At 41.8% G+C, this 144,179-nt stretch overlaps 1 protein-coding gene and 1 pseudogene across 12 annotated transcripts; one reads left to right on the forward strand and one right to left on the reverse strand.

Moving 5' to 3' along the window:
- Positions 1-1,193: 1,193 nt before the first annotated feature.
- Positions 1,194-113,520, reverse strand: LOC121290334 (type 2 lactosamine alpha-2,3-sialyltransferase-like). Of its 12 annotated transcripts, XM_041210665.1 has the most exons (11): positions 113,421-113,518; positions 76,290-76,346; positions 42,895-43,000; positions 29,491-29,562; positions 25,711-25,820; positions 24,736-24,799; positions 18,569-18,664; positions 15,282-15,468; positions 13,730-13,867; positions 10,086-10,238; positions 1,194-2,275 (listed from the first exon to the last, which is right to left on the reverse strand). In XM_041210665.1, exons 3-11 carry the CDS (start codon positions 42,987-42,989, stop codon positions 2,186-2,188), a joined length of 1,005 nt encoding a protein of 334 aa, XP_041066599.1. In that variant the 5' UTR covers positions 42,990-43,000; positions 76,290-76,346; positions 113,421-113,518; the 3' UTR covers positions 1,194-2,185. The 12 variants fall into 12 exon arrangements, with proteins under 12 accessions (XP_041066599.1, XP_041066604.1, XP_041066598.1 ...); XM_041210670.1 differs by lacking the exon at positions 29,491-29,562 and having other exon boundaries at positions 113,421-113,520; XM_041210664.1 differs by lacking the exon at positions 76,290-76,346 and having other exon boundaries at positions 113,391-113,520.
- On the forward strand, positions 102,798-102,975 carry LOC121290993 (annotated as a pseudogene).
- Positions 113,521-144,179: the final 30,659 nt, after the last annotated feature.

Raw genomic sequence — 144,179 nt, forward strand, 5'->3', positions numbered from 1 at the left:
GATAGATTACCTACCTGGTAGGTACCTCTTTATTCTTTGAAATATATCCAGCCCTGCTATAGAAGAATTGCCCAGTTTGATAGGTTCTGCAAAATACATGCGCTGATCAAATATGAAAATGTGACTTGAATGGAAAGGAAAGTTATGGGTGTATAGAATGGGAAACTGATCCAATGTCATGTTTTATGCCTCCACTGAAGTTCAAGGTTCTGCTGTAGGTGTCAGTCCTCTAGTTAATTCCATCTGCCTTGCAAACAAAATCATTACCTCCATGTCCACATGCACTTTCCAGCAGGTGTCGCCTTAGAGCAAGCAGTAGCAAGAATTTGATCTTCATAGCTCAAAGAGTAGAGCACCCGTACTTAACAAATGAAATATCAGGAGGTATTATACACAAGAGAGAGTATTCTGATTTGTTGCCAAGGGCTCTCTCCAGAATCTGCAGTTCTTTTGGCACTGGCCCAAAAAAAAGAAAATGGTTACAATAAGAGCTTAAGTGATTTTAAAATGAAAAAAAGTACAATTCTTTTGTAAAGTTCAGTACATTGCAATTTTGGAAGAAAATGAAACCACTGAAATTCTAAGGGCAATGCATAGAAGTGGATAGGGGAGGAAGTTAACATTTTTTCCCTTCCTCTCCATTGATTCCATGCTAGGTTTCAGAAAGAGGTCTCTCCCATGCCTTGTCAAGTGGCCATTCTTGCTGTGTAAGCTTGTATGTTTGGGCCAAAAATGGAGCCTGTGGATCATTAAGTGCCAAAGCATTATACTATTGAGCATGGAGGCCCACATACACTAAGGCAATGATTACAAGAGGGTTGGGTGGGGAAGCATTTGAGGGACTATAATTCTGCACAGCAGTACTACACAACTTAAGGCCCCTAAAATTAGGTTTTCCCATTTCAGAGGAGGCATGACTAGTGCCAATGGAATAAAGGTTCTTGTTGCTCTCTAAAAGGATAACAAAAACCATAAGGGATTTGGCTCTCCCTAATCCAGGAGTGTGCTGCATGGCTTCTATCACAGCCCTATGACCATCTAAACCAAGAAAAAGAAACTCTACATATAGGGGATTGAACTGTAGATCTGAACAGCTTCTCAAGCAAGACAGAGAAAGGGAATATGTACAACTGCTTCTGAATATGGATGTATGGTTTCTGTAACAGGAGATAAAGTGAATTTTTTTAATGAAATTACTTCAGCTAAATTTATTTTTTTAAACACATATTCTCAAACATTCTATTACAAATTGAAGGCACTGACTCCATCCATTGAACTATTAAGAAGCAATAAATACAGTCTATTATTTTCAAACTACATAATTCAGTCCTGGAATTCTGCGATAATGCTTCTAACTTCCATGCCACAAACTGAAATGATCTTACAAAGATCAGAGTAAATCTCAAATCATCTTGGTAAATAAGTTATGTAACTGTGCCCAAACTGAAATGACACAACCAGAAACATAGCAGTAAAACTGAACAGATAATTCCATTTCACCATAACAAACTATGAACTATAACAAAGCTTCAGGAAGGCCCAAAGCCTTTACTTGAAATATTTTCATCATTTAAAAAAATTTAAACTATTAGAATAATTATCAACTTGAACATTAAGTTATTACAATTTAAAGTGATTGTAAGTAGCATCACAGGGGTACTAGCTTCAAGGGTGCTGTTGTCATCCGAAAGAAGCTGAGTGCATATTAATTGTATTTCAGTGCTGTGCAGGTGTATGTAAATTCAGCTTCTTCAGGCCCCATCCAAACCACTTCCCATGATGTAATCAGCAATCACTGGCAAAGCATTTTTCCAGCTACAGAAATGACAAAATGGGATGTTAAGGTCAATCCATTTTTTATTTTTAAGAAGTTCTTTTCTGAGAGAGGTTTTAATGATGAAACCCCATTTCAGCTAGGGTCCATCACTGGCAATAGAAAGTCTTTCCGATGCCTATTGTCAGAGTCCTAGAAGGTGGCTTGCAATGCCACATAGCAATTTTAACTCGTGCTGCTCCTCACATCACTGTTCCACACACAAAAGGATTTATATATTCTCTTGTGCTTAATCTTTCAACAGTCCAACAATTAGTGGTTTGCTTCCCCAGTATAAGTAGAACTCCAGACAGCATGGGAAGCTGTGCTCAACAGTATACAGCAGCACTGATTCCAACAAGATTGCTTACTTCAAAATTTTCCAGTCAAATCAAAAATTGTATTAGATGATTTCAGTCTCTTCAGAAGCATTTGTTCAGCAGTAACATTATGGTACACCATCTGCAAATTCAATGGTACAATTAATAGCATTCAAAATATGCTTGGAAATGTCATCATACTAAACGTAAAGCAAACAAACTTTGTTTTTAATAACACTTTCATTCATAAAACATACATTAGGTATGGGCATGACTCGTAGCTTGGATGTGAAAATCACACTGAATCACAGGGCTTGACTACTTCCTTGTCAGTGATCCAGAGCAAACTTATCACCAGGTTATTGAAATCTGACAGTAGTAGTGCAGTGACAGAAAACAGATCCTTTAATGACCAACACCAGTATGAACATTTATTTTTTGCAATGCAAGACCCATATGGCTGCAGAATACTGAAAGAACATCTGAACATACATACAAACATATGAATTAGGAGGAATCTGCCATTCGGCCCCTTGAGTCTGCTCTGCCATTTGATAAGATCGTGGCTGCTCTGACTGTGACCTCAACCCTACTTTTCTGTCTACCCCCATTCCCTTTGACTCCCTTGTCAATCAAGAATCTAACTCAACCTTAAAAATATTCAGTGACTCTGCCTCCACTGCTCTTTGGGGATGAAAATTCCACAGACTAACGACTCTCAGAGAAAATATTTCTCCTCATCTCCATCTTACATGAGAGATCCCTTACTTATTAAACTGTGTTCCTTCCCATAAGGAGAAACATCCTCAAAGCATCCGCTCTATTAAGTCCCCTCAGGGTCTTACGTGTTTCTATGGAGATCACTTCTCACTCTTCTAAATTCCAATGGACACATGACCAGCCTATCCAACCTTTCTTCATAATATAACCCCCCCATCCCAGGAATCAGTCCAGTGAACCTTCTCCGTACAGCTCCTAATACAATTATATCCTTTCTTAGATAAGGAGATTAAAACTGTACAGAGTACTCCAAATGTGGTCTCGCCAATGCCCTCCACAAACATCCCTACTTTTATATTCCATTCCCTTTGCAATAAAACAGCAACATTCCATTTGCCTTCCTAATCACTTGCTGTACATACATAACTGGCTTTTTGTGATTAATGTACCAGGACACCCAAATCCCTCTGTACTGCAGAGTTCTACAATTTTTCTCCATTTAGATAGTATGCTGCTTTTCTATTCTTCCCATCAAAGTGGACAAGTTAATGTTTTCCCAAATAATACTCCATTTGCTAATTTTTTGCCCACCCACTTCACTTAACTTTTGCAGACTCTTACCCTCTAACCTATCTTTGTGTCATCAGCAAATTTAACAGCCATATTTCATCCAAGTCACTGGCACAGATTGTAAATAGTTGAGGCCACAGCAGTGATCCCTGTGGCACTCCATTAGTTACAGCTTGTCAAACTAAAAACGACCCATTTATCCCTACTCTCTGCTTCCTGTTAACTAACCAATCTTCTATCGATGCTATTATGTTACCCCCAACACCATGAGTTCTTACTTTGTGTAGTAACCTTTGATGAGGTACCTTATCACTTGCCTTCTGGAAATCCAAGTATATCACAGCTACAGGTTCCCCTTCATCCACATTACTTGTTATTTCCTCAAAGAACTCCAATAAAATAGTCAAACACTATTTCCCTTTCACAAAACCATGCTGACTCTGCTTGATTGCATTCAGATTTTCTAAGTGCCCTGCTATAACCTCTTTAATAATAGATTCTAGCATTTTCCCTATGACAAATGTTAGGCTAACTCGCCTTTAGTTTCCTGCTTTCTATCTCCCTCCTTTCTTGAACAGAGTTACATTCACTATTTTCCAACCTGATGGGACCTTTCCAGAACCTAAGGAATTTTGGAAAATTAAAGCCAATGCATCTATTACCTCAGCAACCACTTCTTTTAAGACCCTGGGATGAAGTCCATCAGGTCCTGGAGTCTTTTCAGCCTTTAGTTCTAATAGCTGTCTTGGTACTCTTTCCCTGGTGACTGTAATTGTTTTAAGTTCCTTCCTCCCTTTCACCTCCTGATTTACAAGTATTTCTGGGAGGTTATGGATTTTCTACAGAAAAAGCAGACACAAAGGTCTGTTCAACCCTTCTGCCGTTTCCTTATTTCCCATTATCAATTCTGAAGACACACTCTCTAGAGGACCAACGTTCACTTCAGTTACTCTTTTCCTTTTTAAATACTGTTTTTATGTTTTTAGTTAACTTTCTCTCATACTTTAATTTCTCCTTCACTATTTATTTAGTGATTCTTTGCATATTTTTATATTCTGTCCAATCTTCTGACTTGCCACAAGTCTTTGTGGAATTGTAGGCCTTTTCTTTCAATTTGATACTACCTTTAACTTCTTTAGTTAGCCATGGATGGTGCATCCTTCCTTAGAGTCTTTCTTTCTCACTGGGAGCATCTTTGCTGAGTTTAATGAAATATTCCCTTAATGTTTACCACTGCATCTCTACAGACCTATTCCTTAACCTAATTTCCCAGTTTACTTTTGGCAGCTCTGTCATCATTTTATGATGTTTAAAGCACTAGTCTTAGACCCACTCTTCTCTCCCTCAAACTGAAAGCGAGATTCAATTTGCCTAGAGACTCCTTTAAAATGAGATCTTAATTAATATGTCTCATTGCACATTACCAGGTCCAGAATAGCCCACTCTCTGGTTGATTCTAGAAAATTATGCTCTAGGAAACTGTCCCAAAAACACACTATGAACTCATCTTCCAGACTATCTTTGCCTATCTGATTCACCCACCCGTGATTAAATCACCCATGGTTATTGCTGTACCTTTCTTAAAGCTCCCGTTATTTCTTCCTGTACACCCTGTCCTTCAGTGTATTTACTTTAGGGGACCTATAAACTATTCCCATAAGTAAATTCTTACTTTTGCTTTTCCTTATCTCTACCCAAACTAATTCTACATCTTGATTTTTAGAACTAAGGTCATCTCTCACTATTCTACTGTCATCCTTAATTAACAGAGCTACCTCACCCCCTTTTCCTACCTTCTTGTCCTTCTGAAGTGCCATGTATCTGTGTATTCAACTTTTCTTTGATTTGAGTAGAAGTGTATTATGTCACATGTCTTTCAATTTATTAAAAAAACAAATGTTTCCCCATTGCTGGTGAAACATACCCATTGTATAGACTGGCAGTAACTCATATTTACATTTGCAGTTCATGTTTTCCATTTGATCCAAGCGCTATACAAAGGGCAAGTCCCCCACAATGTCAAGTTTCACACGCAAAATGACTGTCATGTTATTTAGCAATAAAGACTAGTTTCAGTAGGAATGATTTCAAGGGCTGAATTTAACGCCTCGCAGGCAGGTGCACGCCCGACCCAATTGGGCATAAAATAGCATAAGACGACAGTGGGTGAGCCTCCCGACATCATCCCACAGGGGCACAATTTCAGGGTCGGCGGGGGCATGCGGGAGTTGGACCGGCACCCACCATCAATTAAGAAGCCACTTTGGGCCATTAAAAATCCAATTGAATCCAATTTCATGTTGCCAGTGTGATTTTGCGCTCATCGCTCGGGCAAAACGGGCAGCATACATTTTGCAAAATCTCATCCAAGGGCAGGATAAAAAGGGTCAGCAGCATTGCCAGTGTGAGTAGTGAGGAGTTTAGGAGATAGTTTGCTGCTGGTTGCTTATTTGAACTTGACAGCTTCATTTCTGTTCTGAGCTTCATTCTTAGCATTTCTAGGCTACATTTCAGGACTCATTGGTGTCTCCAAGGCGCCCAGAGGATTTTGACCATCTGGACCTTTCCAGGTATCAGACAGCCTTCAGTGGCCCTGGTAATGGGGATTGTGCTCTCTGCTGGAGGCTTACAAGGGAAATTAGAGATAGTATTAGATCCAAGGAAGAGGCATACAAATCGGCCAGAAAAAACAATAGCCCTGTGGATTGGGAGCAGTTTAGAATTCAACAAAGGAGGACCAAGGCATTGATTAAGAAGGGGAAAATAGAGTACGAGTGTAGGCTTGCGGGGAACATAAAAACTGACTGTAAAAGTTTCTATAGGTATGTGAAGAGAAAAAGATTGGTGAAGACAAATGTAGGTCCCTTACTGTCAGAACAGGGGAGTTTATAATGGGGAACAAAGAAATGGCTGACCAACTAAATACATACTTTGGTTCTGTCTTCACAAAAGAGGACACAAATAACATGCCTGAAATGCTGGGGAACACAGGGTTTAGTGAGAGGGAGGAACTGAAAGAAATCAGTATTAGTAGGGAAATGGTGTTGGGGAAATTGATGGGATTGAAGGCCAATATATCCCCAGGGCCTGATAATCTACATCCCAGAGTACTTAAGGAAGCGGCCCTAGAAATAGTGGATGCATTGGTGGTCATCTTCCAAGATTCTATAGACTCTGGAACAGTTCCTACAGATTGGAGGGTAGCTAATGTAACCCCACTATTTAAAAAGGGAGGTAGAGAGAAAACAGGGATTTATAGACCAGTCAGTCTGACGTCGATAGTGGGGAAAATTCTAGAGTCCATTAAAAAGATTTAGTAGCTGAGCACGTAGAAAATAGTGGCAGAATCGGACAGAGTCAGCATGGATTTATGAAAAGGAAATCATGCTTGACAAATCTACTGGAATTTTTCGAGGATGTACTAGTAGAGTTGATGAGGGGGAGAAAGTGGATGTGGTTTGTTTGGACTTTCAGGAGGCTTTTGACAAAGTCCCACATAAGAGATTAGTGTGTAAAATTAAAGCGCATGGGATTGGGGGTAGTGTATTGAGATGGATAAAAAAACTGATTGGCAGACAGGAAACAAAGAGTAGGAATAAACGGGTCTTTTTCCAAATGGCAGGCAGTGACTAGTGGGGTACCGCAGGGGAAACTGATGGGATTGAAGGTGCTGGGACCCCAGTTATTCACAATATATATTAATGATTTAGATGAGAGAATTAAATGTAATATCTCCAAATTTGCAGATGACACAAAACTGGATGGGAGGGTGAGCTGTGAGGAGGATGCAGAGATGCTTCAGTGTGATTTGGACAAGCTGAGTGAGTGAGCAAATGCATGGCAGATGCAGTATAATGTGGATAAATGTGAGGTTATCCATTTTGGTAGCCAAAACAGGAAGGCAGATTTTTATCTGAATGGTTATAAATTGAGGGGGAAATGTGCAATCAGACTTGAGTGTCCTTGTACACCAGTTGCTGAAGGTAAGCATGCAGGTGCAGCAGGCGGTAAAGAAGGCAAATGGTATGTTGCCCTTCATTGCCAGAGGATTCGAGTACAGGAATAGGGATGTCTTGCTGCAATTGTACAGGGCCTTAGTGAGACCACACCTGGAATATTGTGTGCAGTTTTGGTCTCCTTATCTGAGGAAGGATAACTTGCTATAGAGGGAGTGCAGCGAAGGTTTACCAGACTGATTCCTGGGATGGTGGGACTGACATATGAGGAGAGATTAAGTCATTTAGGATTATATTTGCTGGAGTTCAGAAGAATGAGGGGGGGATCTCATGGAAACCTATAAGTTCTAACAGGGCTAAACAGGGAAGATGCAGGAAGGTTGTTCCTGATGGTGGGGGAGTCCAGAACCAGGGGTCACAGTCTGAGGATACGGGGTAGACTATTTAGGACTGAGATGAGGAGAAATTTCTTCACCCAGAGAATGGTGAGCCTGTGGAATTCACTACCACAGAAAGTAGTTGAGACCAAAACATTGTATGCTTTCAGGGAGGAATTAGATATAGATCTTGGGGTGAAAGGGATCAAAGGATATGGGGAGAAAGCTGGAGCAGGCTATTGAGTTGGACGATCAGCCTTGAATATAATGAATGGCAGAGCAGGCTCGAAGGGCCGAATGGCCTACTCTTGCTCCTAGTTTCTATGTCACCTCCTCTGATGAGGAAGAGAGGGACAGAAGGGAGAGGAGGCCAAGTATCCCAATGCAGCGTCCAGGGGAGTGCCCTGTGAGAGGAGGGGCAAAGGGCCAACAGATGTTCCAAGGTGGAAGGGGCCACAGAAGATGCCACTATCCTGCTGCCAGGGTTTACAAGCGGTGATGCAGCTTGTTAACTGGATTGGAGAAAGTCAACATGGATTTATGAATTGGAAATCACATTTGACAAATCTACTGGAGTTTTTGAGGATGTAACTAGCAGAATAGATAAGAGAACCAGTAGATGTGGTCTATTTGGATTTTCAAAAAGCTTTTGATAAAGTCTCACATAAGAGGTTAGTGTGCAAAATTAAAGCACATGGGTTTGGGGTGATATATTGGCATGAATTGAGAATTGGTTAACAGACAGGAAACAGAGATAGGAATAAATGGGTCTTTTTCGGAGTGGCAAGCGGTGACTAATGGGGTACCACAGGGACCAGTGGATGGGCCCTAGCTGTTCACAATATATATCAAAGATGAGGGAGCCAAATGTAATATTTCCAAGTTTGCTGATGATATGAAACTTGGTCGGACTGTGAGCAATGAGGAGAATGTTAAGAAGCTTCAAGGCAATTTAAACAAGTTGAGTGAGTGGGCAAGTACATGACAGATGCAGTATAACATAGGTAAGTGTGAAGTTATCTACTTCGATAGGAAAAACAGAATGGCAGTATTATTTAAATGGTGATAGATTGGGAAACGTTGATGTACAAAGGGATCTGGGTGTCTTTGTATACCAATCACTGAAAGCAAGCATGCAGGTGCAGCAAGCAGTTAAGAAGGCAAATGGTATGTTGTCTTTCATTGCGAGATGACTTGACTACAGGAGCAAGGATGTCTTACTGCAGCTGTACCAGGCCTTGGTGAGACCACACCTGGAGCACCATGTGCAGTTTTGGTCATCTTACCTAAGAAAGGATATACTTGACAAAGGGAGTGCAGCGAAGGTTCACCACACTGATTCCTGGGATGGCAGGATTGTCGTTATGAGGAGAGATTGAGCTGACTAGGCCTTTATTCACTGGAGTTTAGAAGAATGAGAGGGGATCTCATTAAAACCTATAAAGTTCTAATGGGGCTGGGCAGACTGGATGCAGGGATGATGTTTCCTCTGACTGGGGTGGGGGGGACACATGTAGAACAAGGGGTCACAGTCTCAGGATACAGGTAGGCCAGTTAGGACTGAGGTGTGGACTGCAACTAAATCATAACAGCTTGGATAAATTGGTATCACTCTTGTTTCTAGCTCAGAAAGTTGTGGCCGCATGCTCCACTTATAATCAAGAATGACATTCCAGACAAGGGAAGCTGCATTATTGGTGGTTCCACTAGACCAGGTTGATGATTGTGATCCCAGTATTCTCCCAGGGTTTGATTCTCTCTCCACCATCACCAAAATCAACTAACTGGTCACTCACTTCATTGCTTCCAGATGCTGCTATGTGAAAAATGCATGCTTATATGACTAGAGTCACTGTGTTCACAGTAATTCCTGGTACACAAAACAAACGGTTTCTGTAAGATGTGATAAGGCATTTTCTTCCAACGTATTACAATATTTTGGTAAAGAAAACAAGATAACAAACAGGAAGGGAAGTGACTGCAATGAAATAAATTGGTACCAGGAAGGAGTTATTGGAATATGAATGTGTGTACTAAATGGAAGGGGTTTAAAAGCCGGAGTTTTTAGAATTTTACAAAAGAAGGTGCTTGTGTGGACAAAGGAATCCCTGACTGAAGGCAAGCAAGTACCAGCGCTAACCAAAATTAATTCACAGCCAACAATATTCACTAGCCCCTGGAGTTTTTGGAGCTGTTGCAAGTTAAAAAAAATAGAAAATACACTATTCTCTTGTTATCTTCCTTAGATGAGAAAATCTATATGCAAGTCCTACAGTTTAAATGAGTTTCCAATAAATATATAGAACTTGGATTTGATTCAGTGACTTACCTTGCTCATGGCTGACATGGTATCAGTGCCATAATAATGCAAAGTGCTATTAGGATTATATGCATCATATTTAAATCCAGCTATGTGAACGTTATCACACATCGTAAGTGCCATAGATACGGCAATAATTCCAGTTGTTGGATATTGAGGTGGCTGTCAGAAAAAACAAGTCAAATGTAAGTGTATTTGCAAAGGCATCAAAGCCAAGGGAAAAGAAATAAATATTTGAGCACAGCTAACAGATGCTGCAAGACCTTTTATAAATAATGCTTTATCCAGTCATTACCAAAAGTGCGGAATCTTAAAAATGCATAATCCATAAAGACACATTTTAATACTTATATCAAGAGATAAAATTGAACCATCATTACACAGATTAAAAGATCTCTATTTCAATATTCTGCCAAATATTCCTTATAATCAACACACTTCCCACAAAAGAATGTTTATACACAATAAACGTCATCGAAAGGGTCAATCTGATTTTCTGATCGACAACTCTGTGTGGATCCAATATCAATCCTTGGTCACCGTTACTGGGACCAGCTGATCCAGCTGGAATCTGTTCTCTATACACCTGATTTTTATACTTTTAATTAAATTTAGAGGGATTACCAATAAAGTAATTGTACTTTATCTTGGGAGCCAAGGGGGACTAGTTAAATGACATACTTAGGAGGTACATGTAGTTTGAACAGCTAAATGATTAGACACAGTTTCCTTCAATGAGGTGACAGCTCCTCCTGATATGAATTAGGAGAAATCAAGCGAAAGGCTCTATAAAATAAAAATCAAACAATATTTCTGAATTCTAGTTTTTCTGTTTTGGAAAAAGTTTAGGCTTAGAACAATAAAAACGATCTTCACTTCTCCAGCAAGCGGTTTTTAGTTGCTCCTATCCATGGAAAAGTGAGGTCAGATGACTGGAAACAAAGTCCTTGACCGGTTCTTAATAAAGTGCTAATTTCATTATATGAATCCCTGTCAAGTGACAAAAAAGATTCAAACCATCAGTGCCAACTAGAGAGGAAAACAGAAAGCCAATTCTACACTTGTGCTGTCAGGGGCTGGTCCCCAGAACAGCCTACAGAATCAGAAAGATAGGATCAGTATACTCAGTGCTGGATGTCCAAATTCAGAGAAAAAAAGTTACAATATTGAGGCCAAGCTATGACCCCATTTGACACTAGAAATACATAAGTAAATTGGTACCACTGCTGATTTGCAGAGTGCAGCTTACGATTTGCAGAGTACCTGCACAAAACAAGCACTAGCAAACCCACAAGCTATTCGCCAGGTTATCAAATTAGTGAGGCTTTCTTTTTGACTTGAATAATTTAACTTTGTGCAATAAAACTTTTTCTTTTAAGCATGTCACTTGTTGTTTTCCTTCCATTCGGTGTTTTTTTTGGTTTGCGCTGCCTGCAGCAGCAGTCACGTTACCATCAACTCAGCCTTAAGAGTTACAAACAGCACTGATCACAGATTTCTCACTGGCTGTCTTGGATTTCCTCAACTTGTCCAATTCCAGTCGAAGGAGGAGCAGGTTTCTGGCACAATAGATGACCAGCACCCATTTGTGGGTGACACAACTATTTGAATGAGCAAGAATAATGGATAGATGGCCATTGGGCTACTGACATCAGTGCAGGTTATCAGTCAAAAGTATAATGTGTACAATAGTAGACCTGTACTACTTGAATGTTGAAGCAGCACTTCCAATGGGTGGAAATCACGAGAGGAGGTACTACTCTTTCATCCCCAGTTTCAAAAGGTCATTTATGTCTTCTACAGGTGCACAACCACTTTAGAAGAATGGAAGCCAGTTATCCAATAGTACTGAAAGCAACTCTGCACCCTTGTCAACAGAGAAGGGAAAATGTGGCAGAAGGACAAGTGGCCTCTTTTGATGCATGGCTGAGCAGACTTGTGTGAAAAAGATTGACTGAACAGACTTTAAATGAAGGCAATGCTGCAGCCTCTAATGGCACTCCGATAAGCTCCTCTACATTCCACTCACTCCTATGTTCTAGGTCAAATCCCCCAGGCTTCATTACCAATGTCGGTGTCTCTATCCCTAGCAGTAAGTCACACAGCCACAAGAAGGTCCCTGCAAAGTCCTTCTCACTAACATCTGGGGACTCATACCAAAATTATGGTGTTGCCTAGCCTCACAGACTTGTCAAGCAACAGCTTGAAATAACCATATCCACAGAATTAAACCTTCCAGTCAAGGCCCCAGACCTCTTCATTACCATCTCTGGGTATGTCTTGTCCAATGGGCAAGATAGACCCACCAGACGTGGGGGCAGTGTGGTATACATTGGGAAGGCGTGGCCCTGGAAGGCCTCAACATTTATTCCAGACCCCTTAAAGTCTCATGGGAAAGGAAGCCTCCTGCTGATTATAACCTACTTTTCTCCATCAGCTGATGAATCAGTGCTCTTCCACTGAGAAGCAGCACTGAGGGCAGCAAGGGTACAGTATGTATTCTGGGTGGGAGACTTCAAGGTCCATCACTGGAGTGACTCAGTATCACTGATACTGACTAAGCTGGCCTATTCTGCTGCATTATTAGATGGCTCTGCCACTGCCTCTCTTCCTACCTCTTCAATAGCCCTCTCAAGCAACCAATCGGTGGGTGGGAGGGGGCGGGGGGGGGGGGGGGGGGGGGTGGTGGTGTTGTTGGGTCCTCATCCTGATAGAGTTCAAGTTGTCATCCATCTCGTCTCTCCTCTCCTCATACCATTCTCCAATTCTAGCTGCTTTTTCTAAATGATCAGGGATTTGTAGTTTGGTAGACACTGGCTTGGCAATGAAGAGCATAAAGCCTGTCATCAAGGTACTCTAAGAAGTTATGCTTTAAACTCTGTAGATCGGAAGTAAGAAATAAGAGTCTCCTCCTTAGGAGCAGGACACTCTGGAGGTTCTGTTCTGGAGGTTCATAAAACCTTCTCGAGTTCATAAAACCTTCTGCTTGTCACTTGGCAACCTCTCAAAGCACTGCATAAAGAGCACCTGCTGACTAATAAGCTCTGTATGCAGCCCTAGTAAGATGTAAAATCCATGGGTCCATCCCCATTTGTTTCTCCTCACTGGTGCTCTTTATCAATTGATGCTCCCTCCTTTGCTTTTCCACCATTAAATGGAAACCAGATGGAACCATCAATGCAGAGGGGGAAAAGTAATTGGATGGGAAAAGATGTTGAATAACAAATGTTTTGTTTGTTGCTTTGTGCAGTACATCAAAACACCACATCTTGACAATGAAGTTGTGGAGAGTTGCCACCTACAATTTTCCAGTCTAAGGTACATAAAGCTTCCAAGCAGGTAGGGTCAGGTATGTCCCACAAGAAGTTTGCAAGTAATAACACTAGGAAACAAATCATACTAGACGATTCCTGCACAGCTCCTAGTATCTTGACTAATGTTTCCTCCTTTCTTGTGAATATTAATCCAGAACTTGTCAAATGGGAAACAATGGAATTTTAAAGAAGTTTCAACTCATACATCAGTGCTCCAGACTACCCAATTAAATAAATATATTTGAGTGCATTCATTCTGATTTCACTCTCTATGGTCTGAGTTAAAGCTATACAGAAAAATTACCAAAATAGGAAAATAAAACATATTTATCAGCATACCTTGAGCTTAGGCACAAGTGTGGGTAGTTTTAGTAAATCAAAGGCTGCTTTGTGGACTATGGAAGGTTTTAAGATCCTTATCTGACTATTTTTGTAGATGAGTTGCATAGGTGTTTTTTTCCAGAAGCCCCGCATGGACTGTAATAAAATCAAAATAGGTTGCAGTCTTGAAAACACATTATAATTGCAGTTAAATCTATACTATCCAGCTTTCTTGACATCCACCTGAATAAGTGGCATAGTCAGTCTGCACCCAGTGGATTCTATAACATCCACAGGAAAAGTCAGCTTCATTTATTCTGTTCAAAGCCCGTTTTCAACAACTGATCTCAAAGGTAGGTTCAGAAGAGCATTCTGGGCCATTCTGGACGCCTTCACCAAATAGCTGTTTTGTTACTGAAGTTGTGATTGGCTAGCAATGAAATTCTGCCCTTGGAGTCATACCCACCCTGCAAGTAATCAATAATGGCCAGTGAGCACACGGGTGATGGGAGGAGGGGATGGAATACAGGCAGCAGTGTTTTGGATTGGCTGAATTTTATAAACAGTGAGGGACCAGCGAAAAGAATTTTGGATGAGCCAAGTCTGAAGGTGACAAAGGCATAGATGTGGATTTCAGCAGCAGGTGAGTGTGGGCAAAAGCACTGTTGAGGGTGGAACTAGACATTTTTTTAAGGGGAGGATAGAGGATTGAAACTTAGCTCAGTCAAATTTAATACCAAGTTGGTAAACAGTTTGGTTCAGTCTGACATAGTGGCCTTTCCTCTACAAAATCTTTAAATGTATTGTTACCTTTCAAATCAATGCCCATCTTTCCCAGAACTCCATGACTGAAACCCTCCAATCAGGTTTCCACCCTTAGCCAGGTGGAATCAGTGGTAGCTGAACAGAGTTTGTGTCAAGGAGGCTCAAGACAATGACTTTGATTTTCTCAACGCTTCATTAGAGGAAACTACAGTTCATCCAGGACTGGATGTTGTACAAGTAGTCTGACAACACAAAGGCAGTGGATGGGTCAAGAGAGTTGATGAAAAGCTGGGGCAGGATGCTATCAGTGTACAAGTAGAACCTCATGTCTTTGGATGATGTCACCGAACAGAGGCATTTTGATGAGGAAGGGGAGAGAGGCCATGCTTGTGGGACTCCAGATGTAAAGGTGGACAGCCAGGAAGGGAAGCCATTGCTGAAAAATCTTGATAAACAAGATTAGAACAAAGCCAGGGCAGTCCACCTGAGCTGGAACTTCATGGCATCGTAGGGGGATTGCGCGGTCAATTGTCAAAGTCTGTAGAGAGAGCGAGAAGGATGGGAGGTAGAGTGCACCGCAGTCACATATATTATTAGTGTCTTTGGGGCCATTTAGTTTTGTGGCAGGGATGGAAACTTGGACTTATGAGAGAAATGGGCATGGATTTTAGAAGCAATTGTACATTCAAGGACTAGAGGGGAATGGAAGGCCAGAGATGCGACAGTAGTTTGCAAGTATAGAGGGATCAAGGGTGGGTGTTTGGAGGAATGTTTTTTTAAAAATAAACAATTTCAGCAAACTCACCACTCTGTGCTTTAAGAGCACCTCATTTAACCATCGTAAGTCTATTGCCTTAAAGGGAACAAAAACCAATGTAGTGTCGGCATCATACTGTCTGGGGTCGGAAAAGACAGATTCTGGGTAACAGAACCTAAATGTTGTTTTGTTCCCAACATCATCTTCGTATCCAATCACAGGGCCAGTATTTAATCTTAAAAGGAATTAGAAACGGAGCAGTGAGGTAAATTGAAACAGTATCATAAACTATTCAAAGAACATTGCTTCCACCTTTAAGTCACCTTGAACTTTCTGACTAAAATTCTTTCCATTCTATTAGCCTGAAAACAAACTGAAGATTTTTCACTAAGCAGTACTGGCACTGTGGCACCGCTGTGTGTGTGGTGCACACTTTTAATTAAAATAAAAATTAACTAGAACAATCCCAATGTCACACCATCAGAATGGTGAATTCTTACAACTTTTTTTGCCTGAAGATTGAGACTATCAGCTGGCTCTGTCATTTCCCTCCCTTCCCCCAGCTCACCAAGCCAAACTTCCTCTATGGCTTCCCGCCATCCTAATATCTTTCTCTAGCTTCCTCCCATCTCCTCAGAGCTATTCTTGCCCATGATACTCTCTCTCAACCCTATTCCCACTAAACTACTGACTATCCAACTTCCCTCCTGGCTTCCATGTTAGCTAATATTGTTAACAGTTCTCACTCCTCAGGTAATGTCTCCCTCTCCATCAAATCTGCTATCATCACTTCTCTTAAAAAAACCTACCCTTAACACCTCATTCCTTGCAAACTATCATCCCCTAACCAACCTCCCTTTCTCTAAAAAGTCTTTAAGTGCACCATTGCCTTCCAAATCTATGCCCATCTTGCCCCGAACTCCATGTTTGATACCTTCCAATCAGATTTCAACCTCTACCCTAGTACCAAAATGGTCTAATAGTGTTGCACTATTCTAATTCCCTGTTTTATATCAGGTCCTAAAAGCAATTTCTTCCCACTTCAGTACTGACAAAAGCAAAGTTCCTCAGTTCTTCTGTCTGGACTATTGCTTCCATGCTCTAACTGCCTCTCAATTCCACCAGCAGCCCTGCCAACTAAAATTCTATTCTCAAACCACTTCATTTAAATGCTTTTCTCCCAATCTTTAAAAGTCCCTGCAAACACTGTCTCACTGTACAAACCTCTCAGACTGGTAAATCTGGCGGGACACAACCATGATGTTCTGCTCAGTTTGTAGCTGAGTTTTTTTTAAAACCCCACACCTGTTGTGTTGCCAAGACTGCCATCACCTTCTTCAAATGAGACATACTTGCTTCCATCCTGCCCCTTCCAATCCGATACTGAAACCCTAATCTGTTTTCATCAGTGACAACTGATTTTGCCAATTATGTATTTTCAGGCGTCCCCCCCAGCTCCATCCTTCACAAACCTTAGCAAATGCAGAACTCTGTGCCCCAAGACCCCTTCCACGTACCAATCAACCATCCCGGTCAAGCTCCACAGGTTCCCAGAGCTTCAGAGAATACATTTGAAGACCCCTTTCCTTATTTCCAAATCCTTTTACATACTTTCTCCACTCTATCCTATCTAGCCATTTGCTCCAAAATATACTTCAGAGTGTTCTTTGGAGCTAATCTAGCCCACCACTTTGAAATTCTAAGTTCTTTTTGACTGTACTTTTAGTCTCCCCTTTCATGCCGGCTGTCATTTTTAAAAATTCTTTCACGGATGTGGGCTTCGCTGGCTGGGCCAGCATTTATTGCCCATCCCTAGTTGGCCTTAGAAGGTGGTGGTGAGCTGCCTTCCTGAACCGCTGCAGTCCATGTGGTGTAGGAACACCGACAGTGCTGTTAGGAAGGGAGTTCCGGGATTTTGACCCAGTGACAGTGAAGGAACGGCGATATATTTCCAAGTCAGGATGGTGAGTGGCTTGGAGGAGAACATCAGGTGGTGGTGTTCCCATCTATCTGCTGCCCTTGTCCTTCTAGATGCTAGTGGTCGTGGGTTTGGAAGGTGCTGTCGAAGGAGCCTTGGTGAATTCCTGCAATTCATCCTGTAGATGGTACACACTGCTGCTACTGTGTGTCGGTGTTGGAGGGAGTGAATGTTTGTGGATATGGTGCCAATCAAGCAGACTGCTTTGTACTGATCGCTGTCAAGCTTCTCGAGTGTTGTGGGAGCTGCACTCATCCAGGCAAGTGGGGAGTATTCCATCACACACCTGACTTGTGCCTTGTAGATGGTGGACAGGCTTTGGGGAGTCAGGGGATGTGTTACCTGCCACAGAATTACTAGCCTCTGACCTGTAATTGTAGCCACAGTTTTTATATGGCTAGTCCAGTTCAGTTTCTGATCAATGGTAACCCGAGGGTGTTGATAGTGGGGGATTCAGTGATGGTAATGCCATTGAATATCACAGGGGGGTGGTCAGGTTCTCTTTTGTTGGAGATGGTCATTGCCTGGCACTCGTGTGGCGCAAATGTTATTTGCCACTTCTCAGCCCAAGTCTGGATGTTGTCCTGGTCTTGCTGCATTCGTACATGGACTGCTTCAGAATCTGAGGAGTCGCAAATGGTGCTCAACATTGTGCAATTGTCAGCGAACATCCCCACTTCTGACCTTATGATGGAAGGAAGGTCATTGATGAAGCAGCTAACGATGGTTGGGCTGAGAACACTACCCTGAGGAACTCGTGCAGTGATGTCCTGGAGCTGAGATGACTGACCTCCAACAACCACAACCATCTTCCTTTGTGCTAGGTATGACTCCAACCAGTGCAGAGTTTTCGCCGATTCCCATTGACTCCAGTTTTGTGAGGGCTCCTTAATGCCACACTCAGTCAAATACTGCCTTGATGTCAAGGGCAGTCACTCTCACCTCACCTTGGGATTTCAACTCTTTTGTCCATGTTTGAATCAAGGCGTAATGTCACTTTGCAAATTCCTCTTTAAGTTGTTCTATTCCATTACTAACCGGGTAAAGTTTTTAGAAATTGAAACAAAGGACTTGATTTCCAAATGCTATCAAAAACATGCAATACAATTAGAGTGCAGTTACACAAATCTGCAAAGATGTAATCAGTTATTTGACAACATGCCATAACAAATTTATGTGGATTGGGGAGAAGGGAGAATTGCAGCAATTGCTAAGTAGTTGGAAAAAAAATTCAACATCCAGTAACATTCTTTGTTTTAAATTGATAAATGTTCTCAAGGAGCTCAAGAACACTCTGGTGTTAGTAACACCAGATAAAATGTTTCATATAACAAGGTTTAGCAAAAAAATTGAATACCTTATAACAACATCATAGGAGTCAATTTTTTTCCCTAATGTCTTGTTTCGAAGTACTCCTCCATTGCCAACAACAACGCAATTCAGACAAGATATGCTATGAAACAGAAAGAGACAGGCATCAAAAACTACATTTCAAACCTACATGTCCAAGGCAGTAACATATCCAGTAACATAACTAATTAACAACCCTGACTTTTTTTTTTTAAAAACTCACTCTAGATATTTCAAGATGTACAAAAGTATTTTGTTTTGACTACCTCTGATGCCTTTTATTCACCATTTTGCACTCCAACATTAACAACTAGGCATTTAGTGAGCAGATTTTTGCCTAATATCTATTTTTGACATTCCCAAACCTCTTCACCTCAGACAATCCTAAACCTCTGCCCATTACAGGCTACCCACTCTTGGTGCCTCCCACTTACTACAACCTATCCACATAAGACACCCTCAGGCCTCTGCCCACTACAGCACACCCACCATATTCACTCTAATAACCTATCCATCTAGGACACTCCCTCAAGTTTTCTCCCACTTCAACCTATCCACCCCTCTACATTCCTAAACCCCATGCTCACTGAAGCCTATCAGCCTTGGAAAATTCAATGACCGAAGCAAAGTTTGCATGATTATTGTTTGACGTAGCCCACATGGAGCAATTGAAATCATAAAAAAAATATACCTCCACTCAGGATTCCCTCACATCTTAGAAGTAGAATATAAATGTACTCTCCAAGATATTAAGACGTCTGTACTCTACTTCTAAGATGTGAGGGAGCTCTGGATGGAGAAGCTTTTCTCACATTGGGCTCTTCCTCTTAACCCCTTTTTCTTAAAGGGTGATGTTCCAAATTATTTTTATCATTTAGAAGATAGCTATATTCTAGTTGTACCTGAAGGCAAAATTAAAAAGGAATGTTGTTTATTGTTAGATTTCTTCGCTTCAAAAAGGAATGGTGATGGAGAGGAACATTAGTATGAATGGTGATGAAGAGGGTCATAACCAAGTTGGTAAAGCGGAGAAAAGCAGATTTTGAGGGGCTGAGAATGGAACTTGGGAAAATTAAATGAGCGACTATATTGGTAAACAACAATGGGAAATATTTAAAACAATGTTCAACAGAGTGCAGGGAAAATATATTCTGCTAAAAGAACAAACTAAACACCAATGGGACTCCAGGGATGAATAGCGACATAAGGGAACAACTGAGGGTTAGGAAGATATTCCTTAAGTACATAGACAGCAGAGGAGTGCATGATTATAAGAGAAAACCAAAGCATTAGGAAAGAAGGCAAAAAACAATTAAAAAGAACCATGAAATTAACTTATCGAAGAAAATAAAACAAAATAATAAATATTTTACAGGCACGTCAATAAAACAAAGGAAGATTGTGATGGGAATAGGATAATTAGGGGATAGAAAGGATAACACCACGGTAACAAAAGAGTTTCCAGAAATTATAAATGAATTTTTTGCTTTTGTATTTCCAGGGAGAAAAAGATAGGCATGACACTTAATGATGAGAGGATTAATGTGATAAGTACATTTAAAATTAGACAAGGGGATGTAATGAATAAACTAAACAAACTCAAAAGAGGATAAAGCCCCTGGGCATGGATAGATCGTATCCACGTATTTTAAAATACATGGTTGCAATCCATCCAAGTGTCAACCCAGTGAAGCTATGACACAGGACTACTTGCATGCCAAACAGCAAGTGATAGACAGGGCTAAGCGATTCCACAATCAACGGATCTGATCTAAACTCTGCAGTCCTGCTACATCCAGTTGTGAACGGTGGTGGACAATTAAACAACTCATTGGAGGAGGCGGCTCCTCAAAGACCTCCATCTTCAATGATGGGGGGGGGTCCAGCACATCAGTGCAAAAAGATAAGGTTGAAGCATTCGCAGCAATCTTTAGCCAGAAGTGCTGAGTGGATGATCCATCTCGACCTCCTCCGGAGGTTCCCAGCATCATAGATGCCAGTCTTCAGCCAATTTGATTTACTCCTAGTCAAGCTGTTCCAATACTGGTATATACCCAGCAATATGGAAAATTGCCCAAATATGACCTGTCCACAAAAAGCAGGGCAAATCCAAGCTGGCTAATTACCGCCCCATCAGTCTACTCTCGATCATCAGCAAAGTAATGGAAGGGGTCATCAACAGTGCTATCTAGCAGCACTTGCTTAGCAATAACCTGCTCACTGACACTCGTTTTGGGTTCCTCCAGGATCACTCAGCTCCTGACCTCCTTACAGCCTTGGTTCAAACATGGACAAGAGAGCTGAACTCCAGAGGTGAAGTGAGAGTGACTGCCCTTAACATCAAGGCAGCATTTGACCAAGTGCGGCATCAAGGAACCCTAGCAAAACTGGGGTCAATGGAAATCAGAGGGAAAACTCTCCGGTGGCTGGAGTCATACCTAGGACAAAGGAAGATGGCTGTGGTTGTTGGACACCACTGCAGGAGTTCCTCAGGGTAATGTCCTGGGCCCAACCACTTTCAACTTCATGAATGACCTTCCTACCATCATAAGGTCAGAAGTGGGGATGTTTGCTGATGATTACGCAATGTTCAGCACCGTTTGCAACTCCTCAGATACTGAAGCAGTCCATGTCCAAATACAGCAAAACCTGGGCAATATCCACAAGGATCAATTTTGGGACCACTGTTGTTCAAAGCTTACATTAATAATTTGTGCTTTGGAATCAAAGGCACAAATCTGGATTCACTGCTTACTCACCTGCAGGGGGCAAGGGCACATTAAATCCACTGGGCGACCTTCCTGCCCTGACCCCAGTGCAATTTGACCAGTGGTGAGCATGGCATCAGGTGGCATGCCACCAGTGGGCAAATTGAGGTTCCTAAATATACAATTAATGCCCACTTAAGGACCTTATCCTACTGCTGCAGGGATTAACCTGACAGTGGAAAAAGCTCAATTCAAGCAGCCACACCAGCAGGTTTCTCTGTGTGGGCTGGGGTGGTGGGAGGAACCCTCCTTAGCTGGCAAATGGGCCCATCAGAGGTCCTTCTCCCAAGGTGTTATCCCCCTCAAGGTTCCCCTGCCCCCACGGCCTCTTAAATCCTGGCTCCCACCTTGCTGACTGACTCCCACCCCAACCCCCAAATACTTACAAACTCCTGATCCATCGCTGAACCCCTCCACAAACCTAGTGCAGTATCAGCAGTGGCCACGGTGGCATGCCGGTGCTTGAGAGCTACCAACAACTGATTGGCCAGCTTCTGAGACAGGGCTTCCTGTTCCCAACTGGTCACTAAATGGCTCCGTGGGAGCCGTTCTTCCCCTGGGTAGGTTCCCCACTGACTTATAGGCTGGGGTTTGGGGGAGGGGGCAGGGACCATGGCGCCTCATAATTCAGCCCACAATTTCTAAATGTGTGGATGAGAGGGGATAGTCAATACCAAGGAAGACTGCAACAAATTACAGGAGCACATTGACAAACTTGCAGTTGGGAAGATAATTGGCATATGAAGCTCAACACAGGACAATGTGAGGCAGTACATTTTGGTAGGAAGAGTAAGGAGGTCACTTATTACTTGGAAGGTGCAAGTAAAAGGGAAAAAGGGACAAATGGATTTGAGAGTACAAATACATCAAGCACTAAAAGTTGAGCCAAAATTAGCAAGGCTATTAAAAAATTCAAATCAAGCACTAGGTTTTATTTCTAAAGGGGTAGAATGGAAAAATAAGGAAGTTATGCAAAACCTGTATCAAACCTTGGTTAGAACACACTTAAGAACACAGTTCTGGTCACTATATTATTAAAAGGATACAGGGACAGGAGGGTGCAGAGAAGATTTACAAGAATAATACCAGAATTGCGTGGGTATACATACCAGGAAAAGATTGACAAGCTGGGTTTCTGCTCTATTGAAAAAAGGCGGCAGGGGAGTGAACTAACAGAGATTATAAATATGATACAAGTTAGATACAGAGAGAATATTTCCTCTTCTGAGAAGAGCATAACTAGAGGCCATCAAAATAAGATAGTCGTCAAGAAATCAAATAGGGAATTCAGAAGAAACCTCTTCGCCCAAAGAGTGGTGAGAATGTGGAAGTGGAACTGATGATCACAGGGACATTGAAACAAGTAGTATAGGTGCATTTAAGGGGAAACTAGATGAGCATATGAGGGAGAAGTAAATATATTGGCCGATTTAAGGGAGAAAAGGTGGTGGAGGCTCTAGTGGAGCACAAACACTAGCATGGTGTTTGAATGGCTGGTCTGAATGGGATGTCTCTGTGCCATTTATCTTGTGTATGTAATCCTACGTATACATGTAAAAATATTTGTTTAGGGCTCTATCCCATGTACCATCCCTGTTCAAATAGGTCAGTGATCCACTCCCAGGCCTCTGCCAAAATGGCTCTTGGGAAGCATCTATCATTTTCAGGTTGATAATTCTAATTTTGTTTCTATTGCTTTAAGTATTGTATAAATCTCAAGTGCTAATACCACTAAATTTTCCAGTTTACCCTCATTTGTCTAATCATTCACAACTCCAGATGCAAACTTAGGTGGATCTAGGGAGGATACCAATGTTAGAATGGGAAAATTACATTCAAGTCATATTTAAAGGGAATGGGAACAATTAATGAGGAGTACCAAAAGGATAGGAACAAAAATCCCAGAAACTTTTGGAGAGCGTTAAAAGCTATCTTAATTCTTGTGCAACCTTTACAAAGAATCAAAGGAAAGGGGCCCATAGGTGCAGGCATGAGTCTATCATTAAGTGACAGGACAACCAACTCTTAGGCTCCACTTGAGAGCTACTGAAGTTACTGATGCTGCTGTATGAAATGTTGGAGAAAAGGATTTTCCTTTGTTCCACTCTACATCAATATCCCATCAGCCACACCGCAGCATGCCTGCAAGGAGTTGCAGCCAGTTTTCAGGCCACAACTGATTCTGTTTAAGTGATTGTGCTGTAGGGTAGCTGTAGTTGGTATCTTTGTAGAGATAATGGCATCATCCTCTCTGTTACTCCAACCCCAAAGGCGGCTGGTTACCACAGTACTTTTTTAAACAGGCGGGCTTGCCAGGATCCACAGAAATGGCTGATGGCATCTTGACAGGTGCAAACAAAACACACAATGCCGTCTGCTAATCACCTTGTCATACTTTCTTAATGCAATTCCTAACTGCACATTTCAAGGGCAATTAGGGATGGGCAATAAATGCTGGCCCAGCAGTGATGGTCACATCCCAAGAATGGATTTTAAAAAGTGTGACATGTCGTCATTGGGATGCTTCAGGAGAGATTTCTAGCTTAAGGGTTAGACAGATATACACCTTCCATAGGGATCATAAAAACAGCCATCTTTGGAAGGCAGGATTCCATTATCAACGGCCAAAACAAGGGTTACTCCCTCACTGCAGATGTTGGGTTGCAGGTGCAGATGTGGAAGGAAAGCGTGGGGCACCTCTAGTGCAGCTTGACCTGTCTGCTATCCCTCTACTGGTTCCATTTACTGCTGAACGCGTGGCTCAAAGGACTCCTAATGGTAAACCCTTTGTCGCCAATAAAATCAGCTCAGGCAAAAAAAACTAAATAGCTGCAAGTGGCATACAGGATCATGATAACCAGAGGTGGGGGGGTTGTGGTGGTGGTGGAGACAAGAAAGAAAGAAAACAAGGGATTCTTTAATGGTAAGTACATCAGGCCTTTGATAGCGTGCATACCTTTTAAATGCCTTCCCTCCCACAGGTCTGTCTGAAGCTGTATTCCTTCCAGGTGTCAGCACATCTGTGGAAAATGACAGAATAGCCTTTCCCACTCCCCTTTTCAGACCGCAATGAAGTTCACACCCCCTTCAAATAGAAGCTTCAAACACCCACCCAGGCACAAGCTGGAGATAGGACACAGTCTTAAACCAGCAAGTATCCACCGTACAGATTGCTGCTGGATTTTGAAGCCTCTACCATACTGTTAGCTTCCCAGACTCGTTTTCCCCATGGTGTGGTGAACTACCTTGGAGTTATCCTGCTTTCCTGAATTGTCATGGTAGAGATTAAGTAACTATGCATCCATGTTACACGGGCTAAGGCTACAATATTCTACATGATCTGAAATTAAATAAAAACTGTTTCATTATAAACATGTTTTTTTAAAAAAAAAAAGAGTTCACCCACTTCTTCAGTTTTTCTGGAAGATCGCAGCTGTTCAAGTTACTAAGTGCTGCTTGGAAATGTCTTTCTGGAAAACAAGTGAAATAATAAACTAAGTTTTCAAATGCATTATTAAGTATTTATGGTCTCAAAATGGTGCCTCAGGGCAGAGTATAATCCAGTACAACATATGCCAAAAAAAGAAGTAAAATGTGGCTGCAGGAAGGAAAGAAGGAAATGTGTCTATAAATTGATCAAAGTAACATGATGACATGCCAAAGATGTTAAGATTAAATTTCTCTCTAAACAGGTGCTTCCTAACGTGCTGAGCATTTCCAGCATTCTCTGTTTGGCTTTCATATTTTGAACATATGTATTATTTTGCTGATATCGACATCAGGTTGCTGAGGAAATTTGTACTTGAATACCAAATGAAAAGTTCAAAGCATCCTCAAGTTTAGCATGTAATTATTAACTCTCAAGGTCCGTCAAACTATTGCAACAAGCATGATGCTCTAACCTTTATAGTACTATATAAATAATTACATAACTAACAGAATGCTTATTGTCATACTATTATACTATTTTGTTGGTTTGAATGTCATTGCAACCTTACCCCAATAGTGGTGCTTCACCTTATTACAAGTATTACTAATATTCATCTCTATTGTGTACTATACTGAGATCAGATAAATGAGGGCTGATCTATGCAAAAGGGACACATTTACTAAACACAAAGGCCAAACACACTTCTTATGACTAAAACTTATTATGTACTTTAATTTTCCCTGAGGTTTCCATCATAGTTAACCTCTTTCAGAATCTTAATGGTACTTACAAATTTGTCTATGTGGCCTTTCCTAATCGCAGAGGCCCATCAATACCCTGCCCCAGTTGGAAAGTTAGTTTCATGTTTGAAGCATTGCTTTTGGCCTTTGACTTACCAATAGATCTTTAACAGGGCAACTTATAGTCCCATCTGTCAGAAGATATATGTACCTGAGCCCAGCATGCCAAATGGCAGGATTTCTGGAACTGTCATTGCTTTAGCAGGCCATCTTTTATAGCTGATGTCTGAGTAACACAAGAAAGGGTTCTTGTGTTTGGACCTAGCAAAAGACAAAAGGTGGAAAAAAAGACTTAGTGGGGAGAATCAAACATTAAAATCTTATTATGTTCCATTTATACCCTCATTCAGGCAGAGTAAAAACAAAAAGAAATTATAATGTGCTCAAGATTGAGACACTAACAGAACCCCTCGACTCTCAGTGTGACTTGGGGCAAAACCAATAGAGTACACAGACACACAGGACAAATCAGAAGGATTATCAGCAGGTATTGACATCAAAATAAAAATACACATATAAATTAATCAACCTGGAGACAGCATTACAGGTGACTAAATTAAATCGATAGCACCAAATTAGACATTGTTTAGGCCACAGTTGGAATCTTACACATAGTTCTCAGAAAATCCATTATAGGAAGGTACAGTGAAGATTCAGTTAAATGATATGGAAGAAAATCATAATTAAGAAGCAATGCTCATAAAATTGACTTTTTAACAACCAGGACAGGAAAGGTTATAAGGCTTTCAAAAATTAAGAAAGGCTTTGAGAGGACAAACAACTGATTATTTTCATTAGCTGGGAAATTTTACCAAGGGGTATAGATTCAGAATTATCACTGGAAGAATGGAAGGTGATGACCAGGGTAAACTATTCAAACCTGATGATCGAAAAGAGGCAGCAATTTAAAAAGGGAACTGGGGAAGCTTGTGAAAAGAAAGAACATTAAAAGGTTACAGGGAAAGTGCTTGGAAATAGGATTATAGTAGATGCTCCAGCTGATGACCTGGCGTTGGTTTCATTCTATTTTCTGCATTTTAGCATTGGAAAACAAAGTGAGCACTAGGAAAGGTAGAATAATTAAAGCCCTTCTACGCATCATAAGGGACAAAGATAGGTGCAGACTTTTCTCCATCTGGAAAAATGTTTATTGAAATTGGTGAATTCTCCATGGCTGAGCAATTCATTAAATTGCTGAATCTGGCATTGAGCCATACACACCAGGGAAGTGTTGGGTTGTTTCCTTACATATGCAGCTAGCCAACCTGGGGGAAGATACAATACTCTAAATCTCGAAGAAAATATCAGCAATCAAGAATGCGAAACTGGCTTTGTAGCAATTTTTTGCCAGAAAGTACATGGTCAAGGCAAGCAAGAGTAATGTGATACTCTAATCCTTGCCCAGACCCATGTGAAGACTGAGCCCTTGGCAATGTGTCAGAGGGTCTCCACTAATGCCCAGAGATCTATAATCACACCATTTGCCAATCCCTCAAAAAAGGAAAACAACAAGAAAAATGGATACCAGCAGCTGAAATGTTATGAAACCAAAACTACATTTTTGTCAAAATCCTTTTTCTAACACTTCAAGTAATAAGCTGATGCAGACCCAGGATCCAGTGGTCAATTCAACACACAGACCAGATCTTAAAACAAATGAGGTTTAAAAATCACTCGTGTGGTATCTTTACTTGCTGTGACGACCAAGACAGTGATAAGTATCATTTTACATCTTACCTTTATCCCTTTCAGTTCATTCTTCTCCAAACCCATCTCTTTAACTGAACTAACCCTGCCTTATTCTGACAGATTAGGAGTCATTCTTGATTAAAGGCAACTAAGGTCAATTTCTTACCCTCTCTAAAACTTCTTCAAGTTGTAGCTCTCTTAGGTACAGAACTCTCGATGCCTTATGTCTTGCATATCTTCCCTCGCTCATTCAGATGCATATTTCCTCTTCCCCGCCCCCAGCCCTCACCTGCAAAAATTCAAGGGCTCAAGTGATTCCCATTGTAATGCACAACATTCAGGTGGGGGCATATCTGCGTTCCCATGTGTTAACCTGACTCTGTACTCAACATTAAAGGCATACAGATAAAGAGGCTAAAACCAACATGTAACCAGGTCACAACTTTTTCCTTAACTGCCCATATCCAGTTAATGGCAGGGAGGGAGGTCGGTGGGGGCTGGGGGGTGGGGGCAGCAGGGAATGATCTGTTACCAGCCAGAAGGTTCTACTTAATTAATAATATTTTAGTAACTCCAGTACCCATTTAATTACTAAACATACTCCTTCTCGACTATAGCATAATTGCATTCTCAAGGTAGCAATTTCCTACTCTTATATGTTACAGGATGCTTGGCCCCTTGAAAAACCAGGAGGTAGTAATAGCCCAACATCCGATGCATACACATGGGGGATAAATTAGCAGGAACAATCTGGAACAGTAATGGATCTCAGCATAAGGCATCTTAGAGGTCCCCAAATGACTTTTCCCCTCCAGACTCCAGTGGACCATTTTTGACTCCTGAGATGTGTCAGGCTGGGGGCTCAACAAGTCCACCCTAGTGACTCATCTCTGACAAAGACAAATGGCATTTCCCTAGGTTGGTCAATGAACCTATCTTTCCATTGTATCCAACACCACTTCTAATTTTTGTTGATGGGATCCTCAGTTGCTGCTTTAGATTATAATATTATCTAGATCTGTACTGTCATACTGGTATGAGGCCTCAAAATTCTATCCATTAGTTGTTGAAAAATGGCAGCAGCTCTGTGCAATATAAATGATAGCACTTGGTACTAATGTAGGTCTCCAGGTGTTACAAAGCCTGCTTCTTTTGTCAGACCCCATTAATTTTATTGGCCAATATACGTTCGGAAGATTTCTGGTGGACAGGAAGTTAGCATTTTCCAGGCATTCAATTAGCTCGTCCACTCTAGCCATGAGGTAAGCAATAAACCTAGATACACGATTTCATTTTCTAATATCATTACAGAATCTCCAAGGCAGATTGAGTTTTGTTGCTATTTACTACAGGCTTTGACCATTTACTGAGAGACTCTTGTATTACCCTTAGTTCCATCAATGTCCTGACCTCATGGAAGACCTCCTTTCTCTTTGCCTCAGGGATTTAATACAACTTCAAAGAAACTGCTTCCCCCAGAGCCCAAAATAATATCAGGTTTAGTAAATGCATTTTCTCAAGTCGAGACATAAGATGATTTTTGTCTCTTTCAGCTATTTGTTTAGCCATAACTGTACCATCAGTTCTTGTTGAACTTCCAAGATTTCTCAGGTTTTAGTTTCCAAAGAGGCTCCGACTCGGACATAATGGTCTCCTGACCCCTCCATTATTTTAGCAGATTGCAATGATAGATATGCTCCTTCTGATTTTGTCCAGGCTGGCTGATGGTACTTCATGGTCTCTGCTGTTCTACAATCTCATATGGGTTCTACCATAGAACTACTAGTTTGCTCCCAGCAGGCGAACCAGAAGCAAAACTCTTTTGCCCTGACAAAACCACCACATCTTGGCATGATTAATGTAGTAGATCCTTTGCTTTATTTGGGCCTTTTTCAGGTGTACCTTTACTACAGGAGTGACCGTCTTCATCCTCTCCCTCCTTTCAGAATGTGCTCCGCCTCATTCCACACAGCACTATTCTGTTCATCACATTCCTCTCTCAGGCCACAGAGTTGCCTCCCAGAAAGAAGCGCGAAATGAAATGACACCAAGTCCATTCCACTCGATTGATAGATCGATAGGTCCATTTCCTTTCTGAGCACTTCCAATACACTAAGTAACAGTCCACTCCAATTTGAACAATAACTAAAATAGTTACTCCTTAGGAGGATATTTATATTCTTTAATACATCACTATTTAAAAAAAAAGTTTTATTTTCTTCAGACAATTTAAATTACTTACATGGTAAGATCATCTTCAGGCTTCTTCACTCCAACAAACTGCAGAAGCAAGCTCATGTTGCTGTAAAAATCACTAGGAAATAAGGTATTGCGACGTCAGTGATTTGACCATATGATGCCCTTTTCCTGCATTATCCATAAAAGCAGCCTGCTTCATTTAAGTTGATATTTTTGCTATTTTCTCAAAGCCATGCATTGGGAGCTCTTTGAGTGCTTCGCTTGTACATACAGAAGCATGATACAATGCAATGTATAAAGTATTACTGCAGTGCTAAAGTGAACTTTATACTTCTTTAAGCGGGCCACAACATCTAATTGCTGTTCAGTAAACTGATCAGCCAGGATTCAATTGTTGTTTGATGACAGAACTTTTCTGATTGGGAAATACTTATGAATTCCCAACTCCTATTAAGTCAGAAACATGCAGGCAATCCATTTTGTTTTTACTTGGTTAAAAATTGCTTTACTTCGTAGCAAATACATTGGTAGGCAAGGTGATGATGATTGGAAATAAATTTAAGATATTCAGAAAAGAAACTACATGGAAGATCAAAACAAACTAAGAATGATGGAAACAGATCATCAGCATCTCTACAGAGATCAGGTGCATGAATGAGCTAGAAAATGGGGACAAATGTCTCATGCCCAAAGGACAGCAAAAGATCTGATATTGGGTCAGGCTATTTTTCGGCTGTTTCCAATGGCTACCCAAATCTGACGTTTGGCCCCTTATTTACATGGGAAAGTGGCCTAATGCCTGTTGCGGAAACTCGATACCCAAATGGAGTAAAAACTGGAAGTGCTCAATTTGCGATTCTTAAGTGATTGGTGGGTGAGGGCCACTGAAGTGTCCTTTTTTTTTAAAAAAAAGAGACTTTTATTAAAACAAGATTTAATTAAGAGGGATCACAGAAAACAAAAGGGAAGCATAAAATTAGCTCTTTGCTTTATATGAACAATGGGCCATCTGAAGACAAGCTTGTCCATGTTGGCTAATGGATGCACAGAGCTAGGGCTGGCTGGTCTCTTTTGAAATGTTCCCGAAGATTTTATCATCTGATATTTCATCAAAGGACATCACTTGTGACGATTATCGACACTGGAGCCTGACATTTTCTCACCTTTTACAAACTCTATTGCATTTACCTTAGTTTAGTGTCTCAAAAGTTTCACACAGCCCCGAAACAACATTTGACCGTTTGTTTTAGCAGATTGAAACACAATTTATAAACCAAAGTCAGGCAATAGAATAAAGGCAAACAATAGAAATATTAAGGATAAGCTATGCTTAAATAAAGACTACATATTGGTGATGTTCCTACAGTATAGACCACAATGAGAAACACCAAAACACCAAACAAACTCATAAAAACATTGATAAAACTAAAAGTATCTAAAGTTTCCATACAATTTTATGATGCTTTATAACACACAGCAAGTTATAAAAATAATAAATAAAGCCAAAAACAAACATTTTCAATTCACTGACTCCCACATCCCACCAGTGAAGCCTAGGGAGAATCAGTCTCAGAGATCAGCACCTAAGCTGCTCAACCGCCATAATAAAATACATTCTACAGAAATGCACGACACATGCCAATATGAAATTTCCCTCCTCCAATTTGTCTTGCTCTCTCTTTCCCTCCACCCCCAGTTTGTTTCTTTCTCTGCCTCCCCAGTTTGTGTTTCCCTCATTTCCCCTTTCCCAGTTTCTCTCTCAATACTCAAACGTCTCTCTAGACTCAAAAGATTTTTGTTGACCCCAGTTCCATCATTGTCACAACTTGCAATGAAGCAGTGCGCTCCAAATAGCTGGGAGGGTATCAGCTTTCAGACAAGCCACAACAGCTGGGGTAGTGTACTTGTGCAAATTGTGCGCACAGGGCCTGTTTTTCCAGCTGCAGTGCTCAAGAGACAAAACACCCATTCCAGTATAATACAGCCCAAAGGTTGGGAAGCCTACATACCACTGACTTCCAGAGAAACTAGCTTTATTATTCAGAAGCCAACATGAAGGGCCAAGACAAAAACAGAATTACCTGGAAAAACTCAGCAGGTCTGGCAGCATCAGCGGAGAAGAAAAGAGTTGACGTTTCGAGTCGTCATGACCCTTGGGGCCAAGGTCGACTGTACAGAGCTAACAACAAATTTGGAAAAAGCACGACAAAAAATAATCAAGACATGTTAGTTAAGTGACACTAGCCTGAAGATTATAAGAGGCAGGAAATACTGATGGTGACAAGACTGCATTTTGCAGTTCAGAAGGAATGAAAAAGAGCACTTTGCATCATGAAAATCAAAGATTCCAATTTTATTTTGGGGATGGAGGTGTCGAAGAGGTAAGAGCTAAAAGGCAGGAATGAGATGATGAGTTTTGTCTTATATCCTGTCTGGAGGTTTCTTGTCTGGATGTTTAAGAGATAGGCTACAGAAGCTTCCCCCAGGTACTGGAGCAGTATTCACGTCTTTATAGAGAATTAAGAACTGTTGATGAGAAAATAAGGGTCACGCACAAAAGAGAAAACTAAACTACTTGGAGATAACTTCAACATTGCAGTACATGCAAGAGTGCTATTTGATGGATCCTGAACCATCACCAGAAGGCCAAGAGGGCTAATCTTAACAATGAATCTGTTACAATGGCAGCATCACAAAAACCTACTGCCTGATGATTGATGAGCTGCTGCTGTTTGATTGCCTGTCAGGCAACAACATTCAATCTGACTAGTGTGGGAACAAACGATTCCCTTAGGTGCCAGTATCAAAGACTTACACCTTTTATGTTCCTGTTACAGTTTGAGCTTTAGCGAAATATTTGCTCTTCATAGCTAGATGGTAATTTCTCTAAATAGACTGGGTCCTTTATGAGCTGTGCAAAGGCCATTGTGCCCAGGTTTAACAATTAACTCCGCCATAATAAAACGTGGGATGCCCACCATTCTCTACCATTACATATATATGTAAAAAAAACACACACACAAACATACACACACAAATTGCAATCTTCAAAGCTCAAACAGCACAATATTCCTCTGACACCTTATGTCACATCAACAATTTCCAGTTCCCTGGCCCCAACCGCTTCCTCTTCACCATGGACATCCAATCCCTCTACACCTCCATCCCCTACCAGGCTGGTCTGAGGGCCCTTAGCTTCTTCCTCGAACAGAGGCCTGAACAATCCCCATCCACCACTACTCTCCTCCGTCTGGCTGAACTTGTTCTCACACTGAACAATTTCTCCTTCAACTCCTCTCACTTCCTCCAAATAAAAGGTGTGGCTATGGGTACCCACATGGGCCCCAGCTATGCCTGTCTCTTTATGGGGTATGTGGAACATTCCTTGTTCCAGTCCCACTCCGGCCCCCTTCAACAACTCTTTCTCCGGTACATCGATGATTACTTCGGTGCTGCTTCATGCTCTCGTCAGGACTTGGAAAAATTTATTAATTTTGCTTCCAATCTCCACCCCTCCATCATTTTCACATGGTCCATCTCTGACACTTCCCTTCCCTTCCTTGACCTCTCTGTCTCAATCTCTGGTGATAGACTGTCCACCAATATCCATTACAAGCCTACCGACTCCCACAGCTACCTCGATTACAGCTCCTCACACCCCACACCCCACTTCCTGTAAGGACTCCATCCCATTCTTTCAGTTCCTTCGCCTCCGTCGTGTCTGTTCCGATGATGCTACCTTCAAAAACAGTTCCTCTGACATGTCCTCCTTCTTCCTTAACCGAGGTTTTCCACCCAGGGTCGTTGACAGGGCCCTCAACCGTGTCCGGCCCATCTCCCGCGCATCCGCCCTCACGCCTTCTCCTCCCTCCCAGAAACATGATAGGGTCCCCCTTGTCCTCACTTATCACCCCACCAGCCTCCGCATTCAAAGGATCATCCTCCGCCATTTCTGCCAACTCCAGCATGATGCCACAACATCTACCCCCCCCCCCCCCCCCCACCACCCCCTCCCCCACCCACCCAAGCGGCATTCCGTAGGGATCGTTCCCTCCAGGACACCCTGGTCCACTCCTCCATCACCCCCTACTCCTCAACCCCCACCTATGGCACCTCCCCATGCCCACGCAAAAGATGTAACACCTGCCCCTTCACTTCCTCTCTCCTCACCGTCCAAAGGCCCAAACACTCCTTTCAAGTGAAGCAGCATTTCACTTGCATTTCCCCCAACTTAGTCTACTGTATTCATTGCTCCCAATACAGTCTCCTCTACATTGGAGAGACCAAGCATAAACTGGGCGACCGCTTTGCAGAACACCTGCTGTCTGTCCGCAAGAATGACCCAAACCTCCCTGTCGCTTGCCATTTTAACACTCCACCCTGCTCTCTTGCCCACATGTCTGTCCTTGGCCTGCTGCATTGTTCCAGTGAAGCCCAACGCAAACTGGAGGAACAGCACCTCATCTTCCGACTAGGCACTTTACAGCCCTCCGGACTGAATATTGAATTCAACAACTTTAGGTCTTGAGCTCCCTCCTCCATCCCCACCCCCTTTCTGTTTCTTCCTCCTTCCTTTAGTTTTTTTTTCTTTTCCAATAATTTATATAGATTTTTCTTTTCCCACCTATTTCCATTATTTTTAAATCTTTTATGCTCCCCCACCCCGACTAGAGCTATACCTTGAGCGCCCTACCATCCATTCTTAATTAGCAAATTCGTTTAGATAATATCACCAACTTCAACACCTCTGTGTTCTTTTGTTCCTTTGTCTGTGCCATCTTTTGATGATCTGCTCCTATCCTAACACCGCCCCCCCACCTTAAACCAGCTTATATTTCCCTCTCCTTGTAAAGAAGGATCAGTTCTGTTGAAGGGTCATGAGGACTCGAAACGTCAACTCTTCTTCTCCGCCAATGCTGCCAGACCTGCTGAGTTTTTCCAGTATTACAATATTGTTTTACAATATTTAAAAGCAGACTAGAATCAATCCACAAGGGATTTTAAACTAGGCTTTTGTTGCACTATTTGACATACATCTTAAAATAAAAACAGGTTTGTCTTTTTCGAGATCAGCAAAATGAACTAGCATGTAGTTATTGTGAAATCCATGTTTTTGCTTGAAGCTAGAGCCAGTACCTACTGCTTGTGATTATATATTGGGATTTCTCTAATGTTCTAACCACTGTGTTTGAAATAAACAGAGCGACAAACAAAAGCAAGATTTTGTCAGTGCCACAGCTTAGAAATCAGGTACTGTACCGTATTAATATGTGGCATTGTAGCTTCCTCTTCTGTATATTTTTCTCCAGGCTGGGTTTCACATCTTACAATAAATATTCCTATGGGCATGGCTAATCAGACAGAATGCCATTATCTATGTCACTGCAATGCAGGTTTACTCTGGATTCCCATAGGTTTGAGCTCAGCTAAGTGAAAATTTACCAAATACCTTTTGGAAGTTCGACACATCAGCAGACTTACCACGATTTATGAGATGTTACTGTAAAGGGTTGTCATAAAGGGTTAACATCAGAAGTATACATAATGCTGATGTAATAATGTCAAATCACACATTTGAGTGATAGAGGTCTGGAAGGAAGATAAGCTCCAACCTCATTCAGAGGTCCCAATATGTACAATAAGTGCAATTATGAGGCATGAAAGCAGAACTAGCTAAAGTGAACTGGAAAATGAGATTAAGGGATAGGTCAGTTGAGACGCAGTAGCAGACATTTAACAGGATATTTCGGAATACTCAGAATAGATACATTCCAATGAGAAAGAAAAAAATCCAAGGGGCAGATCCACCTTCTGTGGTTAACCAAAGATAGCATCAAACTTAAACAAAAAACATATAATTGCGCAAGGTTGGGTGGCAGGTCAGAAGACTGGACATAATATAAAGAACAGCAAAGAAAGACTAAAAGGCTAATGAGGAGGGGAAAGTTAGAGCACACGAGAAAGCCAGCAAGAAATATAAAAACAGACAGTAAGCGTTTCTATAAATATTTAAATAAGAAAATAGTTAGCAAAATGACCGTTGATCCTAAAGAAAGTGAGCCTGGGAAATTAATAATGGAAAATAAGGAGATGGCAGATGAATTGAACAGATAGTGTGCATCAATCTTCACTATTGACGATACAAGTAACATCCGAGAAATGGCTGGATATCAGGAATTGGAAGGGAGGGAGGAACTCAGGAAAATTACAGTCACCATGGAAGAGGTACTTAGCAAATTGTTAGAGCTGCAGGCTGATAAATCCCCACGTCTTGATGGGCTTCATCCTAGAGTCTTAAAAGAACTGGCTAGTGTGATATGATGCATTTGTTTTAATTGTTTAATCCTAGATGCAGGGAACGTTCCATTAAGCTGAAAAATAACAAATGTAACTCCTTTTTTCAAAAAGAGAGGGAGACAGAAAACAGGAAACTACAGGCTAGTTAGCAGGCTAGTTAGCTTAACATCTGTCATAGGGAAAATGTTAGAAGCTATTATTAAAGATGTTACGGCAGGGCACTCAAAACTTGAAGGCAACAGGCAGAGTCAACATGGTTTTGTGAAAGGGAAATCATGTTTAACCAATTTATTGGAGTTTTTTGAAGGAGTCACATGTGCTGTGGATAAACAGGAACAGGTGTATGTACTGAACTTAGATTTCCAGAAGGCATCTGATAAGGTGCCAAGTCAAAGGTTATTGCAGAAAATAAAAGCTCATGGTGTAGGGGGGTAACATTTTGGCCTGGTTACAAGATTGGCTAGCTAACAAGAAGAGAGAATTGGCCATAAATGGGTGTTTTTCTGATTGGGGGGATGTAACGAACGGTGTGCCACAGGGATCAGTGCTGGGGATTCAACCTTTTACAATTTATATAAATGACTTGAATGAAAGGCCCAAAGGTATGATTGCTAAACTTGCTAATGACACAAAGCTAGGAAGGAAAATAAGTTGTGAAGAGGACATTAGAAGGAACTATAATAAGTTTCGTAATATTATTGTGGTTTATTGTAAAGTAGGTTTATGGGTGTGAGTGTAGATGGTTCTGTCTGTGATATAATTAAATTAGACTCAGATTGAAGTTATCAAAATAAGTTAGGGGTAAAAAGCATTTGAAATGCTAATGAGTAAACATGAATGAGGTTTCAGCATGTAGGGCATGAAGGAAATTTGTATTTTTAGTTAAGTTAAGGAGTTGTTTGGGTTTCAAAGGGATGGTAGGGTGTTTACAACTGATAAGGTAAATAGGGCAAGGTTATTATGTCTATCTTTCCAAAAAGGCACTGGCCATATTGGCAACATGAAAGATTTTATTATGGGAGAAGTACATTTCCAAAGACATGTAGAACAATAGAATTTACAGCCTAAAGAGAGAGAAAAACACAAAGAAGAAAGGAAGGTGATACAAAAACAGAAAATGCTGGAAAAACTCAGCAGGTCTGACAGCATCTCTGGAGAGAGAAAAACAAAGTTAATGTTGCGAGTCCATATGACCCAGAAGGGTCTTCACTGGAGCTCTGAAGAACAGTCATACAGACTTGAAACATTAACTTTGTTTTACTCTCTCCACAGATGCTGTCAGATCTGCTGAGTTTTTGCAGCATTTTCTGTTTTTGTTTCAGGTTTCCAGCATCTGCAGTAATTTGCTTTTAAGAAAGGAAGGTGATGTTGTGGGCCATATAAGAACTAAAAAGAGTGTGTAAAACTGCCTTGGGGAAGCCTCCAGCCTTGATTGCAAAAGTCTGCTGTGTCCATTAACTAAAGTTAGAGAAATGCCTTTGGAATTCCACTGTCGAGTGGGTGCTGTGGTAAATTTGTTAGGTTGCTATTAAAATTTAAAATCTATTGGACTGTTGCCTTAAAGGGAGTGTGTAGTTGGGAGTCAGTTAGTTAGGAATTTGGGGATCTGTTATCATATTAAGTAACTGTAATTTTATGTTTGTGCTTGAAACCTTTTCTTTTGTTAATAAATGGTTTAATTTAGTTTTTAAAATCTCTAAAGGTGTTAGTGGACACATTGCTTCTCAATTCAAAGCCCAAATCTTCTCATAATAAATACAAATTGCAAAACATTTGTGATAGTGTAGCTAAGTTTCCCTTGTGGATTTGGTCCACCTGGCACATACCACCTGTCATGTCATAACACAATAAAGTGACACAGTTAGGTTAAGTGCGTGGGCAAAGACTTGGCAAATGGAGTATAAGGTGGGAAAGTGTGACATTGTTTATTTTGGCAGGAAGAATAAAAAGGAAGCATATTATCTAAATGGTAAGAGATTGCAGAGCTCTGAGATTCAGAGGGACTTGGCTGTCCTACTGCATGAATCACAGAAGGTTAAAATGCAGGTGCCGCAAGTAATTAGGAAATCTAACAATGTTATAATTTATTGCAAGGAGAATTGAATATAAAAGTAGGGAAGTTATGCTTCAGTTGCATAAGACATTGGCGAGATCACACTTGGATCACTGTGTGCAGTATTTGTCTCCTTATTTAAGGAAGGATGTAAATGAGTTAGAAGCAGGTCAGAGAAGGTGTACTAGACTAATACCAGGAATGAGCAGGTTGTCTTATGAAGAAAGATTAGACAGGCTAGGCTTGTATTCACTGGAGTTTAGAAGAGTAAGAGGTGACTTGATTGAAACCGTTAAGATCCTTAGGGATCTTGACAGGGTGGATGTGGAGAGTATGTTTCCTCTTGTGGGAGAATCTAGAACTAAGGGTCACTGATTAAAAATAAGGGGTCATCCATTTAAGACCAAGATGAGAAATTTTCTATTTCAGAGTCTGGAACTCCTTTCCTCAAAAGGCAGTGGAAGCAGAGTCTTTGAACATTTCTAAGGCAGAGGTAGATAGATTCTTGATAAAGAAGTGGGTGGAAGGTTATCAGGAGTAGACAGGGGGTTACAATCAGATCAGTCATGATGTTATTGAATGGCAGAGCAGGCTCGAGGGGCCGAGTGACCCACTCCTGCTCCTGATTTGTATGTTCGTATGTATGTATGTTCATTTAACGATCTATATAGGCTGGCAGAGAACTGCAATTACGGAATCTTAAGGGATGAGTTGATTCTTGACAGAATCACTGCAGGAGTCCTAAATGAAGCATAATCAGATCCGTTACAGACAGGGGAGGATTTAACAATAGTAAAAGCAGTACAGATTGCAAGGCAAACTAAGCACAGAAAATAGAATACGGCGTTTGTTCACAGAGGAGAAGTCTCATGCAGAAGATCAAGTGAGACCATTCACTTTGTAGGCCATAAGAGAGAAAGTGTGCCAAAACCTTAATCCGCCAAAAGTGGGAAAAGCATGCCAATTGCCATCTTGAAATTTATTTGGCATGGCAGGAACAAGCTGCACAAGTGAGGAGAATGTGCAGCAGGGGGAGCAGAGGGCCACAACTGTGGAAAAATAGGCCACTTCCAAAACTCTTTGTCGCTCAAAAATGCTGACAACCTGTAAGAAGAGGGAGAAAATTTTAAACCAAAACCTAACAGCACTGTGGGTGTACCCACACCACATGGACTGCAGCAGTTCAAGAAGGCAGCTCACCACCACCTTCTCAAGGGCAACTAGGGATTGGCAATAAATACTGGCCCAGCCAGTGAAGCCCACATCCTGTGAATGAATAAAAAACAAAACAAACGAGAAGTGGAAGAAACATAAACAAAAGAAGTAACCTTCCCAGGGAACATAAGTGATACTAAAAGTAAATACCACAGAGTTTAAAATTAGACATAGGAGCAGAGGTTTCTGTTGTATCAGATGACATCAAATGGCTCAAACAGCTAACACTGCAACCCTCAACTATCAGAGTCCTGGTGGGACTACATTGAAAGTCAAAGGCCAACTTATGGCAAAGTTGAAGTATAAAGATGGAGAAATCTTCAAACCGCTCTATGGTCATTCAAAACCAAGAATGCTCGCTACTCAGCATAAAGGCATGCTTAAAATTGAAGCTAATCTATAAAGTGAATTAAGTTGATAAGTAAAGCAGTACATTTTGAAATGAATTTCCAAAATTGTTTACAGGGCTAGGCAAGTTAAAGACCAAGTAGCATATCACCTTATGAACTGATGCTAAACCAATTTGCCTCTTAACACCAAGAAAAGTTCCCCCCACCCACTCTTGGACAAAGTCAAGGGTGGAATTGAGAAGATGCAACAGTAAGAGGTTATTTCACCAGTCACCATGCCAACAAAATAATGTTATAGTCCCAAAGTCAAATGGTTCTATAAGAATCTGCATGGATTTAACTCAACTAAATATTTCAGTGGAACGTGAGATTCACCTGATGGCCTCAGTGGATGAGAGTCTTGCCGAACTAGCCAAGGGTACTTTGGGCAGTTGCCTCTGGACAAAGAATCCAGACTGCTGACCACATTCATAACACCATTCGGTTGTTATTGTTTCAATAGATTAACATTCAGAATTGCGTGCCCTCCAGAAATCTTCAAGAGAATTTTAGAAGGCATAGAAGAAGTAATATGCCATATGGATGGCATGCTTATACATAGCTCCACGAGAGAAGAGCATAGCTACAGAGTCAGAGCAGTCTTACAGAGTGCAGGCCTAACACTGAGTGAAAAACGTGAGTTCACCAAACCTATGATCAAGTTTCTAAGTAACTGTTGTAGCGTGGCCGAGTCGCCTGTTTGTAATAGAGCTGATCTACAGACAACTTTCTAAGCAGAAACATTAGGTTTATTTAAAATGCTGCCAGCAGCAACTACACATATGCGTTCAACTCCATTTCTACACTGACTGTGGAGGCAGCCCACGCTGCTAACCCAATGGTTTATACAGATCATATATCACAGGACTATTTTTAAAGATACAGTCCAACATTTAACAAAATCATAATTACTTCAGTAACATAGTACAAGCCACTGGAATCACAGTTGATCTATGAAAAACAAAAGTAATCAAAGAGTTTCCACAACCCAGAAACATAACTGAGCTTCAAAGATTCCTTGGGATGGTCAACCAAGTTGGCAAGTTCCTACCACATCCAAATCTGAGAATATTGTCTGGAAGGATGGCCCGACCACATTCCACTAATCCAATAATACGGCAGTACTTTGAACAGTCATTGATGACTTACTGGTCTTCAATGAGAGAACAGTCATACCAAGAGAACTTCAGTTTGATGTTCTTTAAACACTTCACCGAAGCAATCTAGGAATAGCATGATGTCATGCGAGAGCACAGCAATCATGGTGGTGGCCAGGCATTACTCAATCGAGAAGGGATTATGTCTAACTGTCTTACTTGTGCCATAAACAGCCAATAACAAAAAGAACCATTATTACCTTCTACTTTTCCATCAAGGTCAAGGGAGCGCCTGGGAATGGACTTATTTGAATTTAGGGGAAAAACCTTCCTTATTGTTAACGATTACTACTCACAGTGGATTGAAGTAAGCAGATTGCATAGTATCACAGCAAAAGCAGTCATCCAATCCCTCAGCAGAATTAATGCAACTCAGTATCCTGGACATCTTAGTGTCCGATAATGGGCCGCAATTTGCTGATGAGTTGTTCTATGATTTTGCAAATGAATATGGCTTCATTCATGTAACCAGTTCACCTCGCTATCTTCAAGTGAACGGAGAAACTGAGAGAGGGGTACAAACCGTCAAAGATTTATTGAAGAAAAATGAAGACCTTAATCCATCTCTTTAAAGTTATCGAACCTCCCCAGTACAAAAAGCCTTGTCACAATCAGAGTTACCAAAGGGTAGGAGATTGAGAACACAGCTTCTATCACTGACACAAAAGCTTAAACCCAATATCACTACGAACAACCCCAAGAGGGTAAATGTGAGGAACAACAGGGAAACAACCAGGCTCAGAACTTTAACTACAGGCGTAGAGCACATGAGTTGCCAGTTCTGAAGGCTCAGGGACAAGAGTATAGGTCCAAAACCAACAGAGAGAAGGTACAACATCAAAAGAACTCCATATCCAAGATTGTACAGTGTTGAGACCAACCAGGGTATCATAAGAGGAAACCGCAGCACCTTAATATCCTTGCAGAGAAAACGAATAAAAACTTAGGCTTCCTACTCAAATCCTGATGAAAAGGATGACCAACTTACTACAAGCTCTACAGTCACCCAGGAAAAGATCATTCATGCGGACAGAAGGAAGAGAATGGAATTTCCTCAACCATAAGACATAGGAGCAGAAATTAGGCCATTCAGCCCATCGAGTCTGTTCCGCCATTCAATCATAGCTGATAAGTTTCTCAACCCCATTCTCCCACCTTCTCCCCATAACCTTTGATCCCCATACCAATCAAGAACCTATCTATCTCGGTCTTAAATACACCTCAAAAGGAGATCAGATCAAGATCAGTGGGATTGGTCAGCACCTCAGAGACTAACCTGAGACTTTGGGGGATGGGTAGATGTCGGAGGATGTAAATACAATACGGATAAAGACTTGGGGGAGATACAGAGTAATTAGTTAACATCAGAAGCATACAAGATGCTGATGTAATAATGTCAGATCACATGATTAACAGAGATCTGGAAAGAGGGGTTCCACCCTCGTGTAGAGGCCCCAATATGTACATAGTGGCTATAAATAAAGAATAATGGTTTTAAGGAACTTTAGTCTCAAGTAGCTTACTTTGGGAGAATAGACAAGCCCCAAGGAACCTGGAATTGACCCCCACCACACAACAAAACAGTTACCTCCTCAAAGAAGTCAAGGAGGTCACATCTCAAATAGATGTGAAGTACCTTACATAATATAACCAAACTACGCATTTCCATGCCCTCCAATAGTATCAATGATTTCACAACCCTCTTGGGGTGATGAGAGTCATACCTGTAGTCCAAATGCTAACTAACTCTGCAATGGGCCAAAAATGGACACATGAACATGGGTTAATATTCTTATACAGAGTAGTCATTAAGCATCCACTGGAAAATAATTCTTAAAAAAAGCAAGGGGATGGGGATAGGTGAGCACACGGGATGAAAAGCACACGATATTTATACTGTTCAACATAAGAATGATGCTTGAGTAAACATGTCAAGTTGAGAGTGGCATCTTTCAGAGGTAGATTTCAGAGGGTTTTTCCCCCATTAAAGAAAGGGCCTTACAATTTCCCTAGGGGGAATTTTCTAACTGCAGCTGTATGGGGGAAAGCTGAAATAAAGAAACATTAATAAAATTGAATCATCAATCTCTCAGCCCAGTTGTGATGTGTTTCACTTTGTCATTCACTGAAGCAAAAAAGATAATGGAGAGTTGATTCCACGCTTCACTGCAGCACATGCCAACATGAGATAAGGTTACAGGTGCAGCTCCATATTCAGTACACATATTCAAAATGGTAGCCTGGCATAAGCACAGGGAACAGCAATCTACTTTTAATCAAACAGTTAGACATCCAAATATTAAAAACAACAGATAAGCGTTAGAAAAACAACATACCCACTAGATTTAATTTTGTCATACAGTAAGTAATAGGAGAACAATAGGAGAACCATCACCACCAAGAATAGCTTAACGAATCGGCGCTTCTTCATGCTTCCCAGGCCTGAAAGACAAAGGAGAAAAAAAATCTTATTCCTCAATAAATCAGCGTATGCAAATCACAGCCAAAGTTCATCCACTTCCACTTCAGTCTGATTTCTCAGGCTTTTTTTTTAAAAAAAAAAACCTCTGTATATCTCATTTATTTGCATTTAACAGGCAATTTTTAAAGTTAAAATTGTGGACAACAAAACCCCAACTTCTTGATCTCTGCAATCATCAGCCAAGACTCCCCATCAGCAGTGCAAATTCTACTATTTTTATCCACAACACAGTGCCTTGATGTTTCCAAGAAACCAGTTGCCACAAATCATCTGACTACTTGAATGAAAACAATTGCCATTAGCTAGTGGATCAGGCAACTTGGTCTAAATTCACTGCAGAAATACTTTGTTCAGCAGGCCACATCCTTCTTCAAATTCACACACCTCTCAGTGAGATTTTAAACAGGGCATGTTAATGAATGGAACTAAGGAGACAAAAAAACTCTATGCATTCACAATATTCTCAGAATCCTCTTATTGCACTCTGCCTCTTACACTACAAACATGATGAATAACCTAGTTTCTTGGAAACTCAGTTCTAGAATGGTGGACCTGAGAAATGTTAGAGATCAAGATTTTTTTTTATTTAAAGGCCAATCATAGGCTAAAGTATGTACCAAATATTGCCCTTAAGAGTTGCACAAATCACTAAGGTGGTGGTGGTGAGCTGCCTTCTCGAACCGTTGCAGTCCATGTGGTGTAGGTACACCCACAGTGCTGTTAGGGAGGGAGTTCCAGGATCTTGACCCAGTGACAGTGAAGGAACAGCGATATATTTCCGAGTCAGGATGGCGAGTGACTTGAAGGGGAATTTCCAGGTGGTGGTGTTTCCACCTATCTGCAGCTTTTGTTCTTCTAGGTGGTTTGGAAGGTGCTGTTGAAGGAGCTTTGGTGAATTCCTGCAGTGCATCTTGTAGATGGTACACACTGCTGCTACTGTGTATCAGTGGTGGGCAGAGTGAATGTTTGTGGATGTGGTGCCAATCAAGCAGGCTGCTTTGTCCTGGATGGTGTCGAGTTTCTTGAGTGTTGTGGAAGCTGCACTTATCCCGGCAAGTGGGGAGTATTCCATCACACTCCTGACTTGTGTCTTGTAGATGGTGGACAGGCTTTGGGGAGTCAGGAGGTGAGTTACTCATTGCAGTATTCCTAGCCTCTGACCTGCTCTTGTATTTATATGGCTAGTCACAGTATTTATATGGCTAGTCCAGTTCAGTTTCTGGTCAATGGTAGCACACAGGATGTTGACAGTGGGGGATTCAATGACAGTAATGCCGTTGAACATCAAGGGCCGATAGTTGTATTCTCTCTTGTTGGAGATGGTCATTGCCTGACACTTATGTGGCGCAAATGATACTTGCAAATTGTCAGCCCAAGCCTGGATATTGTCCAGGTCTTGCTGCATTTGGACATGTACTGCTTCAGTATCTGAGGAGTCGCAAATGGTGCTGAACACTGTGCAATCATCAGCAAACATTTCCACTTCTGACCTTATGATGGAAGTAAAGTCATTGATGAAGCAGCTGAAGATGGTTGGGCCGAGGACACTAACGAGGAACCTCCTGCAGTGATGTCCTGGAGCCAAGATGACTGACCAGCAACCACAACCATCTTCCTTTGTGCTAGGTCTGACTCCGACCAGCGGAGAGTTTTCTCTCTGATTCCCATTGACTCCAATTTTGCTGGGACACCTTGTTGCCACACTTGGTCAAATGCAGTCACTCTCACCTCACCTCTGGAGTTCAGCTCTTTTGTCCATGTTTGAACCAAGGCTGCATGAGGTCAGGAGCTCTGTCTCCAGCTGAACCCAAACTGGGTATCAGTGAGCAGGTTATTGCTAAGCGAGTGCCATTTGATAGTGCTGTTGATGACCCTTTCCATTACGTTACCAATGATCAAGAGTAGACTGATGGTAATTGGCTGGGTTGGATCTGTCCTGCTTTTTGTGGACAGGACATACCTGGGCAATTTTCCACATAGCTGGGTAGATGTCGATGCTGTAGCTGTACTGGAACAGCTTGACTAGGGACGAGGCAAGTTCTGGAGCACAAGTCTTCAGTACTATTGCCTAAATATCGTCAGGGCCCATAGCCTTTGCAGTATCCAGTGTCTTCAGCCGTTTCTTGATATCACAGGGAGTGAATCAATTTGGCTGAAAAGTGGCATCTAAGATCGCCTGGAAGACAGGAGAGGTTAAATGACAAAAGGGTAGATGGTGCAAAGCAAAAGGTGATGACAACGGTGAAAATTTAAAAAAAAACACAAAAAGATGACTCTCAAAGAACTGTAAATGACAACAGCAGCACTGGTACCAGTACCTACCTACTGACCAAACAAGTGCCAGTACTGATGAAGAGTAATCAATCTAAAATGTTAACTTTGTTTCTCTCTCCATAGATGCTACCCAACATGCTGGGTATTTCCAGGACTCCATTCCATTCTCTCAGTTCCTTCACCTCCGTCGCATCTGTTCCGATGATGCTACCTTCAAAAACAGTTCCTCTGACATGTCCTCCTTCTTCCTTAACCGAGGTTTTCCACCCAGGGTCGTTGACAGGGCCCTCAACCGTGTCCGGCCCATCTCCCGCGCATCCGGCCCATCTCCCGCGCATCCGCCCTCACGCCTTCTCCTCCTTCCCAGAAACATGATAGGGTCCCCCTTGTCCTCACTTATCACCCCACCAGCCTCCGCATTCAAAGGATCATCCTCCGCCATTTCTGCCAACTCCAGCATGATGTCACCACCAAACACATCTTCCCTTCACCCCGTAGGGATCGTTCCCTCCGGGACACCCTGGTCCACTCCTCCATCACCCCCTACTCCTCAACCCCACCTATGGCACCTCCCCATGCCCACGCAAAAGATGCAACACCTGCTCCTTCACTTCCTCTCTCCTCACCGTCCAAGGGCCCAAACACTCCTTTCAAGTGAAGCAGCATTTCACTTGCATTTCCCCCAACTTAGTCTACTGCATTCGTTGCTCCCAATGCGGTCTCCTCTACATTGGAGAGACCAAACGGAAACTGGGCGACCGCTTTGCAGAACACCTACCACCCTGCTCGCTTGCCCACATGTCTGTTCTTGGCTTGTTCCAGTGAAGCCCAACGCAAACTGGAGGAACAGCACCTCATCTTCCGACTAGGCACTTTACAGCCTTCCGGACTGAATATTGAATTCAACAACTTTAGATCTTGAACTCCCTCCTCCATCCCCACCCCCTTTCTGCTTCTTCCCCCTTCCTTTCGTTTTTTCCAATTATTTATATAGATTTTTCTTTTCCTATCTATTTCCACTATTTTTAAATCTTTTATGCCCTGCTAGCCTTTCCACCCCACCCGCACTAGAGCTGTACCTTGAGTGCCCTACCATTCATTCTTAATTAGCACATTCATTTAGATATCACCACCATCAATGCCTCCGTGTTCTTTTGTTCTTTTGTCTGTGACATCTTTTGATTATCTGCTCCTATCACTGCTTGCTTGTCCCTACAACCACACCCCTGCCCCACCTTAAACCAGCTTATATTTCACCCCTTTCCTAAGATTCACTCAGTTCTGTTGAAGGGTCATGAGGACTCGAAACGCCAACTCTTTTCTTCTCCGCCGATGCTGCCAGACCTGCTGAGTTTTTCCAGGTAATTCTGTTTTTGTTTTGGATTTCCAGCATCCACAGTTTTTTATTTTTATCTATGGGTTGTTATTGCCTTGGTGAAGATTTATCTAGGAGTGATTAATTTGGGGATTTGTTTAAAAATTATGGTAGTAATTTGTAGACATGTGTATGTGTTTAAATTTGTTGTTAAATTAATAAATGTTTAATTGAATTTATATAAAAAACCTCAAGGCCTGGTGGTTTTTATTCCTGAATTCAAAACTGCATCTCAAACATACCAATTGAAAATAAAGATTATGGCAGTTGTTTAAAGTTTCCCTCTGGAATTTTAAATAACTTGGCCTTTACCAACTGCTGTGTCATAACAGTAGCTATTCAATTAAGTAAATTGGAACTGTATGAAATCTCTGACTCTAACTCAGAGTCAGAGACTTTTGCGGCAAGCCCAGGGAGGAGGGGAATAGCCCAACAGAAGTTCAAACCTCCAGGGAAATTCCCACAGAGGCCAGTGCATCGGGATTTCCACAGGTACCGAAGCGCACCGTGGGTATATTTGCAGTCTCCGGAGACCAGAAGATCTGGGCCACTTACCAATCAGGAGAATGGCCTGAGGACTTCATGCAGACAAGAACGATCACTCTAAGGAAGAAGCTAAAGACATGTCGATATTCTGACTTCCGTACAATTAGTCTGATTTCCCATGCATCGAAGGTTGCATTGAGAATTGTAACAAAGCTTGTGCGTGTGAAGGCACAGGACTACATCGGAAATTACCAGTTTGGATTCCGCAAAGGAAAAGGAATGAGAGAAGCAATTGGAATTACAAGACTAATTAATGAACGCAGTTTGGACAGGAATTTGGATAGGAAGTATATGTTTATTTTGTAGATTTTGAAAAAGCATTTAATCAAGTTGACTGGATTAAGCTCTTGATAGTACTTTAAGACATAGCAGGAGACTGGAGAGATAGGCAACTCATAAGAAATCTTTACATGGAACAAATAGCACCAGTAAGAATCACCAATGGAGAATCAGAACCATGTGTAACTGGAAGATGTGTTCAACAAGAATGTTGTTTATCACCAGTTCCTTTTGATGTCTACTCAGAAGCAATGATTAAAGAAGTATTTGAAGATGCAGAATCTGGTATTAAGATTTGGCGGGGAAGAACAATAACATCAGTTAGATATGTAGGTGACAAAGCACTTGTAACAAACACAGAAGAACAGTTACAAGGACTGGTAGACTAGTAACAGTAGTGCGAACTTTGGCAAAACCAAAGTGATGCATATCGCATTGTCACCACGAAATATATATTCACATGTTCGCAGAAGGAAGGGAACTAGAACGAGTGCAAGAATTCAAGTACTTGGGAAGCACATTATCTGCAGACAGAAGGTGCGACAAAGAAATAAGAACAAAGATAGCAATGGGAAAGGCCATTATCCTTAACTGGAAAAGATGAATAAACAACTCAAGAAGTAACTTGCAAAGAGCTTGATTCAGAGTGTTGTTTTGTATTGGTGCAAGACTTGGACCCTAGGAAAGATGAGACAAACTTGATAAATAGCTTCACATTGTGGGTATGGAGGAGAATGGAAAGGATCAGCTGGTCAGAAAAAGTAACAAATGATGAAGTGCTGAGAGTGAATGAACAAAAAAATTTGCTGAATGTAAATAGGGACAAACAGAGAGACTGGGAAGGACACATCTTAAGAGGAAATGGATGGACAGAATGATATGGAGGGAGGATTTCATGGAAAAAGAGGAAGAGGAAGGAAGAGAATACTAATGTTGGATAGATTGAAAAAAGTGAAGGAAGTTACTGGCAAATTTTAAAAACAGCACAGGAAGAGCCAAGGACCTGGCCTTCAGACAGAGCACATATGACGATGATGACGACTCTTTCTTAGCCTTATCGCTTCAAAGGAGAACATCCTCATCTTCTCCAGTCTCCCCACATAACTGTATTCCTTTTCTCTGGAGCCATTCTAGTAAATTTCTTCTGTACCCTCTTTAAGGTCTAAATATCGTTCCTAAAGGGCGATGCCCAAAACTGAAAACAATACTACAGCTGAAGCCAAACTTTTCTACCTCCCAGTTTCCATTCTGTTGAGTACAAACACAGCCATGGAAACGGATTTCCAGTCCACCAGTATTTGGCAGCAGTTATAAATGGGTGGCTTAAAAAATGAAGCCTAATTTTACTTCAAAATCATTTAACTTATCTCATAATTCAACGTTTTTAGCACCACATATTTCACTTTGCTGTGTTATTTGCATTGCTTAATTCTCCATCCTCTCAAGTAATGCATTCCAGATCTTAACAGCCCTCCTGTGTGAAAAACTTCTTATTTCCCCAACTCAAAACTCCTTGCAAAATTTAATCATTAAGTCTCTCCTTAACCTTTGCTGTGGTCAGGAAAACAATCCCAACTTCTCCAATCTCTTCACATGGTTGAACTCCCTCAACTCCTGGTTAACTTCCTTTGTGCTTATTAAAATGTGGTGCCCAGAATTGTGCACAACAGCTGAAGCCTAACCCGTGATTTGCAAAGGTTTAGCATGATTTCCTTATTTTTGATTCAATGTCCCTGTTTACAAAGCCTCACATCACCTTTCTTAATCACCTTCTAAACTTTCCTGCCACCTTCAAAAAGTTGTGAACAGACACCTCCAAGTCCTTCTGCACTTGGACCCTCTTCAAAATAGTCCCCTTTAAATTATATGTTATTCCTCCCACATGCATCACTTCATGCTTATCCATATTAAATTGAATCTTCCATGTGTTTGACTTTTCCATAGAGTTGATGAGGGGGAGCCAGTGGATGTGGTTTATTTGGACTTTCAGAAGGCTTTCAACAAAGTCCCACATAAGAGATGGCGTGTAAAATTAAAGTGCATGGAATTAGCGGTAGTGTGTTGAGATGGATAGAAAACTGATTGGCAGATAGGAAACAATGAGTAGGAATAAACAGGTCTTTTTCCAAATGGCAGGCAGTGACTAGTGGGGTACCGCAGTGATCGGTGCTGGGACCCCAGTTATTCACAATATATATTAATGTCTTAGATGAGGAAACTACATGTAATATCTCCAATTTTGCAGATGACACAAAGCTGGATGGGAGGATGAGCTGTGAGGAGGATGCAGATATGCTTCAGTGTGATTTGGACAAGCTGAGTGAGTGGGCAAATGCATGGCAGATGCAGTATAATGTGGATAAATGTGAGGTTATCCATTTTGGTAGCAAAAACACAAAGGCAGATTATTATCTGAATGGCTATAAATTAAGAGAGGGGAATATGCAACGAGACCTGGGTGTCCGTATACACCAGTCGCTGAAAGTAAGCATGCAGGTGCAGCAGGTGGTAAAGGCGGCAAATGGTATATTGGCCTTCAAAGCCAGAGGATTTGAGTACAGGAACAGGGATGTCTTGCTACAATTGTAAAGGGCCTTGGTGAGACCACACCTGGAATATTGTGTGCAGTTTTGGTCTCCTTATCTGAGGAAGGATGTACTTGCTACAGAGGGAGTGCAGCAAAGGTTTACCCAACTGATTCCTGGGATGGCGGGACTGACATATGAGGAGAGATTGAGTCGATTAAGAATATATTCACTGGAGTTCAGAAGAAAGAGGGGGGATCTCATAGAAACCTATAAAATTCTAACAGGGCTAGACAGGGTAGATGCAGGAAGGATGTTCCTAATGGTGGGGGAGTCCAGAACCAGGGGTCACAGTCTGAGGATACGAGGTAGACCATTTAGGACTGAGATGAGGAGAAACTTCTTCACCCAGAGAGCGGTGAGCCTGTGGAATTCGTTACCACAGGAAGTAGTTGAGACCAAAACATTGTATGTTTTCATGAAGGAGTTAGATACAGCTCTTGGGACGAAAGGGATCAAAAGGTATGGGGAGAAAGTGGGAGCAGGATATTGAGTTGGATGATCAGCCATGATCATAATGAATGGTGCAGTAGGCTCGAAGAGCCAAATGGCCTACTCCTGCTCCTAGTTTCTATGTTTCTATCAGTTTGTCTAACTCCTTCTGAAGTCCACTACCATAATACTACAATTCATTATATGGCCAAGTTTTGCATATCTAGAAACTTTGAAATTGTAGTCCTTACATCCTAGACCATGCCAGATCGGAGCTAGATTACAGATGGAGGGATCGAGAAACTATCATAAAAGATGAGGAAATCTGGACATATTATACTCAACTTCACTTATGCCCAAAATTCCACGATGCTCCAGGCTATTAATTTGATTTAAATGCCGACTGTACATGTATCTGCTCTTGGGTAAATCTTAAGGTCAAATTACATACTATTTTCTGTTGAAGAAATTTTTCTGTAGCTTTGTAGGCTCCTCACTCCGGCAAGAGTCAGAAAGGACTAGCAGGCAATGGCTGCTTTTCCCCCCTAGATCTAAAACATTTTCCTCTCATAAGACAAATATTTGCACGCATATGAAAGTCCGATAGTCCTAGCTGTCAAAATGCATTGTAGACTTTGCTCAGGTGAGGCCGAATATACACTATTTATCATTTAAAGATTAGTACTGTGTAAGAGTCTTAAGTATTTTCAGGACATCTGATCTGAAGTAATTGACTAAAAGTTATGTGCTTTTATTACTTGATAGTCAATGAGTTTTGTCTATCTTTTGGGGGATTAAATTATTTGTAATTTTGTAAGGAAATTTTGAATCAAAGAGATTAATTATGTTCCTTAATCTATGTGCTCAATTCTTATATTAACTTATTAAAATAAAAAGTGCAGGTTAGACAGCAAGACGGTGAGCAGTTGGGATTGGGGGAGGCAAGAGAGGGTCTCATAGTCTTTGGTTGCACCAAGAGGGTGGTAATGAGATTTACAGCATTGGGTCCTGGTTTTTACTGCAGAGGAGGATCTAGATTGTGGCAGCACTGAGGCGAGGATTCTGAGATTTGGCTGAATTGGGGACAGGATCCTACAGTTTTACAGTATATGCAGATAGCTTTGGGCTTTAGAAGTAGGAGAGCAACCCTTTGTTTGACAACACTAAATTGGAAGTCTTGGAACTTGGCAGTATTGTGGTGGGGGGTACATCATAGGTGTTACTTAGCCCACTCCTCCTCCAAAGATTATAGTCTCCAAAATAAAGGAACTGCTGTCAATATCCTCATGGCAATAGTTACCTTATTACTTTCTTTTACACAAAGCATTCCTCATAACATTCCCCTCCTATTTAAGTATGGCATTCTTCAGTTAGCCTGAACTCAGGACCTATTCTGTAGTGAAGTGTTTTATGACAGCTAAGGGTTATACGTTTGATTGAATTTCTCTGCAGGGGAGAAATGGATTGTTTCCAAATTGAGTCTCAAAATAACTTATTAGTCAGAAGCACTTGAGCAAGAACCATTCTTTTATGAAGAGCAACAGCTTGACAGTATAATTCATGACTGGTCTGGTACAGGATCAAACTAAACTCAATTTCAGTGTTATTGTTCTGTGTTAAATCAACAGCTAATTATCAGAAACTACCTAAGCATCATCACCAGTGGAAAGATGCAGGTTAAATTATCCCCATTGCTCATTTACTGACAGCCCAAATGGCCATATTTGTGTTGGGCATCTGTCACCTTGTCTGGACTCAACAAAAACACAAAATGTAAATTTCTGTTAGCCTGCACGTTACAAAGGAGCTAAATTCAACTGAACTTATTAGAGAGTTCAGGTATTCAGAACACCCAAATCTGAACTTTGAATTTTAGCAGAAAACTAGCAAGTAGGGAAAAGGCTTTCCCAATTTGCTAGGTTTTTTTTTATATTTATGATAAAAAACATAGATATAACAGTCACTTGCATCCATTTTCAAACTCAGTCCTTGGTTAAATTCTACCTATTGTTTCCATGCCCATTTTGCACCGTGTACCATTTTTACAGGCAGGCAAGGGTCACATTACAATACAAAAGTCCAGGGCAAGATTTTTAAAAAAGCTTGGCACCATTGCTTTCTTGTGGACTAAGGGTGCTTTGTCCAAGTCCCACAAGCAAACAGCAGGCTGCTCCTTCATCCGACTGTCCGCAACCAACACATTTCCTTGACGGCCGCAGTCTGTTTTCTTACGTCCAACCTCATTGGTTTGCTTCCCACTCCCAATTGCTAAAAAAGGCTCATTTCCTTGAATCCATTACAAAAAACTATCACTCCATTGAATAATCCACATCCCTTTTTATTACCAAGACTTTTACAAGATCAAACACAACTCACTCTTGCTCTGCTCATCAGCAACACATACGGTGGAGAGTCTGGTTCCTGGCATAAAGTTTACTCTTAAAATTTCAATACTTCCTCCAGTGCACTGCGTGTGAATAGTCATCCGGAATTAATCTTTTAGTTACGCTGGTTCCTACGGTGTTAAACACTGAAGGTCAAGACAACCAGTTATACAGCTTTGATGCAGAATGTGTATACCTAAACATAGGCACAACATCATTTTGCAAACTTGAGATTAGATTAACCCATGCCTGAACTGCTGTCATTCCACCTATTAATTCATGGACAGTGCCAGCATTAAACAGTGTGACTTGCACAATTATAAATACATTCTTAATACATTATCTGTATCCAATGAAGGACAGAGTAGATAACTGTTATGAACGAAAAATGCACCTCTACATAGGCTTGCAAAGAAAACATACTTGAAAGTATTATCCCAGAATCTGCCAGCTCTAAAAGTAAAACATTTGCTATCATTTGGGATGTTACTTTTCACTTGATAAATAGCTATCCCTTCTATTAGAATTACATTACCTACCTAGCTGAAACAGCATGCAATAAACAGAAGTAAGCGATCCCACAACCAATGGATCAGATCAAAGCTCCACAGTCCTGCTACATCCAGTCATGAATGGTGGTTGACAATTAAACAACGATCCAGAGGAGGCAGCTCCGCAAATGTTTCCATCCTCAATGATAGGAGGGCCCAGTACATCAGTGCAAAAGAGAAGGCTGGAGCATTTGCAACCATCTTCAGCCAGAAATGTCAAGTGGATGGTCCATCTCTTCCTCCTCCTGAGGTCCCCAGCATCACAGATGCCAGTCTTCAGCCAATTTCATTCACTCCACGTGATCTCAAGAAATGGCTGAAGGCAATGGATACTGCAAAGCCCCTGACAACATTCTGGCAGTGGTACCAAGGACTTGTTTTTTATTAGTTCATGGGATGTAGGTGTTGCTGACTTGGCCAGCAATTATTGCTCATCCCTAATTGCCCTCGAGAAGTGGTGGTGAGCTGCCTTCTTGAACCGCTGCAGCCCATGTGGTGTAGGTACACCCACAGTGCTGTTAGGAAGGAAGTTCCAGGATTTTGACAGTGAAGGAACGGCGATATACTTCCAAGTCAGGAAGGTGAGTGGCTTGGTGGGGGAACTTCCAGGTGGTGGCATCCCTATGTGTATGCTGCTCTCATCCTTCTTGTGCTCCACAACTAGCTGTGCCCCTAGCCAAGCTATTCCCCTAGCCAAGCTATTCCAGAACACTACAACACTGGCATCAACCTGACAATGTGGAAAATTGCCCAGGTATGTCCTGTCAACAAAAAGCAGGAAAAATCCAATCTGGCCAATTACCTCTCCATCAGTCAACTCTCAATCATCAAAGCGATGGAACGTGTTGTCGACAATGCTATTAAGTGGTACTTACTCAGCAATAACCTTCTCACTAACACTCAGTTCAGCTTCTGCAAGGGCCACTCAGCTCCTGACCTCATTACAGCTTTGGTCCAAACATGGACAAAAGAACTGAACTCCAGAGGTGAAATGAGGATGACGGCTCTTGACCAACTGTGGCATCAAGGATCCCTAGCATAACTGAAGTCAATGGGAATCAGGGGAAAAGCTCCCACTTGTTGAAATCATACTACCACAAAGAAAAATGATGGTGATTGTTGGAGGTCAATCACCTCAGTCCCAGGACATCGCTGCAGAAGTTCCTCAGTGCAGTGCCCTAGGCCTAACCATCTTCGGTTGCTTCACCAATGACCTTCCCTCTATCACAGGCTGGGACTTTCCAGCCTCACCTGCCAAAAGATCCCACTGAAAATCAATGGACTTTTGGCTGGCAAGCCACATCCCCAGCAGCGGGTCCCACCATGGCAGGGCCAGAAAATCCCAGCCATAAGGTCAGAAGTGGGGATGCTCGCTGATGATTGTACAATGATCAGTAGCATTCGCGACTCCTCAAATACTGAAACAGTCTTTGTCCAGATGCAGCAAGGTCTGGACGACATCTGGCTTCAGCTGATAAGTGGCAAGTAATATTCGCACCACACAAGTGCCAGACAATGACCATCTCCAATGAGAGAGAATCTAATCCTCTTCCCTTGACATTCAATGGCATTACCTTCGCTTCATCCCCAACTATCAGCATCAGGGGTTTATCATTGACCAGAAACTGAACTGGAATAGCCATATAAATACTGTGGCTACAAGAGCAGGTCAGAGGCTGGGGATTCTGTAGCAAACAAGTCACCTCCTGACTCCCCAAATCCTGCCCACCATCTACAAGGCACAAGTCAGGAGTCTGACTGAATACTCTCCATTTTCTGGATGAGTGCAGCTCCAACACTCAAGAAGCTTAATACCATCCAGGACAAAGAAATCCACTGGATTGGCACTCCACCCACCACTTTAAACCACCACCTTAAACATTTACTCCCTCTACCACCAATGCACAGTAGCACCAATGTATACTGCCTACAAGATAAATGCAGAAACTCATCAAACTTCCTTCAACAGCAGCTTCCTTTCTTTGGGAGGCAGGGGGAACCGACAAATGTTCTGAAATCTACCTCTGAAAGATGCCACTCAACTTGGCAGGTTTACTCAAGGGTCATTCTTGTGTTGAACAGTATAAATATCATGTGTTTTTCGTCCCTTGTGCTCGTCTACACCCACTCCCATGCTTTTTTAAGAATTATTTTCCAGTGGATGGCTTAATGGCTAATCTGCATAAGAATATTAATTCATGTTCTTGTGTCCATTTTTGGACCATTGCAGAGTTAGTTAGCATTTTTGATGGACTACAGGTATGACTCTCATCACACCAAGAGGTTTGTGAAATCATTGATACTATTGGAGTGCATGGAAATGCGTAATTTGGTTATATTATGTAAGGCACTTCACATCCATTTGAGATGTGACCTCCTTGACTTCTTTGAGGAGGTAGCTGTTTTGTTGTGTGGTGAGAGTCAATTCCAGGTTCTTTGGGGCTTGTCTATTCTCCCAAAGTAAGCTAATTGAGACTATAGTTCCTAAGAACCATTATTCTTTATTTACAGCCACTATGTACATATTGGGGCCTCTACACGAGGTTGGAACCCCTCCTTCCAGATCTCTGTTAATCATGTGATCTGACATTATTACATCAGCATCATGTATGCTTCTGATGTTAATCCACTACTCTCCCCCCGTATCCATATCATATTTACATCCTCCGACATCTCCACCCGCAAATCTCGGACTTAGTCTCAGGTTAGTCTCTGAGGTGCATTGACAACTGATCTTGTTCTGATCTCCTTTTGAAGTTGAGGATATTCCATTCTCTTTCTTCTGTCAGTGTGAATGATCTTTTCCTGAGATACAGATACCTGACAGATACTTGTCGATGATCTTTTATCAGAAGTGGCAAAAGTCAGGTGGTATAACGGGCTTTAAGCAGATACAGATCCAGGGAGCGGAAGGAAGGGTTGATTAACAAAAGGGCAGATTTTTTTTATTCATTCATATGATGCGGGCTTCCATGGCTGGGCCAGCATTTATTGCCCATCCGTAGTTGCCCTTGAGAAGTAGGTAGTGAGCTGCCTTCTTGAACTGCTTCTACTACCTAGAAGAACAAGGACACCAGATGCATGGGAACACCACAACCTGCAAGTTCCCCTCCAAACCACACAACCTCCTGACGAGAACTATATCGCTGTTCCAGCTGGGTCAAAATCTTGGAACTCCCTTCCTAACAGCACTGTGAAGGTACCTACAGCGTATGGACTGCAAGGGTTCTAGAAGCTGGCTCACCCATCACCTTCTCAAGGGCAGTTATAGATGGGAAACAAATGCTGCTCGAGCCAGCAACACCCATATCCTGTGAACAAATAAATAAAAAGAATTAATCATCTAATGTTCATCTCAGAGTTCCACAGTGCTTAAACATTAGTTAGGAGCAATTAACTTAATTTTTGCACCCCTGACTTCAGAGCTGCATTGGGTGCTAAATGGAAAAAACTATTTTTAAACACATTATTGGCCAATAATCCAATGACATTGCAGATAGGAGGTTGAGACCAACAAAATACTGAGATCATGTAGGGATTTGGGGCTTGGGATAAGTGGACCTAAATGGGTGAAATGGGAAGAAGGCCAGAGAAGTGGACAAGGAGGTGAATTCGGGAAAAAGAGGATGGAGGATAGGGACAGTGGAAGAGGAAGAGGGAACAAAAGCTGGGGGCAGCAAACTTTGTCAAAGGGGAGATAATAATATGTTGTAAAACATTAGGAAATACTTACAGTGAAATATTGCAATCTTATGCCCTTGTAGAGTTAGTATCACATTTAAGGCAGGAGAGTTCAGGCATTTTGGTTGAGAGTTTTGCACCTAACATCATTTACGATAATAGGGCTTTTTTTAAAAACGAAAAAGTATATATTTTACAGCATCCAACTTAGGCTCCACCAAACTGCTTCTGGTGGGTTTTTGATCTGAAAGGTTAAAGGGCATTCCTTTTGCAGAATAAAAAGTCTGTGCCCTCTAGTGGCTGGAGGAGTACTTGCCTACTAAGGCACTAAATCTCTCACCACCAACCAATATGCAATAATAAAATTCACCATTGCTTAATTTATTTGAAATCCAGATAATGACTAAACAAACAAAGAAACAAACAAACAAACAATCTGTTATTTTGACCTGCGTTATTTAATAAAACCTAAAATGCTAGAAATACTCGGCAGGTCTGGCAGCATCTGTGGAGAAAAGAGGCAAGCAATGGGGCTCTCACTACCATATGGAGAGTCGGGGACAGCCCCACATCACCTCCTTGGGGTAAGGCCCACCATATTAAATGCCAATCAGGAACTTAAGAGGCTAGCAGCAGACCATCCCTAGGTCAAGGACCCCGGGACAGAAATCCTGCCCCACCAATCGGAGGCCAGCAGTTGTCCACTGCAGGCAACCCCAGCAAGAGCAGTGGTAGCTGCTGGCAATACACCAGAGGCTGCGAATCAGCAATGGTCCCCCTCCAAGGCAAGGGAGAGGGATGGGGGTCGCAGGGTGGGTGACTCTCACTGGGCAGCCTCACTTACCTTTGCCCAGTCCCTTGATCAAGTACAGAGTGCCATTGATCGACGGATTCCCCCCCACTCATCCCAGTGGACATTAACTGTCCACTTCAGGGCCTCAGTTGGCATCAGGGCAGGAGGGCATTAAATTCCACCCAGAATTATCGTTTTAAGTTGATGACCTTTTGTCAAAGTTTTTAATGTAGCTGACACCGTTAGCTGCTTGTGGGTCCTACCATGTCAATTTTGAATGGTAGAGGTAAACTGCCATCTGCAGAAACCCAGCGCTTCAGGAGTAGTTGAAAAGGATACTGTGTCTCACATCTTCAGACCAACCCAGCCGTGGCTCCCCCTTTTGGAGGACCAGCTTCTGCTCTGAGATTCCATCTGTTCTGTTGACTGTGCATCAGATGGAGCCATTGTGGCCCTGGAATTGCCTGACAATTATCAGTGGGTTAACTATGGGTTACAGGAGCCAAGTTGGAATGTTTTGATTTGGACATCTCACGCATTAGTTAAAATCAAAATATTACGCCTATTTATTTCAACTGAACCACTCTTTATAAAATGAATAAAAGGGATACAGTCTAATTCAGGGTTTCCCAAACTGTGGGTCAGGACCCCCACTGGGGTCACGCGATGTGATCTTGGGGGCATTAATGGCTGCTGTGAAACTTGGATTGGTTTCTGAGAATTGTGAGACCCCTTTAAATCATCACTTTTTTTGTTGGTGGGTGTGGACTGTGGACTGGTTGCCTCTGCTGCAAAAAGGACAGTGAATAGGCATGTGTTTGGTTTCTCATTTGGAAAACCCCTGCCTTTTCATCAACTTTTGCCACAAGGGAGATTGGGCAGGGGGAGAGCAGTGCAGGGGGAGAGAGGTGGGGCATGCTCAAGTCCTCCCCCCACTCAACAACTGAAGTTTCCCCCACCCACTCGGTGGTCAAACCACCTAAATATTCACCCCGGGGTCTCACAAAGTCTGAGGCATTAAAATGGAAAACGTTTGGGAAGCACTAGTCTAATTAAAACATTTTGTGTGTGAAAACCGAGGGTCCAATTTTCCAAATGCACATTCCTGCACAGATGGAAAATTATGGAAAGCACACCCATGATGTTCTTAAAAAACGCACCTAGTAGGCAGGACTCCACGTATTCAGAAAGTTGATTTTTAAATTCAAGCTAAGTGTCTATCATCAAGACTTTCCTCAGGGCTACGTATCCATAATTTTGGCAGAAGTTCATTGGAAACCCCATTTATTCAGGTAAGCAGTGTTTCCATCAAAGGAGAAGTTCCATGGAAATACATCCCCAATGTTTTAAGATTTGGATTAGTGATCTGTTACAAGATTTAGCAACACATTGCTAAATAGCTACATAGCGGCCGTAAAAGTGGATAAATCCGCAGGCTCAGATGAGATGTATCCCAGGGTGCTGAGGGAGGCAAAGGAAGAGATATCAGGGGTCCTGGCAGTAATCTTCAAATCCTATCTGGCCATGGGTGAGGTGCTAGAGGACTGGAGGACTTCTAATGTTGTCCCCATTATTAAAAAAGGGAGGAAGGGATAGACCAGGAAATTACAAGCCAGTCAGTCTAACCTCGATGGTGAGGAAGTTACTAGAAAGAGTTCTGATATATTCTGTCCGCACTTGGAGAGACATGGATTAATCGGGGATAGTCAGCATGGACTTGTTAAGGGAAGGTCGTGTTTGACAAATTTGATTGAATTTTTTGAGGAGGTACCAGTTGTGTTAATGAGGGTAATGCATTTGATGTGGTCTACATGGACTTTAGCAAGGCTTTTGATAAGGTCCCTCATGGCAGACTGGTCAAGAAACTAAGAGATCATGGGATCCAAAATTGGCTGAGAGGCAGGAAGCAGAGGGTGACTGGAAGCCTATTTCCAGTGGGGTTCCGCAGGGCTCAGTGCTGGGGTCCTTGCTGTTTGTGATGTAAATAAATGATCAAGAAGTTAGTGGATGACACAAAAATTGGCGGGGTAGTAAATAGTGAGGAGGATAGCAGTAACTGCAACAGGATATCAATGCACTGGTCAGGTAAGTAGAGCAGTGGCAAATGGAATTCAACCCGGAAAAATGTGAGGTAATGCCTCACAATTTTTTTGTAATTTCAGATTTTCAGCATCCAGTGTTTTGCTTTTATTTTAATGTTTCAGGTCATTGACCTTTCATTTGCTTTTGATTTACGTAGCTCAGTATCACATTTTTCTTTAGGTACGTGCTTTAATCACTGAAATACAGTTACCACATTTTTCACACAGGAATTTCTCACAAACAACAATAAAAAGTTTGGCCAGTTAACTTAAATGTCTGATTTAAAAACATCAACCTAGGAAATGGGGAGGGCTAACAAGGCAAGGGATTACACTATGAATGGTAGGACCCTGGAAGGTGCTGAAGATCAGAGGGAACAAAAACGGAAAATGCTGGAAAAATTCAGCAGGTCTAACAGCATCTGTGGAGTTAAAAAAAGAGTTAACGTTTTAAGTCCTTATGACTATTCTTCAGAGCTAAAGAGAAGTAAAAACGTAATGAAATTTATACTGTTTAAGGGAGGGTGAAGCAGGTGAAGCTGGATAGGAGGCCAGTGACAGATGGAGGCAAAGGAGAGATTGCCAGAGATGTCATGGGCAAAAGGACGAAGGGGTGTTAACGATAATGATACTGGCTAAAGGAGGTGCTGCTGGTGGCATTAAGGTCAGAGAGCACAATGTGATAATGGCAGGACAAGGGTAAGCGCTCTGGAAAGAACAGCATAAACAAGTGAGAGATGTCCCTTGTGGGGGTGGGGTGGGGGGAGGGGACAGTGGTGGGAAAAACGACTGTTTTATCCCCATCTTTTATCCTATTTTCAATGAATAAAAATGAATTCAAATAAAAATAAAAATAAGTGGATAAGAAATAAAAATAAGATCAGAGGGACCTTGGTGTGCATATCCACAGATCCCTGAAGTTAGCAGGCCAGGTAGATAAGGTGGTTAAGAAGGTATGTGGGATACTTGTATTCTATACCCCCTCTAATAAAGGCAAGAGCAGGGAGTGCTGGAATTGGTTAGGCCACTACTGGAGTACCGCTTGTAGTTCTGGTTGTCACATTATAGAAAGGATGTGATTGCACTGAAGAGGGTGCAGAGAAGATTTACCAGGATGCTGCCTGGGCTGGAGGGTCTGAGCTATGAGGAAAGATTGGATAGGCTGGGGTTGTTTTCCTTGGAGCAACAAAGGATGAAAGGGGACCTGATGGAGGTGTATAAGATTGAGGGGCATAGATAGGGTGGATAGGAAGGCACTTTTTCCATTAGTAGAGGGGTCAATAACCAGGGGGCATAGATTTAAGGTAAGAGATAGAAGGCTAAAGGGGGAGATGAGGAGAATTTTTTTTCACCCAGAGGGTGGTGGGTGTCTGGAACTCACTGCCTGAAAGGGTGGTTGAGTCAGAAACTCTCTTAACATTTAAGAAGTATTTAGATATTCACTTGCGTTGCCATAGCCTCCAAGGCTATGGGCCAAGCGCTGGAAAATGGGATTAGTGTAGTCAGATCTTTGTTGACTGGCACGGACATGATGGGCTGAATGGCCTCCTTCTGTGCTGTAGATGTCTATGAGTCTACATTCACACAATACACATTTCAGGTCATTGCGTTAAATTGAATATAATTTCTTTCTAGTTTCACACTTCACCACAGCTCATATCAGAATATCTTCATTTTACACGTTGGATATAAATACATTTAAACAAGTAAAAGTATCTAAACAACAGGTGACACATGTGTACCTTTCTCTCAACTGCAGCAAAATTCAGACTAGACTGAAGTCTCCTCTTTAAGCCAGCTGTAAGAATCTTCAAAAAATGTCTGAAATGATTGTACTAGTTCTCAGTAGGCGTGCAATGCTCTTAACTCCGTGTTATTTAGCAAAAATTGGCAGTCTCACTCAGGCTAGACATAACATATTCTCAAGCTACGCTTCAAAGGCAGCGTTGGGGCAGAGCAGGGGAATTTGTTTGATGGTTCACCTGGAAAAGCACCACTCCAAAGCACACACATTAAAATTGAGCCATTAAATTCTTTCAGGTGTTTTTTCTTTGTTCCAATTGGTGAATGTAACTATGCAGTTCTCAAGGAACTGGCTCTCTTATAGAAAATGTCGAAAGTGTGTACAAAACATCTTAATAGCATGGTTTGTTTTTAAAATGTGTAAGCACCAATTCCTGTAATTAAAGGCTTTTTTCAATATTTGTTGCCCATTTGGGGAAGGCTGCTCAACTCCTCCTTACATATTAATAATCTGTTCACCAACCATTGTAAATATTATGCCTACATTTATTTAGTTATTGTAATTAGGAAATGGGCAGCGTTTCAGGCCATTAGCAATGGGGAGATGGGGGTCTCCCAGCTACCTGGTGACAGAATTAGATATCATACAGCCATACTGCACACAACACTCATTCATGCTGACAATGTCAGCAGGCAATAAAAACTAAATGATGTGCCCATTGACTGAGAACCCACTCACCTTGTCGATTCTAATTCATGGCTCCCACACATCATGCAAGTGTCCCTCAGTATTTGATGATGGATGAGGACAAAGATTCTTCAGGAAGGTCGAGCACTCTGAGGGAGCAATGTCACATGACTCACATATAACCTCTGTCAGCTCAGATACACATTTCAGGGGGGGTCTCCAAAAAGGTAGCTGGATTGTCACATTGTGGTCCACACATCACAAGTGGACAGCAGCATGTACTGGAAACATACAGGACCCTTTTAACCTCTGCTCAGCTGGATATAGCTGCAGAGTGTTGGGTTCATCGATGAAGAGCCTAAAGCAGCAACAGAAAATGTGTAATATCTGTCAGCATTTCTAGAGGCACTGCACAAATTGGTGAGAGACTGGGGGAGTCTATCTCCACCATGAGTGGCATGATATCTCAGACCTTTGAGCTAACATCCACCTCTTGGAAAGAATGGCCACCTGTACAGTAGGCAAACGAGTGCATGCTGACCCTGACCAATGCCCTACAGAGTCTGCCAGACTAAGTTGGATGGAGGAAAGCCTCACCTTGGCCTTTCAGCACCTCGCTGAAGTGCAGCAAAAGGCTCTCCAGTCTTGGCTAGCAGGGAACTGTGGGTGGGCCATGAGACAGAAATTGGAACTCTACTCAAAGTGCTCCCAATCTTTCTTGCCCTGACACTCTCTCAAACTTCATCTCAGTCAGAGGTCCAAATGCTGCCTTCTGTCCTGCTGACAGGGTCTGTCCTTGTTCAGGTGTCACTGGAACTGTCTCTGGAGAGGCCCTCAAATGCTTCAAAACCTAGAAGATTTCAGCTACGGACACATGAATGTAGAGTTACATTGTAGGTCAAATCACAGCGGCTTTGATTTTCCTATATTATGGGGCAGATGTTGTCTTTCGTCTCCTGTGTCAACGAAGAACAAGTTGTCACCTGCCTTTTTAGACACAAGACCACCATTTGTCTGCTACTGCAGCCTCACATTCTCCAGAAACTCCTCCACCTCGGCAACATTATTGTGTTAGCTCCAGTTTTTTTTTGTCCTTTGAGCCACTTGCGGCATTGTTTGTGGTGTCCAAAAAGCTAATCATCTGCCTGTATACCGTATGTTTGGGGTATTGACTCCTACAGGCTGAAGCGGTGCACCTATCCCCTCTATTCTCTGGAGAGGCAGGTGGAGGAAACTGCTTCCGCTTTTGCTGCTGCTTCTCATCGGAGGCACAAGGTGGAGCTGCAAAGCGGCTCCCATGCTGTTGAGAAGGCTGACCACAAGCGCAGAACAAAGGCAAAAAAGAATTCCAATGTAACAGAAATGACCTCCAAAGTTTTGGAAATCATTTCCAAAGTAGTGAAAGCACACTTCGAACAAGTCCTGTGAGCAAAAGCCTTTCATCTGTGCAAAGAAGCTATCAAATCTCTATATTTAAAGGTTTCCTAACCTGAAAATTGTTCAGCCCCATTAATCTCCACTGTCCACTCTCCTTGTTCAACCTGGTGGATTCCAGGAAGCCCAGAAAGCCCATGTGTTGGCAGCTAAAGCCAGAATCCATATCTCAAGATGCAGCCAATTGGCTTTTAACATATATTAATAATAGACTCTATATCATGGGGTCTTCCACCAGTTGACAACAAGCTTCAGTTAAATGCAGTGGTCTGCATGTTCAGAGTTTTGATGTTTTAACCCCCTTCATGCACTGACACCCGCCCAATCTGGCAGGTTAAAAATCCCCCCCAAACACTTAATTCCCCAATTGATGGAACTAATTCAAGCAACTAAAGATATGTTTTTATTAAATGGTATTGCTCGATTTATACCATTTTAGGATCATATCTTAAGCGTCCATCCATTTTCTGTGAAAATAAGTCTGTCCAATATTTTTAGTAACTTTACAGTGACTATCTGGCAATGAACGTTCCAGCAAGGACAACATTGACTGTCGACTAAATGGAGAATACCAGTTGTATTCATGAACTAATTAACTAACCTTCCATCTAACAACAAGTAGTTTAGATATCCTTTGTTTATCACATCATATGAACCATACAAAAAGTATTTTGGTGCGATTATTCCAACCAATCTATAATTTTGTTTTGACACAAATGGACTGAAAATCTTGTTGGATCCATTGAGTTCTCCACCCAAATTTCTGACATGCTTGCCAGAAACACAAATTCATAAAATCTATCTTTATCGAAAATTCAATTGCATTTATACAGTATCTTTTATGACTTCAGTCCCAAAACACTTTACAGACAGTGAAGTAATTTTTAAGTTTGTAGTCAGTGTTTTTATATGTTTGTGTTCCTCTAAGATGTATATTTTGGATAAGGTCATAAAATTAGAGAAAACAAAGTATTATCCATTAGGGCCCTGATGGCAGAATATTGACTGGTAGCACATGGTGTTAGGCTATTGAGATAAATCAAGCAGAGCACCGGGTAGGGTTGTCAACTCTGATTGGTGGTATTCTTTGTGATTTGACCACATGATGTCTACAAATATCACTGCATTTAAATTATAAAAGATGGGTCACCTATGGTTGAGAATCTTTGCTCATGGTTTTGCACCACAGCTGTGAGTCAAGAGCAGATAAAGGAGAGAAAATGATAGGTGGGTAAAAGAAGAAACCAAAGGGATGGGAAGGATTCACAGACAGGAAATGAGTGGTGGTGGGATCTTCCACCGGTAACTAGAGTAACTCACTAAAATTGCAAAAACTAGTAATATTGATAACACTCAGACTCCTCTCATAACCAACGGTCCATATATAATTGGTATAGCACCCTGATAAATTATGTGTGACAGCAGTAATCCTGTAACCTACTGATATTCATCCTGTAGTAACAGAAAAAATTCCCCTGCGCTGCACAAAGTGCCCATTCATTGCCATTTTTAAAATAGACTCCATCTCATTTGCTATTTCTTTACAGTCTGGTTTGGTCTAAGAGTCGAACAATTTAGAACTGAGAGCCTCAGTCAGAGCCCATTCACGTTTGGTCTTCACACATCAAAACCAACCAGCACAGACCACCTAAACTGGCAGATCATAAAATGAGCTGTGGACTTGGTGTTTCCGCCACTTCTCACACAGCACACTGTCCTAAAGCTTAGCTCTGTACCAACACTTCTAAGTAACTCCCTGGATTCAGATTCTATGAAATGAGAGTTTTCATAGAATGATTGAAACTATAGTATATACAATGTTAACCTCATTTGCCCACAGATCCTTTTATATTCCCTTTTTAAATACTTACCTCATTCACTTTTAAATGGTATTCTAGTCTCTGCTTCAGTAGCCACTTCTAGTGAAGTGGTAAAGCTTTCCTCTCTCAATCTTGTCTCCCCAAGCTCCCCATACCCAGTCTCCCTCTCAACTTGACCCCCATACCCAGTCTCTCCACAAACTTCTCTTATATGAAGATCAAAAACTTAGGTTTTAGTTTCACTCACTTTCCCACACACCCCCACCCAAATGTTGTCCAATCACAGAATCACATCTAATGTTGAACTAACAGGATGCTGCCATCAAAAAGACATTCTACTTATCATACAAATGAGTAATGTGATTTTTGAATTTCTGTGCTAGTGTTATGCTGAGTATGTAGGCCGTTCACCTGAAAGGCTGGTGGATCGTATCAAACAGCATGTCCTAATCGCTGTTCGCAATGGGCAAGATACAGACTGTACCAACCAGCCCATGTTTGCAAAACTCAAAACAGTGTCCAACATTTGATGTGATTCTGTGATTGGACAACATTTGCTAAATAATCCCCGTGTGCTAAGAATTGCGCTGACAACCAATTTAAGATTTCCAGTCAAGCTCACAGTGTAGTGTATTTGCATGTACTAAAAACTACATATGTTAATACACAGGGCCCTGTTCTTTGCAGACAGAAAGAACATGTACACACAATGCGCCTGTTTCAACTAAACAAAATAAATGACAGCATTTCACTGATTCATTCCTCAGTGCAATGCATTGACTAGGGTTAAGCTGCTGGTTTATATTTCAAACAATGCTTGGCAGTTAACTGTCAGTCACCATCAACTGCTGCATTCTCCACGGCAACACCTCTACCAGAGTCCACTCACCAACTACTGTCTTCCCATACGGTATAAATTTGTTGTTTCTTTACATTGGTATTCTTGTGAATTGTCCTGAAGTGTGCAAGACAAAAAGCTTCAACAAAAAAATCTCTTTTTTTCAACAATACTCATTTTCTTCCCATAAGACACACCAAATCCTTCAAAATTAGCATCTCCATCATCATTAAACATAGCGCCGGGCTGCAAGTTGCGCCAAGCGTTAGTCATGGTGTCGTTAGTCACTTAGTTACACACATACACAGCAGCCCAGCTGGCATCACTCACAGAACATTCTTTCTGGAATCCTATCCCTAGACCTCAGTTCATAGCACTAAGCATATGCCTCATAAATTTGTCTCTATATTGAGGCTTCATGGAACTTAAAATTCCTAAGTCAATTGGCTGCATCGGTGATGTTACATATAGGGGTAAATATATGCCAAACAAGTCTTTCACAAGTTCAGCATCAGGGTGCGCTGAGCAATTGTCAAGCAACAACAATATTTTACAATTTTCATCAAACTCAACTGACTCACAATGAATGTGAGCCTCAGGAATAAAGCACATCTTAGGCCAGCCCAAACAAATTTGCCTGGTTATCCATTGTCTCTTGTTGGCATAAAAATGAACTGGAAATATTCTTACCCCCTTGAAACATCTTGAATGCTGGCTTTTTCTGATACACATCAGCTTACACCTGTGTGTCTCAGCCACAATAGTACAAATCAAGTACAGTAAGCATACCCTTTGCATTGTATACACATGTTGGTGCCTTCTCATCAGCTGTTGCTAAGGTTTCCCTTGGTATGTAACCTAAAATAGGAATGTTTCATAGGCATTATAGATTTGTTCAGCAGAAAGGTTTTCATCAGCAAGTAGCATGGCGAACTTATCTATGTAATTTTGAGCTGTTTCACGATCTGAGGCTACATACATTTTTAATTCTCTTATTCCATGACGCCTTTTAAATTTGGCTAACCAGCCTGAAGTGTAGTCACTTGGAGTTGAAATATTCAGTTCACTGTGGAAAATCTTGGCTTATTTAATCAACAGCAGCCCAGTCATTGCCATCCTGCCACTACTCCTCTGTCGGATTCACTCCATTATCACTCTGGCTAAATCATCACTAATTAGGTTTATGCATAATTTTTTTGTTTTATTAGTTTTTTTCTGAATGTCACTTTCACCATAAAAATTCAGGACCTGGTCTGTTTCCTTAAATTATAAATGGTGGAAGTAATATTGATGAAGGTCATTTCCCATCTGGATAGGAGAAATCCATGCCATGGAGATTGCTAAGTCTTTGTGGGCAGATATCTTTGAGGTCAGGGTAAACTCTGTTCACCCCAAAGTTCAACACAAGATTTAGAATAGAATGCACATAACTTCTGTGACAGAAACTGAGAGACTGTAAAAGTCACCTCCAGTCAAAATTTGAATCATGAACTGCTGTATTACATAGCTGGATGAAATGTAGAAATATGTGAAACTAAAACACAGATATACACCATTTGGCCCAATCAACATTTACCATCCATGCAGACAAATAGTTCTCATCAGACCTACCCAGTTTATACCTATATCCCTTCAAATTCCATTCGCTTAACCACCTATCCAAACGAATTGTGATCACTGAAATAGCTTCTATATCAACCACTGGCCTTGGATATAAGGAAGAGGAGATGAGGGCCATACAGGGGGTGGGGTGGGGGGGGGCGGGGGTGGAACAGCAAGGGTGAGAAAGAGTGGTGGTTTTGGTGGTTTTAATGGGAACAAAGGCATCAAAAAGTGAATATAAGGGTGTGGTCAAACAAATCAGTAGCTGCAGAGATATTGGTAAATGGAAGGCCAAAGCCTAGACAGTAGGCATTTGTAACTGATTTGGGAGAGATGCTTTCTTTCACAGGGAAGACATAAAAACATGTAGGATTGGATAAAGGGAAGGGAAAGGTAGGAGGAGAATGAATGACAAAAGGAAGAGATCAGAGATGGCCTTATCATCGACTAACATGATGGGAGTAGCGAAACATGATATAGTTAGGTCAAGGGGTGACCGTGATCATAGGTTAGGGAGTTTAAATAGCGAAATAAATTAAGTAATGAAAAGAGGGCAGCGAACTCAGAAGAGGGAGTATGAAGGAAGTTGAAATCACCAAGGAGGAGAAGTCTCACAGTGCAGAGACTGAGAGCAAAAAGCAGTGAAGGTACTTTGATGAGCAAGTATTTATAGTACCTGAGTAAGCAGTAGAGAACAAGGATTTCAAATGAGAGGCAAGGGGGTCGGAACAAAGTCAGGTGCTCAAAAGAAGGATACATATTACTGATCCAGACCTTGGTGTGCAGGGGGCTTTCAAAGCTTGTGGATGATACGAAGCTTGGGAGTGTTGTGAACTGCAAGGAGGACGGTGTGGAACTTCAAGAGGACATAGATAAGTTGGTGGAGTGGGCAGATAAAGTTCAATGCGGAGAAGTGTGAGATGATGCATTTTGGTAGGAAGAACATGGACAGACAATAGAAAATAAGGGGTGAAATGTTGAAGGGGGTGCAGGAGCAGAAAGACCTGGGTATATATGTGCATAGATCATTGAAAATGGCAGGACAGGTGGAGGGAGCAGTTAATAAAACATAGTATCCTGGGCTTTATTAAGGAATGGGCGGGCAGGTAAGCTGTGAGGTAGTAATAAAAGCCACTCCACCAGCACAATGGTCTGGATGAGGAAAGCAATAGAAGCTACAATCAAGCAGGGAGGCACTCTCATGCCTCAGCCAGGTTTCTGCCAAGGCCACAATGATGATGTGATCATTCACATCGAGCACATAGACGGTGAGAGCTTTATTCATAAGTGAACAGGCATTCTAGAGTGAGATGCAGAGACGGGATGGATAACTGAGCTGTTGCAAAGTCCACAGGGTCAGTACTGGGAAGGGTGAGTTGATGAGGAAGAGATTGATTGGCAAAATTAGCTCCTAGCAGAAGGTTTGTAGTGGAGTTCCCCAGGGCTCGACATTGGGACCCTTGCTTTTCCTGATACATATTATTGATCCAGACCTTGGTGTGCAGAGGACAATTTCAAAGCTTGTGGATGATACGGAGCTTGGGAGTGTTGTAAACTGCAAGGAGGACGGTGTGGAACTTCAAGAGGTCATAGATAAGTTGGTGGAGTGGGCAGATAAAGTTCAGTGCGAAGAAGTGTAAGGTGATGCGTTTTGGTAGGAAGAACATGGACAGGCAATATAAAATATTTTGAAGGAGGTGCAGGAACAGAAAAACTTGGGTGCATATGTGCATAGATCATTGAAGATGGCAGGACAGGTGGAGGGAGCAGTTAATAAAACAAATAGTATCCTGGGCTTTATTAATAGGGGCATAGAGTACAAGAGCAGGGAAGTCATGTTGAATTTGTATAAGTTAGATCTCAGCTGGAATATTGTGTACAGTTCTGGGCACCATATTATAGGAAGGATCTGAAGGCATTGGACAGGGTACAGAGGAAATTCATGAGAATAATTCCCGGAATAAAGAAATATAGCTACGAGGATAGATTGGAGAGGATGGGACTGTTTTCCTTGGAGAGAAGGAGGCCAACAGGAGACTTAATAGGGATGTTCAAAATCACCAGGGGGCTGGACAGGGTAGATAGGGAGAAGCTGTTCCCACTTGTAAAAGGATCAAGAACAAGATGGCACAGATTTAAAATGATTTGCAAACGAAGCAAGTGTGATGTGAGAAAAAACTTCTTCACACAACAAGTGGTTCGGGTCTGGAGTGCACTGCCTGGAGGTGTGGTGGAGGCAGGCTTAATCAAAGCATTCAAGAGGACATTAGATGATTATTTGAATAGAAACAACGTACAATGGTACAGGGAAAAGGCAGGGCAATGGCACTAGGTCATAATGCTCATTTGGAGAGCCAGTGCAGACATGATGGGCCGAATGGCATCCCTCCATGCCATTAAGGTTCTGTGATACTGTGATTAGAAAGGAAAGTCATCAATAGAGTAGGATGGGGCATTTGGGTTGCTGCTTAGGAGGAGGTAGTGTTGAGTATCTTGATGGGCCCTTTAGAACAGTATTAGTATTCTTACTGTATTCTTTGCCATCATTTTTGTTTTGATCTCATTTTACACAAAGTTAACTATTAGCTTTAGTTTTAGCAATAGGATCTACTATTTGCCTTTCAAACTGGACAGGGTATTGGTTGCAAAACATCATACAATGAGGCTAAATGTTCAAACTGTGTCACGCTATCTGATTCAAATTGCACACAAGGTTGCAAATCTCAATTCCAGAAGAGACTGTTTCTGTTGTGACTGAGTTAATAGAGTTGGGAGCAATCAGAAACAGTGACATAATCTTGCATAAATATTTCCTGTTGGAATAATTTTTTAAATCTCAGACCGAAGTTGCTTAAACGCTGGACAACCAGGTGGTGAAGAATACTACTGGAGCAAATAAACATTACAAGCATACACCTCCTAACTCAACCACCCCACAGTTTAAATAAGTGAGCAATAATCTGATCACTGATGCTCAGTTTGGGTTCCACCAGGGCCTTTTGTCTCCTGACCTCATTACAGCCTCGGTGCAAACATGGACAAAAGTGCTGAACACAAGAGGGGAGGTGAGAGTGGCCGGCCTTGACACATAGGCAATATTTGACCGAGTGTGGCATCTAGGAGCTCTAACAAAACTGGTGTCAATGGAAATCGGGGGAAAACTCTCCACTGGTTGGAATCATGAGACGTGTGCATTGCTGGCCAGAATTTATTGCCTATCCCTAATTGCCTTTGAGAAGGTGGCAGATGGAGGTGAATCATCTTGGCTCCAGGGCATTGCTGCAGGAGTTCCTCAGGGAGTGTCCTTGGCACAACCATCTTCACCTGCTCCATCAATGATCTTCCCTCCATCATAAGGTCAGGAGTGGGGATGTTCGCTGATCAATGCAAGATGTTCACCACCATTCATGATTTCTCAGATACTGAAGTAGAGTGTGTCCATATGCAGCAAGTCCTGGCAACAGTCAGGCTTGGGCTGATAAGTGGCAAGCAACAAGTGTGCCACACAAGTGCCAGGTAATGACCATCCCTAACAAGAGAGAATCTAATCATCCCCCCCTGATATTCAATGGCAATACCATCGCTGAATACCCCTTATCAACATTCTGGGGGTGACCATTGACCAGAAACTGACTGGGCCAGCCAAATAAATACTGTGGCTACAAGTGTAAATCAGAGGCTGGGATCTCTGTAGCGAGTGAGTCACCTCCTGACTCTCCAAAGCCTGTCCAACATCTACAAGGCACAAATCAGGAGTGTGATGGAATTTTCTCCATTTGCCTGGATGAGTGCAGCTTCAACACCACTCAAAAAGCTTGACATCAACCAGAACAAAGCAGCCCGCTTGATTGGCACCCCATTCACCACCATAAACATTCATTCCCATCAATGTACAGAGGCAGCAATGTGTACCATCTACAAAACGCATGTAGCAATTCATCAAGGCTCCTTCGACAGCACCTTCCAAACCTGCTAGAAGGGTAAGTGCAGCAGATGTATGGGAACACCACATCTGCAAGTTCCCCATCAAGCCATACTCTATCTGACTTGGAGCTATATCGCTGTTCTTTCACTGTTGATGGGTTAAAATCCTGGAATTCCCTTTCTAACAGGACTGTGGCTGAACCTACACCAGATGGACTGCTGTGGTTTAAGAAGTCAGCTCACCACCACCTTCACAAAGGCAATTAAGGATGGGCAAGAAATGCTGACCTAGCCAGCAACACCCATATCCCATGAAAGAATAAATAAAGTGTCTCTTTATACGTGCTCAAGTAAAATTCCAGTTAATGTCCACCGCTTGCATATAACTAAACACAATTAGGTCCCATCGAGGAGACAGGAAGAAATAAATAAATATATATATATAATATATTCATATCAGCCTGACTACTTTATAAAATTATTATTTTTATTTTAAAAATGGACAAGGCTTTACACTGACTAGCCATGACTCATACCAGAGGAATTTCTAACCTTCAGACAAACAGCAGAGACATATTATCTCTAAAAAAGCACAAATGCACACCCCCAACCCTATACTCCCAGGACTTCACAAAGACTCTTTATATTTCTAAAGAAGAATTCTAGCTATCAGGGCGCATAATATGCATGCTCATATATCATTCTGAATGGATGAGGTGAAATGAGCTGGGCTAGATGGCCTTTGTCACCCATAATTATCTTGCAAACAAAGGTTGGATCATGGCTGTTTGTTTTGTTACTAATACAAATTTACTGTTTTTGTGGGGTGAAATTGCCAGGACAGGAGAGCATAATGGGCACAGTGAATCAGTATCTTGTTTTATCCTGCATATGAATCTCAAGAGACTTTCCCACTGGCTTCAATTTTGTTTTTTTGTCTATTTACCTATTATCCCACCCTATCTTGGTGCTTTATAAGAGCTTTTTCAGGTTCTGAAATATTGTGATAAAGTTGCATTGCATCGTAGATATTGAAAACATATTATATAGTGAGAAGCAACAATCAACAAAGTTGATCAGCAGATACAACTGTGAACCAGTCTTTGTCCTCTGGCCTTTTAAAAGTTGTGTCGCATAGAGACACCCAAGGACTCCAATGCTTCTCACTGACAGTGAAAACCTATGTTGTTCAATCAATCAATTCTGTTGCTCAGGAGTCATTTGATCTTTCTACCCTGAGAGATTACTGGTGAAATAGAATCCAATTACAACCCTTGTACGACATAATTATGTTGAATAATATCATGCACATTTCTTCTACAGAATGGAAGAGATCTCATGCGGTTTATCTGGGTTGCAAATATTGAATCTTTCCCCTAAATATAAATTTGCTGTCACTAAGTACATATGATGCAATGTGCAGAATATGTTAATGAGGGCTTAGGCAGTCACCAAAATCACTGTTATTGTCTGCACAGCGTTATAACTAATTAATGGGATATTTTCCTAACAATATTGCACGATGCTGTTAGTGAAATTTATACTCTCCGGTTTGTTTAATAGTCATGGTGGGATCATCCATAGGGTGCACACAAGCTAACACTGCATTACATCATTGCTGCTCTTAATATTAATGATGCATGCTGCATATATAATCTGATGATATTTGTAACTGGAAGCAACAATGGGCGTTATCATTTTATTAGGACTTTTCCGTGATCGTTTGGCAAATTTATTGGTAGATCTTGAAAGGGGAAAAATATTATGCATGATTGAAGGGGAGGGTGGAAGATGGGTGGAATAAGGGGCCCAGAAACAGGAAAAGTAACAGGGTCCATGATTTCTCTCCTTGGGCCTGAACTGAAGTGACAGGGGTAACTTCTGAGGTTGATCTGCCTTGTGATATCTGACTGATTCGATGGATTGTTACCAATGTGAGATCTCGAGACGCCAGTAGATCTGCAATCACTGGGCATTTGTTTCCTTGATGTAGAATATCTGTGACACCAGGAGTGCAGGTACTCGCACTTTTTGCCATGGTTTTGCCATGGCATCCACTTCTGTGGGTACACGTATTTTAGAATTCGCAGAGGTAGTATGTTTGCATGTGTCCCTGTGACTATCTTGGTCAATAATGAATTGTTACCCACAAGAAAAGTCATGTGCTCATCAGAATCCATTTTGATTCAGTCTTTTTTAAAAGGGTAACCTTAAAAATAATTTCATTCAAAAATTATAACACTGTCATGACACCACCTTTTTTCTGAAAATAGGAAGACCAGTGAAAGCATGCCAACCAGGTCCAACTGCACCCAGAGGCATTCCATCTCTCCTTTGACACCCCAGTCTCACATCTAGGCCTTCCAAAGGGATGCCATTGCAACCTTTATGTACAAATTTAATCTTGCCATCATCCAAATGAGCAGGGAGGAAATCACTTCAGGACATTGCTCCTTTCAAGGCTCTGTGGGTCAGGTGACTATATACCACTCTGTCATGTTTAAGGTCTTGTTCTCGACTACATTGTTGCCTCCTCCAGTCAAAAAAACTGACAATATGGTACCATGGAAGACTTTAAAAATAAATGGCCTAGATATACCACTTTTGCAAAATTAGGATGTATCTTTTTACAATGATGAGGTTTATAAGATTATGATGTTTTAGGACTGCATCCTTTGGTTTATACAATTATTATTTTTTGGGGGAAAAATGTGGTCATTGCTGGCATCTGTCAGACATTAAGCCTAGATGGTTTAATTATCAGAGATCAAAAGAAAACTTGGATTATTTTGTTGAAGGCAATGTGCAAGGTATTTACATGTGGAGACAATGACGGCAGTTTTTGAGTCTATAATGAGTAGGCCATAAGTCACCCAAAGTGCCAGACAGATGTTATAGGTGTCAAGCTGTAAACAGTTATGCTGTAACCCATCTCTTTACTTCTAAGATGAAAGGTAGTTGGGATCAAAGATAACTGATTAGCATTTCTACTTAGATAAAAAGTTAATGTGTTTCCTGTTGCCATGGACAAGAGAATGGAGGAAGCCATTTTTGAGATCAGGTTACAGGCTTCCCTATAAATCCATGAATATTACAGACATGGTAGGTTTGCAGTTTTGCCTTATCTGGTCTATAGCCAGCTGAGAGGTAGAAGCCAGCTGAAAAGTAGACAGCTAGAGATAGAAAAAGCCAGGCCTGCATGTTATATAGAGAAAATGCTGCCTATTGTTCAGGATGCAGAAAGTGGGTTGCAGCTCATGCTCAGATTGAAGACTGAGTCATGAAGAATTAAAGGAAGCTGGGGGATCTGCCTGGCTTAGAACTAGAGGAAAAAATCTACAGTGTAACTATCACAGTGAAAAGGTAGTTCTGGGGTTAGAGGTTACCAGCTGGGAAAGTAAAAAGGAAGTAACCCATTGGAAGCTGACAGCATAGTGAAGTGCTTGCAATAAGAACTGTAATTCCGTAGTGAGTGTGTTGTGTGATCAGTAAAAAGGAACCCTTTATTTCTATAGTTTTAAGTATAAGTTGCCCATGAAATAGTGTTTAGTTAATAGTGTTTTAAGTCATTTGTAAGTGTAAATACTTTAAAACTTGAAATCTTCATGTATTTTTCTTTCAGCTGTTAACTGAAAGTTTGAATTCCTCTTGAAAAGTTATCAGTCTCTACAGAGACCATAACTATCTTCGGCATCGCAATGCATCAGCTGACCACAAATATGATCCTGCGTAGCTTTTTGACCCACCCAAGAATTTTGGTTAGTGCCATAGGAAGATACGGCCACCTGGCTGAAGTCCCACTCCCAACCTTTTTCTAGCAGCAGGAGGGAAATCTATCCAATAACTTCTACAGTGTAGCTTGCTACTGCAGGCAATCTGCCATGCTCCCTCCTTCCACCTGTCGAATGCTAGGTAAAGGCAAGATTTTTCTTAATTATGACAGCCAATATTATTACTTATAACATTTTCGGAAGAATACACAGGATGGATATTTACAGCAATTCTTACGTTTTCATTTAACGGGAAAATAGCAATATTGCTGGACACAAGAGTAATTGCCATTACGAACCATCTGTACTTAAACTTTGGAAGGGGAATAGAATAACTAACAGAAACAAAATGTTCCCCCATGCAATTTTTAAACGATACATCCAAAAATAAACAAACTTTTGGCTATATTTAGTCCTGATTGAGTTGAGCTTAAAACCCGCATACTCACAGAAACGCCTCCAATTGAAAACACTGATGAAACAGTTGCAACAGGAACATAAGAAACCTAGGAAGAAAAGAAAGTATGCTGTTTCAACCTAACAGGAATGCACAAATACAAACCAAATACTGCAGATGCTGGAAATCCAAAAATAAAAATAGAAAATACTGGAAATGTTCAGCAAGTCTGGCAGCATCAGTGGAGCGGGAAACAGAGAAAGAAGGAGATAGAGAGACAGACAGAAAGACAAATCAAATACAGAGGTAGGAAAAAGACTAGGGGTAGAGGGAGCACAAAAGGGAAGAGTGGAAAATTTTGCAGCAAGCTCACTGTACTGTATTCATATCAACCAAGTTTGGGGCTATTGGCTTGGTGGCATCTTTCTCTGACTGACACAAAGAGAGAGAGAGTGGCCTTTTCAACCTCACAAAAGCCTTTGACTCTGGCAACTGAAGACTTATGGAGTACACTCCTGAAATTTAGCTGCCCTCAGGAATTTGTTACCAACCTTCAGCTACTCCACGATGAGATACAAACCATGATCCTCACCAACAGAACCACCACAAACTCTATCTCAGTGAAAAGTGGGGTCAAACAAGGCTATGTCCTTGCACCAACTCACTTCTCCATTTTTCTCACTGCAATACTGCACCTCACCTCCAGCAAATTACCCACAGAGGTAGCCAAAAGCTTCATAAAAAGGGCAAGGTGGAGAGGCAGCAAGGATTAGGAGAAAATTCCAGATTGGCAGCTAAAGGTATGGCCACTGATATTGGGGTGAAGGGACAGAATAGGAACAATGAGTTGAAGGAAGGGGGGTGGCAGGAGGAGGTTTCAGAGTTATGGATGAGCAAGTCCATGCAGGGCTTTAAACATTAGGATGAGAATATTAAATTTGTTTCGCTAGAGCACCAGGAGCTGAAGTAAGTCAGCCAGAACCAGATTTTGCTGGAAAAGATGCAAGCAAGGGATGAGCTGACAATTGCAGAGGATCAGGAGAGCAATGGATAGTCAGGTTTGGAGATTACAAAGGCATAGATTTAGACTTCACCAGCATTAAAGCACGAGAAGCAAGCAGGCAATGTAATAGAAGCAGAATCATGTAATCTTTGTGATGTTGAGTACATGCAGTCATGAACTCAGCTCAGAGAATATTAGGACACTAAAGTTGTGCACAGTTTGATTCAGGCAGAGACATTAGTCCAGGAGGAGAAGGACATCGGTGGCAAGAATGTAGCTTGTAGCAGGGATTGAAGACATTGGCATTTATTTCCCTAATATTTAAATGGACATAATTGCAATTCATCTGGATGTTGGACAAGCCATCAGACAGCAGAGGGAATGGAGGTACGGGGAATACAATACAAAGTAATTGTCATTAGTTGTCAAGTAGCTTTCATGCCACACAATTGCCGTGCAGGGACCATCCCCCACAAGAGAGAATCTAACCATCTCCCTTGACGTTCAGTGGCATTACTATCGCTGAATCCCCCACTATCAACATCCTGGGGATTACCATTGGCTGGAAACTGAACTGGACCAAACATATAAATACTGTGGCTACAACAGCAGGCCAGAGGCTGGGAATTCTGCAGACAGTAAATCACCTCCTGACTTCCCAAAGCCTGTCCACCAAGATACAAGTAGGCATTTGATGAAATACTTCCAACTTGCCTGGATGAGTGTGGCTCCAACAACACTCAAGAAGCTCAACACCATCCAAAACAAAGTAGTCCGCTTGATCAACACCCTATCCAACATTCATCCCCTCCATCACTGGCACATAGTGGCAGCAGTGTATATGCTCTACAAGATGCACCGCAGCAACTACAAAAAGATATATGCAAAATACTGTGGATGCTGGAAATCTAGAACAAAAACAAAAATACCTGGAAAAAGATGTCATAGACAAAAATAGCAAAGGGGTGTTGATGGTGGTGATATTATCTAAAAGATTAGCACATCTTTTAGATAATATCACCACCATCAACACCCCTTTGTCCTTTTGTCTATGACATCTTTGGCAGTCTCTCCTTGGCCTCCACCTATCACTGGCCCTCTATCGAGCTCTCCTGTCCCACCCCCTTCTACCAGCATATATTTCATCTCATTTCTATACGCCTTAGTTCTGATGAAGGGTCATACGGACTCGAAACGTTAACTGTATTCCTCTCTGCAGATGCTGTCAGACCTGTTGAGTTTTTCCAGGTATTTTTGTACAAAAAGATTTAGATAGGTTAAGTGAGTGGGCAAAGATCTGGCAAATGGAATATAATGCTTGAAAATGTGAAATTGTCCATTTTGGCAGGAAGAATAAAAGAGAAGCATATTATCTAAATGATAAGAACTTGCAGCACTCTGAGGTGCAGAGGAATCTGGGTGTCTTAGTGCATGAATCACAAAAGGTTAGTATGCAGGTACAGCAAGTAATTAGGAAAGCTAATAGAATGTTATCATTTATTGTGAGGGGAATGGAATACAAAAGTAGGGAGGTTGTGCTTCAGGTGTACAGGGCACTAATGAGACTACATTTGGGGTACTGCATATAGTGCTAGTCAACTTATTTAAGGAAGGATGTAAATGCGTTGGACGCAGTTCAGAGAAGGTTTACCAGACTAATACCTGGAATGGATGGGTTTTCTTATGAGGAAAGGCTGGACAGATTAGGCTTGTGTCTGCTGGAGTTTTGAAGGGTATGAGTGACTTGATTGAAACATTTAAGACCCTGATGGGTCTTGACAGGGTGTACATGGAGAGGATGCTTCCTCTTGTGGAAGAATCCAGAACTAGGGGTCACTGTTTAAAAATAAGGAGTCGCCCATTTAAAACAGAGATAAGGCAAAATTCTCTCACTCAGAGGGTCATGAGTCTTTGGAACTCTTCCTGAAAAGGTGGTGGAAGCAGAGTTTTAATATTTTTAAGGCAGAGATGGATAGATTCTTGGTAAGTAAGAGCATGATAGGCTATTGGCGTTGGGTGGGATTCAGATTTCAGGTTACTATCAGATCAGCCAAAATCTTATCAAATGGCCTACTCCTGCTCCTTGTTCATAACTTACCAATGCTTATTCAATAGCACCTTTCAACTCTGACCTCTCCCTCTACCACCTAGAAGGTCTAGGCCATCAGGTACATAGGAACATCATCATCTGCAAGTTACCCTACAAGTCACACAACACCCCGAGTTGGAACTAAATAGTTGTTCCTTCACTGTTGCTGGATCAAAATCCTGGAGCTTCCTTCCTAACAGCACTGTGGGTGCACCGACACCACATGGACCGCAGCGGTGCAAGAAGGCAGCTCACCACCACCTTTTCAAGGGCAATTAGGGATGGGCAAAAAATGTTGGCCTAGCCAGCAATGCCCACATACTGGGAAAGAATTTTTTAGAAGTGTACAAATAGAAGCTGACCACAAATCTGCAGATGATGCTGCCAAAGGTCAATGCATATTTGAGGCAAAGAAGAAAGCAAACAAAATATTATTGGAGACTCTGGAGATAATCGTGTAGAGGCAGAAAAGAAATCATTACTCTATGACTGTACAGGTAAAAGTGGAACCGAGCAGTCCCACCGAGCTGGACAACAGAGAAGAGCTTTTGGAGGAAAGTAGTTAGACTATTTCTAACACCAAACAATGCAGGAATAAGTGAACATTTATCTTTGAAGGTGAAGCAGTTAGCAATGCTCCACTCATTAAAATTACTAAATTTGAATGTTTATAAGTGTGAAACAATTATGTTACACAGTACAAATCCAGTATCAGTATGTAATCACAATCCTTTAGTGTGACAGAGTGATTAGCTCAAAATTAAAAAGTATGTAAGATAATTATTTTTGGAAGTATTTGAGCATTACCATTGCTGAATCCCTCACCTTCAACAGCCTGAAGGCAACAATTGACCGGAATCAGAACTGGACCAGCCATATAAATACTGTGGCTACAAGAGCAGGTTAGAGGCTGGGAATCCTGCGGTGAGTAACTTACCTCCTTACTGCTCAAAGCCTGTCCATCATCTACAAGGCACAAGTCAGCAGTGTGATAGAATACTTTCCATTTGCCTGGATGAGTGCAGCTCCAGCAATGCTTAAGAAGCTTGACATCAGCCAAGACAAAGCAATCTGTTTGATTGGCACCCTAATCACCACCTTAAACATTCACCCCCTCTAACCACCAGCACACTGTGGCAGCAGTGTGTACCATATACAAGATGCACTGCAGCAACTTGCCAAGCATCCTTCAAAAGCACCTTCCCCAAACACAGCTTCTACCATCCAGAAGGGCAAGGCAGCAGACATATTAGAACATCAGCTGCAAGTTCCCCTCCAAGCAACACCCCAACCTGACTTGGAAGCATATCAGAGTTCCTTCACTGTCGCTGGGTCAAAACACTGAAACCCCCTTCCTAACACCACTGTGCATGTAGCCACACCACATGGACTGCAGAGGCTCAAAACAGCAGCTCCCCACAACCTTCTCAATGGCAATTACAGATCAGCAACTAATGTTGGCCTTGCCACTGATGCTCACATCCCATGTGTCATGAAGCTATGAATGTATATAATATTATTGGAAAATATTTTTCTTTTAAAATATAGAGGTTTAGTCTATGGGTGTGTGTTAATTGGATTAAAGCCAGCTCGTCTAGGCGCTTTGATGTGTACTAGTTTTAATATGTGGGAGAGGTAGAGCGCATTTGCATTTTTGGAATACAGCATTCAAGAAGTGGGGTGAAAACTGATACCTATCTAGCAGGTACCAAGCGATATGTTTACATTACTAATAAAATTGATACTATGAAAGGAGTTTTACTGTTAGAAAAGACTGGTGATACAATGAGAATTTACATTCAATGAGCGATGCTAGGTATAACTTCAGCAGTTTTGTGTGTACAGGGCAGAGGTAATGTGAGATCAACAGCAGCTATAAGCCTCCAACTGTCTCCACAGGAACCAAAGTGAAAAGAACCTCATTTTGAATTCATAAGGTGAAAATGCTTTGCCTGGTATCTGGATAAGTCTATGGGTTGCTGTTGCCTTAATGGCGATTAGTTTGGAAATTTGTTAAAAGTAATGATCATAGTAATTTGTAGGCTTGTGCATATACTTTTCTTGTATAAATTAATAAAATGTTTCATTTAGCTTAAAATAAAGCTTTTCAACAACTGGTGGTATGATTCCTGATTTGCATCTCAAACATAACACTTACAATTATTGGTTGTTTAAAGTTTCCCTTTGGGATTTTTTTTAAATAACTCAGCTTTACCAACTGCATGGTCATAACACAATGATAGAAAAAAAAATCTGCACATCTGTGACATTTATATATTGTATACCCTCTTTTGTAACACACCGGTTATAGTTCCTTGAGCAGTGGCAGTGCTCCAGCACCTCAAAGAAGTAAACTATTGTTCATTTCCAAGGGTGAAACAATAATAATTGGCAATCTACTTGGAGAAAGGCTTCAAAGGCAAATTCAATCATGCCCTCACTTGATGTTCACGTTCTCCCATGGAAAGAGAGGAGCAGCTCTCTCTGTGGCTGCGTTTCAGTCAGCTGGGGAAAACAGGACTGAAACTTAGTTACAATCAACCTTTCTCTAAACAGAACCCTTTTTAACCAGATTATACACAAATGTTCCCAGCCTTCAGGTTTACAAACATTCTATCACATTATATCTAGCTTCTCAACATGTCCCACACTTGTTCACTATTATGTTTAATTTTTGTGGATTGATGAGATACAGAAGCTTATTATATCATCCTTCTATTTACAACATGGCACTTGAACTTAGCCTATTGTAATGTAATGAAAGAATCTTCTTTTAGAGTATCTGGCAATTTGCATTTTAATCTATTCTACACATAGTTTGGTCATTTTACGCAATTTTTTGGTGGTGAGCTATTTTCACAGTTGGCATCCTATTTGCTAAATTGGTATAACTGGTTTCATTATCAGGTTTCTCGTAATTCATATCGGACTCTTATCAGAGGCACACATCCTAACATGAAATGGGGACAGAATTCAGCTCAGCTGTGTTTCTTTAGGTAATCAAATGAGATGGAAGGGAAAAGTCACCCAAAGAAACTTAGCCTATTGCCTATCCCTGACTCTTCAAATGAGAATGAACAAGAATTCTGGGAGCAGGCTGTAGGTCACCAGGCAAATTTTCTTTTTTGACAGGAATCGAGCCACCTGAGGCCTTCTGGCTGCTGACCTCCATGAGTGGCCAGAAGGCCCCAATCATAAAATCCAATAGTTGAGAGCTCTGTAGCCATGTTAATGACCTTGCGAAAAAATATACTGATGACTCCCATCTAGCGGCAGGACTGGGGAAGCAGAAAAATCAGTCCCAATACCTTGGACAGGGGGTTTAAGGGGGAATATTGGTAAGCAAAATCTGTTGGCAACATCCAAAAATACCACAAATTTTAAAAGAAGGGCAGCCTGAGGTAATTTGCTTGTATTTTAAATAGTTATTGGCACATTCATCATAATTAAGAAAATGGATGAGGCCCATTTGTGGTCAATATTTCAATATACTAGCATGCATACGTAATGACACAGTTACAGCCCTGAAAACTGGCAACCGGTTAAGAACCCAACACTATCCCGCCCACTTCCAGGTTTCACCCGTGTGGGTTTGCAGGCCAAGCAGGTAACACCTGTGGAGCTTTCAGGTAAGCAATTTCAATATTTAAACTCCCAAATTATCATGATTTTAACCCAGCATTTTTGCTTTGAAAGCCAGAGCACAGGTTTCCTAAGCTGTGTGGAAATTTGGAAATTGCCAGCATCAACTTGGCAAAAGCACAGTGGGGAGTGCTTCTTCAGGTGAGGCTTTCAAACAAGTGAAGCTGAATGGTGACAGCCCTGCATAGGTGAGAGGCTGCTGCTCACAGCACTCTTTTTGAGAAGGTGCTCTTAGTGGTCAACAAGTAATTGCCAACTCTTTGGAAGTCACCTGTTTTGCACTACACCATGATCTGCACTTCCCTGCTGTTAGCCTTCACTGTGACATGGGAGCAACTTATGCAGCTCTGCTTTGGACCTATGATAGGAACAAGAGAAGCATCACCAGCTATTTTCTCAGCTAAGTGCTGCTCGACAGGGCAGAGGGGATGGACGCAGAGCTCCAGCTTGAGGATGGCAAGACTCCAACACAGTGTCTACAGGCAGGGGATCAATCCTTTTGACATGTGAGCACCACAAAGCTGAGACTTTCATGGTAGGCCTTTGCCAACATTGGTACCCTCCTGGATCAACACTGTGGAAAATCGTGTAAATATTCAATTTTAAATGTTGGATTTTAAGCTCTAGAATGAAAAGTTTGACTGAAAACTGGGTACCTAACCTGAAATTGCTCTTGCTGGCTTAAAAGAATGACTTATGTAACTTCAAGGACAGATCGAACCGGTCTGAAGTGACCCATAACTGATAACATGTATAAATCACATCACCCCTGGAGAGGGCCCACACTAACTTAACCATAACAAGTACAAATTACTCATACCAAGGAGACCCAGGCACTGGAAACTGTATAAAAGGAGCAAGCCAAAAACCCTCGTCACAGAGGAGACCATCACATAGGACAATCTCACAGTGGCATGAAAAATTAAACTACAAGCAGTGGAAGACCATGTGACAAGTCCTAGCGTGCTCCACTGCACAGAGTTAAAACAGAAAGTAAAGCCTGTCTGAGCCTGTAAATTACTGCCTCGTTTTATTAGATTTTGTACTTAATAAATCTTTCCGACTTGTAACAAGTTGACTGGTCTCGCTGTTGATTCCTTTGTGAAGTTCAAGCCCGAATTCTTCACATATGGCAACTGCAGCAGAACTTGACTAAAATGGTGCAGGCTATCTTTTGTGACAATTATGAGTCTCGGGGTCATGACTGTCTGGTCAATAATTCTTTTGCTGTTCTTTTATAACGTGGTCTTTAAAGGAAAACCATTAAGTGAGACCCTCCAGTAATCAAAGACACATTCCTGGGACTGGGATCAGTATGCTGGCATCCAAAGTTGTAGGGTCAGCTAATGGCAGCTAATGAAATGTTAAAAAAGAGACATCCCAACAATCCTCAGTTGAGATAGAGATAGTGGTAGGGACTTTGAGATTCCTATTCTTTTCATCTGGAAGAATAACTATGCATTCCTCTTGGCTACAAGGCAACCCAGTATGCTGAAGCAGCAGCAGTAGCAGTGTGGTATGCTTTACAAAAGGCAGACCCTATTAAACCCACATTATTCTGTACAGATAGTGACTATCGTTAAATACAATTCAACCAGGAGCCAGTGTTCTGGGAACAAACAGGATTTATAAATCACAGAGTAAATCCAAAAAACATAAGTCATTGTGGGAGGACATTCTTTGCTTAAGAACAGAAAAATTGTCAGATTATTTATGTAACCGATCAAAACACTGGGACAGTACACTCAAAGGTCAACAGTCTTACAGATGAACAAGCAAAGCTTTCAGCCTACATGACACTCCCCTCAAGAGGGGCCTGTTATGACTGAGCAGTTGATAAAGCTGAGTTATTAAAAAAATTCCAGAGAGAAACTTTAAACAACTGTCATAACCTATATTTTTAACTGGTACGTTTGAGATGCAACTCTAAATTCAGTAATCAGACCACCAGTTCTCAGGAGGTTTTATATTAAACTAAATGAAACATTTTATTAAGTTACAACATAGTAAACACATATACACGGCTACAAATTACCACTATCGTAACTTATAACAAATTCCTAAATTAATCTGCATTAAGGCAACAGCAACCCACAGACTTAACCGGACACTAGGCAAAGCATTTTCACCTTATGAATTCAAAATGAGATTCTTTTCACTTTGGATCCTGTGGTGACAACTGTAGGCTTACAATTACTTTGATCTTACATTGCCTCTGCACTGGACACATGAAAGTCGCTATTGGTTATATCCAACACAGCTCATTGAATGTAAATTCACATAGTATCACCGCCCTCTTTGAACTCCACCGCTTCTAACAATAAAACTCCTTTCACTGTACAAATTTTATTAGTAATATAAACATATTACTTGATCTCTGCTAGCTAGGTGCCAAATTTCACCCGACTTCTTGAATGCTCTATTCAAAAAATGCACCTCGCTTACATCTCAACTACCTGCCTTACATCTCAAAACTAGTACACATCTGAGCACCCAGGCTAGCTGGCTTTAATCCAATTAAAACACACCCACAGACTAAGCCCCAATTTAAAAGAAAAATATTTTGCAATAATATTACATCCATTAATAGCTTCAAGATACCTGCAAAAATTAGTGTTACCACTAGGGCAGAAAGGACAGCTAATCATAATGAGGAACTGATTAAGTTATAAGACCCACCAAGAGAGAATCCAAAATGATATCATCAAAGTACTTTTACTCAGAGACCGCTACTGACATTGTGCTAATTAAGTTGCCCAAAGGAGACTAAGGAGTACCAAAGGAGTCAAAAACGAGTACAGCTTGTAGAAGAAATTCATTAGGATATAGGACAAACACATTTTGGTGCCAAAACAACATTCTGCAAAATAATTTCGTTGCACTGGGGCCAGGTATGCCTAAAGCATGTAAAACATAAGTGGCTAATTGTGAGCTATGTAATTTAACTAATAAGTCCTCACTTATTTAACCGCCACCATCAGCAAAGTCTATTGAACCAATACAAAAATGTTTATTTATTTCACTGAACCACTTCTCCCATCATTGGCATTTAAATATGTTCTCTTTTGTGTTGATGGACGCACTTCCTTCAGCTGGCTGGTTCCCACGAAAACTGTTTCCAAAGCACACTTGTCAAAGCTATTATTAACATAATTACTGTAACTGGTGCACCCGAAATCTTACTCTGGTCAAGGCAGACCTTTTGTTTCCAAGGTCAATTGTAAGAAAGTCCTTCTTGTCAAATCTATCTTTACCAAAGTTACACTTCCATTTGGCACTATTTCAATAACTGAACCAATTGCATTACCACACAGTTCCATTTATCAGCCCACACAAATTGAGCTAGATACCACAATATTAACTAAGAATCTTGGAATTAAAATAGTTCAAGAAGAAAATGAGCTCACTAGAAGACTCAATGTAACCATGAGAAACTTTTGGAAAGAAAACCCGCCCCCTCAGATGTCAACTAGAGCCCCAGGTGAAAAATCAAAAAATCAAACAATGTTTTGAGCAGTTAGAACATAGTCTCTTAATTGACTGTGTAAGCAGAAAAGTTACCCGCATCCCAATGGGATTGGTAAACATCCCCCATCTATACCCGGACCACCATTTCTCCCACAACTACGACATCTTCACAAACAGAGACATATTCCTTTTTTGACTGGGGTAAGCAGAAAAATCACCCTAATACCAGTGGGATTAGTAAACATCACCTGCCGAACCTCTATGTTAGCTTCTTGGGATTCATGCACGAGGTCTCCCAAATCCCTCTATGCTGTAGCTTTCTGCAGTCTTTCTCCACTTAAATAATATTCAACTTCTCTATTCTTCCTGCGAAAGCACATAACCTCACATTTTCCCAAATTATATTCCATCTACCAAGTTTTTGCCCACTCACTTAACCTGTCTATATCCCTCTGTAGACTCCTTGTGTCATCCTCACAACTTGCCTGCCCACCTCTTTTTGTGTCATCCGCAAACTTGGCAATAGTACATTCACTTCCCTCACCCAAATCATTAATATATATTGTAAATAATTGTGGCCCCAGCACTGACCACTGCAGCACTCCACTAGTTACAGGTTGCCATCCTGAAAATGCCCCCCTTTTCCCAACACTCTGTCTTCTATTAGTTACCTAATCCTCTATCCATGTTAATATTCTACCCCCAACACCACGGGCTCTTATCTTATTAAGTAACCTTAGGTGCTTATTGAACACCTTTTGGAAATCCAAATATATTACATCTACTGTTTCCTCTTTATTTATCCTGCTTCTAACTTCCTCAAAGAATTCTAATAAATTTGTCAAGCATGATTTCCCCTTCATGAAGTCATGCTGACTCTGCTTGATCATATTATGCATTACTAAATGCTCTGCTATTACATCCTTTATAATAGGCTAACATTTTCCCAACAATAGATGTTAAGCAAACTGGCCTTTAGTTATGTTTTTTTTGTCTCCCTCCCTTTTTGAATAAGGGTGTTACATTGGCAGTTTTCCAATCTTCTGTGACTTTTCCAGAATCTAAGGGTTCTTGGAAGATTACTACCAGTGCATCCACTATCTCTGTAGCTACTTCCTTTAATATCCTAGGATGCAACCCAGGGGACTTAACAGCCCTTAGCCCCATTAGTTTCCATGGTACTTTTTCTCTAGTGATGGTTATTGTATTTGTTTCCTCCCCCACTTTTGCCCCTTGATTATTTAGTATTTTTGGAATGCTGTTAGTGTTTTCTACTGTGAAGACTGAAGCAAAGTATTTATTCAACTCCTCTGCCATTTCCTAGTTTCACATTATTATTTCCCCAGCCTCATTCTCTAAGGGGCCCATGTTCACTTTGGCCTCTTTCTTCCTTTTTATATATTTAAAGAAGCTCCAATTGTCCATTTTTATATTACTTGTTAGTTTACCCTCAAAGTTTACCTTCTCCCTCTTTATTTTCTTTTGGTCATCTTCTGTTGGTTTTTAAAACTTTCCCAATCCTCTGGTTTACCACTAATCTTTGCCACATTGTATGTTTTTTCCTTTCAAGTTGATCTATCCTTAATTTCCTTGGTTAACCATGGTTGGTTTATCCCCTTCCTAGAATCCTTCTTCCTCATTGGGACATATCTTTGCTGTGGGTCATGAACTATTTTCTTAAACGTCTGCCATTGTTCATCAACCTTCTTTTCTGCTAAACCTCTTTCCCATTCCACCCCTGCCTACTCTGCCTTCATTACTTTGTAATTACCCTTCTTTAAGTTTAGCACAGTTGTTTCCAACCCAAGTTTCTCACTCTCAAACTGAATGCTAAATTTTACCAAGTTGTGGTCACGGTTTCCGAGGGGATCTTATACTCTGAGATCATTTATTAAACCTGCATCATTGCACATCACCAGATCCAAAATAGCCTGATCCTTAGTTGAATCCAAAACATAATGTTCTAGGAAACTGTCCTGAATACGCTCCAAGAATTCTTCCTTGTGGCTACCTCTGCCAATTTGATTTTCCCAATCTACATGAAGATAAACCTCTCTCTGATCTGGGACCCACATGAATATTTTAAACCCCTTATGAAGACATCTGGACTCTACCAAGAAAATCAGAAAGGGGCCATTTATTGTTTGCTGTTTTCCCATTTCCAACTCTGACCCTCTTAAATAAACACAGGCCACCCTTTAAACTGAAAACACTTCAGGTCTAGTTACCAACCTATTTACCAGATGCTTCTATTATTTTACATTTAAAAACTTCAATCCCAACCAAAAGTGAAGCATATAAATCATGAAATTAAACATTTTTGCAATCATAGCACACAGACACATCCGTAATCTTTTGAGCGTGTGAGAAATAGATTGTGTGGAGAGGAGGGAAGGACAACATATATGAAGGGTGACCATGAGACATTGACGTCAGATAACACAAAGATAAGTGATGGTCAGTTGGAAAGTTGGCTGTTCAGATTTATGTGAGGAGGTGCCTGAAAAGAAAGGGCTGGAGTGCAGCTGCTGAGGATTGTTGTGCAGGAAAATTCCGGGAAAGTCAGTATAGGGGTTGGCACCTCAAAAGTGTTGAACCAATCACCTTTCCTGCCCTCCAGAGGTCCTTGAACCTTTTGGTGCACTATATCCAGGTTCAAGGGAACACACTCCTGCTGCTTACTGTGTCTGCCACTTCTAGCCACTTGGTTTGAGAGGCTGACCTCTTCCTCCCATCCTTGGCAAATATCACCTCACTTCAGTCCCTCAGGTCTCATGGCAAGAGAGCTCCAGTTGAGAGCCAGAGACCCCTGGGAATAACCTTCTCAGGACGTCTTTCCATTCCTATATAAGGACACAAGAAATAGGAGCAGGAGTAGGCCATTCAGCCCCTCAAGCCTGCCCCACCATTCAATATCATGGCTGATCTAGCCCAGACCTCAACTCCTCTTTCATGCCAGCTCCTCCTAGCCCTCAACTCCCTGATAGTTCAAAAATCTATCTACCTCCTCTTTAAGTACACTCAGTGATCTAGCCTCCACAACTCTCTGGGGTAGAGAACTCCAGACATTCACTCCAAGAGATGAAATTCCTTCGTAACTCAGTTTTAAATGAGTGTCCCTTTATTCTGTAACTACGTCCCCTAGTCTCAGACATCAACAGTACAGAAGGAGGCCATTCGGCCCACCATGTCTGCACCAGTCAACAAAGACCTGACTACACTAATCCCATTTTCCAGCGCTTGATCCATAGCCCTGGAGGCTATGGCAACGCAAGTAAATATCTAAATACTTCTTAAATATTACGAGTGTTTCTGATTCAACACCCTTTCAGGCAGCAACCTCCCACCATGCTCAGTGAAAAAGATTTCTTCTCAACTCCCCTCTTAGCCTTCTAGCTCTTACATTAAATATATGCCCCCTGCTTATTGACCCCTCTAATAGAAAAAGTGCCTTGCTATCCACCCTATCTATGCCACTCATAATCTTATACCCCTTCGACCTTTGCTGCTCCAAGGAAAACAATTCCCAGCCTACCCAATCTTTCCTCATAGCTCAGACCATCCAGCCCAGGCAGCATTCTGGTAAATCTCCTCTGCACCCTCACATCCTTCCTATGTTTTATACAGTTCCAGCATAACCTCCCTGCTCTTGTATTCTATGCCTCATCTAATAAAGGCAAGTACCCCATATGCCTTCCTAACCACCTTATCTACCTGCCCTGCTACCTTCAGGGATCTGTGGATATGCACACCAAGGTCCCTCTGATCTCCAGTACTTTCCAGGGTCCTACATTCATAATGTAACCCCTTGCCTTGTTAGCCCTCCCCAAGTGCATTCCCTCACACTTATCCGGTTGAATACCATTTGTCACTGCTCTGCCCACCTGACCAGTCCATTGATATCCTCCTGCAGTTTATGGCTATCCTACTATTTACCACCCTACCAATTTTCGTGTCATCCACAAACTTCTTGATCATACCCCCTACATTTAAATCCGATCATTTATGTACGCCATAAACAGCAAGGGCCCCAACACTGAGCCCTGCGGAACCGCACAGGAAAGACTCCCGGTCACAGAAACATCCCTCTACCATTACCCTCTACTTCCTGCCTCTCAGCCAATTTTGGATCCAATGTGGCACTTTGCCTTGGATCCCATGAGCTCTTACTTTCTTGACCAGTCTGCCATGAGGGACCTTATCAAAGCCTTGTTAAAGTCCAATTAGACCATATCAAATGCATTACCCTCATTAACACTCCTGGTTACCTCCTTAAAAAATACAATCAAATTTGTCAAACATGATCTTCCCTTAACAAATCCATGCTGACTATCTCTGGTTAATCCGTCTCTCTACAAGTGCAGATATATTCTGTCCATCAGAATTCTTTCTAGTAACTTTCCCACCACCGAGGTTAGGCTGACTGGCCTGTAACTTCCTGGTCTATCCCTTCCTCTCTTTTTTTAATAATGGGAAAATGTTAGCAGTCCTCAAGTCGTCTGGCACCTCACCTGTGGCCAGAGAGGATTTGAAAATTACTGCCAGGGCCCCTGATATCTCTTCCCTTACCTTCCTGGGATACATCTCATTCAGGCTTGAGGATTTATCCACTTTTAAGGCCGCTGAACCCACTCGTACCTCCTCTCTATGTTAATTTCCCCTAATATTTCACAGTTCCCCCACCCTGATGCCTATACCTGTGTCGTCCTTTTCCATTGTGAAACCACTGCAAAGCATTCATTGATGACTGTACCCACATATTCCGGGTCTACATACAGATTACCTCTATGGTCCTTAATTGACCATACTCTTTCCCTAGTAATTCTCTTGGCTCTTTATATATTTAAAAAAAAACTTTGGGTTTCCCTTTATTTTACCCACTAATGCGTTCTCATGCACTCTCTTAGCTTTCCTAATTTCCTTTTAAGTTCCCCCCTGCACTTTTTATACTCCTCTAAGGAATCTGCCATAGTGAGCCCTCGGTATCTGCCATAAGCTTCCCTTTTTTCCTTACTCCTAACCTTTATGTCCCTTGACATCCAGGGTTCTCCAGACTTGGTACCCCACTTTGTCTTTACACAAACATATTTGCCCTGTTCTCTCGCTATTTCCTCCTTGAATGCCTCCCACTGCTCTGACACAGTTTTAGCTGCAAGTAGCTGTTCTCAGTCCACTAGGGCCAAATCATATCTCATCTTAGTAAAATTAGCCTTTCCCCAGTTTAGAACTTTTATTCCCAGCCCTTTTCCATAACAATCCTAAATCTAACTGAGTTATGGTCACTATCTCCAAAATGCCCCCCTACTGATACACCTTCGGCCTGCCCGGACTCATTTCCGAATATTAGATCCAAAACTGCCCCCTCCCTTATTGGGCTTTCTACATACTGGCTAAAAATGTTCTCCTGGACACAACTTAAGAATTTTGCTCCCTCCCTATCTTGCACACTAAAACTATCCCAATTAATATTTGGGTAGTTAAAATCCCCTATTACTGTCTTATTATTCTTATACTTGCCTGAAATGTGACTACATATTTGATCCTGTCTCTCCCTGACTGTTTGGGGGCCAATGATACACATCCAACAGCATGTTTGCCCCTTTTGTGTTTTTACTTATACCCATATGGCTTCATTTAATGATCCTTCCAAGATATCATCCCTTCTTACTGCTATAATTGATTCCTTGATCAATATTGCAATCACCCACCTCTTCTATTCCCCTCTCTATCTCATCTGAATACCCTATAACCAGGAATGTTGAGTTGCCAGTCCTGCCCTTCTTTTAACCAGGTCTCAGTCATAGCTATGATATCATACTCCCACGTGCCTGTGCCTTATTCCTCAGGCTCCTTTCATTAAAATATATTCCATTTAGCTTTGCTAAACTCACTTCCTTCTTATATAGCCTATGTTTCCTCTGCCTTCCAGACTCACTTACTAGTGTTTTAATTTTTAATTCCATCGCAGCTTCTCTCCCCTCTGAGCTACTTTGCAGGATTCCATCCCCCTGCCAATTTAGTTTAAATCCACCTTAACAGCATGAGCAAACCTCCCTGTGAGGACGTTGATCCCATTCCTGGTCAGATGTAATCCATCAAACTTGTACAGGTCCCACCTCCACCAGAAATGAACCAGTGCCACGGAAATATAAAACCCTCCCTCCTGCACCATCTCTCCAGCCACGCATTCATCTTCTCTATCCTTCTGTTCCTATACTCATTACTGCGTGGCACTGGGAGTAATCCAGAGATTACTACCTTTGAAGTCCTGCTTTTCAATTTCCTATCTAACTCCCCGAAGTCTGCTTGCAGGGCCTCATTTCTCTTTCTTCCTATGTCATTGGTCCCAACATGGACCACGGCCTTTGGCGATCACTCTCTCCCTTCAGAATTCCCTGCAGTTATTCTGTGACATCCTTGACCCTGGCACCCGGGAGGCAGCTTGGAGTCACGTCCACAGCCGCAGAAGCGCCTGTCTACTCCCCTCACTATTGAATCCCCTCTTGGCTCTTACACACCACTTCTCCCTCCCCCCATCCACCTCACCCCGAACACCTGGGCCACCCACAGTGCCATGGCCTTGGCTCTGGTTGGCCGCCACAGGGGAGCCGTCTCTCTCACCATTTTCCAAGGCCAAAAGATGGCTTGCAAGTAAGATGCACTTGGGGGATCTCCTCACTACATGCCTGGTCCCCTTCTTCTGTAGTCACTGTTGAAATGTAGGAAATGCATCAACCAAATTACACACAGCAAGCTCCACAATCAGCAATATGGCAATGACCAGATAATCTGCTCGTTGTGATGGTGACTGAGGAAAAAATATTAGCAAGGACACTGGGTATAATTTCCCTCTCTGCTTGCACTTTTTTTAAACTGCAGGGTGACCACGTCCTGAAATATGCTATCCATGAACCTCTTGAGCCTCGTGAATGCACCATGGCGCTCCAGCTGCCGCCCAAGCTCCAAAACCCAGAGCTCAAATTGCTCCAGTCGTGGGCACCTCCTACACACGTGGCCATTCAGCTTGCCAGGAGTGTTTAGGATTTCCCACCTAGCACAGGATGTGCAAATCACAGGACAGAGCTCCCCAGACATATCTTAACTGAACAGAAGATGGACGCTTGTTTTTATTTTACCCTTACTCTTACTTGAGTCTTGTTGTTTTAACCTCTCTCCCCTGAAGTCTCGCCATTTTCCACACACTAGTGAAAACATCTTCTCAACATCTACCCTATCCAGCCCCTCAGAATCTTGTATGTTTCAATAAGATCACCCCATATTCTTCTAAACCCTAATGAATAAAGGCCTAACCTGTTCAGCCATTCTTGATAAGTAAACCCCTTCATCCCAGGAATCAGTCTAGTGAATCTTTGGAACTGACTCCAATGCCAGTATATCCTTTCTTAAATACGGGGACCAAAACTGTACACAGTACTCCAGGTGCGGCCTCACCAACACCCTGTACAGATGTAACAAGACTTCCCTATTTTTAAATTCCAACCCCCTAGCAATACAGGCCAAAAGTCTATTTGCCTACTTAATTACTTGCTGCACCTGCATGCTAACTTTTTGTGTTTCATGCACAACGCCACCCAGATCCCTCTGCGCTGCACTTTTTTGAAGAGCAGAGAGCGGCAGGACTTCAGTTCGAAAAGGATGTGGAGAGCGGGAGAGACTTGTTTGAAAAGGACGCTTGGAGCAGGAGAGACTTCAGTTTAAAAATGAAACAGAGAGCGACGGAGACTTCAGTTTGGGCACCTTGATACTTTGTTGGGAGCCAGAGCGGAGCAGGTTTGCGGGAGACAGTCAGGAGCTGAGGAGCACCTATAAATACAGACCAGGGATTCAAGTGAGGAGCGGAGCTGAGGAGCACGCTGTTTCACTGTTTCAGCTGCTGGGAAGCTGCAGTGCAGAAAAAAGAAGAAAAAAGCAACTGTGAAGCTACTAAGTTGACTGGCGGGTAAGTGCTCAGTCAAAGGGACAGGTTGTGAGAAACCAGCTTAGGACAGGCAAGTTAAGGTAGATCTATAAATAAAAAGAACTAAAACTTTAAAATAATAAACAAAAAAACTGAAAAATTTAAAATTAAAATCAAACAATAAGGATAAAAAAAGCAATAAAAATAAAGTAATTTAAACAAGCATCTAAAACACATACCCTGTAGTTAAGAAGCATAGAACCTTTAACATTAAATAAGCAGAGTAAATTGCAGCATATATAGGAAGAAAGTAATTAAAGCAAATTAACTAAATAAATAACTTAGAATGGCAGAACAGGTGATGTGTTGCAGCTGAGAGGTGTGGGAACTTTTGAACACCAAGGCGATCCATGACAAACACGCCTGCAGGAAGTATAAGCAGCTTGAGGAATTCTGGATCAGGATTATTGATCTCGAAGTCGAAATCTAGACACTGTGCAACATAAGGGGAGGGGAGAAATACCTGGATCCTCTGTTCCAGAAGACAGTCACACCTCTTAGAAGAGGGTCATCTGTTTTGGTTAGCAGTGAGGGACAGGAGGGATGGGAGGATGTGACTGTCAGTGAGACAGGTAATGGGACCGAGCAGACAGTAGGGGAGGAGCCTCAGGCTTTGCAATTGTCAAAAAAGGTTCGAGGTGCTAACAACCTGTGCGGACAAAAGCGAAGTCTTCAAGATCGATGAGCTGTATGGCCATGGCACTGTGGTACAGGTAGCCGGTCAAGTGGGGAGCAAAAAGGAATGTAGTGGTAGTAGGGGACAGTATTGTGAGAGGGATTGACACTGTTCTCAACTGCAAAAAGTGAGAGTCCAGGCGGCTATTTTGCCTGCCCAATGCCAAGGTTCAGGACATCTGCTTAGGGCTGGAGAGGAACTTGCAGTGGGAGGGGGAGGATCCAGTTGTCGTGGTCCATGTAGCTACCAATGACATAGGTAGAACTGGAAAGAGGTTCTGCAAAGTCAGTACGAGGAGCTAGGTACCAAATTAAGAAGCAGAACCTCAAAGATAATAATCTCTGTATTATTACCTGAGCCACATAGGTCAAATAAGATTAGAGAGACAAATGCATGGCTCAACGACTGGTGTGGGAGAAGCAGGTTCCGGTTTGTGGGGCATTGGCTTTAGTACTGGGAAAAGTGGGGGCTGTACCATTGGAATGCTTTACACTTGAACCATGCTAGGATGAGAGTCCTCGCAAATCACATAACTAGGGAAGTAGCGAGGGCTTTGAGCTAAACAAGGGGGTGAGGGATCAAGCTTGGGTAGCGTAGCAATTCAAGGTGTAGAGTTAAAACAGGAGAGCAAAATAGTAATATGAGAAATGAAGGTCAGAGAATGGCAGGAAGGGGCAGAAAGAAAAAACCTAAGAATACATCAACAGTCAAGACTAAATGTTACAAAAGTAACAAAAAGACAAAATTGGAGGCTCTCTATCTGAATGCAAGTAGCATTCATAACAAAGTAAGTGAATTGATTGCCCGCATTGAAGTAAATAAATATGATCTGATAGCAATTACAGAGAATTGGTTGCAGGACGACAAAGATTGGGTCCTTAATATTAAAGGGTACATGTCATTCAAGTAGAATAGGAAGCTAGATAAAGATGGAGGGGTAGCACTATTAATCAAAGAGGGCATTAGTACAATAGTTAGAGATGACCTTGGTTCAGGAGATCAGAATGTAGAAATGGTTTGGGTAGAGATAGGGAATAATAGAGGAAAAAGTCCTTAGTGGGGGTGGTCTTCAGGCCCCCTAACAGTAGCCACCGTGTAGGACAAAGTATTCAAGAGAAAATATTGGGTACTTGTGATAAAGGGACAGCAATAATCATGGGTGATTTTAATCTACACATAAACTGGAAAAATCAGATTGGCAGTAGTAGCCTGGATGAGGAGTTCTTAGATTGCTTTTGAGATAGTTTCTTAGAGCAGCATGTTCTGGAATCAACCAGAGAGCAGGCTACATAACATTTGGTATTGTATAACGTGAAAGGATTAAGTGATGATTTCAGAGTAAAGGCGCCGCTTGGTAGCAGCAACCACAATATGATTGAATTTTACATCCAGTTTGAAAGGGAGAAGAGTGGGTCTAAGATTAGTATCTTAAACTTAAATAAGGGCAACTATATGGGGATGAAAGCTGAGCTAGCTGAAGTGATAGGTCAATAGAGAAACAGTGGCAAACATTTAAGGAAATATTTCAGAGTATTCAGAATAAGTACATTCTTATTGTAAAAAAAATTTCTAAGGGGAGGCCCCACCATCTGCGGTTAACTAGAAATGTTAAGGAAAGCATCAAACTCAAAGAAAAAGCATAAAACTCCACAAAGATGAATGGCAGGACAGGTGATTGGACAGAATATAAAGAATGACAGAGAATGACTAAAAGGTTATTTAGCAGAATGAAATTAGAGTATGAGAGGAAGCTAGCTAGAAATGTAAAAACAGATAGCAAGAGTTTCTACAGGTGCTTAAAAAGGAAAAAAGTAAAGTGAGTGTTGGTCCTCTGGAGAGTAACAGTGGGAAGTTAATAGTAGATAGTAAGAAAATGGCAGAAGAAATGAACAAATATTTTGCTTCTGTGTTCACTATAGAGGATACAAAAAACATTCCAGTAATAGTTGCAGATCAGGTGATGAACAGAAAAAAGGGACTTGGTGAAATTGAAATCACTAGGGAAACAGTACTGAGTAAATTGATGGACCTGTGGGTTGGCAAGTCTCCATGTCCCAATGGACCACATCCTAGGGTCTTAAAAGATATGGCTAACGAGGTAGTCAATGTGCTGGTGTTAATTTTCCAAAATTCACTAGGTTCTGGAAAGTTTCCATGAGAATGAAAAGTAGCAAATATAACCCCTCTATTCAAGAAGGGAGGGAAGCAGAAAACTGGAAACTATAGGCCAGTTAGCTTGACGTCTGTCATGGGGAAGTTGTTCGAATGGATCTTTAAGGAGGTTATAGCTCGGCACTTAGAAAAGCTCAAGGCAATTGGGAAGAGTCAGCATAGTTTTGTGAAAGGAAAATCATGTTTAACCAATTTATTGGAGTTTTTTTGAAGGAGTAACATGCGCAGTGGATAAAGGGGAGCCTGTAAACGCACTGTACTTGGATTTCCAGAAGGCATTTGATAAGGTGCCACATCACAGATTATTATGGAAAATAAAAGCAAATGGTGTAGTAGGTAATATATTAGTGTGGATAGAAGATCAGCTCGCTGGCAGAGACCATGCATAAATGGGTCTTTTTTGGATTGGCTGAATGTGACAAGTGGCATCCCACAGGGGTCTGTACTGGGGCCTCAACTTTTTACAATTTACATCAATGACTTAGATGAGGGGAGTGAAGACATGGTAGCTAAATTTGCAGATGACACAAAGATAAGGTAGGAAAGCATTTTGTGAAGAGGACATGAGGAGGTTACAGATGGATATAAATAGGTTGAGTAAGTGGACAAAGATCTGGCAAAGGGGAGTTTAATGTGGGAAAATGTGAAGTTGTTTACCTTGGCAGGAAGAACAAAAAAAAGAGTATTATTTAAGTGGAGAACAGCTGCATAATTCTGAGTTGCAGAGGGATCTAGGTGTTCTAGTACATGAGTCACAAAAAGTTAGTATGCAGGTACAGCAAGTAATTAAGGTGGCTAATGGAATGCTATCCTTTATTATGAGAGGGATTGAATGTAAAAGTAAGGATGTTATGCTTCATTTATACAGGGCATTGGTGAGACCACACCTCGAACAGTGTATGCAGTTTTGGTCTCCTTATTTAAGGAAGGATGTAAATGTATTGGAAGCAGTTCAAAGGAGGTTTACTAGATTGATAGCTGGAATGAGTGGTTGTCTTATGAGGAAAGGTTGGACAGGCTGGGCCTGTTTCCACTGGTGTTTAGAAGAGTGAGGAGTGATTTGATTGAAGTATACAAGATCCTGAGTGGCCTTGACAAGGTAGACGTCGAAAGGATGTTTCCTCTTGTGGGTGAGTCCAGAACTCAGGGACACTATTTTAAAATTAGGACAGAGATGAGGAGAATCTTTTTCTCTCAGAGGGTTGTGCAACTTTGGAATTCTCTGCCTCAGAAGGTGGTAGAGACGGGGTCACTGAATATTTTTAAGGCAGTGGTAGATAGATTCTCGTTAGGCAAGGAAATCAAAGGCTATCGGGGTTAGATGGGAATGTGAAAATCGAAACACAAGACGATCAGCCATGATCTTACTGAATGGCAGAGCAGGCTCAAGGGTCCGAATGGTCTACTCTTGTTCCTATTTCTTATGTTCTTATTTAAATAATACTCTGCCTTTTGATTCTTCCTATCAAAGTGCATGACCTCACACTTTCCTCCATTAAACTCCATCTGCCAAGTTTTTGCCCACTGACTCCTGTTTATATCCCCTTGCAGATTCCTTATGCCCTCATCACAACATACCCTCCCACCTATTTTTTGTATTGTCAGCAAATTTGGATACATTACACTCTGCCCCCTCCTTCAAGTCATTAATATAGATAGTAAATAATTGAAGCCCTAAGACTGATCCTTGTGATACTTCCAACCTGAAAAAGACCCCTTAATCCCGACTCTGTCTTCAGTGTGTTAACCAATCCTCAAACCATGCAAATACATTACCCCCAATACCGTGAGCTCCTATCTTGTGCAATAACCTTTTATGAGGCACCTTATCGAATGCCATCTGGAAATGCAAATACACTACATGTACTATTTCCCTTTATCAACTCTGCTAGTTATATCCTCAAGAACTCTAGCAAATTTGTCATCACGATTTCCCTTTCACAAACCATGTTGACTCTATTTGATTGTGTTAAGGCTTTTCTAAATGTCCTGCAATTTCTTCCTTAATATTGCACTCCAGCATTTTCCCAATGACAGAGGTTAGGCTGACTGGCCTATAGTTTCCTGCTTTTTGTTTCCCTCGCTTCTTGAACAGGAGCGTCACATTAGCAGTTTTCCAATCTGCTGGGACTCTCCCGGAATCCAGTGAGTAGCGGAATATTTTGAGCAATGCCTCCACTTTCTCTGCAGCCGCTTTCTTTAAAACCTATGGTTGCTGATGCCTCAGGGATCAATTTAGAATTCTGGCATTCTGAGCCTTCAACTAGAAATCCTTCCTTTGACAGATTCAGCACATCATCCCACCCACCCTCTCTGATAGGTCAGAAAACTCAGAAACGGGATGCTAATACTGTGGCTGACTTAAAGAGTAACGGCAAAGCCTGTTACTTAACCAAGCAGGTTTCTGACCTGCTACCCACTGAATGCAGGTATATGAAGATAAAATTCCACCCTTAATGCCAGCCATAGCTGAGTTGGTAACACTCTCGCCTTAGAGTCAGAAGGTTGTGAGTTTAAGTCTCACTTTAAAACTTTTGCACAAAAACCTAGGCTGAAACTCAAATGCAGCACCTCCCCTGTGCTAGGGACTGAAGAGTTCTGCACCATCAGAGGTAGTGTTATTTGCATGGAACATCAAACTGAGGTCCACCTGCCTTCTCAAGTGGATGTAAAAGGTCCCAAGACACTATTTCCAAAGATGACCAGAGAAATCAAACCCAGTTTCCTTGCTAAAATTTAGTCCTCAAGCACCATCACAACAAACAGATTATCTGGTCATTAGCATATTGCTGATTGTGGTAGCTTGCTGTGTGTAATTTGGCTGATGCATTTCCTACATCTCAATAGCAACTACACTTCAAAAAGACTTCGGTGGCTGTAAGGCGCTTTTAGATATACTGAGATCGTGAATGCACTATATAAATGCTGATCATAAAACAAAGAAAACTGGAAAAACTCAGCAGGTCTGACAGCATCTGTGGAGAGGAATACAGTTAACGTTTCAAGTCCGTATGACTCATCAGAACTAAGGAAAAATAGAAATGTGATGAAATATAAGCTGGTTGAGGGGGTGGGACAGGTAGAGCTGGATAGAAGGCCAGTGATAGGTGGAGGCAAAGAAGAGATTGCCAAAGATGTTATAGACAAAAGGACAAAGGGGTGTTGATGGTGGTGATATTAGCTACGTAATGTGCTTATGGTGGCATTAGGGTAGAAAGCAGGACAAGCAAGTGACAGATAGCCCTAGTGGGGGTGAGGTAGGGGGAAGGGACCGAAATGGGCTAAAAGGTGGAGATAAAACAAGGAATGGAAACACATTTGAAAATAATGGAAATAGGTGGGAAAAGAAAAATATATATTAAAAAATTATACATATTAAAAATATATAAATTGTTCGAAAAAAGGGGGATGGGAAAGGGGGTGGGGATGGAGGAGGGAGTTCATGATCTGAAGTTGTTGAACTCGATGTTAAGTCCGGAAGGCTGCAAAGTGCCTAATCGGAAGATGAGATGCTGTTCCTCCAGTTTGCGTTGAGCTTCACTGGAACATTGCAGCTGGCCAAGGACGGACATGTGGGCTTGAGAGCAGGGTGGTGTGTTGGAATGGCAAGTGACAGGGAGGCCCGGGTCATGCTTGCGGACAGACTGAAGGTGTTCCGCAAAGCAGTCACCCAGTCTGCGTTTGGTCTCTCCATTGTATTGAGAGCAGTGAATGCAGTAGATATAAATGCTGATCTTTGTTAATCCCAAAACATACACCTTACTATACCTACCACACAAGATAAGGAACTCTCCACTGTTCGAGGAATGGTGCCTGACACAAACTCTTCAATTAACAAATACTAGATTTTATAAATATTCAAGATGCAGATGATGATATCAAGGCTATGCAAGCGATTAATCCAAAAGGTAGGAAGGCATAGAATAACAGACAAGCTCATGAATGCATTAAAAATTGGCTGCATTTCACATCAAGCACTATTAGGCCCTGCTCTCCTCTGCCAAAGTACTCACTGCCCCAGGGCCATCCTGTAATGCAAGGATAGAATAATCCCCTTCCCCACCAGGATTCTTTTCTGCACTATGAAACATTAAACCCTTTCCCCAGTCCCTTCCATCCTCTTCTGTGCTAGAGACCCAGACTTCTTTGTCACCTAGATTGAAACCATTAATCCAGCTTTTATTTTAATTAATTCACAGGATTTGGGCGTCCCTGATAGGACCAGCATTTATTGCTCATTGCAGATTTTTCTTGAGAAGGTGGTGGTGACTTGGCTTCTTTAGTGCAACTGAAAGGCTTAAGGGCCATTTCAGAGGGCAGCTAAAAGTCAGTCATGTTGCTGTGGGTCTGGAGTTACATATCAGCCAGATCAGGTAAGAATGGCAGATTTCCTTCCCTAAAGGACATTTGAACTGGATAGCATTTTACAACAATCTGATAGTTTCACAGTCATCATTACTGATGCCAACTTTCTTATTTAATTAATTGAATGAATAAAACTTAAGTGCCCCAGTTGCTTTATTGGACGCACGAGATTGGAGCTACTGCTCATGTGGAGGAAATACCAACATAAACAGACTTGTGTCTTACAACTTGGATATCTTCCTCCATCATAAATCCTCAGTTGGATATCAGGGCTTGTACTGCATGCTATTCATCCAGCACTGCTAAGGCAACAGATTAAAACTTCAAGTGCAATTGATAACAGTGTGGGAATCATTTACATAAAATATATAAATTACGATTAAAGTAACCAATGGCAAGCCAGCATTGCTCACCACCCAATACTGTAGCAAGTGCCATAATGATTTCTCTCTCATATCCTCAATGTAGGCAATCTGTTAAGACCAGGAAGATCACAAGGATCTCATCACATATTAAAATTAGTCAAACTCGAGTTTTGCAGGGACCTAGGCAGAACGAGGTGGGTAAGCAAATGTTTGCCCCGCCTCTAATGGGAGAGTTTCCCATTAAATCAGAACATGCAATGGTACGGTCTCATGTAGGATTACTGTTCTGATCACCGTGCTGTATCAAGCATATCCGAGTAAACTATTTACTTTGCACCCATCATTCATTATGCGGGAAATCTATCTAGACTGCTACAGCCCCCTAATTACCAAAATGCAAAAAGTCCTACACTACACAGAACTAAAATTCAGAATAGTCAGAAGATTTTTTTAATAAAGGAGATGGCTGAATATTACCCAATTTGAACTAACAGATTGTGAGGTATAAATAGAATGTATGAATAAGAGAAGTGATTAAAATTCATATCCCAATCACATTATTAATGATTACTCACTCGCTTTTCTGTCACCCTACGCTTTGGGTGTAAACTATATTCCACAGCTGTTCTTGTATCCTCCATAAAAGGACCACACAAATGATGGAACGATGCACATGTGAACCAGGAGGCCATTAAATCCAGACCATGAGCTTCCATTTTCTTATCCTCCTCCATTTGCCATTGCTCCCAATTAAATAAAAATTGGAATAGTGCTGCACATTAGCAATGGCATATTAAGCCAATTATTGAAGTTGCAGTTTTGCATATGAAAGCCATCAACAACTCATTTTCCAAGCACCATAAAATTGAAAGCACTATCCCATTGCACTCTGGGTGTGCTGACGCCTGCAATGTTCCTAAATGCGGGATACTCTGCTGCAAAATTTGTGTAGTGGGGGACTGCATTCGCACTTTCCCCCGATTTTAAAAAAAAAAAACAAATTTTAATTATAGCTCATGTTAAAAATTATGTGCTATTAACAAATGAAAGAACGTTCTTTCCTTCCCATTTGCTTCCCTTCATGGTGACCTCCTGCTTTCCTCACTGCTCCCTCCAACCCCTCCCCACCCACCTAGTTGATAGAAATGGTTCCCTAAATTGAAGATAAGGAAGACTGAAGACAAAAAACAAAGTGCCTCCATGAACCAGGGAAGATCACTGATGAAGCAGCTGAAGACGGTTGGACCTAGGACACTGCGCCAAGGAAACCCTGCAGTGATGGGGCTGAGACAATTGGCTTGGCAAGATACATTTGCCTTCATTACCCATCGCAAATGAAGCCAAAAGCAGCCTGATTTATTTTCCATTCCTAATCATTATCTGATGTTGTTACTGTCATCCTACTTTCTCCAAAATTATCCACATCTACGTTTTCCAGACAGGGGTCACTGGATATTGATTTGGAGAAGGAATAATAACTGCTTCTTCCCTCCCTAGTCTAGAACATCTAAGCCAATTGTAATGCCTAACTGTTGATCCAGCGAAGATCAAGCTAAATCAGCTCAAGCTGGGAACTGAATCTGCATGACTAAGTATATGCCAGGTGACGTCAATATCCAGTAGGCTATAAGAGACTTTTTAAATGAGCTTTGAGGCTTACTTACTTATGGCTTACTTACACATTCCACAACAACGGAAGCAGCAGGTGGTGTCAGTTGAAATAATGGAACACTCAAACAAGGTTGAGAAGAAAGCTGAGAATCCACTAGAGAAATTAGGAAGCATTGTTTTGAAAAACAAACTCTATATTTCAAATTCCCAAGTTACAGTGTACAGATACAGGTCTATTTTTCTGATAGTGATCCAGTGCACAATAAATATCTGTTGATTCTTTTAAACTTGCCCTACGAAGCACAGAAAAACTAACCTCTACAAGGAAGAATATCTACCGATTCAAAAGAATAATTTAAAGACTATGAATTATTTCTAACCATTACACTGAACTACTGGATTTTATGGAGTCATCACACTGTTCAGTGGATAAGTCGCCTAGTTCTGGTGGGTTGCATCCCAGATTGCTAACGAAAGTGGGAGCGGAGATAGAGAAAGCTTGTCATAATCTTCCAATCCTTCCTGGATATAGAGCAGGTTTCCAGAGAATTGGAGAGTGGCACATGTGACACCTTCGCTCAAGAAATGGTGTAAAGGACGTTCCTAAAAAACTATAGGTCAGTCAGTTTAACATCAGTGGTAGCTAAGGCCTTAGAAACAATAATCAGTGGGGGGAAACAATAATCAGTGGGGGGAAAACAAAAATCAAAATGCACTTGGAGAGCCAGGACAGATTTGTAAAAGCCAAATCATGCCTGATTACCCTAATTGAATTTTTTGGTGAAATAACAGAGACGCTTGATGAAGGGAATGCAATGAATGTTATCTATGAATCTTAAGAAAGCTTTAGGCAAGGTACCACATAAACAGCTGGTTAACAAAATTGAGGCTCGCGGAATATAAGGGTCAGTGTCACCTTGGATTTTAAAAAAATTGTCTTAAGGACAGAAAACAGAGTGTCATGGCAAATTTCAGATTTTCAGGTTGCAGGATGGTAAACAGTAGTGTCCCAAAGGCTCAGTCCTGGGACCACTGCTTTTTTGATATATTGAAATGACTTAGCTATTGGAATACAGAATAAAATTTCAAAATTTGATGAAGATACCAAACTCAGAGGTGTGTCTGACAGTGGGGATTAAAGCAATCCACTGTAACAGGACATAAACAGGCTAGCAGAATGGGCAGACAAGTGGCAGAAAGAACTCGATACAGACAAGTGTGAGGTGATGCATTTTGGCAGAAAGGACATGGAGTAGCAACAGAAATTTAATGGTCCAGTTGTAAAGAGTGTGCAGGGACAGAAGGGCTTAGGGGTTCATGTGCATAGATCTTTGAAGATGGCAGGTCATACTGAGAGAGTAATTAGCAAAGCATATGGGATCTTGGGCTTCATAAAAAGAGGTATTGAGTACAAAAGCAGGTAAGTTATCTGGACCTGTATAAAGCTCTGGCTAGGCTACAACTAGAGTATTGCATCACAATTTAGGTAGGATGTGAAGGTAATGAGAGGGTGCAGAAGAGATTTATCAGAATGCTTCCAGAGATGAGGGATTTTAGCTACAAGGTTAGGTTGGAGAAGCTGAGATTGTTCTCTTGGGGCAAAGGAGATTGAATTAAAGGGAGATTTGATAGAGGCGTTCAAGATTATGACAAGTTTAGACAGGATAAATAAAAAAACTGTTCCCATTCATTGTTGATAGACTTGAGGTTTGGACAAGAGATACAGGGTGGATGCGAGAACTTTTTCCTTTAAACACATGAGTGGTAATGAGCTGGAACTCACTGTCTGTGAGGATGATGGAATTGGAGAAAATGAATGGTTTCAAAAGGAAATTGGATGGATACTTGGAAGTAAACATACAGGTTTATGGGATAAAGTTGGGGAAATGAGACTGATGGGATTGTTCTACGGACAGTCGGTGTGGACTTGATCAGCCAAATGGCTGAATGGCCTCCTTCATGCCATAATGACTCCATGACAAAGTGATTCACCAGTGAGTATGTGAACATTTGAGGTAAAGGAAAACCCAAATCTAATTTTCCCAGGATCACCAAAGGAGATTAACTGTTTTGACCTGTCTCCTTGGTTTGTGCTGTCACTGTGGTTTGGTTTTTTGCCCTTTACTTGTTTGGTCTTCTGGCTCAATGAGGTTTCACTTAGTCTAGGAGTGACTTTGAGATAGATAATATTTAGTTTTCCCCCAAACTATTTACATCCAAGACCTCATGGTAAGTACATTGTTCTCTTCACAGAGACTGTCCTTTTTGCTCTCTGGGAGTCTCCCAGTCATTTGATTCCGATGTCATGCTTACATCACCATTGACATAACCATTAACCCTTTACTCTGCAACTAACTATTAGAATAATGACTATACATGACAGGGATACAAGCAACTTTCACTTTTTTAGAATTTCAACTTTATGATTCAGCCTTCCTGGACTACACTGGTCATCAATGAAATGACAACTAATTCTAGCCTAAGCTCCTCTTGATGTTTCAAATACATTGAGAGTATGGTTCTTCATATCCTTCCATGTTATTGTGTGCTACATGCAGGTTAGTCTAAACTTACTTGGAGCTGCCAGGACAAGGCATTAAAATTCATATGCCAACACTGAGACTTGGCCATATGGAAATCATTGTCTTTTGTCGTGAGAACAAGGTCAAAGACTATGTTTGTGTTTAATAATTAGCCTGTATCTGAAATTCTGACAGACAGAAAACCAAAGTACAAATACCAAGTGTATTTACAACGTGAAAAATAAACATAAGCTGTAAAACAAGGCAAGACTTGCAGCCAGTATTCTAACATTTATCACTATCATTGCATTTCTGGAAAAGAAGCTTGATAAAACTATCAGTGTCCAAGAATGGCAAAGACCTTCACTGCATTGTGTATCCTGTCAACAGTAAGAAAGGAAGGAAAAAGGAATAGAACTTGTGTTCATGCTGTGCCTTTCACATACTCAGGATGTGCTAACCCCAAAGAGCCAGTTAATTCTGAAGTGTATTCACTGTTGTTTTGTTGGCAAGACCCGTAGCTAATTTGCAAAGAGTGAGGTCCCACATACAGCTGTGAGATACAAACAAAAATTGTTGTAAAAACTCAGTAGGTGTGACAGCATCTGTGGAGAGAAAGACAGAGCTAATGTTAAGTCCAGGTTACTCTTCTTCAGAACTAAAGAGAAGTAGAAATGTGGTGAAATATATACTAGTTAAGAGGGGTGCGACAGGTGAAGCTGGATAGAAGGCCAGTGATGGGTGGAGGCAAAGGAGAGATTGCAAAAGATGTCATAAACAAAAGGTCGAAAGGGTATTGATGGTGGTGAGACTGGCTAAAGGAGGTGCTAATGGTGACCTTAAGAGTAGAAAGCAGGATGAGCAAGTGACAGATGGCCCTAGTGTGGGTGGGTAGGGGAGGGGACGGTTTGGGAGAAAAGATCAAAATAGGTTAAAAGTTGGGGATAAAACAATGAATGGAAATAAATTTAAAAAGTAATTATAGAAACAGATGGGAAAAAAATACATATAGATAAAAATTTAAAAATGAATATTTTAAAAAAGGGGATCAAAAAGGGATGAGGATGGAGGAGAGAGTTCATGATCTGAAGTTGGTGAACTCAATGTTAAGTCCAGAAAGCTGTAAAGTGCCTAGTTGAAAGATGAGGTGCTGTTCCTCCAGTTTGTGCTGAGCTTCACTGGAACATTGCAGCAGGCTAAGGATGGATATATGGGCATGAGAGCAGGGTGGTGTGTTGAAATGGCAAGCGACAGGGAGGTCTGGGTCATGCTTGCGGACAGACCGAAGGTGTTCCGCAAAGCGGTCACCCAGTCTGCGTTTGGTCTCTCCAATGTAGAGGAGACCACATTGGGAGCAGCAAATGCAGTAGACCAAATTGAGGGAAGTGCAAGTGAAGCGCTGCTTCACCTGAAAGGAGTGTCTGGGCCCTTGGACGGTGAGGAAGGAGGAAGTAAAGGGGCAAGTGTTGCACCTTCTGCAATTGCGTGGGAAGGTGCCGTGGGAGGGGTTGAAGCGTAGGGGGTGATGGAGGAGTGGACCAGGGTGTCCCAGAGGGAACGGTCCCTACGGAACGCCGATCAGGGAGGGTGAAGGGAAGATGTGTTTGGTGGTGGCATCATGCTGGAGCTGACGGAAATGGCAGAGGATGATCCTTTGAATGTGGAGGCTGATGGGGTGGAAAGTGAGGACCCTATCATGTTTCTGGGAGGAGGAGGGAGGTGCGAGGGCAGAGGCACGGGAGATGGGTCGGACACAGTTGAGGGCCCTGTCAGCCACCGTGGATGGAAAACCTTGGTTAAGGAAGAAGGAAGACGTGTCAGAAGCGCCGTTTTGGAAAGTGGCATCATTGGAACAGATGCGACAGAGGCGAAGGAATGGAGAAAATGGGATGGAGTCCTTACAGGAAGCAGAGTGTGAGGAGTTATAGTCGAGGTAGCTGTGGGGGTCGATGGGCTTGTAATGAATATTGGTGGACAGTCTATCACCAGAAATTGAGACAGAGAGGTCAAGGAAGGGAAGGGAAGGGAAGTGCACAGCTGTGAGACAACTGATTAGATAATCAGTATTGGTGGTAACAGTTGAGAGATTAGTACTGGAAAGAACACTAGCAAAACAACTTTGTATTCTCTGAATAGTGCCATGGGATAGTTGGCAATAAGCTGAGCAGGCACATAGGAAACACTGCATTGTCAGAGGCCCAAAGTACAGTATTGTATTGTCAATCTGGGCCAGAGGTTCAAGTTTAACAGTGTGATTTGAAACTGGTGTAAAATCAAAATACTGCAGATGCTGGAAATCTGAAACAAAAACAAAAATACCTGGAAAAACTCAGCAGGTCTGACAGCATCTGCAGAGAGGAACAGAGTTAACATTTCAAGTCCGTATGACTCTTCACTTGAAACTGGTGACTCTCTAACAGACACAGCAGAGCCACAAAGCAGGTCAGGCAGAGAATGTGTTCAGTGAGATTGAGGAGGTAGCATTAGGAGACTCACAACTCACAAGCAAAGAGGACAAAGTGAAAGGTCAGAAGCAGGGACTCAACGCATGGAAGGGCACAGCAGCTATCAGTGAATCATGTATTTTGGGAATTGCAACCAAGCACACCCTTCTGTTCTCCAGTGGGAAAAGTGGCCATATTCTAAGTATTAGACACTTATTTGATAGATGAGCGGGCAGAATATTCACTGATAAAATGCAATAACTTTACACTTGCCCTCAGGAGTTGCAGGAAGGAAAATTGAGGACAATGATAACATTGTGCTATAAAAGTACTACCAGTTTCATGTCCTTCCCTCTGCCCCCACATGTTATGCAGATGTATTTGCATCCCACATGCAAAAGTGAGGCCCACAATGTCAGTTTCCAAACAGCAATTCATTACTGTTTTAAAAGTGGGTGCTGCAATAATCAATTTTCTTTTAAAAGGAGTCTTCACTCCAGCCAGACTGGCCAGGCTGTCTCCCATCACCATCTGCCACCTCACCCCCAATGAGTAAGACACTGGTCCAAAATTTCTGGCCATCCAGAGCAAACATCTGTGAAGATGGGAGTTTCCTCCCTCTTTCCGTAAAGGATCCCATGTGAGAAAATCAGGACACAGTCAACGCTAGAGCAGACTGCCACCCCACTCCAGCACGAGGCCCCTTGTCTCCTGGCTTCCATCGAAAATTTGGTGAAGAAGAACTGCTTTTAGTTGACAATCAATTTCTAAGAAAGTATCAGCTTCCCCATTCAATCACAGAAGACTTGTTTAGGCAAAATTCATCAATTCATCCTCCTTGTTATAAAATCATCACTGATGGAATCTCGTCTTTTCATTCACTTGAGGCATCTACTCCTTCTTGCCTAATCAAATCTTCAAAACTCTCCACATATTTTGCCTTGAGCTTTTGTAATTATTCTTCAACTTAATTTAGATCTCTCCAGCATGATACAGAATGACTACTTAGAATACTATTTAAGATCACGATCATTGTCTTGATCATCTGTCCACAAGACTCTAGAGAACCGAAAAGGCACAAGTCAGGAATGTGATGGAATACTCCCCACTTGCCTGTGCAGCTCCAACAATATTCAAGAAGTTCGATACCATCCAGGACAAAACAATCTATGTGAGAAGCATCTCATCCACCACCTTAACATTCACTCGTTCCGCCACCAGCAGTGCAACATGCTTATGCCGGGTACCTATCTGTAAGATGCACTGCAGCAACTCACCACAACTCCATCAACAACACCTTCCAAATCTGTAGTCTCTACCATCTGCATGAGAACACCACCACCTCCAAGTTCCTCTGCAAGTCACACACCATCCTGGCTTGGAAAACACGTTTCCTTTTCTTCAAAGCCATGAAATCAAAATCCTGAAACTCCCTAACAGCACTGTTCACCGCCAGAACTGCAGTGGCTGAAGGTGATGGCTCACCACCACCTTCACATGGGCATTTGGGAATGGGTAATAAATATTAACTTTTGTCGGTGATGTCCACATCCCATGAATGAATTAAGAGAGATCTTAAAGATTACCTTGAAGACAGTTACTTTTCCAAGGCGAGATTTATATTTCCATTCAGTCAAATTTTACCACATAAGTAAAAGTATCACAACATAAAGTCTTAAAAGGTATGCAGTGTAGTCATATTTTGCTAAATAAGTTTTAATTTATATTAAAAATATCATTGTTCCATACTCCAAATAACCAATTGCTCTCAAACTACTGCTCATACCTAGAGAAAGGACTGATCTGCATCGTCTATTGTGGAAATGTTGGAGGAAGGAGGTCAAAGCACATTGTACTTATGCAGATCACATTTTAACCAATATTTTCCTATACACATATGTTTTGTATATCTGAAGGCTTTTTCATGCTTACAGTCACTGCTTTCAGACATGTGAATTTCAAATTTAGCTCTAAGATTCTAAGATGTGCAGATCATAAAATATATGGAGCAACCATACCCATTCCAATTTGACTAATTCCACAAAAAGTGTAGTTTTGGCACTGGACTAATTATTTTTTAGTAAGAGTTTAATAGCTGTAGCTGACACAAATGAAAACACAATTCATCATAATTCATGACAAACACAAAGCACACTGCTAATTCCCTAATCGTGCAAATCCAATTCCCCCAGCTTGTTAATTTAATTTCAATGCTTAAGTTATATTCAACACACAGTTGTGTGCCAGCTGCTCTTCAAAGTTGGAACGTATATGATAATATCTGTATGACACTGCACATGTGCTATGAAGGTCCAGAAAAAGCAAGATCGACCAGTACCATGCATGCTGAGTGTAACCAGATTGGCACAATTGTGACAGCAGTGTTGGATCATCACAGTGCACAAATAATTGCAATGATGGGATAAGTAAAATATCAATCAGTTAAATGGAGGTGGGTTGCTGCATGTGTTCCTGCAGATTTCATCACATGACTTGCCCCCACGCTCCAGCCAAAACATGCACCTTTGCGATGCACTACCTTCCTACACCAATTGGGAAAACAAACAGACTTATTACTCAATCGGATGATGCTTGACTGTCAGCAAACAGCCTTTTTCCCCACTTTCAATACTTTTATATCTGGTAAAGAGGAATGTTCAAACAAATTGACAAAAAAATCTTTTTTTAATGTCCCAATGATTTTTCTCCAGGGTTGCACACATCAGTGTCCTGGAGATTGATCTTCAATTTCTGGAAACACCAGGTCAATTTTAGAGGGTTAGCAACCCTAACCAAGGCAGCTAAATATTTCCTTTCTTTAAAATTCTGCAATGGACTAAAGATTATATTTTATATTTCCGAAGTACAGAGAAGAGAGTGCTGATTCATTCCTCAGGGCAATGCCTTGACCAATCAGCGTCAAGCTCCCCAGTTTAAATTTCAAGCAATACTTGGCAGTTAACTGTCAGTCACCAGCAACAGGTGCATTCTCCATTGCAATATCACTACTAATCAGCACTCTTTTCGCATACAGTATAAAATTGTGTTTTCCCTGACATTGGTATTCTTGCGAGTTGTCCTGATGAGTGCAAAACAAATAGCTTTGAAAAGAAAATGCCTATTTTTTCAGCATTACTCATTGTAGGTTTTGCTTACACGCTGTTAATGCTCAGTGCAAATGACTTCCAAGGATAAGCCTTTGCTTCCTGTTAATAAGAACTTGACTATGAAGTAAATGGAATTTTTTTCCACAGGATAAACTATGGTTTTACGTAGTATTGATATTTATATCAGAAATAGTATGGGTTGCTCAAGCCTCTTGGATATCTGAGAGACGTAAATATTCCATCCTAACAGGCCATGTAGATCAGTGAAAACTAGTGTAATTGGTGTTCAATATTGTGCCCAGAAGCAAGTTGTTCTGTAGATTTTAAAAAATAAAGTTCTTAATTCTCACCAGCACTTTCAAACTGTTTTCTGAAACTGCTATGTTCATAAAGTTCAGTCACCAGGCAGAGGTCTGTACACATAATAATACACAATATAATCTGCTCTTAGCTACATCAGACAGAAGAAAGACACGGTGCCAGTAGATGCTTGCATTCCATGTTAATGAACAATGGCATCCAGTCTTGCCCAGGAAATGTGTTGAGACAATGTGTACCTGCTCATTTAGATTAATATGTTTTTCTTTTATCTGATTAATTAGAATGAGCTTTTGGCATCCCCACCTGAATCAGAGATGCAGTGAACACTACTTACTGGAGACAGCAATTCCACCTCATTTCTGAGTTGACATCTAGCTGAAGTCTTTTCTGGAGGGTGTGGGTGGTCTCTACCTCATCATATGCGTCAAAGCCCACAAAGTCTTCCTACCACAAAGACTAACCACCCTATTTACTAGCATCAGAAGCAACAGAAGGCGTGTTCACATCTGCCTGTTACATCATCCTGAGATCCTTCCACTACTTCACACTATTCTCCACAGGAAGAAAGCCATAAAAGGAAAGTAACCTCTGATTAATTTTCAGCTAAAACAATCTGACCCATTTTCTAAAGATAACAAGGCATAGGACAAGAAGAAAAGGCAGGACTGCACGAATGGCCAATGGGGGGGGGGGATGCAGAGGTTATAGGGCTGGCAGAGGTAACAGGGGTAGGGAGAGGCCAGAATATGAAGGGATGTAAACACAAAGATGAGAACTTTAATATTGACCAATTGGTATGATCTTATACAAGAGTTCTCCAGTGGGTCTGTGACTAAATGCGCAAATAAAGCAATTCGCCAAAATTCTATAATTACTCTATTGCATTAACTGTCAGTCAGGGATAGGTACAGTCAGCCTGAATTCCCCTTTCAATCATCACCCAGAAATCAGAAGGTGGTTTACAACAGCACGAAGTTTAACTGCGATTGCCCTCACGGCCGAAATAACCCAACAACACTTCCTAACCAGACTAAAACCTACAAAATAACTTAAATTTCTGTACCCCAGAAACAAATCGCTCCCTCAAACAAAATCGGAGGAGGAGCACCAAATATACTCAACAGTTCAGAATGATAAGATTTTTTTTTTGGGGGGGGGGGGAGGGAAGAGTTCCGAAGCAGCAAATGAATAGCATGGAGAGTGAAGGGAGAAAATTTTCAACAGTAAGAACAGGAGGAACAGTTTTAAAATCAGATGGTTAGACTTCTAAAGCAACAGAGTTGGCAAAATGAAAGTTAATTCTCGTTCAACGCGAGTGGAAAAATCACCACACAATTGGACGCCAACACCACCCCGCCCGCCGGTTGTTAACGAATTACAAATACATTACCCCATGGTAAAGGCGAAAAACTGCTCTTACTTGATCGATGCCGTGAAGAAAAGACGAGCAGGATTCCGTTATCCACTCCGCCCGCCTTGAGCTCGGTTCTGCTGTGAACCAGCCAGTTGAGGGCGGAACGGATTGCAGCTGCACAGCTGAGTCAGGAAATTGTGTTCTCAGCGAGCGGGTCAACGAGGTAAAAACCCCCAAATACAATCTGCAGCCATAACTATCCTGAAACTGCCAAGCGCGGCTCAAGCGGCAAATAAAATAAAATCTGTGTTCTCATTTATATTTCGTAGAATTAACTAACATGTGGTGCGCGACGGGAACATAATTTTAGCCCCAGCGCTTCTCACAAATAGTCTCATTGTTTAGATTTTGGTGAAGGAAAAGCTTTACTGGGGAGCGGGGGCGGGCGGGGGTTACACGCACAAAGACTTTTAATCAGTTTAACTTTTTAATTGCATTTATGTTCAACAGGCTGCACATCCACTGTACTTATTTTTCGACTCAACGGAAGCACGTGTCCACCTTGATAAAAGTAAAAAAGTGTGGATGCATACGGACTCGAAACGTTAACTGTGTTCCTTTCCGCAGATTCTGCCAGACCTGCTGAGTTTTTCCAGGTATTTTTATTTTCACGTGTCCACCTTGCTGCTCTTAAGCGTCACTAAATGAATCAGGTAAACGATGGCAATTTAAACATTTTGGCAGTAAGAATTTTAAACGTATTTTCTAAACGGTGAGAAAATGCAAAGCTCGGAGATGTAGTGGGAAATTATAGTGCATGAATCACAGAAGGTTAGTGTGCAGGTAATTGGGGAAACTAGTGGAATGTTACAGTTATATGAAAGTAGGGAGATTATGCTTCAGTTATACAGGGCATTGGTGAGACCACATCTGCGGGACTGTGTACAGTATTAGTCTCCTTATTTCAGGAAGGATGTGAATGCATTGGAAGCAGTTCAGAGAAAGTTTATTAGACTAATACCTGGAATGGGAGGAAAGGTTGGACAAGCTAGGCTTGAATCCACTGGAGATTAGAAGAGTAAGAGGTAACTGGATTAAAACATAAGATCCTGAGGGGTCTTGACAGGGTGGATATGGAGAAGATGTTCTCTTGTGGGAGAAACTACAACTAGGGGGCACTGTTTAAAAATAAGGCATGACCCATTTAAGAAAGATTAGATAAAAGCAAAATACTGCTGGTGCTGGAAATCTGAAACAAAAACAGAAAAGGCTGGATCAACTCAACACTTCTAACAGTATCTATGAAGAGAAAGACAGAGTTAACGTTTTGAATCAATATGACTCCTCTTCAGAGCTAAAGAGAAGTAAAAATGTGATAAATTTACACTGTTTAAAGGGGTTGGAGCAGGTGAAGTTGGATAGAAGGCCAGTGATAGGTGGAGGCAAAGGGGAGATTGATAAAGATCTCATGAATAAAAGGACAAAGAGGTGTTAATGGTAAGAGTATTGGCTAAAGAAGGGTGCTGATGGTGGCAATAAAGTCAGTTAAAATAAAAGGTGTGGCTATGGGTACCCAGTTATGCCTGTCTCTTTATTGGGTATGTGGAACTTCCTTGTTCCAGTCCCACTCAAGCCCCCTCCCAGAACTCTTTTGGCGGTACATTAATGACTGTTTTGGTGCCATTTCATGCTCTCATCTGGACATAGAAAAATGTATCAATTTTGCTTCCAACTTCCATCCCTCCATCACCTACAAATGGTCCATCTCCGACACGTCCCTTCCCTTCCTTGACCTCTCTGTCTCAATTTCTGGTGATAGACTGTCCACCAATATTCATTACAAGCCTACCGACTCCCACAGCTACCTCAAATACAGCTCCTCACACCCTGCTTCCTGTAAGAACTCCATCCCATTCTCTCAGTTCCTTCACCTCCATCGCATCTGTTCCAATGATGCTATTTTCCAAAACGGTGCTTCTGACATGTCTTCCTTCTTCCTTAACCAAGGTTTTCCACCCACAGTTGTTGACAGGGCCCTCAACTGTGTCCATCTCCCGTGCATCTGCCCTCACACCTTCCTCTCCCTCCCAGAACCATGATAGAGTTCCCTTGTCCTCACTTTTTACCTCACCAGCCTCCGCATTCAAAGGATCATCCTCCACCATTTCCACCAACTCCAGCATGACGCTTCCCTCCGCCCTCCCTGTCGGCATTCCGCAGGGACCAGTCCCTCCGGGACTTCCTGGCCCATTCCTCCATCACCCCCGTCACCTCATCCCCCACCCACAGCACCTTCCCATGCCATCACAGAAGGTACAACACCTGCCCCTTTACCTCCTCCCTCCTCACTGTCCAAAGGCTCAAACACTTCTTTCAGGTGAAGCAGCGCTTCACTTGCACCTCCTTCAGTTTGGCCTTCTGCATTCAATGCTCCTAATGCGGTCTCCTCTACATTGGAGAGACCAAACACAGGCTGGGTGACAGCTTAGCGGAATACCTTCAGTCTGTCCACAAGCATAACCCAGACCTTCCTGTCACTTGCCATTTCAACACACCATCCTGCTGTCATGCCCACATGTCCATCCTTGGCCAGCTGCAATGTTCCAGTGAAGCCCAGCGCAAACTGGAGGAAAAGCACCTCATCTTCCAATTAGGCACTGCAGCCTTCCAGACTAAACATTGAGTTCAACAACTTCAGACCATCAGCTCTATCCTCCATCCTCACCCCTTTTTTATCTCCTTTTTTCAATATTCATTTTTATTTTTTATCCACATTTTTATTATTCATTTTTTTCATTCATTGTTTTATCCCCGCCTTTTATCCTATTTTCGATCTTTTTTCCTACCACCGTCCCCTCCCCCCCCTCACCTTAACTAGGGCCATCTGCCACTTGTTCACATTGTTCTTTCCAGAGTGCTTATCCTAGTCCTGCTATTACAACATTCTGCTTTCTGACCTTAATGTCACCATCAGTACTTCCTCTAGCCAGTACTACCACCATTAACACCCCTTTGACCTTTTGTTTATGACATCTTTGGCAATCTCTTCTTTGCCTCCACCTATTGCTGGCCTTCAATCCAGCTTCCCCTGCGCTACCCTCCCCCTTAAACAGTAAATTTAATCTCATTTTTACTTCTCTTTAGCTCTAAAGAAGAGTCATACAGACTCGAAACATTAACTCTGTCTTTCTCTCCACAGACGTTGTTAGACCTGCTGAGTTTTTCCAGCATTTTCTGTTTTTGTTTAAAACAAATGAGATTTTTTTCTCAGAGGGCTGAGGGTCTTTGGAAATCTCTTCCTCAAAAGGCAGTGGAAGCCAAGTCTTTGAATACTTTTAAGTCGAGGGAGTTAGATTCTTGATAAACAAGGGCTGAAACTTTATGGAGGTAGGTGGGAATGTAGAGTTGAGGTTACAAGCCATCATCTTATTGAACGGCAGAGCAGGCTTGAGGGGCTGAGTGGCCCACTCCTGCTCCTAATTTGTATGTTCATAATTTATTTCCTGGAACCGCAAGCATCAGAACTCCATGTTAATGAGCTGGGGCAACCTTTTTATTCATTCACAGGATGTGGACTTTGCTGGCTGGGCCAGCATTTATTGCCCATCCCTAGATGCCCTTGAAAAGGTGATGGTGAGCTGCTTTCTTGAACCGCTGCAGTCCATGTGAGATAGCTGCCTTTATTTATTTTACTGACAAATATGTTATGCCTGAGAACTTTACTATACCTTTAACGGTCTGGTATACCTTTATTAGGTCACTTCTCAGGTGCCTAGTTTCCAGCAGAAAGTCCCAGCAATCAGCCCTGTGTCTTCTTTACGCATTACCTCCAACTTTGTCTTTCTTGTGACTTACTGACCAGAGGTTGATTTTCTCTCATTGCACAGGCAGCTTGACCATTAACTCCTCTAACCTATATTTTACTGTTCAGGCTATGTAGTTCAGCAAAAATTAGTTTTGTTGGTTGCTGTTTTGCATTGCTTAATCTCTTGAATGTCTTTCAGCTTCATTATCAGCGATCTCAACACCCTTTATAGACTACGTATGTAACTTTAATTTATTGTTCCTTCCTGTGTGTACCTGCCTGTATTAAATTTCATCTACCATTGTCTAATTTATTCTGTAATTTCTGAGATGTGTCCTCTGATTTCACTGCCTCTCCTAGTTTGGTATCATTTTTCAGTTTGACCACTTAGTATTGTGTTTCTGAATCCAGGTCATTATGTAAACTAGAAACGGTAATTGGGCCAGCTGGTGCTATGAGTAAAGTGACCATAAAGCTGTATGAATGTTGTTAAAACCCAACTGCTTTATTATGTTATGCCTGAGAACTTTTCTATACCTTTAACCGTCTGGTATACCTTTATTAGGTCACTACTCGGGTGCCTAGTTTCCAGCTGAAAGTCCTTTCAAGTGAAGCAGCATTTCACTTGCACTTCCCTCAATTTAGTCTACTGCATTCACTGCTGCCAATGTGGTTTTCTCTACATTGGAGAGACCAAACGCAGACTGGGTAACTGCTTTGTGGAACATCTTCAATCTGTCTGCAAGCATGACCCAGACCTCTCTGTCGCTTGCCATTTCAACACACCACCCTACTCTCAAGCCCACGTGTCCGTCCTTGGCCTGCTGCAATGTTCCAGTGAAGCTCAACGCAAACTGGAGGAACAGCACCTCATCTTCTGACCAGGTACTTTACAGCCTTCCGGACTGAATATTGAGTTCAACAACTTTAGATCGTGAACTCTCTCCTCCTTCCCCACCCCCTTTCCGATCCCTCTTTTTCCTATAATTTATATATATTTTTCTTTTCCCACCTATTTCCATTATTTTTAAATGTATTTCCATCCATTGTTTTATCTCTACTTTTTAGCCTATTTCAATTCCTCCCCACCCCATCCCACCCCCATTAAGGCTATCTGTCCCTTGCTCGTCCTGCTTTCCACCCTTAATGTCCCCATTAGCACACTTCTTAGCTAATATCACCACCATCAGAACCACTTTGTCCTTTTGTTAATGACGTCTTTTGGCAATCTCCACCTATCACTGGCCCTCTATCCAGCTCTACCTGTCCCACCCCCCGCACCCCCCCCAAACCAGCTTATATTTCACTACTTTTCTATTTTTCCTTAGTTCTGATGAATTGTCATTCAGACTCGAAACGTTAACTATATTCCTCTCCACAGATGCTGTCAGACCTGCTGAGTTTTTCCAGATATTTTAGTTTTTGCTTTACTAATGTACTTGGGATCCTTATACGATTTAGCCTGTATGTTCCTTTAGTCCCACACTGTTGTGCTTGAATGTAATTGCCTCTTAAAATAGTGTTGCAAGTCACTCAGTTTTAATAAAGTGCTAAAAAGGAAAACAAACAATAAATCCAGGCAGACCACTTAGCTGCAATCTCAGCATCATAACAGTACACAACAAAAGCACACTTAGCTTAGTCAATCCTGCAAAGTTCTCTTCAGTAAAATCTGGGGGTTTGTAATGATTTTGGACAAGCTGTTCCACAAACTGGTCAAACAATGGCTTGACATAGTCATAATCACAGTATCATATCCATCAACCGTCGTCCCAGACATCTCCATCACTATCCATCAGTATGTCTTGTCCCTCTGGCAGGACTGACCCACTAAAGGTACTGTGGCATACAGTCAAAGAGTGAGGGGAGTGGCACTGGAGTCCTCAACTTGACTTTGGACCCCATAAGGTCTCATAACTTCAGCTGAAAAATGGACACAGAAATTTCCTGTTGATTACAACTTACTGCACTGCTTTGGCTAATGAATCAGTAGTCCTCCATTTTGAACAACACTTGAAGGAAACACTGAGCATAGCAAGGGTACAGAATTTCATCTGGGTGGGGGACTTCAATGTCCTTCACCAAGAGTGATTCATTAGTACCATCACTAACTGAGTCGTGAAGGACATAGCCACCACACTGGGCTTGCCATAGGTGGTGAGAGAACTAACTTACGGGAATAACCTACTTGACCTCTTCCTCACCAATCTGTTTGCTGTAGCTGTATCTGTCTGTGATCATTGTCAATAGCACTATCAAGCGGTACAGACTCAGCACTGACCTGTTCAGTTTACGTTCCACTGGGGCCACTTGGCTCTAGATGTCATTATAGCCTGGACACAAGAACTGAATTCCAAAGGAGAGGCAGTCATTGCCCTTGCTATCAAGACATTTTGGGTGCAAAATTGGGCTACAAGTGCTGTCAGGTGTTAATATTGCAATCCTGTCACAATGAAATGCATGATCTAGTTGTTAGTTAGAACACTGTTACTAACTGGAGAAAGGTTACGGCATTATTCTTAAGCATAGAACTGTGTGGGGGTAGGAAAAGGGAGTTTGTGCCTGTGTTCTCTGGGTTATGTGATTAAACCTATGTTAAGGAAAGACTGGCTCCAGATTCCTCCTTTCTTAGTGAAAAGGAGCAATGAATTATAACATCAGGGACTGAAATGGCACCCTTTCTGTGCACATGCACATCTGCTGCGGATTGCACTGGGCAATGTATTGGTAAGACATTACCACGCACACAGCTAACATCCACCAGAAGTATGCAGAAGAGGCAGGCCATGGTGTCAATCAGCATGCAACATTGATTTGATGACAGTGGTGCCATTTTGGAGCTCCACGCTCCAGCTGACATCCCCTTTTAACCTCCTCCTCCTCCCTCTGCTAGCATCTTGTGCAGCTCTCTGTAGTCTCTTCTCATTCTCCAACTCTTGCCTGTTCCGCCTACTAATGCACCCATATCTAGGATCAACTGGTTTGTGTAGAAGTCTTGAAGTCAACAAAAACACCGTTTAGACTTCTGCAACTTGAAATTATTACAGAAAGCACCGAACTCTCATAGAATTAAAGCAACAGCCAGCTACTAAACTGTGGTAGTTGCTGGTACCTTGGGGTAACACTGTTGTGGGGGTCCTTCATGCTGCTTAACCCATGCAACCATCATGCATAAGCCATGTTGGAAATGGACATTACTGTGGTTTGCTTTCCTTCACAGACCTAGAGAAGAGGCACAGATCTCTGTCAATTTTAAATTTCCATTTATTGTGTTTCAATCTGTTTTCTTCAAGCCTGCATATTATTGTAAGCTTCACTGGCAAAGTGGGTCAGTTTATCAAAACAATATTTAAATGCAATACAACCCTCATTAACTATGCAATAATATTATTTGTGCAAATTTGAAAATAAAGGTTAATGAAAAGTTAATACTTCAAAAAAAAGAAAAATAATCCTGATGGGACTTGCTAGGGTAGATAGTGAGAGTTTCCCCTTGTAGGGGAGGATAAAACTAGGGGATACTAAGATAAGAGGTCTCCTTTTGAGATGGAGATGAAGAGAATTTTTTTTTTCTCTGAGGATCATCAGAATGTGGAATTCTTTTCCCCAGGAAGCAGTGAAGGCTGGGTCATTGAGTATTTTCAAGGCAGATTTTTGATAAACAAGGGAATCAAGGGTTATTGGCGGGGGGGGGGGGGGGGGGGGGGGGGCGCGCGCGCGTGCGCATGGCGGCGGCGGCAGACGGGAAACTGAAGCTAAGACCACAACCGATCAGGCTCAAAGGGCAAATGGCCTACTCCTGCTCCTAAGTCCTGTGTTCCTAAATAGCATGTTTATTATACACATACAGCTTTGATTTATAACCTTTCCATCTACTTTTAACGAGAGAATGTCTGACTGAAAACAATTGCTTACTGCTCAGACACGTGACAAAGACATTACAAGTGTTCTCTTTATTAACTGAACATTATTTCGAGCATGAAGCTTGTCTATTCTTCCTAGCAATAGTTTATCTCTAACCCATTTTTAAATAATTTTTCTTGAGTTCTGCTTTTAGGTCATCGACTTGGAACATTTAACTCTGTTTCTGTCTCCACAGATGCTGCCTGAATGTTTCCAGAATATTTTATTTTTATTTCAGATTTCCAAATCCATAGTATTTTGCTCTTGTCTCGGAAGATAGGACTTTAATAGTCAGCACAATGTGGCCTTATACAATTGGAATAAGGTGGAAAAGGAAATTCAGAAATATATAGCTAAGAAGTCACAGAATCACAGAGTTGTTATGGTGCAAAGAAGGCCATTCGGCCCATCAGTTCTCTACTGCCATTCCCACACCTTCTCCCTGTAATTCTGCACATTCTTCCTTTTCGGGTAATAGTCTAATCCCTTTTGAATGCCTCGATTGAACCTGCCTCCACCACACTCTCAGGCAGTACATTCCAGACCTTAACCACTTGCTGTGTGAAAAAGGTTTTCTTCATGTTGATTTTGCTTCTTTTGCCAATTACCTTAAATCTGTGCTCTCTCATTCTCGATCCTTTCACCAGTGGGAGCAGTTTCGCCCCACCTACTCTGTCCAGACCCCTCATGATTTTGAATAGAAGGCATATGCTAAAGTGCCACATCAAAGGTTTTTGTGGAAAATAAAAGCTCATGGTGTCGGGGACAACATATTGGCATGAATAGAAGATTGGCTAGCTAACAGGAAGCAGAGATTTGGCAAAAATGGGTATTTTTATGGTTAGCAAGATGTAACGAGTGCTGTGCCACAGGGATCAGGGCTGGGGCCTCAACTTTTTACAATTTATATAAATGACTTGGATGAAGGGACCGAAGGAATGGTTACTAAATTTGCCAACGACACAAAGATAGGTAGAAAAGTAAATTGTGAAGAGGACATATGGAGGCTACGAAGTGACATGGATAGGTTAAGTGAGTGGGCAAAGATCTGACAAATGGAGTATAATGTGCGCAAATGTGAAATTGTCCATTTTGGCAGGAAGAATAAAAAAGCTTATTATAAATGGCGAGAGATTGCAGTGCCCTGAGATTCAGAGGGATCTGGGTGTCCTAATCCATGAGTCACAAAGGCTTAGTATGCAGCTATACAGCAGGTAACTAGAAAAGCTAATAGAATGTTATCATTTATTGCGAGGAGAATTGATTAAAAAAGTAGGGAGGTTATGCTTCAGTAATACAGGGCACTGAAAGACTACATCTGGAGTATTGTGCACAGTACTGGTCTCCTTATTTAAGGAAAGATGTAAATGTGTTAGAAGCAGCTCAGAGAAGGTTTACTAGACTAATTCAGGAATGGGCGGGTTGTCTTATGAGGAACGGTTGGACAGGTTAGGCATGTATCCACTGGAATTTAGAACAGTAAGAGGTGACTTGATTGAAACCTTTTGAGATCCTGAGAGGTCTTGACAGGCTGGATGTGGAGATTCTTGTGGGAGAATCTAGAACTAGGGAGTCACTGTTTAAAAATAAGGGGTTGCTTATTTAAGACAGAGATTCGGAGAAATTTTTTCTCTGAGGGTAGTGAGTCTTTGGAATTCTTCCTGAAAAGGTGGTGTAAGCAGAGTCTTTGAATATTTTTAAGGCAGAGCTAGTTAGATTCTTGATTAACAAGGGGGTGGAACATTATCGGGCGTAGGCAGGAATGTGGGGTTGAGGTTACTATCAGATCAGCCATGATCTTATTAAATGGCGCAGCAGGCTCGAGGGGCTGAGTGGCCTACTCCTGCTCCTAATTCGTATGTTCATAATAACCCAGCTGAGGCCAAACTCGTGTCTTATACAAGTTCAACGTAACCGTCTTACTCTGTATTCTATGCCCCTCTTAATAAAGCCTAGGATACTGTATGTTTTATTAATTACTTTTTTAACCTATCCTGCCATTTTCAATGACTTATGCACATTTGCACCTAGGTCTCTCGCTCCTACACCCCCTTTAGAGTTTTACGCTTAATATTGTCTCTCCATGTTCTTCCTACCAAAATGTATCACTTCACATTTCTCCGCAATGAACCTCATCTTTCAGTTGTTGGCCCATTCCACTAACATGGCGATGTCCAAGGAAGCATTTGCCCAACATGGAGTTCTGCAATATATTACAACCTTTATTAATATTTGAAATTTATTCAAGGTTTGATCTACCTTCTGTTTAATTCCCCTCAACTTCAGTCAGAGGGAGCTAATTCCAAGGACATGTAACTCAGTTATGAGCCCTGCTCAACCTCCAAATGAAGGATTGAAATCAACAAGGATTATTACCTCCTCCTTGATATTCTTATTAAATAGATTATAATTTCCCCGACATTATAAGGATCCAGGTGAAATACCTCAGTAAATGTTCTCTCACCATAGTGGAACTGGAGTGGGGATTTGAGAGTCTTTGATACAGAAGTCTAAAAAGAAAGCATGCAATTGTGGTGGTTATACAAAAGATATAAATCACAAGGTACATAAATTCTGAAAAGAATGGACAGCTCTTATCTCTAGAAGAGAATCCTAGGTTTAGACTTTACTTGTTACAGATATAGCATTTCAAAAGAAAACAAGGACATCCATCAAACATTAAATTGTATTACCTTAATCCCCGAGTAGGTGAGATTCACTAGTTCAGAATGGGTCTGAAGTCAACGTATGAGAATCTAACGAATCTGAAGATTCAAGTTTGGGTTGAGATATTTATAATGAATTTTGATGTTCAATAATTAACGGTTATATAGAAGATGTCCATTTGATCAAAAATAGACTATCTCTAATTAGCATCCTATACATGGTGAAAGGACCGCCTATTATAATGAGGATGCCTGTTCAATTTCTAGGAAATGTTATTTTGAATTTATTCCTGAAAACTGTACTTTGCATAACAGTCATGTTGATTAAAGTTGCTGAGTCAAGGGACAGTGTTCCGCAAAATAATTAGGCTCAACATCTAGCATTCTTTTGATTTATGGTTTTAGTTTTCAGTGGTAGCAATGTATGTGCTAATGTAATGGCAAGAATCATAAAACACCGTATTTAAATGCATTTCTTTTCAGTGAATTCACATTGACGGTAGTTAACCATATTGTGTTGCAAGCTAGTTTTGACTTTTATTAAAGTTTGTTTAACTGTGAGTTTACACAGAGAAACTTTTAACCTAATATTCTTTTATTAATTCCATATTATTCGATCCTCATTCCTTCACAGCTCAAACCCACAACCCTGAGATGAAGAGTCTCATACACTAGCGACTGAGCTTGTAGGGCCTAAAGTTACCCAGGTGGCAGAAGAGATGCATAGGAGTTTGGTGAGTTCTCACTTTTAGCTGAGTAAATTTGGAACTGAAAGAAGCAAAGGTACAAGGACAGTAGCAGAAATCCATGAGGCTCAGTTTGTACTCAGTTGAAAAAAGGTTGTATTCAGTTAGAGGAATAAAAGAGGCACAGGCAAAGACAGAAGTTTAGAAGTTATCCTGAAGGAGGTGAGAGATGAATGATCGGGAGAGAAAGTGAAGAGAAAAGAGGAAATATTTCAAAGTGGTGAGAGAAAACGCATTCAGGAAAGTCCTGTACAACATTATCAATCTCACATAAATGAGGAAAGGAATTGCAGAGGAGAAATTGAGGATCCTAGCCTTTATAAGTAGAAGCATAGAGTACAAAAGCAAGGCAGTTATGATGAACTTTTATAAAGCACTAGTTCAGCCTCAACTCTGGGCACCAGACTTTAGGAAGGATGTCAATGTATTGGAGAGGGTGCAGAAAAGATTTACAAGAATGGTTCTGTGGATGAGACACTTCAGTCACTTAGATCAGCAAAGCTGGGTCTGTTATCTTTGGAAAAGAGCAGGTTAAGAGGAGATTTGTTGGAGGTGCTCACGATCATGAGAGATATGGACAGAGTGAATAGGGAGAAACTGTTTCATTGGCAGATGCGCCAAGAACCAGAGGGCACTGATTTAAAGTGATTGACAATAGAACCAGAGGTGGCATGAGGAAAACCTGTTTTACACAGTGTTTGGATAGGATCTAGAATGCGCTGCCTGAGTGTGTGGTGGAGGCAGCTTCAATCATGACTTTCAAAAGGGAATTGGATAATTAACTGAAGAGAAAATACAATGCAAGGCTACAGAAAAAAGGCAGGGGAGTGGGACTAAAATTTATGATTCTATATGTAATTGGGAAACCCAAATCAGGTGTTCCAAGTTGGAGTGAGAGACTAATAATTTGAAGGACACTATAAAGACACAAGAAATAATGGTCTGGGAGGACAAAAAGGGGCATTCAGTGCTCATCTCATGTCAGAATTTCAGATAGTGACGCAATGGCTTCAAGAGCAGTTGCCAGTCAAGAGAGATGTTATACACACAATGGCAGGAGGAGGTAATGATGCAGACAAAGTAGAGAAGGTTTAGGTGAGAAGTGCAGAACGGAAGTCACTGAGCTCTGTTTCGTCAAACCTGAAGAATTTTACAGAATATGGGAGCTACAGGCAGAGAGGCAGTCGTAGCAGTCCTGCAAAGTGAACCGATAAAAGAAATGAACTCTTAGCTGGTTCTCCAGTTGTCCCTTTCCCCATACTGTGTTACTACAGCCTTCCACCAATGGAGAAGGAGGAAAATATTTTGAATATTTTGAACACATGAGCAAATGCAAGCCTGAGAAAGCTTTTTTCCTGAGATTTAAATTCAGTACAAAATTAAGTTGAAGAGTATTTGTAGGCCTAGGTGATTAGATTTTGGTTTAACTTGACCATTTTTATATTGTATCTACTGTAATAATTCCCGTAAGGAAGCCACCTTGATACCAATGCATGGCTAAAGAACCCATTTTATATTCTGTATTAACCATATGTATTATTAAATTACTGTATCAAGGTAGTAACCAGTCATAAAACAGATGATTGATTGTACAAGTCACATGAGCCTTGTGTTATAATTAATTATTCAATAATCATGTTAGGTTTTTTATTTAAAGTTTAAGTTCAAATATTATAAGTCTACGGTATTTGTGAGAGTGCAGTTTGAAACAAACTGTTCTAACAAGATGGAATATAATGTGGGAAAATATGAGGTTATGCATTTTGACAGGAAGAATCGAGGAGTTGAATATTATTTAAGTGGAGAAAGAATGCAGAAAGCTGGAGCAGAGAGGGATTTGGGAGTCCCTGTGCATGAATTCCAAAAAGCTAACATACAAGTTCAACAGGTAATAGGGAAGGCAAATGGAACGTTGGCCTTTATTTCAAAGGGAATGGAGTATAAAAATAGGGAAGTCTTGCTAAAACTATACAAGGCAGTAGTTAAACCACACCTAGAATACTGTGAATAGTTTTGGTTCCCTTATCTAAGGAAAGATATGCTGGCATTGGAGGCAGTCCAGAGAGGCTTCACTAGGTTAATCCTGGATATGGAGGGATTTTCTTATGAGGAGAAGTCGAATAGGTTGGGCCTGTGTTCATTGGAGTTTAGAAGAGTGAGAGGTGACCTTATTGAAACATACAAGACTTTTAGGGGTCTTGACAGGGTAGATGCTGAGAAGTTGTTTCTCTTTGTGGGAGAGTCTAGGACCAGAGGGCATTATCTCAGTAAGGGATCACCCATTTAAGACAGATGAGGAGGAATTTCTTCTCTGAGGATAGGGAATCTGTAGAATTCTTCACCGCAGAGGGCTGTGGAGGCTGGGTGGTTAAATATATTCAAGGCTGAGATAGACAGATTTTTAATCAGTAAGGGAATCAAGAGTTATGGAGAATAGGCAGGAAGGTGGAGTTGAGGATTACCAGATCAGCCATGATTTCATTGAATGGTGGAGCAGACTCAATTGGCCGAGTGGCCTACTTCTGCTAATGGTCTTATGGTCTAATTGAACCTTTTGGATCCCTGATGAGGCTTATCAGAACCTGCAAGTATCTAGCTTAATGAATGAAGAGTAATTGTTCAAAATCAGATTAAGAAGCAGTGAGAATCAATCCCATTATATTCCTGTTAGAGATACAGAGGCTAGATGCTCTCACAAGGGAAGATATTAGTGAAAGTTAACCAAATTTACCTAGCAACAGCTGGAGCCAATCATTAAGTCAATATTCTAATTCTAACAAGGTATGATGGTCATAGAGAGTTTTTAAAAGCCAGGGCTCTGCAACGTTTCATTCCGAACCAAGTACTGAAGACTCTTGAGGCAAAAACGATGTGTCAATTTCCACAAGTGGGATCGTGTCTGAGGCAGTCTTTAGAGGGTGAAACTTAACATACAGTTCAACGGACTGCACAACCGGATGAGGCTGTAAAAGTAATCGTTCTAAGTTTGTTATATCTTTCTCCTTTAATAAACTTTAGAAAATTTACTATCCAAAGAGACCTATATTTCCCTTAATTAGTTAAGTCTTGTACGAACAAAAGTAAATTTATTAAGTCACTTACAAATTGTTGGCAAATTTGGGTGGCTGAAATCAATTAAGCTAAAGAAACAAAGGGCTGAGTTTTCACTCCTGAGCCGGGAGTGCAGAGTTGGGAACATTCTGGAGAAAATGCCCCGGATTTTCTAATTTTTGTTTTGGGGGTGCGTGGTCATTAATGGGGGTCAGGCCCGACACCCCAGAAAAAAATGTGGAGACAGCCACAGGGGCTTCCAGGTGTGGAGGTGGGCTGTTCAAAGGCTGGCCTCGAGGCTCTGGGACTTGTAAGAAAGGGACTAAAACAAAAAACAGCCTGCTAGCCCTAACCACCCCACACCCCCCACCCCGCTCACAAACCCCATTTTCCATCCATCCCTCCCCCCACCTTACTTTTACATGTGCAACTTTTTTTATATATTCATTCATAGGATGCCAGCATTTATTGCCCATCCCTAGTTGCCCTTGTTCAGAGGGCATTTAAAGTCAATCACATTGCTGTGGATCTGGAGTCACATGTAGACCAGATCAGGTGAGGACAGCAGATTTTATTCCCTAAAGGACATTAGTGAACCAGATGGGTTTTTACAACAATCGACATCAGTTTCATGGCCTTCATGAGACTTTTAATTCTAGATTCTTTTATCAACTTCAAATTTCACCCTCTGCCGTGGTAGGATTACCTTGGGCTTCTGGATTACTAGTTCATTGGCAATACCACGACACCACCTCCTCCCATCTACTTGTCAGGGGTTTGTCCAAATCTGACATTTTACAGATGAGCAGGGCGTCTTCATATCCGATATTTGAAAAAAGCAAGTTTGTTGGGAAGGTTATGTTATTAATTTACCAGATAATCGATACACAGCTGAGGATGATAACTTTCTTCCGACAGTTAGAGAGAGTTCCTATGAAAGCACTGTTGACCTCAGGATGTTCCAAAGTGCATCACGGCCAATTAAGTATTTTTGAAGTATGGTCAGTGTAGACAGCTGTACCGGTCAACTTGTGCATAGCAAAGCCCAACAAAGCTTAATGAGAGAAATAATTATTTATCTGTTTCAGTGATGTTTGTTGAGGGATTAATGCGGGTCTTTAGATCTGCAGAAGATTCTGCTAGCTCTGATCATAGGAATTTTTGCAGTAAACTGGCTTCTTCTCCAACTACTTTGATGTTTCCAAAATGGTGAGAGGTTTTAATCCATTCTAGTCCATTAGATCTTGAACCATCTATTGTGATAGGATTCGAACCCAGGTCCCCAGAGTGTTACCCTGGGCCACTGGATTAACAACCCAGTGACAATACCACTACACCACCACCATTATCACTGCTCTTTGAACCATTTTCTTCAATGTACAAATAACAATCCGCCCCGTTTCCTTGCCCTGACGAAAATGGTGGGTGCCAGGTTTGGGGGCAGGACTTCTGGAATTGGGACTCTGGCACCATTTTGGCTGAGCCAGAGACCTTCTCCACCCCCACAAGAATTCAGGCCAAAGTCAGGGGGAATTCAGATAACAATAGGAAACGCCAATAACTATAAATTGAAATAGAGAAAAGATAAAATCTTAAAATGTGAAAAAGGAGAAGAGAAAATACAGTCTCTCTTCTACTGCTACGTTATTTTTACTGGTATTTTTAGTACCCCTGTATGACTCATTCTTTGCAGTTTTCCTTTTAACTGAACTGAAGGTGTGTACCATTATTTGCAGTGTTCTCGTTTTCATAAGTTGAAGCAATGATAAACCTCATTAATAGCTACATAATCATTGTGTTTTCCTTATCTGAGAGCCATGACTCAGTTGGTAGCACCCTTGTTTTTGAATCAGAGATTTTGGGTTCAATTCCCACTCCAGAACTTGACAACAAAAACTCTAGGCTGACACTGCAGTGCAGTACCAAGGGTGTGCTGCACTGTCAGAGGTGCCATTTCTCGGACGAGAAGTCTGACTAAGGTTTTGACTGCCCTCTCGGGTGAATATAAAAGCATAGCACTATTTCACAGAAAAGCAGCAGAGTTCCCCTAATGTCCTAGCTGGCAATATTTATCCTTCACAAACAATAAACAAATAATGTGATTGTTATCACATTGCCAGGATCTTCCTATGTGCAAATTAGTTGCAACATTTCCAACATTATTACACTTTCAAAGTACTTCATTAACTGTAAAGTGCTTTGAGCCATCTAGTGGTTGTGAAAGTCCCTATAATGACTGCACGTCTTTTTTTTCCCCACTCCGGTGGTCCAGTGAGTGAATTCATCTGCACATCACATCTCACACCAACCACTTCATCCATCTTAGACTGCACTATATACCACTTTCTCAAATGCTTTAATCACAGAAAATGGTTCATTGTCAAGAATTAAGAACATTCTGGAAGAATTTATGTTTTTTAAAAGGCACTAACTCTTAAAGGGTTAATGCAAAGACCCAGATTGCTGCTGTTCCTGGAAAAGATAGCATTTTACAAGAAAAGATAATTAAGCTGTTTTAAAGAAGCTGGACCCTGGTGGACTGTTTACAAAAGAGTTGCATAGTGGTTTATGGCATTGAAAAAACTATGCTCTGGAAAACTGCGTTTGGAAGCTGGTTTTGGTTTTGCTTTGGGGAAAAGGAAGATCAACTGCTCGGGTAAAGAACACAACAGCTCCGATAGCTCCAGACCCAGTCGAAAGCAAAAAGTGAATGGAAGTTGCTCTGAAGTCATTCTATGTGCTGAAATCAACTGACTGTAAGTTTTCCACAAGGTCTGTCTGTCATCGATTGTTTCGCAGACCTGTGCTAAGAGACCAACTGGATAAACCGAACCCCGTTTCAAAGACACTATCATCTATCCTTTTCCCCTGAACTATTGACTTTTAAGTTTTTGGCAGAATTCCTCTTTTTTGTTTTGTGTGTGTGTGTGTATTATACTTAAAATATTTCATACTATATGTTTCTACTTAATAAGCCTGGTTTTATAATACACTAATAATTTTGTATATTTAAGAAATCTGGGCATTGAGCGATCGTTCTGAGATTCATAGATAATGCACATATTTGGCTATATAGCTAGCTGGAGAAATCATTTGAATACATGATGTGACCTGTGGAGTAGTGGAACTAGAGACAGACAGTGCAATCCTCCCATCTCAGACGTAACATATAATTGGACGCTCATTGGATATAACCTAAGACAAAAATGTATAATTGGGAAAGGATAAAAGAGTAAAAGGCAAAAACTAGATTTCTTCTGTATTCACGTTTATATTGGCGGAATGGCTACTTTTGATGCAAGTGAATTTTTGAAGCAGCCTGGGTTAAATTATGATTCTTTAATGATATCAACCATTTCACAATTGGCAAGTATGGTGGAACAGATACAGACACAAGTCAGAGCGAAAGCTAGAAAGAAAGATGGTGACAAAAAAGTTGAATAATGGAAGTGAAAGTACCAGAGGAAGCGAAAGAATCGGAAGGTGACAAGTTTACATGGACACGGCTTCAGTTGGAACAGAAGAAGTTGGAACTAGGATTTCAGGCTCTGGTAAAGGAAAAAGAGAGAGCATTTCAAAAGGAGCAAGTAGAAAGGCAGAAGAGAGAAAAGGAGCGAGAAAGCGAATACCAGCTCAATGCTGGAATTAAAACAACAGTCTAGCCTTGACTCTAGGGGAAATATTAATGGGAACATCCTGACACTAACCTACGATCCAGTGGGCAGCTGTTTAAAGTTGTGCAACCCCACCCCCCACCAAAGTTTAAGGAAGAGAATGTAAAGGCACTTTTCATTTCTTTTGAAAAGATAGCTAAACAGATGGGCTGGCAGGAAGAAAACTGGACATTGCTTATGTGAAGCAGATTGACTGGCAGAGCTCATGAAGTTGCTGCCTTGCTTTCTGAAGGATCGTCTACAGATTATGAAATGGGGAAAAAATGCTTATGAGTTAGTCCCTGAAGCTTACAGGCAGAAATTTCGGAATCTCTGGAAACAGCCTGGGCAGATTTATGTAGATTCTGAGACGGTAAAACAAATTAAGTTTGATCATTGGATACGGGCTCTAAAGATAGCGGCCACATATGAGACCCTTAGGGAAATAATTCTCCTGGAGGAATTTAAAAATTCACTCCCTCCGTTACAAAGAACATATGTAGAGAACCAGAAGATTTGAACAAGCTAGAGAGGCAGCGGAGACGGCTGATGTTTGCGAGCTTGTCCACAAGCCCAAACCTTTTTTCCATCACCTCCACAAACCCAAAAAGGATAGAAGGGGGGAAGAGTGACAGGAAAGCAAATAGCCAGGGATAAGAAAGGCAGCTGGGAATATACCAGAATCTCCTCCTCAAACAAGAAAGTAAAGTTGCGAGAGTGGGAGTGGTATCCAAAGGCCAAAGTATTCCCATTGTTACAAGGTGAGACGCCTTCATGTGGGTAAATCTCTGGGACTAATTGGGGTACACAAGATTGCTACAGAGAAAGGGGCCCAAACCGAGAGCACTCCAGATCAGGATTTAGCTCTGACTGCAGCTGTAAAGCCAAGTATAAACACTGCTGTGAGTATGAGTGAGGTGAACGAGATACCTGAAAACTACAGGGAATTCTTGTCAAAAGGAAAAATAACTCGTTATCCCTCAAGCAAAGCAGGTAAATCTCTAGTTATTCTTAGGGATAAAGGGCTATCCACATGTTTTTGTTGCGGAAAGGCATGACTTTTCAACCAGAGCATTCACTAAATGCCAAGATTTTAGTGAATGGTATTGGTGGGGAGGATATATCAGGTGTACTTGGAGTGTGATCTGATGTCTGGAACAGTAACAGTAGGAGTTGTTCATAGTTTATCTGCAGACATAGTTGATTTACTCCTTGGAAGTGATCTGACCAGAGTGAAAGTAGAAGCTTCTCCAGTAGTTACAGAAAGACCAAGTGAGGTCAGAGATTTAGAGCATTTGCAGGAAAAGGTTCCAGGAATCTTTCTTTCTTGTGTAGTGACCCAAGCAATGGCTAAAGAAGTTCCATCATCAGAAGTAAATTTGGCACCACAAGCAGATACTTGGCTATCTGAGACTTTCTTTGGCAATTTGGATAATTCAAAGAAAAAATTACAATCAGCTCAAACTGAAGCCGAAGCAGGAGGAATTCCAGAAAGCTACTATATTAAAGGTGGGATTCTGATGTGAAAGGGGAGACCTCCTCATAAACCTCCAGATGAAGAGTGGATAGTGGTTCATCAAGTAGTGGTACCGCCCAAATATTGTCAGGAAATATCAAGAATAGCTCATGAAATTCCTATGGCAAGACATGTAGGGATCCAAAAGACCCACACATGTATAAGTTGGAGTTTTTAGTGGCCAGGCCTTCACAATGACGTGGTACAGTTTTGTAAAACATGTCATACTTTCCAGATTGTGGGAAAACTGTAACCTGCGATCAAGCTGGCACTGCTAATTCTCATGCCAGTGTTTGGAGAACCATTTAGTAGGATGTTGGTAGACTGCATGGAATCTTTACCAAAAACAAAAGTAGGACACCAATATATACTTTCTATTTTGGATATGACTATTCGGTTCCCAGAAGCCATTCTGTTGAGAATAATTTCTGCCAAAGTAATGGTAGAGAAAGTAACCCAATTCTTCACTCAATATGAATTACCAATTGAGGTCCAGTCAGATCAAGGTTCCAATTTTATGTCTAAAATTTTTCAGGAAGTTTTGAGTAGTCTGGAGATAAAACAGTTAAACTCCTCAGCGTCCTACCCACAAACTCAAGGAGCTTTGGAACAATACCATCAGACCCTCAAACAGATGATTAAAGTGTACTGTCAAGATTATCCCCATGATTGGGACAAGGGTTTAGAATTTCTTGTTTACCACTCGGGATGCACCTAATGATTCTACCGATTTTAGTCCTTTCGAGTTAGATTATGGAAATGAGCTGAGAGGTCCTCTAAAACTTATCAAAGAAAAGTTTTTAGAATAACGGATTGAACATTCCATGGTAGATTATGTATCTGGGTTCAAGGAGCAGCTTGCAAGTTTCTGCAATGTCGCTCAGGAACATCTTAAAGCTTCCCAAACAAAATTAAGAAATGGGCAGACAACATGCCAAGACCTGTAGCTTTCAACCAGGGGATGATGTGTTAGTATTACTGCCTTTACGGGGCAAACTGCTAAAAGCACAGTTATGTAAAGGAGCCAAACAGATTGGTACAGTTAATTATTTCATTGACACCCCAGATCTCAGGAAAAAGAATTGGCCCAGGTCACATCAATACGTTGAAGCAATATCAACGCCAGGAAGAGGATATGCAAGTGCAGGTATGTCAGGTAGTAAGGACAGTGGAGGACAAAAAAGATAGGATGAGGCAGAAAGAAGCCTAGACAATTCTCAAATTGAACCTCCTACTATCCGGTTAGCTAACATTGAACTATTAGGGAGATTAGATGCCATGCATTCGTATTGAGATGCAGAACAAGAAGATGACCTGACAGGGCTTTTCACAGTATTTAAAGGCATCTGTAGTAACACACTAGGATGTACAATCTTAACCATACATGATGTGGATATAGGAGAATCCACCCCTATAAAACAGCATCCTTACTGCTTAGATTCAGAGAAACAGGCACAGGTGAAAGCAGAGATCCAATACATGTAGGAAAATTACTCCTTTGAACCCAGCCAAAGCAGCTGGAGTTCTCCTTTGTGTTAGTGCCTAAACCAGATGGTTCGACCAGATTCTGCATAGACTACAGAAAAGTCATTGCAATAGCAAAAGCGGATTCCTACCCAATTCCTCACTTGGAAGACTGTAGTGAGAGTTGGCAGTGCCATGTTTCTTACCAAAATAGATTGGTTAAAGGGATATTGGCAGGTTCCTTTAACATACCAAGCTAAAGAAATATTGGCCTTTGTCATAGCAGACAGTCTTTTCCAATGCCGAGTGATGCAATTCAGGCGAAAAAAACACCCCAGCAACTTTTCAGAGACTAAAGAACCCAGTGGTAGCCAGTGTTTCTAGCTGTGTGGTTTATCTTGATGATGTACTGATATCTAGTGACACTTGGAGAAACCACTTAAAATAACTAGAAGCTCAGTTTAGAAACTACAGTCAGCTGATTTGGTAATAAACCTTGTCAAAAGTGAGTTTGCAAAAGCAGGGGTAACACACAAGTGCTGACGAGAACAGCAAAAGTACAGGCACTGGTTGAGCCCCAGCCCCTAAAACTAAATGAGGAATTATGAAGTTTTCGGGGATGTGTTGGTTTTACTGCAAATTTGTACCAAATCTTGGCACTGTAGCTGCTCCATTAACAGATTTGCTACAAAAGAAATCCAAGGTAGTGTGGACAGGAGAGTGCCAAGCATCTTGTGAAAGACAAAGCAATTTTGATCAATGAACCAGTGTTGACTGTTCCAAATTTCACTAAACCTTTCAAAGTGGCAATTGATACTAGTGACCTGTTACAAGAAGAATCAGGCACAGAAAGGCCAAGGGATACTTTTCCAAAAAGCTAAATCAGTACCAAAAAAAAGATATCCTACAGTGGAAATGGAAACCCTTGGCTTGCTATTAGCTCTTAAACATTTTGAGGTGAATGCCCGCCATGGATACAGGGAGACACTGGTATATACTGATCACAATCACCTAGCCTTTGTAGAAAAATTTAAAACCAGAATGCTAGAATATTTCGATGGCGGAGTTTATTAGTGCATCCTTATCACTTAAAGATTGTCTGCATGGCAGGGAAAAACAACATAATTGCCAGTGCTTTGTCTAGAATTTAATTTTGCTTCAACTTGTCCAAAAACCAAAATGATACCAAGAATAACTCTATTAGTTTTGCATAAAAGGTGAATGAATTGAGTGTGTGGATGTATTTTAGTATCTTAGTTTATTCTTTTACACTCTGTTATGCAACACTTATAAATATGGAGTTTCACTCTTCTAAGGTGGGAAGTGTCAGAAACATTTTAATCACAGAAAATGGTTCACTTTTAAAGACTAAGAACATTCTGGAAGAATTTGGGTTTTTTTAAAAGACACTATCCCTTAAAGGGTTAATACAAGGACTCTGGTTGCTGCTGTACCTGGAAAAGATAGCATTTTACAAGAAAAAGTAATGAAGTAGTTTTAAAGAAACTGGAGACCTCTTGACCATGGCAGACTGTTTATGGCTTTGGAAAAAAAAGCATGCCTGGAAAACTGTTTAAAAGCTGGTTTTGGTTTTGCTGCTTGGGTAAAGGACACAATAGCTCCTGAAGCTCCAGTCAAAAGCAAAAATGTAAGTTGCTCCGAAGTGCTCTGCGTTCTGAAATCACCGAAAGTTTTCTACGAAGTCCACCTGAAAAGTAGTGCAGGAATCATTGATTGTTTCACAGACCATTGCTGAGAAACCAACCATATAACCTGGACACTATTTCAAGGACGCCATCATCTATCCCTTTCCCTTGAACCATTAGGCCGTAACTTCCTCGGAGTGGCAATCAGTGTCGGATTGCCACTCCGTGCCCACTTACCTACACAAAATTTCTTCCATGCCCGTCTCGCCTGACCTTTCAACTCAGGCCGGGCGAGACCCAGGCAGTGCAGCTGTCTCCGAAGTCCAGCGTCGAAGTCCAGCACTGTTGAGTTCAAGGAGGACATGCCCCATTTTTTACGGCACTTGCTGCTTTAAAGCAGGTAAGTTTAAAGGTCCCATTGAAATTGACAGGCTAGAGAGAAGGTAAGCGTCTAAGGCAAGTGAAAAGGATTGGGTGGGGGGGTTGAGGTGTTTGGGTAGGGATGGGGGGGGAGGGGGTCGGACATCGGGTGTGGTGTGGGGGTGGTCGGACATCGGGAGGGTTCAGACATTCGTAGGGGTTTGGGAAGGTTGGACGTTTGGAGGGGTGGGGGTTCAGACATTCGTGGGGGTCGGGGGGTCAGACATCGGGGGACTAGGGGGTGTCAGACATCAGGAGGCTGTGGAGCGGGCCAGACATTCGGGGGCTGGGGGGGGTCAGACGTTGGGTGTGGCATGGAGGTAGTCAGACATCAGGAAGGGGTGCAGTGGGCCAGACATTCATGGGAGTTGGAGGTTCTGACATCAGGGAGGACCGTGGGGGAGTGGTCGGACATCAGGAGGGGTGGAGTGAGCCGGACATTCGGGAGGCGGGGGACTGGGTGGGTCGGGCATCCGGGTTGGGGCTGGGGGGGGGTGGGGTCAGACATCTGCGGAGGCTGGGGGCGTTGGACATCCGGTGCGAGGGTGGGGGCCGAGCTGGATATTCGAGGGGTGTTGGCCATCAGGACGGGGTGGGCACCGGGGGACTGGCGGGGTCGGACAATGGGAGCAGGTGGGGAGTTTAGACATTCGGGGGCCTGGGGAGGGTTGGAATTTGAGGGGCTGTGGATTGGGTGTGTCGGGTGAGGAGTCCCGTGTGGGTCGGGAGAATCCCATGGGGGCTCGGCGGCTGGGCAATACCATGGGGGCGGGTGTGGTAAGTCAGGTGGAGGTTATCCCCCAGGGGATCGGGGCTGTGAGGGGAGTCCCATGGGGGGGGGGGGGGGGGCAATCAGTCTGGGTCTTTACAATAGTTACCCAGGAGACAGAAGAGGTTTTAATTCTTCTAACTTTTTCTGGGTAACTGGTTTTATAACCCTGGCAGAACCATCTAAAATTTGCGATTTAAACTGCGTTTTCGAATGGTTCCCAGTGCAGTGCAATTGTCCTGAGGAAGTGTGCACTTCTGGGTAATTGCCATGCAAACCTGGGAACTTCCCAGAGGGATTCCCCAGCGCATCTTTGAGGTAACCCCCCAAATTTGATGCTGGGGAGCTCAGAGGCTATGGCCCATTGACTTTTAATCTTTTGGCAGAATTCTTCTGTTTTGTTTTACTTGGTGTGTGAGAGTTAGGGTATTTAGAAAGTAATCATTATACTTTCATATTTCATGCTGTACGTTAATAAGCTTTGCCTTCTACTTGACAAGTCTGGTTTTATAATAAACTAAAAATGTTGTTGTTTATTGCAGAAACCTGGGCATTGAGTGGTCATTCTGAGATTCATAGGTAAAGTACATATTTGGCCAAATAGCTAGCCGGAGAAATCATTCAAATACATGTTGTGATCCCTGGAGTAGTGGAACTAGAAACAAATAGTGCACTCCTGCCATCTTGGTTGTAACACCACACTCCCATCACCTACCCAGCACTCAGGACTACACCCACCACCCCCCCAACATCCTTATACATTTCACCACAAGCACCTTTCAATTATGCTAGCCACACACACACCTCCATTCCTCTCCGCAATTCTATATCTACAGCAAGTACATCACCCAAGCACACTGACACACAGTCAATGATCTTTTTTTATTCATTCATGAGATGTGGGCATCGCTGGCTAGGCCCACATTTATTTCCCATCCCCAATTGCCTTTATTCAGAGGGCATTTAAGAGACAACCATTTGTAGTTGAGTCACTTGTAGGCCAGACCAAGTAAGGACGGCAGATTTCCTTCCATAATGGACATTAGTGAACCAGATGTGTTTTATGACTTTCAGAAATAGTTTCACGGTCATCATTAGACTTTTTTAATTCCAGATTTTTTTTTATTGGACATGCATCTACCGTGGTGGGATTTGAACTGGGATCCCCAAGAGCGTTACTCCTGGGTTTTCTGATTAGTAGTCTACCAACCTGCCACCACCTCTTCCTTCTTTCTTGTAGGAGAAGATGACACACAATAGGCATGAAAGCCAAAGGACTAGAGGAGGACCCACATGTCTGAAACCCCTCGCCATCCTTGAGGAGATGGTCCATAGAATCATCAGAATCAATCCCACAGAGCCACTGGCACCCAATGCTGCCAAGACTATCAAGGATGATTGTAAGCTGTTGCCTTATGCACTTTCTCCACTCACTCCTCACTCATGCTGAAAGATGCCATGAACTGAAGTGACTGCTTTCTACCCCCTTCCCCCTTCCTTCACTATAACTCTCTCCTTATACTTTACTCTTTTCAGATAGTCAAGAATTGATGCCTGCTCGGCCTCCAAAGAGGCATGAAAAAGAGCAACCACATGAAAGTGAAGAGAAGACACTATCACTTGACCTTACTGGCTCAGATACTGGTACCACGTGTACCCTAGAGACTAACTTAGAGTCAGGATCTGCACATCATGTGTCACTGAGCATAAGAGGACAGCAACCAGGCAAAGAGATAGGTCAGCTCATGTGCAAACTCCATGAAGTGCAAGGTTACACATCATTTCTACTTCAGGGTTTCAGGTGGGGAACTCATTGGGGCAGACTACAATAAGGTACTGATGATGATGCACAGTGGGGAGGTGTGTGTGTGGCTAGCCTAATTGAAAGGTGCTTGTGGTGAAATGTAGTATAAGGATATTGGGGGGGTGGTGGGTGTAGTCCTGAGTGCTGGGTCGTGTGGTGGGAGTGTGGTGTTACAACCAAGATGACAGGAGTGCACTATTTGTTTCTAGTTCCACTACTTCAGGGGTCACAACATGTATTTGAATGATTTCTCCGGCTAGCTATATGGCCAAATATGTACTTTACCTATGAATCTCAGAATGACCACTCAATGCCCAGGTTTCTGCAATAAACAACAACATTTTTAGTTTATTATAAAACCAGACTTGTCAAGTAGAAGGCAAAGCTTATTAACGTACAGTATGAAATATGAAAGTATAATGATTACTTTCTAAATACCCAGACTGGCCAGATAACCTCTAGTATCTGGCTCGGAGCATGGAGGAGTTGCACAGGGCATTGCACAGAGGTGGGAGTCCATCCTTTACACTGTGGAAACAGTGAACAACTCATGCGGCACTGCTAGACCACCCCATGATTGAGCATCTGGTGGCTGCTGTCCCAGTTCCATTGCAGCACAGGTAGAGCCCTTTTATATGAGCTGCAAATCTATTTTCATACTTCCTCTTTGCTTCACTTATTTGCTTTTACACTTCCCCTCTGAACCTTGTGTATTCAATCCAGTTCTCAGTTCTATTTTCTGCCAGACACCTGTCATAAGCACACTTTTTTTCTTCTTTATCATAATTTCTACCTCCTTTGTCATCCAGGAAGCTTTGGATTTGTTTGCCCTACCTTTCTCTGTCGAGGGAATATCCCTTGACTGCTCAAAACCTCTCTTCTTTGAAGGTAGCCCATTGTTTAGCTACCATTTTTCCTGCAAACCTTTGGCTCTGATTTATTTGCCTCTTATCCGTTCTTACCCCGTTGAAGTTGGCTTTCCACTAGTCATTTTTATTCATTCATGGTACCAGATACTGGTACCACATGTACTCTAGAGACTAACTTAGAGTCAGAATCTGCACATCATGTTCCACTGAGCATAAGAGGGCGGCAACCAGGCAAGGAGATAGGACAGCTCATGTGCAAACTTCAACAGAGGACGCTGGTGAGAAGTGAGTGAAGCATTCTGGGAGAAGTCACCGCAGCCATTGTGACTCAGGAGGTAATCAAGGAGAAGGATTCTTGCACTCAACAGGAGGAAGAGCATCCAACAAAGGGTGCTGGTGAGAAGTGACTGAAGCATTCTGGGAGAGGTCACCGCAACCACTGTGACTCAGGAGGTAATCGAGGAGAAGGACTCTTGCATTTAACAGGAGGAAGAGCATCCAACGAGTTCACAAGTGATTATTATGGAGTTTGGATTCTATTGTTGTTGCTGCAGTTAATCACATCCTTCACTGAATTTTGCACATTCTGCCAGCTGGTAACTGAGAAGATTGGAGTGTTTCTTTCTGCTGCACTGCCCAGTCTTACAACTTTGCCTCAAGTGGAATGATGCTCTTTGAGCCTCGTTGTGAACACCAGTTTCTTATTTCATAAGGAACACAGAACAAAAAGGTGTTTTGAAGGTTAATGATATTTAGTGAGAAATGGCTGAGGCATTCTGGGAGAAGTCACCGCAGACACCGCGACTCAGGAGGGAATTGAGGAGGACCCACTTTCAAAGAACGGAATAGCCCCAAACATTGCATTGCTGTAATGTTTCCATCACTCCCTCCTCCTCAAACCTAAAAAAAAGAGAGAGAGAGGAAGAGGCAGTGCCTTCAGGAGTACACCGGAGAAAGCAGTTGATTGGTGAGTAAAACCTGGGAGCAGACTCGGAGGGAGGAGCACTGGAGCGGTGAGTATAAATCAAGCTTACCTCGGGGATTCGTGGCCTTGTCTCCAGGGAGCAGACTCGGAGGGAGGAGCACTGGAGCGGTGACCTCGGGGTACAGAGTAACTGAAGCCAAAACTGAAAAAGTGACATCACAGGAAAGATGTGACCTGATTGGTTGGTAGGAAATCTGCACCAAATTTGAAAAAAAAACTCTGCAAAGCTAATTAATAAATTAATTATCTAAGTCGAGATGGCTGGGCAGGTGATGTGCTGTAGCTGTATGATGTGGGAGCTGGCAGATCCCATTGCAAGCCGCAGTGACCGCATCTGCAGCAAGTGTTGGTTGCTGGAGGAACTGCAGCTCAGAATTGATGAGCTAGAGTCTGAGCTCCTGATGCTGTGGCATGTCCAGGACAGGGAGAGTTACCTGGACGCTTTGTTTCAGGAGGCAGTCACACCCAGTAGATAAGGTACCTCAAGTTCAGGGTCAGCAGGGTGTGACTGCAAGTGAGGCAGGTAGAGGGATCCTGGGTTCAGAAACAGAGGAGCCTCAGCTCTTGACCTTGTCCAACAGGTACGAGGTACTTGCTCCCTGTGTGGATGAGGAACAGGGCTGTAGGGAGGATGAGCCAGCTGACCATGGCACCGTGGCACAGGAGGCCATTCAAGAGAGGGGAGCAAACAGAGAAGTGATAGTTGTAGGGAATTCTATAATTAGGGGAATTGATAGCATCCTTTGAAAGCAGGATCGAGAGTCCCGCATGGTATGTTGTCTGCCTGGTGCCAGGGTGAGGGAAATCTCTGACCGGCTTGAAAGGATTTTGGAGAAGGAGAGGGAGGATCCAGTTGTTGTGGTCCACTTCGGGACAAATAACATAGGTAAGACTAGGAAAGAGGACCTGTTTGGGGATTATCAGGAACTAGGAACTAAATTAAAGAACAGGTCCTCAAGGGTTATAATCTCCGGATTACTCCCCGAGCCACGAGCAAATTGGCATAGGGACGCGAGAATAAGGGAAGTAAACACATGGCTAAAGGAGTGGTGCAGGAAAGAGGGGTTCCATTTCATGGGGCACTGGCATCAGTATTGGAACAGGAGTAATCTGTACCATTGGGAGGGTCTCCACCTGAACCGATCTGGGACCAATGTTCTAGCGAAAAGGGTAAATAGGGTGGTCAACAGGAATTTAAACTAGAAAGTTGGGGGGGTGCGGGTGGAAGGGTAAAACTCCAAGAAATATGACTAATGGGAAACAAAGCAGCAGGTTAGCGTGTGGGGGGTTGGATTCAACTTCATGGAAAATTATGCAAAAACTGAAAAGAAGGGAGAGCCCAGGAGAGGCTATTAAAGTCCCCAGAACACAAAATAGGACAGAGTGTTTGGAAAGGGCTAGAAATCTAACTTCAAGCACATCAGATAAAGGGACGACAATGAGAAGGGGGGCGGGAAATACAGGACTGAAGGTGTTGTATCTGAATGCGCGCAGTGTACGAAATAAGATAAATGAGCTTGTGGCGTAGATTGAAATTGGCAGGTATAATGTGGTGGGCATCATGGAGACATAGCTGCAAGGGGATCAGGACTAGGAGCTAAATATCCAAGGATATACATCCTATCGAAAAGATAGGCAGGTTGGCAGAGGGGGTGGGGTTGCTTTGTTAGTAAGAAATGAAATTAAATCAATAGCAAGAAATGACGTAGGGTCAGATGATGTAGAATCTGTGTGGGTAGAGTTGAGGAACCGCAAAGGTAAAAAAAAACCATAATGAGAGTTATTTACAGGCCTCCGAACAGTAGTCAGGATGTGGGGCACAAGATACACCAGGAGATAGAAAAGGCATGTAAGAAAGGCAAGGTTACAGTGATCATGGGGGATTTCAATATGCAGGTAGACTGGGAAAATCAGGTTGGTCGTGGATCCCAAGAAAAGGAATTTGTGGAATGTCTACGAGATGGCTTTTTGGAGCAGCTTGTGGTGGAGCCCACTAGGGAACAGGCAATTCTAGATTTAGTGATGTGTAATCAGGCAGATTTGATAAGGGAGCTTAAGGTGAAGGAATCCTCAGGAGGAAGTGACCATAAGATGATAGAATTTAGCCTGCAATTTGAGAGAAAAAAAGCTGGAATCAGATGTAACGTTATTACAGTTGAATAAAGGCAACAACAGAGGCATGAGGGAGGAGCTGACAGACTTGACTGGGAGATGAGCCTAGCAGGAAAAACAGTGGAACAGTAATGGCAGGAGTTTCTGGGAGTAATTTGGGAGACACAGCAAAAATTCATCCCTAGAAAGAAGAAGCATACTGAAGGGAGGACGAGGCAACCATGGCTGACAAGGGAAGTCAGAGACAGCACAAAAGCTAAAGAGAAAGCATACAATGCGGCGAAGAGCAGTGGGAAACCAGGGGATTGGGAAGCCTACAAAGACCAACAGAGGACAACTAAAAATGAAGTAAGGAGGGAGAAGATTAAATATGAGGGTAAACTAACCAGTAATATAAAAGAAGATTGCAAGAGTTTTTTTAGATATATAAAGGGTAAGAGAGATGCAAAAGTGGACATTGGGCTGCTGGAAAATGACGCTGGAGAAGTAGTAGTGGGGAACAAAGAAATGGCAGAGGAACTGAATAGGTACTTTGCGTCAGTCTTCATGGTGGAAGACACGAGTAACATCCCCAAAATTCAAGAGAGTCAGGGGGCAGAGATGAGTATGATGGCCGTTATCAAGGAGAAGGTGCTAGGAAAACTGTAAGGTCTGAAGGTGGATAAATCACCTGGACCAGATGGATTACACCCCAGAGTTCTGAAGGAGATAGCTGAAGAGATAGTAGAGGCGTTAGATCTTTCAGGAATCACTGGAGTCAGTGAGGGTCCCAGAGGACTGGAAAATCACTAATGTAACCCCTCTGTTTAAGAAGGGAGTGAGGCAAAAGACGGGAACTTACAGGCCGATTAGCCTGACCTCGGTCGTTGTTAAGATTTTAGAGTCCATTATTAAGGATGAGATTTCAGACTACTTGGAAGTGCATGGTAAAATAGGGCAAAGTCAGCATGGTTTCATCAAGGGGAGGTCATGCCTGACAAATCTGTTAGAATTCTTTGAGGAGGTAATGAGTAGGTTAGACAAAGGAGAGCCAATGAATGTTATCTACTTGGGCTTCCAGAAGGCCTTTGACAAGGTGCCTCACAGGAGGCTGCTCAGTAAGATAAGAGACAATGGTTTTAGAGGCAAGGTACTAGCATGGATAGAAGATTGGCTGTCTGGCAGGAGGCAGAGAGTGGGGATAAGGGATCCTTCTCAGGATGTCGGCCGGTGACTAATGGAGTTCCGCAGGGGTCAGTGTTGGGACCACAACTTTTCACTTTATACATTGATGATCTAGATGAAGGAACTGAGGGCATCCTGGCTAAGTTTGCAGATGATACAAAGATAGGTGGAGGGACAGGTAGTATTGAGGAGGCAGGAAGGCTGCAGAAGGTTTTGGACAGGTTAGGAGAATGGGCAAAGAAGTGGCAGATG

This window comes from Carcharodon carcharias, chromosome 18 (assembly GCF_017639515.1).
Source record: "Carcharodon carcharias isolate sCarCar2 chromosome 18, sCarCar2.pri, whole genome shotgun sequence".
Lineage (NCBI taxonomy): Eukaryota > Metazoa > Chordata > Chondrichthyes > Lamniformes > Lamnidae > Carcharodon > Carcharodon carcharias.

Coding starts and splice junctions, on each gene's coding strand:
- LOC121290334 (XM_041210662.1), bottom strand. CDS start 53,016: ATGACTATTCACACGCAGTGCACTGGAGGAAGTATTGAAATTTTAAGA. Junction 29,563..42,894: donor GACAAAATTAAATCTAGTGG/GTATGTTGTTTT, acceptor CTTATTTCCTAG/TGATTTTTACAGCAACATGA. Junction 2,276..10,085: donor CCATGTCAGCCATGAGCAAG/GTAAGTCACTGA, acceptor TTGAATTTGCAG/ATGGTGTACCATAATGTTAC.